Source organism: Galendromus occidentalis, unplaced genomic scaffold, assembly GCF_000255335.2.
Source record: "Galendromus occidentalis unplaced genomic scaffold, Mocc_1.1 scf7180000077515, whole genome shotgun sequence".
Lineage (NCBI taxonomy): Eukaryota > Metazoa > Arthropoda > Arachnida > Mesostigmata > Phytoseiidae > Galendromus > Galendromus occidentalis.
In genome coordinates this window covers 1,239,476-1,342,642 of record NW_003805503.1, presented here as the reverse complement: position 1 = coordinate 1,342,642, position 103,167 = coordinate 1,239,476, and the positions used below count along the sequence as shown (strand labels likewise).

The 103,167-nt window shown below is 51.4% G+C and overlaps 8 protein-coding genes across 8 annotated transcripts; 4 read left to right on the top strand and 4 right to left on the bottom strand.

Moving 5' to 3' along the window:
• Positions 1–22,032: 22,032 nt before the first annotated feature.
• LOC114828427 (uncharacterized N-acetyltransferase YitI) lies at positions 22,033–31,726 on the bottom strand. The gene is made up of 5 exons (XM_029112568.1): positions 31,411–31,726; positions 23,974–24,059; positions 23,276–23,434; positions 22,880–23,051; positions 22,033–22,670 (listed from the first exon to the last, which is right to left on the bottom strand). Exons 1-5 carry the CDS (start codon positions 31,487–31,489, stop codon positions 22,540–22,542), a joined length of 627 nt encoding a protein of 208 aa, XP_028968401.1. The 5' UTR covers positions 31,490–31,726; the 3' UTR covers positions 22,033–22,539.
• A 10,051-nt stretch (positions 31,727–41,777) lies between these two features.
• Positions 41,778–44,235, bottom strand: crim (QVR superfamily protein crim). Its single transcript, XM_003747303.1, has 4 exons — positions 44,193–44,235; positions 43,570–43,701; positions 42,661–42,814; positions 41,778–42,022 (listed from the first exon to the last, which is right to left on the bottom strand). Exons 1-4 carry the CDS (start codon positions 44,233–44,235, stop codon positions 41,890–41,892), a joined length of 462 nt encoding a protein of 153 aa, XP_003747351.1. The 3' UTR covers positions 41,778–41,889.
• Positions 44,236–48,110: 3,875 nt separating this feature from the next.
• LOC100902514 (pyruvate dehydrogenase phosphatase regulatory subunit, mitochondrial) lies at positions 48,111–53,385 on the top strand. The gene is made up of 14 exons (XM_029112570.1): positions 48,111–48,310; positions 49,548–49,698; positions 49,779–49,955; positions 50,061–50,347; positions 50,425–50,614; positions 50,754–50,994; positions 51,100–51,296; positions 51,387–51,538; positions 51,685–51,837; positions 51,963–52,174; positions 52,257–52,481; positions 52,571–52,750; positions 52,865–53,062; positions 53,188–53,385. The coding sequence occupies exons 1-14, from the start codon at positions 48,208–48,210 to the stop codon at positions 53,377–53,379; spliced, it is 2,658 nt and encodes an 885-aa protein (XP_028968403.1). The 5' UTR covers positions 48,111–48,207; the 3' UTR covers positions 53,380–53,385.
• A 900-nt stretch (positions 53,386–54,285) lies between these two features.
• On the bottom strand, positions 54,286–61,876 carry Naa80 (N-alpha-acetyltransferase 80). Its single transcript, XM_003747302.2, has 3 exons — positions 61,658–61,876; positions 55,115–55,190; positions 54,286–55,003 (listed from the first exon to the last, which is right to left on the bottom strand). Exons 2-3 carry the CDS (start codon positions 55,181–55,183, stop codon positions 54,455–54,457), a joined length of 618 nt encoding a protein of 205 aa, XP_003747350.1. The 5' UTR covers positions 55,184–55,190; positions 61,658–61,876; the 3' UTR covers positions 54,286–54,454.
• On the top strand, positions 57,805–60,701 carry LOC114828425 (uncharacterized). The gene is made up of 3 exons (XM_029112562.1): positions 57,805–57,898; positions 60,273–60,343; positions 60,432–60,701. The coding sequence occupies exons 1-3, from the start codon at positions 57,805–57,807 to the stop codon at positions 60,699–60,701; spliced, it is 435 nt and encodes a 144-aa protein (XP_028968395.1).
• On the bottom strand, positions 60,999–61,894 carry LOC100902371 (gem-associated protein 8-like). Its single transcript, XM_003747263.2, has one exon. The coding sequence runs from the start codon at positions 61,642–61,644 to the stop codon at positions 61,027–61,029; it is 618 nt and encodes a 205-aa protein (XP_003747311.1). The 5' UTR covers positions 61,645–61,894; the 3' UTR covers positions 60,999–61,026.
• A 9,145-nt stretch (positions 61,895–71,039) lies between these two features.
• On the top strand, positions 71,040–102,267 carry LOC100902084 (frequenin-1). The gene is made up of 6 exons (XM_029112571.1): positions 71,040–71,107; positions 81,344–81,346; positions 83,452–83,462; positions 96,496–96,738; positions 99,474–99,634; positions 101,923–102,267. Exons 1-6 carry the CDS (start codon positions 71,040–71,042, stop codon positions 102,013–102,015), a joined length of 579 nt encoding a protein of 192 aa, XP_028968404.1. The 3' UTR covers positions 102,016–102,267.
• mRpS17 (mitochondrial ribosomal protein S17) lies at positions 92,901–94,259 on the top strand. The gene is made up of 2 exons (XM_003747262.2): positions 92,901–92,914; positions 93,835–94,259. The coding sequence occupies exons 1-2, from the start codon at positions 92,901–92,903 to the stop codon at positions 94,208–94,210; spliced, it is 390 nt and encodes a 129-aa protein (XP_003747310.2). The 3' UTR covers positions 94,211–94,259.
• Positions 102,268–103,167: the final 900 nt, after the last annotated feature.

Here is a 103,167-nt window from a genome sequence, read left to right as displayed (position 1 = left end):
AGAGCGTGACCCGGCTATCCCTTGAGGGAAGAAGTGAATCTAATCACGTCGGTCGATCGTTGCTGCACTTAACCCATAGTCAATGCCACGGTCTAGCAATGCCAGCTACGACGGGATTTGCTCGCAGATAGACCCCAAACGATTCGGTATGGTAATTGGTCAGAACGCAAGTCGAAAACAAACCGCCGAACATATAGACTTGATAAGCACAATAAAGGAGCCAACTTAGGCGGCCACGGTGAGCGTGGCTTTCGTCTGCAACCGGATTGATGAAATGGATCGTTTCTATCTAAGATATTGGAGCAATCTTCTCCACCACAATAACTTCGATCGCAGCGATGTCGAAGACGACGATTGCGAGAAACGACATTCAGGCTCGGAGTTTGTTCCTTACGGACAGTGTTGCACTGCCGTAGATGGCCGTCCTTTCGTTGGCGAACGACGGATCATGGAATATCCGAAGGGACTTTGATTGGATTGAGCGAGAAGAAAATGACAGACGGCTCGTTTTTTCTTCTCTTTTCATCCGTCTCTTGTTTGTCGTCGACTCCGATGCGGCTATGCTCATACAAGTGACAGTCGATGGTCGACGACTGTAAAAGTACGGCGGCGGGATCGACGGACCGACGGATGCGCTCTTTTGACGGATTCTTCCTGCGCACTTCAAAGGGTTTCAACGAGAAGCGGACATCTGCGAGCGCCTCAATCGAGTGACATTAAGACGAAGTATGGAGTAAAAACGAGATTTCATAGAGCAACTATGAAATCATCCGCCTCGCTGCATGAATCCAGAGCTGAGAAGTATTGTTCGGGAGAACGTCTCTCCGGTAGAATGCCGCTTTCATCAACGTCTGTACTCCAGAGTCGTTGTCAGCGACGATTCGAATAGAGAGCGTATCCAGGAGACTCTCGGCGGCTTGATAGATGCCATCGGCGAACCGTCGATTTCGTACGGAAATCGAAATATTGGAGCTGAAAGAGAAGTACTGGAGTCTTCTGATGTTCTGAAAGCTCCTCCTGCATCGATTGGTCACTGTGTTGTGTGTCGCTCTCGCTGGTCTCGGAACCGTTTCGCATTGGATTCGGATTGTATGTGTTTTCATTCACTTCAGCCTTTTCCGTTCCGATTTGTTCCTGCCCTCTCATCAAGCCGCAGTATAATGCGCAGCGACCCGAGCATTGTAAAGAACGGCTGAAATTTTCTTGCGTTTTTTCCATGTGATTTCTTCTGCGGCCCCTTTTTCGCGTTTTCTGTTCTCAGTGTGTGATAAGTCAGAAGAGCCATTTTTTTCAAGCCTTTGTGACGTCACGTGATCGTTATCGTCGAGCTTTTGCCAAGAGCACGCAAGAGCTGCGGCTGTTAACAACAACTTCTCGTATCCGCTATGTCGGCTCCAAGTGATGCTATGAGTCAGGGAGACGGGAGAGGTTCTGAACTTTGGGGAAAAACGCAAGTTGACGTCAGACATCTGTTCGCCCGTCGTGTCGTCGGTGTCGCAATCGATGGCCCTCAAAGCGATCGTCTGTTTTAATGCTCGTCTCAGAAACAGGAACTTAACAGAATAGTATCGGGTTCCATCTGGGAAACGTTTGTGATGATGCAAATAAATTTTGAGATCTCGCGCAGACGATTCTAACAGACAGTCTACCCAGCTCATCGGTGACAGGCCAGCAGGCTGCCGGAACAGGTTTGTGAGATTGTATCAGAGCATCATCGTATGGGAACTTGCAGCTCTGGGAGAGAGGCTGAGTATCGAATACCCACTTCTTTCCACAAATCGATCTTCTCTCCGGAGAGAAGGCGGTGAAGGGAGAGCTCCGAGCTGATCACTCACAAATGGACCACAATGTCGAGCAGGGATTCGTCAGTGAGACTGTCGGGAACAAGAACTTCTGAGAAGGAAGATATCCCCGTTGGCGGACTTGAATGCATGGTGTACTGCAGCCGGAGCTACAACGTCTGTGCACCTCCTTGTCGAAGTCTTCTCTGGCCGGTGTTCACGCGGACTCGGCGTCGAGGACGACTCCATTGGTCTTGCGTGAGGGAGTCTCCTGCCCACCTTCCGGCAAGTGATGCCGAGCAAGAGCGATCGCTTCAGACATGCGAGGGCGTACCGATCGGATCGCCTGCGCCTCAGAATTCGATTTGTCCGTGTCTTTCGATAAAGAAATGAAGAGAATGCAAGCCCCATTCAAGCGAACCAATGACTCTCGCTCGACCACTGCGTGAACATCTGACGGAGGCAATTCGCTCCTTACACCGCCATGTATCTGCTTGTTGCGCATAGAAAAACTTTGACCTTTGTCCGGGGAGATAAAACTGTGGAAATCGAAACATTGGAATTCGACTTGCCAGAGCGGTACAGGAACGACTTCTATTTATAATCCCGCCATCTCCAAACAATTCTCGAGCCTGCTGTCCAGCTTCCCCTTCTGTACCTATCAATCCACAAGTGCATTTATAATTCCGTGTCTGCCCACATGGTCTCTCGCCTTGTGTTTGTGTTAGAGGAAGTCAGACTTGAATGCAAAATAGGAATTTCTCCTCCGTACGAAGCTCTCAATTGATTGATCGATTGTTTGTTTTCGCAAGTTGGTGCGAGCGCGTAGGGATCTCGCTCCGTCCGTCGCCCGATGAAGAATCAGTCGATTTACTCAGAGTTTATCACGAGGGGAACGTTCCCATCAGTGACCAGTGCAAGGTCAATGGCGAAGTTTTTGCTTGGGAGACCAAGGTCTTCCACGCTGTCTGCATTCCTTAATCTTTGAATCTTCGATTGGAGTGATTGATGACCTCATTCAACAAGAGAGCTTCTCGCGCTCTTGTCGAGAGAACCCGATAAACACAATCGATTTCTCGGACTTTTCTCGTTTCCGATGAATTTCGTCTTTCGACCGCCGCGAAACACTGGAGGAACGATCGAGACGCTGAAGTCGTCGAGAGCATTAATCAAAGATGTCAACTTGGCCGTGAGTTGCTTCTAATTCCAATCCATGGAAATATCGGTAATTTTCTTTCGTCATCTTCACTGTGTGGAAACTTTATGATCCCTAATACGAACCAGTACCGGTTCGCCTGCCGGTATGTATACAGAATCGAAGCCTGATTCGTTTCGCCAGGCTTCGGCCGTAAGGCACAGTTGATGGTTCGTCGTTCATTGTAGAAACTGAATGGGCTCGGCTGGAATACGCTGCCGACGCCGGCGCCGCGCTGCCGCTACCGACGATTACTTAAGCCGAATAATCGAAGTGAACGAGCGGGCTTGGTGATTCCGGTTTCGCCAATTCGCCTAAGTCCGTCCGGTGGGTCGTTCAGTCGGTCAAGCAAGTTGCGAGTTTTTTCGTCTTCCTCTTCGATCTCAGAGCGGCAGCCTCGAGCGAACTTTTGGTTACGCATTTGGTTTCCGAGATTAGCCGAGGTTACTGAATGCACATATCCCCTCGAGAGAACGAAACGGGAAGTGATCTGCGTCGTAATCAAATTCAATTCGTGGAAAAAAAAACTAGAAAGGAAATTTTCGTTACCTAACGGCGGTTCCCGATCCAACCAAATAATCATCAGAAAACACGGAGTTCCCAAAACAATAAGATCTGTGAGCCCGGAGCAGGATCGGAGAAATGAGCCGGAGGGTCAGGATTCTCTGGTCATTCCTTCTCTCTTTCCCGCATAAATTCAGTCAGTGACTCAATCACACCGCGCACTCCATCGCCGATTGGGCTGGAAATTCCTTTCCTGGTTTGCATTCCCAGAGTTCTTGTGATGACCGCCATGGCCGTAGTAAGGTCGGCGAAAACGATCGATCCATGAACAGGGAAGCGCAAAGAGGGGGAAGCTCGGAGAATTGTCCTATTTGGGAGAATCATTCCGTCAGCGGAGCCTCTCGTCTCGTTTTCCTGAATCGAGCTTCACGAGGAAAGCACATCATTAACCTTTGTCACACGAAACGACCGGGAAACCCCCGCGAGCTTCGGCAGGCTCCCATTAATATGAGTCACGCTTCAGAAAATCTGAGAGAATAGCGACATTTTATCAAATCGCATCGCGATTATTTCGTTTGTGCTTTAGATGACAATCGCGCCGATGATTCAGAAGTATTCAGATTCCCGACTCTGTTTCAGAGCCTCTCCACTATTCCGTTAACGCTCCTTGGATAAGTGGTAAAGAATTGAGCCATTGGTTTCAATGAACATTCGCCTAATATAGCGCATTCAACGATCGTAATGTTCGCATAAGCTTGCGCCAAAAATCACTAGGACCGTTTTCCCCGCAGGAAACGTACCGGTTCTATTTAAAGTTGTACTATGATTCGTCATTTTTCCGTCGATATTCATGAGTTCTCAGCCTGCTCCGCTAGGTCGCAACTCCCGGTTTCGTCACGTTATGAGATATATTGCTTTCTATCTAGCCGGATCGGGATTTATTTCTCAAGGATCCGTGCAGTATGCGCTCGCAGATGTATCAAAGGGTGAATTGCAGTCGCGTTGTCACCTCGTCGCGACTCGCGATAGCGGGGGAATCGCCGAGCGTCAGAGCGGCTCGCGTCGCGCTTTCTGCGAAGAGGTTCTCTGCTGTTCTAAGATCTGAATGTCGGAGAGGGGTATCGAGACCCAGCGAATTCGATTGGCTGCGCGTTTCGCGGGCAAGTCCAGCAATCGTCCGCGAGCGAGAAACGTGCGAGTAGCGGTCTTACCGAGGAGGCTGCTCGACGCTTCGCTCGTCCGACTTTCGAGGCGACGAGTGTCTTCGAATCAGATAGTCAGATAGAAAAACACAGTCGTTTGCCAAATTAAAAATACCGACTCGCTTCTACCCGTATTCGTTCTACGCTGTTGGCACCCGTGCTCAAGTGTCGCTGAGCGATATCGACGCTACCGTTGACAGAGAGCTTGAGCAAACCCCGGAGCTCGACTTTCGGTGCGCCTAGCGCGACCGAATCTCAAGCAGGGACTCACGAGCTCACGAGAGCGAGGTTCTCGCCCCAGCCGAGTGATAGGGGTCGGGAAGGATCCCACTTCGATTATTATCGCATGGTGCCTACTTCCCGTCTGTCTAGAGCGAGGAAATTTTCACAATTGAAGGGGACGGTTTATTTCCTGATGTAGAGGACGTATGCGTCTGTTTTCCTGAGCCCGCAGAGCATGTCCGCATGCTGGAGAGAGTCCCTTAACTAGGACGTGCCCGTTCCCACTATCAAGTAGGCCTGAGGCATACCACGCAAAAAAATGGGAACAGATGTCAAGCTTTCCCCGATTCGCTGGAGTTGCGATCGAGAGCATTCCTGCAAGTTTCTAGGACCGTACATTATGCGAGCGCCGCGCCGTACGTTTGGCCGTCATTAGATCGTCCATTCAGGCATTACCGATTTGCCAAGGGACGCCCGTCGACGGAGGAGTGCCCCTCTCCATATCCCAAACTCCCAGAAGATGCGTTCCTTTCAGAAAGCGTCCGTGTCTTGTATGGCACCCCGCAAGTCAAGGCAGAAAATTGAATGGGAGCAAAGGCTCACGAAATCAATGGGAAGCCCAGCGAAGTCCGTTTCGGGTCCAACTCGATGCGGGACTACGTCATGGAAAATTCGCAAAGCTTCCCAAAGACACTGATGACCCTGGCTCTTGAAAGACCTCGCTACAGAACATTGTGGACGGAAAGGTCTTACGTAACGCTCGCCGTCAGAAGCTCTTCAGACAACACCAACAACGATAACCGCGATGTCGGGAGCTGCGGCAAGCACCGCATGGACTTCTGCTCGGGCGTTACGCAATTCAAGTACAGACAGACCGTCGAACAGTCCTAGCCGCGCACATGGTGACGCACGCGCATGCTAGCAAGCACGCGAGTGCAGATAGCGATCGCTACCACCGCCCTACTTATTTTTTTCTTGTCGTTAAATCGAAACGAATTTGGTAACGGTCTTTTTTTTAAACAAAGCGCCGCAGAGACGACAGTTGTAAAACGGCGTTTTCTCCCTTCCGCTTGGCAGCAGAACAATCTGTCCGATCAACTTATCTAATGTATTGGAAAACTTTTTCTTGGATTTCCTATGATAACGATTGTGACCAAGACCTTGTCCGGCGAAACCGCAGACAATGACAGGGCAGCGTGAGAACGCATCTCAACGCGCTCCTTTCGGAGAGGAGACTTTCGGGTGACGCGATGTCGTAGGCGAGATATCCCGCATGCGTCGGAAGAGGGCGGAAAATCGCCAAGGTGGCGCATCAGGACCTCGGGAGTCGCAGAGCGAGAAAAGGCCTTCGCGCCAGCCGGATGTTTGGGACGGAACCTCTTGCTAGATAAGAGGATAAGATAGAGACGGACTGAAGAATTTCGTTCCAAAGGTGTTGCACCTTCCTTCGAAACGTTGAGAGGTTTTTTGGCAGGGGTGCGAGCGGAAAGACGAAGCGTCACCTTCCCGCTGACCGAGTCATACGTCTCCCTGGGGGCGTAATTCGACGCAAATCAGAACGGGTTTCACCCTTGTGTGCCACCGAACCTGGCGCCTGAGGGGACGAAGGAAGCCTTGCATTCGGTACCCAGGAGCGAAGGCTCTGTCTTCCTTTCAATATTGATTTGCGGCTGATGTGAGAAAGAACCTAAGGACGGCAGAAGTCTCTACGGGTCCTCTGTACCCGAAGTCTTCTCACATGATTGGTTCGGACACCGACTCATCTCCATAATCTCAATAAAAACCGTGATCAACCAAGAGTGGCGACAAATCCTCTCCAATTGTCCCTGGGAAGACTTCTGACTTGAACTACTTGAGTCTGTGGCACGGCATTGAAATTCCATAACTGTAGGAGAGGCACTCGAGCATAACGAATCGAACCGGCAAATCCTTACGATGTCGGACAACGTCGAACCGGTCGTTCCGAATTCTAATACAATTGCAGCAGGGCAGAACATGTCTTTAATGGAAGTAGGGGAATCCGTTTCATCAAGGGTATCAGCAGAAGCCACAAGGACCCACAGACAGACCGAACGGTTTCTCCGCCTCGCCGATGACGAACTTCGATTGGCATCCCCACGGCTCTGGAATGTGGAACTTCTGAATGGTCACGTGCCATGGCGATTTAGAAAGTAATACTAGACGGCCCCTTTCGCGCGATTGTGGCGCTATTAGAAAAATGGAAGCATCCGACGTGAGACGTTGTAACATAAATGAAATTGATGCCCGAGATCCACCATACCATGGGAGGCTTGCCTGAAAGATTCTTCGGTGGAAACGTTCTCTCGGGCCGAAAGGGAGGAGAAAGAGTCTTGCGCGTAATCCGAGCCGACGCTATTTTTACAGAAGTTTTGCGAAATCATCACATCGGGGAATTCTCGAGAGACCTTGGCAACTTCTCGTGAACTTCTCATAGCCCGCAAGAATCCGGAACCCGGTTCATTTCGCGAAGCGAAAACCAGTGTTCTCGTTACTGTCGATCTTGTATGGGAGGAATTAACGCAACTCACGCTATGAATTCAGCGCGGGACAATCGGTCGTTCGTCACAAAACTCCAATGAAAACGTGTAAGTCTTTCGCAACACGTTCACTTGGATCATGAATCCTATAGAAAAATATCAGGGGGAGGTGTTTTAAGACGTTTGTTGCATCTTCAGTGTCCTTAAGAACATTTCCATCCATCAAACAGCGATGTCCCTGCCCTATGAGGACTTTCCGTGGGTTTGAGGAAACCAGAAAAACTGTGCGAGAATATCTACAAAGTACTTCGCCTCAGAGACTGATTCGACCTACCTGATCTTTTGAGGTAGCGATGGCCCGCTCGATCCGAGTCTTCTTGTCGGAGCTGTTATACAGGACGCCGCGCGCAACGGGGACTGGACGCTTGATTTCTTCGCGGCAGCATTGGCCTACCTGGAAAGTTTGATCAAGGTCAGCATTTTGCGTGAGACTCTTAAACCTCGAAGCTGAGAGGAGGATCTAGAGTTCAATGCAGAACTCTCTCCGAGCGACTAGACAGCTTCTGAATAATAACTCGGCTTCCTCCTCTCCCGAAGTGGACGGTCCAACCGGAGGCGATTGGACTTTCTCCGTCCGATTCGATGGGAGGAACTGGCATCTCGAGCTGTACACGCTCATGACAGGATGGTTCGTGGAAACAACATGGCAACATTGTCCTTCCGACAAGCTCGGAAACCCCCACCTCGAACTCTGCGCTGGGGAATATAGCGATACGCGCGATCCTGGACCCTGAGAGCTCAGCTGACGGCGAAGGTCGCCTACGACCGCATCGGACAGAGCCCTCCTGGAAGAACCACGACGGGGAGGGAAACACTTGGAGATTTTTTGGAGACGTTCGTGCCGGTGCACCTCTCGCTCTCATTTGCAGCCATTTATGCATCATTCATTCGTTGCACCATTGTTTTCGTTCCTTTTGCATCGTTCGGATGTCCACGCTAATGAAGTATTCAGCAATTACGATACTGTTGTTATCGTAGACCAAGGCTGACAACAGAAAATAAAACAACAACAAAACAGGAAAAATTATGCTTGCCTCCAATCGAGGCACCACAACGAACGATTTCCACACCGTTGAGGAAATATGTGCCAGTCGGGAGAAGAGACGGAAACCTCCTTTCGGGAGTCGTTCAATTATTCCAGGAGACGTTTGGGCTGATCTGACTCTTCCCTTTTCAAGCTCGCATGCTCGAGCATGAATGAGTCCCCGACGCTGACGATCCATTTGACCGCAGTACCCTAGTATCGATTGATCGCATCGAACTTTCCACGAGCGTGACACTCAAATGTCACAGTCACACCGATTCCCCCTCAGAAACTTGAGCAAGAATGAGTCGTTGATAGCTTTTCCGACGTCCCCCCTACAAAACAACACCAGCGCAATGAAGATCAAGGTTCGGATCTTCAATTTAGTATCGAAATCATTTGAAGAAGCTAATCACTGATCCATGAAATCTTCTCGGCTATTGCGCAGCCACAAGGGACTGCGCCATGCTGCGCGAACCGATGTACCTTCGCCCCTTCGAAATACTTTGAGCCATCTATTGCTCCGTCGCGTGATGATGTGAAAACGCGGAAATTCGTACTAACTTCGAACTAAGTCGAATCGCCATATTATGCGAATAGTACGGGGTTCCAGTAAACCGTGCATAGATCGGTAGGCTTGAAAAGGTCTATCCAGGCCATGCCGATCATGAGAGGTCGTCGGTGAGGCTTTTAATGGGGAAAAAATGTTGTCCCTAGGCTCGCTGAGGAAAAAAACATTATCTATCGCGAATGCTCCAAAATCGAAGCTGTTAGGGGACTACTGAAGTCCTGGAGGGGGTTCGTATTCGCCCGAACTATGTACATTCCCGAGGAGCCAAAGTGAAGGAAACCCCAATGATGTTTTCAAGGTTCGACGTCCTTCTGCGGACCTGATAATTAGGGCATTCGAGCGATGTTTGTGGCCTCCACCCCCGCCGGTGTCCTTCCATTACATAGGGTGACGACCGGGTCAAACGTCATGTTCAAAACTTCCTCCAGTGACCTTATCATTGGAAAGTCACTGAGGTCGTATCGCATTGTTTCTCCGGGCATATGCCAATCGTGGAGGGAGGGGTCGTGATTTGTTGGCGGAAACATGCTCGAAGAGTTAAAGGAAAGAAACGTGGGAAGAATCAGACGTCGCCTGGATCGCTTAGGCTTGTCGACTTCCTCAGCGAATAAATTATAGAAGCAGTCTGTGTAGATATCTTGAGGAATACTCGCATCCAAAATTACTACTTTTCACGTCTTGGCTCCGATTTATCGGGATTCCGATCTTGGAAGTTCCAACAGGCTTCAGCAGCCGGCCAGTCTCGAAGACCTCTTCGAAGACCTTGAAATCATGCAAGGTCCGTCGCGGTTACCAACAATCAGATGGCGGTCGAAATGGATTCCAAGACCGTCTGGGTTGAAAAACTGAAGCAAATCGACTCTCACCGACATAAGTCTCGCTATATCCCTCACTCAGACGAGATTTTGCAGCGGGAGATTCCCTCCGAATGAGAGATTTCCCGCAGATACCTCGTGGAGATTCTGGTTGAGATTTGTCACATGTCGTGTTTGCCAAGAAAAATAACTAATCGTCTCAGGATATCGCCAAATGGGTATACGATCCTGATATGCAAATAGACAATGAAAATCTCAATCTCGTATCTCGGTGTGCACGGCATGGGTATGCGACTCGACGAATCCTTCGAGTTAATTGATTGGTGGAGCGATTGACACACGGATAATTCTGGGGCCGTCAGTGGATCTGAGAAGAGACCGACAAATCGCTTCAAAAACAAATCCGGAAGGCGAAACGAATTCGATGACGACGACCCTGATCGCTTTGTCTGGACTTGCGTAAGATGCGCCAACAACCGTTGACTGGAGCCAAGGAAGCTCCCGACGAGGTATTCGGTCAACTGTCAATCGTAATGAAATCTCTGCAATATGTCTGGCCAGAAACAGTTGAGGCGACCGTCATCATTATGTTTGGAGGAAATGCTAGTCATGATCCTCTCCCGACCCTTATCGCCCGATGTCTCTCATTGGCGCTGCCGAGGCGAGAGCGACGATATATTAATTGTTCGGATTCGGGAAAAGTGGTATTCCTGGCGCACACATCCAGGCGCTTCGCGGTCTCGTGGAAACTCACGGCTGTTCCTCCGAGGCTCATTTGAGGGAAACTTCACGAGCATCCGATTGAATTACAGTGTCGATCAGCATATTGCACTTGCTTGCTCTTAAAAATGGGGGCCCGCATCGACGAAGCGGGTCACGAGGTCTACGAAAACTTGGCTTCTACGCAACGATACAATTTCTTAACGATCCACGACCGATATCCCCGATCATTACTACATGAACATTGATTGGCTTCAATCAGTTCTTGTGCAGCATCAATGGACGATGCTGGAGGACGGCAGGAGGTCAGGCACCCTCCATTCATCCTGTTCATATGCATCAACCTGTATCGATCCATGTGGATAGCCGGAGTCTAGACGAGGCCGGGCACCGCTGTCATGATGATTGTAAACGAACGAGGTCGTGTCGAAGTCGACCGAGAATCTTCAAGGCTCGAAAAGAAGAATGGAGGAGTAGCAGCACGTCGGGGCTTTCCAGCTCAGTGTCGTGAATGGTGAACCTTAACACGGAGGTCTTGTAAATCCGTAAACGGATTTCTGGGGTCGCATTCAAATGACTGTCGCCGAAATATTTGGCCGACCTTCAACTTTGACGCCGCTTAGCTTCGGGGAGGTATTTTCAGGACGAGGAAACTTCTACCGAGTTCCTTTTCCTCTGGGGAGCGAGAAAGTGGCGGCGCCGCTTCGTGGAAATCCGAGTTTCTCAGACGCTGATTTTCTAATTAGACAGTAGCGCGGTATCATTAGAATGCGTGGACCGCGGCGGTCTTGTGAAACGCATTTTCTATTGCCCGAGAACGATCAGACTTGACTGTATTCGCACTGCATTTGACGAAAAACTCCCTGCCACAAGGAAAACGCCGCGGCTGCGGACAATCCGATAGAAATTTTCTAAAGGCTCCAACCGATTGGAACCGTGCGGCGTTCGCACAGAATCACGGGGAAATTCACGTTGATTGCCTGCCTCCGGTCGGCGGTCAACTATTCGGTTTAATCGAAAGGAGTCTTCTCTACATATGAGAGCCACCTTTGGCTTTTAAAGTCCTTGGGTAGCGTTATTGGCCGCTGCTTTCCTTGCAAGTGTGAGCGACGTCGGCTCTAGCAGCAGTGGCTATAGGGTACGACGATCCAGTGGAACTTCAACCGCTCAGCTAAAGCCTTGAGAAAAAAACAGATTCCTTAGTGTGATTCCGTCGGTGACTCACGCGTCATAGAATGTGGTTACACCGTTCTTCTTTCTGCTCTTTCTGTGCTTTCGCGTGTTCCACGTCTCCATTGATACTGACGTTTGCAATATTCTTCTGAGCTCCGAGGAGCGGTTCCCTTCGTCGGCCGTAACCCTCAATGCAGAAGGAAATCGTAATACAATCTCCGAGAGAACGATGGGTCCAGCTTGTCTCCCACTCCTTCTCGTGACGAATGATTGCCGAGGAAGTCGGAATTGATTCTTCGGAAACAGCTGGCAGAATAATCCGAAGCAGTCACTTGTCAAGAGCCGCGAAACAGAAATATCGGACGGGCTGACACGGCCGAAAGGTTTGACATTTTCCGCGTTGCAGGTCATCTGACGTGATTACACAGCTCCGCTCGCGCGCATAGGAGGTGAAGTACAGCCCGTGATACCAACAGAACAAGGTCGTTGGGGCTTGAATTTTCTGAAAGTCTCTGCGACGGTGGTCAAAAAAGAATAATCCAATTAGCGAAACCTGCGAGCTGATCCACCAGAGAGACGAATCATCGATCTTCCAGTCACCGATAACGACTTCGAGCTCCACTACAGGAAGGAGAACGACAAGCGCACTTTGAGACTGCGGTCGTGAAAATTGTGGAGCGTGGAAATTATAGCGCCACATTCGGCTCGAATCGGATTAAAAAAAAAGCGTGAAAAAAAATGATGAAACCGACCATTATTGTGTCAGATTCCGATCGTCAGCCGTTTCCCGTGGTAGACGTCGATCTCAAGGAGACGAGAAGAGGGCTAATTGAAGGAACGCATGAAGGCCGACCGAATCGACCTCAGGGGCCGGATTCGTGCTCCTCTGTCCTGCACTCTCCGAACATGTTCCGATGTGCGGCCTTCAGGAATCAAACATCCGGGCCGACCTTGCTCCCTGGCCCGAGCGTCGAACTTCAGTCGTGCTGTGTCGGGGGACATTTCTATCTGAATTACATAACCAAGCATCCAGCCCGCAGCGTAAGCGGAGAGACCTTCGGCGGCCGCAGCAGCCGAAACCAGCGCGAGTAGTCGCTCGCGTTAGCCAGCGTAGCCCTGCGTAGCTCGACGTTGATAGCTGGTCTTGCCGCTCACCGAGGTAAGCGCATGGCCAAGGGATCGAACAGCTCGGCAAGACGAAGCTATGCTGTTTTTGTTGTTGTTGTTGTCACCGCAGTCGTCGTCGGTGCCAATGCATTCGTTGCCGAAGTCGTCGACGTCCGATAGGCCCTACAGAAGTGCCCCGCCGAAAATTATGACATCTGACAGAGCGAGACGACAAAACAAATACTGTTGTTGATCACTGGCTCCCTTCAGATTCTGGTCATTGAGAACTTACGCAATTCTCAACGAGTCGTAAATTTGAGAAGTTTCATTTTTCCCCCCGGAGAGAGGAACATCAAAAACAAGACCGTGAGACCGATCGCCCGGTCAGAGCGGTCGGTAGTCCCACGCGAAAGTTCGCTTTCAGAACGTTCGCTTTCAGAGAACGATTCTGTATCTTCTACCGAGTCGACGGCATTTTTGGATGAAGAGCGTCTAACGGTACCGACTCGATGACTCGTTGGAGCAATTATGAGGACTTCTGCGTTTATCGCCGAAGTCTCGCTCCGACTCTCAGGAGCGAACGGAAAGGAGGATCATGACGGATCTTCCAACGACGATTGTACCACATAACTGAAGGAGCGATATTCAGCCGGCAGATGGGTTGTCGACGGACCTGCCGCTCCGGTATGAAGTATCGAAAAGCTTCTACAACATAGCGGTATCGATTTTTAGAAATCCACCCGAAGTGGCGTTCTTCTCACCAACCGAGGCACGGCGTTCGATCGACCCGGCCTTGCAGCCTTCGACGTTGCGTAATGGGATCCGGCGGATCCTTCTTCTGCTGTTACGATCAGAAGGTCTTCTGCGGACACCGTTCTGGCGAAAGGCCTTCCCGAAGCCCACCGCGGGGAAATACCGACCTCTAATGGCGGAAATGTGGTTGGACCGTTGTACACCGACCGGATTGTCATTAGGGCTTCGCACGCACGTAAGCGTACAACTAAGACACGAACGAGCTTTCGTCCCTCCGAGACAATAGATGAAAATTAGGAGACGAAAATCTTCTTCAGCTACATTTGTTCCACCGCAGGGAGTTGCTCGATGGTGGATGGTGCGAACACGCGCTCAGCACAACCAGGCTGCGTGTACGTTGCGTTGAAACTTCTGTGGTCGAAGCGAAAGTCTCATTTATGCAGTACGTCCTTGTCAGGACGCTCGACAACGCAATTATTCCGCGAGAATTCTTCCCGCCGAGGCGACGTTCTTCACAAGTGCATGATGTCGCAGTCGGGCAAATCCAGTGGCGGTAGAGCGTCTACAGGGTCGCGGCACGGGGCAATGTAGAGGCTTGACCTAGCTAGTCCGGCCAAGTAGAAGATCGCGTCATTTTCTCTCGGAACCACATGGCGATGTCCGTCGGTGTGTTCTTGTCTGCTTGACTCTTTGTGAGTGTTAAAGTGACCACCAGAAGCCTCGCGGCAGGCAGCGGCTGGCTAAGTGACTGGCTGACATAGCTCGTTGCCCAACGCCGAGTTACCACACAGAACAAGTCAAGGCGGCCCCAGATTAGTGGGGGTGCGCGTTTTCTGCGTCCACGGGGCGAGCTTACCGATGGCTAACACCCGCTGCGCAAACACATCTTTTTCCCCAAGACTTGTTGACGCTCCCCGCCGGAGCTCCGAGCGATGATGGCGCGGGCGTTGGATTTTCTGCCCTTTTCCGTCCGTTCCCGCTTATCACTATCGCTCATATTGTCTCTCCCGATCGCTATAGGAAGTCACACTTTGCACATTCTGGCCTTGTGAGCAATTGTCAAACACGGCATGGCCCTGTGCAAGAGCCAAACATGCTTCTCGAGGTAAGCGGACCTGTGCTCCTCTTCTGGAGCTTGAAGGCCGACTGCGGGCCTACTTCCGACATGGGAACCGGCCTTCCCCTGCCCACCGAGGGCGCCGGAGCGCGACCGTCGGAAGCAGCTCAGAGGTCGCGGTGGGGGATTACCCTCTACCTACATTCGTCGAGATCCTCGCGACCTACCTTAGACACATGAGACCGATCTCCGCCAATAGACACGAAAATTATTCCAGAGTTCGATTGTTCAGAACGAATCCGATCGAAGCGCGACGACAACTCCTAATGGTGCCTATCAGACCACGATCCGAGTCGAGGAGATTTCCGACGAAATATCTTAAGCACACCCTAGACACCCACGCACACCACACTCGAACACACTCAGCCGTTGAGGTGACACACAAACTTGAACGAGCTCGTTTTGTAGCTTCACGAAATGAACAGTGCTGTGTGGGCTGTCGACTTCTGCTGGCGCCGCAGTCGCCGAAGTTGAGTGAAGGCTGTGTTTCACTCCTTCACTCTTTCTTAGATGAGAAAGATGCCGACCCCGCGCACAGCACACGTCTGTCTGCCAAGGGTCCGTCGTCGTCGACGCCGCCATCGCTGCCGTCGAACAGATATACTAGTTTGACCGTTGCTCGCGGAAAAATTGTAATTCATTTGGCTACCTGGTTGGCGCCTCGATCATCTCGTCGTCTTCGACGGCACCGCCACCAGTCTCCCCGGGAAGCGGGATGCGTCGACGAAGTATTTCCTCAGCAAATTACGAGGAATTCCGGGGGCGAACGGAAACCGAAGAAAGCGAAAGATCGAGAGAATGTGCCCTCTCCGAATTTTTCCAAACGCCTTGGACTCGACTCAACATGACACTGCCGTCCCGGGTGACCAACCCGCTCTTGAAACTGGAAACTCGGACGCTTGGCTCGGACTCGAGCTCCGCTCAGGGGGCCAGCTTGACCCCTGGAGCGCAGTAACATGATGATGATATGAGGGGCGAGATTTTGATCTTGTCTTTCCAAGGGATTTGCCTGTTCGCTCATGGCTGAGATTCGCTCTAGCTCGATGGAACCTCGCGGAATCGAATCTTCGCAGCCAGATCTCGATTCCGACTCGTCTGAGCTTTCGGATAGCGGGTCAGAAATTCCGATGAGACTATCGGCTTGACCTACGCCATGCATTCCAATTTTCCGATGTCGTTGGTCTTTCTCGTTACACGCCAGAAAGATATCTTGTCAGAATATCAGCATCTACGAAGCTCTTGAGTGAAATTCGTCGAAATCGATCCCCGTAATCCCCCATGAGTTTAACACACACGAGCATTGTTTCGCTTATTTTTCTACTGGCAAGCGAGTCAGCTAATCGGAAGCGGAGAGTTGTCTCTCGTGCATGGAAACTAATAGTACAACAGGTTCCCAATCCAGAGAGCCGTCCCGGCTCTGCCGTTCTCTGTGAGCAAATCGGGCTTATCATCGCACCACAGGTACACTTGAGTTATATATCCACTCAATCTTCACGATGCGGCATGCAATGATTTCCCTGACGAGCGAGCCACTTCGTAGCCTTACTTTGTGGGCCATCTGTCTTCAGATTATATTCAAAGCTGCCTTGTTAACACGCCCGCTTCCTCTTGCGTCGAAGAGCAAGCCGCTCAAAGAATATCCACACGATGCAACCGCCGAGGTCCAAGTTCATCCGTATCTGAAAGCCTCTTGTTTTAATTAAAGTTCCGAATTTCCTGACATCCAAGTGTCCCTTCATCCAGCCATATAATTACCCCATTTCGCGGTCAGTACCTATAAATACCCGGCCTTGCATTGTAGCTTAAAAATGCGAAGAAAAGTACACAGATCTCGGAAACCTCCCTACGAGGTGAAGCGCTTCGACCAAGTGATGACTTCCACAAATAAAACACAGGGTACCGGACCTAATGCTATGCTCTCATGGTTATGATCCTTGCTCTGGAAAGCTGACCTCCTGACACCTCGCGGTAAGAGGAGTCCATGGCTCCCAAGAGCAGTCTGACAAGAGTTCTCGAAAATACGCGATTCGTTAAGTCGCGATCGGGATCGGATCTCTCCACAGTTTCTAGAGAATGGTAATGAATCCAGAGAAACATTCCGGTAAAATGTCTGTGACTATGGGATGAGCTCGGAGGATCAATTATGTTGCCCTCTCATAAATTCACGACATGCTTAACTTTTGGCGAGAGAAGCACATGTCTCCGGTGGAGACACCGGAGAATCCGGCGACCGCAGTTTCCCGAAACAAGGACTTTAAATGTTCATAGCAGAATCGAATGGGATACGCATGGATCGACATGGATCATAGGATACGCAATCCAGGATGCATCGTGATCCGTAGGGAGGCAGAGAACGCTGCCCAGTTTTCGTGCATACACACAGCGCCTTGAGAGAATTCCGAAGTTTTCGGAAGATTCGCGATCGAGACGAAGACAGCAGAAAGTAGTCAAGTGTAGCGAGCAGATTGAAGTGAGTCTCACCTTGTGTCCAGAGAAGGGAATATTCTTAGCGAACGCATTCAGGCCCCAAGGTTCTAGGTAAACCTGCTGAAGTTCCAGAGAACTGACTCAAACTGTGTGTTCGGTGCACCGTGTCCGTGTTTTTCTCTGAAGCATTATAGATTTCGAATTTAAAACACTATGCGGTTGCGGGCTCATCACTCTCGCCGGCCGACTCCATCTTCCGAGTCCGTGGCGGACGGAGAGCTCGCGCACTGATAAGCTACCTTGGAATTCCGCCTTGAGGAGTCAGAACTGACCGCCGCCCCCACGGAACCCGAGACTCGGGTTCTCATAATTGTTTCTCTCCATCAGAAGTCAATCAGACGTCCGCCGAGCGATTGATAGATCCAATGCCTGACATCAACCGAGTTGAAGAGTCAGCTCACCGATCCGCATGAGTGAATAAGTGTGAATCATACAAGTTGCATGAAAGAGGGGAACGGGGCAACTCTCCTTCGACCACTTTTATTGGGCGCCATCTCGGAGGTGGCAAGCGGCGAAAAACAGAAGATCCCATAAAATTTTCCACATGATAATTGAAATTCGGGTATTTGTGGTGAGCGGCGTTCTCGCTGGTTGCAAATGAGAAAACGCAAGTTTCAGTCAGAAGGATTTCACATTTTCGTATGTGGAACGGGATGCGGGGATAGAGTTCTTGAGAAGGAGTGCCACTCTCGAGATCCGCTCCGGGCGCAACTTGCGCACGTTCCGCCAGTTTACGGGTCTGCTATCAGAGTGGGAACGAACAACAAAGACGACAATGAGATGCTTAGACCATCTTGTTCCGATACCGTCATCAAGACCCCAGAGTTCGCGGAGGTTAGGAATCCCATGCCACGGCAAGGTCGTCGATGGACTTGAGACTTTTTCCTTGCTCTAAAGATCATCGGGATCCTTCTGGCCACCCGTCATATGTGCTTACCGATCCGCTCGGAATCCTTCGGAAATCATCTTGTGGGCGGCGAACAACACGGCTCGCATTCACCACCCCCGGGAGTTCGAGGGAGAACGACATTCGAGGCCTTGTCACGGAAGCCTTTCTGAAAGATGCTTCCATGATATCCTCGTCGTCAGAGTACAGACTATCCGAGTCTATTTGTAGGTTGCTCATCTTCACGTTACTATTTGGAAAAATTCGCCCATGGGAACCGACCCGACCCTGCTCCAGCGACCATTAGATTCTTCTTGAGCGTCGAGCGAGCCCCTTGGGTGTGGGTATACATCGCGTTGAGGCTTTTGGGGGATCGATCAGGCTCTGAACGAAGAAGTTGAGGTCGCGCCGGGACATATTTCTGGGTTCCTCGAAGGTATGATCATTCTCCCTGAACCAGAGATTATTTCAAAACGCTCGAGGAAGCTAAACTACGTTTTGCGCAATCTAGCCTCGACGTGAGCCTTCGTTGCGAGCGATCGCAGCGGAGCCGGAGGAAGGAAACCATTCGCCCCCTGAGAGGAAATTCCTCGAATTCGTTGCAGTGAGAACAGGCGAAAAAAACATGATTTTTCAGTAAACATGATCAAGCGTCTCGGCATACCGATCGTCGAGCGAGGAGCTCGCCGATGAGGAAGCAGAAATCTATTATCGAGACGCGAAAAACTGACCGGAAACAATAATTTGAAACGTCGAACATCGTTCTATCCAGTTCTCCTGGAAGAAGAAACTCGGGGCTGTCCTCCCCAACCCGAATTCGATCCCGATATGCCGGATTCAGCGGAATGCGGACAGGATCGCCTGTGTGATTGTTCGGTGTAGATTGCGGGAGGAAGATGAACAGCATCACGAATCGGAACGGGAGAATATTAATTGGATGAATCGGTCGAAATTATGCACCTGCAGAGCAGAGACGCGCACAGGGAGGGGGGGCAAGGGGGCCATGGCCCCTACCAAAATTCTTCGGTTTCAATGCTAAAGTATGGACCCCGAGAAGACGCGTCATCATTTTTGGTCGTCTGGCCCCCTCCTAAATCCTAGTTTCCCCCTCCCAGAAAAAAATCCGGTGCGCGCCCCTGCTGCAGAGCTGCGGGAGAGATTCGATGAAAAAATATTGCATGAAGATTGTCTCCTTGGTGGTTGAACTTCCACTCCGTACAGACTCTCCTGACATCTTATCACGCGTACTGAGCTCCAAAGATTTTTTCCACAAGGGTGTGCACGACCCATGTGTACATCCCTCGAGTCTTCGGCAGTTTTCCAGCCAGCCTCCTGAGGGCAGTAATACCCTCTCAAACATCTTTTGTGAGCCGCTTCCGAGGACATCAATCGATTATATGACTCCTCGCACTCCGAGTAGCGGAAGGTTGATGATCACATCACCCAATCGAACTTACAAGCTCCAGAGAAAGAGAGAGAACCCTCCCGGAGGTATTTGCCGCTGGGTAGATCTGAAGCCAGAGTGGTCCGCCGCTCTGGTGGACTTGTATTGACGCCATCGGCCCCGCTTTTTGCGATAGGGCGCTGTTCCGAATCCGGCAGTGTAGTTCTTGGCATTTGATTTCCATCCTCCCGTCTGGAGGAAGGGGGTGGGAATATGCCGTGAAGTACAACGGGAATCAGGGAGTTGGTGGCGACGTACGGCGATCAAGCTCTGAGGTGTATCGGTCCCTCTGCGATGTGAAAATTACCCTATTCCGTAAGAATCTCCGAAGACCGGATGACCTCGAGGCTGTGGAAGATGACTGATGATTCATCAGTGATGAATAATAATCCTCACTCTCAGCCCGGCATGAATGAGCGAAGCCCATCACGCTCGAGTTCGTCGGGATTTGATCGCTTGAATTTGTCAGGGGACCCACGAACCGTGGAAGAAACCAGCCTCCAGGAAGTTCTCTCGATGATACGTCTTTTTACGACAGAGGCGATAGACGGGCAATAGGAGCATCGGAATTCGAAGGTTGACAGACCGTCCCTAGAAACTTGCATTAGCATCGGAGCGCCGAAGGGGACTTCAACATTGTGAGTCGTCTCGATACGATTCGCGCACAGAAATTCCAAAGTCCTTTTCTGAAATCTTCAGGCATCATTGACCATTCAAGGACAGATCACGTTCCAGATCAGCAATTCGATGAATATCTGAGCATGTCCACCCAAGTAGATCATTTTGTACGCCGCTCTCGTTGAAAATCGCATCTTGTTGTTCAACCGTCCTCAAACAATCGCGAGCCCGACCAGACATGCGTCTCCTGACATGGAAAGCTTTCCGATCGCGTTCATTGAGGATCCCTTGCTTCAGAAGGACCGAAATTGATTATTGGCGCTGACAGCTGCGGCTCGGACACGAATCGTCCACGAAGATCGCACTGGGCGTGGAGGCAGAAGTCATTCATGGATCGCTCGGAGTATGATGCCGCATCGGTTGATCATTCACGCTTCTCCCTCGGGAAAACTGCGCCTCGCCGCTCATTCGGTAGAGTCTGACAAGGTACACCCTAGATGCAAAGTTTCTCACCGTACACATTAGGTTCAAGACCCAGAAAACTCACGGGACGAAGTCTCGCCGATTCCGAACCAGCTGGAATCATCATAACTTTGAAATTCTCTCCTAGGTATACTGTCTCTGTGAGGATCCAGAATCCGATACATAACCTTGAAGGGAGGATGTGGAGACTATCATAGAGAAGACAAAGATTTTCGAGCAACTGTTTGTTTTTCTTCGGATTCTCATGGGTTTACAAAGTTCCCTTTTTACAAGCCGTCCGAAAACCCTCTACTCCATGTGATTTGCCCTGCTTCACAAAATAGATGAATCCTCCAAGAAACATAGTTCTCTCTGCAAGAAGATGAGGGCCGTGCTACTGGGGAGTCTTCATCGGTCGGAGACGGCGCTGAGCCAACAGCATGGTCAGCGAGGCTATCCACGAATCATGCCATAATCATCTCGAATTCACTCATAGAACATACTCGGTAAGCTCTGCGAGATGTCAACTGACTCACGCTTAAGGACGGAACGCTCGAGCGCGTCTCCGCGTCATTCCACATCAACGATCTCGCGGTTAAGGAATTCCCGGATTTCCTTGAGCTAAGTTCCTTGCCGCGCACCTCGAGAGCTAGAAGGATCTCTTCGCAGCGAATCGACATTCCAGGGGGTGCTATGCGACGGAAACAGCGGCATGGGCGGCGATTAGTAATGGGACGAATATAACACATTTAACACTGCGAGCATGGACTCGCGGGGGATAACCTATTGCCAGTCTGACTGATCTGATATCGCGATTTTTCGATATTCGTCCCGCTGCGAGTGCAGGCTCCGACTACATTTGCCGGCTGCTATGATATTCGCGTCCCTCGTCGAATATTCGATCAAAATGTATGTATATGAGACGAACACCAGCCCTGAGTCGGATTCAAGCAGAAGATCGGCATTAAATCAGCTCCCACTAGCTGAGTGTTTCAAGCTACTCCGACTCGTCGGCGTCTCCGATGCGCGAGATTGGGTTGATCCGACAAGATTCCGAACTCGAACGAAGGATAATTTCAAAGTCTAGGAAGTGTTCGACTCGCAATCTCGATACCCTCGAGCCCAGCGCCGGCCCTCTGTCTCTCTCCCTACGATAATTATCTGATGCGTACTAGTCCGGTTCGTGATCCGGCGATTCGCTTCGTCTTCGGCTCCGCCGGATGGCACCAAGTCTCGCGCACCTTCGATTCCGCCTATTGATGGATTCATTGGCTTCCGATTGATTAGTGGATTGATTGACTTTTTCATTAATAGATATTCCGATATAGTTATCTTATAGATAATAATAATACTGTATAAAACTATTCAATATGAAAAACGGATAAGCAAAATATTGTACCACGACGGGGCGGCCAGCATCATTCCGGGCTATGACTTGGCGCTTCGTCGTTTCAACAATTGTCTCTCGACATCATCGTCTCGATATCGGTCGACGGGGAAGTCCGCCGAACGGTCGAAGAGCTCCCCCGGATTTCCCTTTCCTAGGAACAATTACTCTACTATTCGAGTTCATTTTTGGGTGGTTTTGGACGTTTCGATTTTAATGCTGGGCTGCTAACGGGTAATTTCCGGCATTGCTTAGAAAAATACGAAACAACTTCTCGATTGAGCGGTTGACGAGCTCGGTCCAGATCATCGAGACGGATCCCTTCCGACAACGTCGAGGACTGCTGCGGCGGCAGATGTATTCGGAACTTCATCATCGTTCGTTCAACATGCACGTTTTCCAGGTGAGGCTGCCAGGTGATTAGGAGGGGATTGGCGAAGGTGGGGATGGATGCTCTCAGTCCGTGATCTCGAACGACTCCGGAAGGAGTTCACGGCACGACTCGGGTTCTCCTTATACGGTTCTAAACATGTGGCACACTTGGCCGACTCCCTCGATGAAAAAACTATCTCCGGTTGTGCTGAATCCTTGCCGCGTGTAAACCAGTTCGGCGGTGCATCTTGCTACGCACCACAACATGCGACCTGCAACAATGTCGGAGAACTCGCTGTCAATCGCTTGATCGAGGAATAGGCTTGGAAGAAAAATATGAAGGCACATTCATGGGTTTCTCATGGAGATACTACATTGGAAATTTGAGATGCTGAAGATGATCCAGGTGACGATGGGGATTCTGCGGCTGCTGCTGCTGTTGCTTTATGGGTCAGGTTTGCTAGCGGGTCAAGCTTCTTACCTCCTCGTTCCTGAGCGTGTCGAAGGCAAGCGGCTATGAGCTTCGTACCCAGTCCCTTGCTTCGCATTTTAGCAGCAACTGCGAAGCCCCGAATCCGCCATTGTGTGTTTCCCCTGGGAGTAGGTAGATGGCAGGCCGGCTTCTGTTCGGCTTTGACGTCACTGAAGTCCTCCTAACAAGATAACGTAGACGATTTTAATACGGTGGGAAATGCTTCGTTTGAGCCCGCGTCATATCGGTTGACAAGGGTAGATGGGGAGAGTGGGAGGAAGACATCGTTGCCCTGACATGGTCGTTTATACGATCAACGAGGACGGCTATGATCGTACGGGACGCAAACTAACAAAACGGTCTCATACGACGTCCCCGGGAGCTTATTTGTCTATGTCACCTCACCTGGAACATGGAGATAACTCCGACTAGCTCATTATTAACGAAGGCGCCGAAATGAATCGACGTGTCGTCGAGGTCGCCGTCGTAGTATACAACGTCCAAATCTGGCCGGAGAACTTCTTGCCGCAGGGGACAAGTGTCTTGATAACTGATCGTTCGGACCTGTGGCAATGAGAATCAACTTGTGAGATTTGCTCGGTGAACTCACAGGGGGCGCCAACTGTTGCCTGCTTGCTTGCTTCCTTTCTGTTCTTTATCTAGCGGATATCCACTCGAAATCGACTGCGATTGCACCGCCCTCGCAGATCCGGTCGGGCCAGACACTGCAGCCGGATTTTGACAAACACTTCAACGCGCAATGTCTATCGATCACTTGGCGGGAGTCGAGGTGAGCTCCATCATCACGACGAGCAAGAACTTTACGATGACATCATGATTTATCCCAATGTGGGGACAGACAAAATCTGCGCAGAACCGGGTGTGGGCATCGGACGAAGCTCTACACCCTGCCGTCCACAGGTTCGGTTCCAGGTAGCGGAAGGGCTACGGCTTCGCATGTGGAGCTATTCATAGCTAGGTAGGCTCTCGGACCCGAGCTTGAACCTCTCAGCTTGCGGCAAGAGAATACGTTGCTAGCCAGGCACTCTCATTTGTATATCAGAGTAATCGCTAAGGGGGCGACGGAAAAGGAAAGTACTAACCGTGACCTCCAATGGTTCTGCGGCAGCCACTGCCAGCGTCGGTGTGGAATCCAAGAGTTTAGGCTCCTCCGACGGGGACATGAGACCTAGAACGAAAGGAGAGCCTTCATTGAGAGCCCTGCATCGCCAATGCTTCTCCTCGGGGATAGGGAGGATATAAATTGGGGAAAAATTCTGCTATTCCCAGTCCAGGGACGGCAGGTCTAATGAGCGGAGAATCCATCGATCGCAAATTAATTATTCGTTCCCAGGCTGAAAAAAATCTATCGCGACGAAATTCCGTCGAATCGAATAGTTCTCCCGGAGCGACCGGTTTGGAAAGACTTTTCACACTTGCCGGCTGGACAGAAGCATTTCGGAAGGCGGTCGCACAAGTTGGCGCGGCACATAACAGCAACAACAGCCATGTCGATCGCTTGGGTCACTCAGCGCGAATGAGTCGTCCAGCGTCGCCAGCGATGCTCTTATAGCGCTTGTTTGGCGCTCTTCGCGGCCCGCTGTAGCTCAAGTTCGACGCCTCGGAGCCCGATAGAGCGCGTATGTATAAGAGTCTGTTCTGGGTGTACTGCCAAATCTTGAGATTTCCGGAACAGCGGCATCGCGTCACATTCCCGGTCCAGAGGTCACGTATGTTGGAGCACAACCTGTCAACGACGTTGAATCCGGGCCAGCGCTTCTCCGGAATCAGCGATAACTCCAACAAGAGGGAGAGAGAGAGCGTGCGAGCGAGCGCCCAAGCAAGTAGCTCGGTGACAGCCGAATACCACCCGGAATCGGCCGCTCGTATGTCAGCAGCTCAAAGATGAAACTAGTTGAAAGCAGTTGCCGGACCATTTGACGAGAGGTGGAGAACCACCGATTCCGGGTAGAATCGTCGCCGTACCGTCGGGACACCCCGGAGGTGTAATCAGCATCCTCATCGCGTTTGAGTTCGAAACGATCCATAGAAGGGCGCGTGAACAACGATCAGAGGGCTTCTCCGCCCATATAACGGTCTCCATAGATCCGTCGGCTCTACCTGTCCGAGAAAACGAGCGGCTCGCGATTGGATACGGAGCTGCAAGTCGAACTTATGCGGAAAACTTATAAGGGAGTTTTCTATGGATAATTATTCGGGTCGGCGCTTCGGGCAAGGCGCAAAAGTTTCGGTCGAACTCGCATCCGATCCACTCCGGCTCCCAAACTCTACCTGGCTGTCGTCTCGTTTCCGGAAACTCCGGTTTTGGCCAAAGCGCTCGTTCGGCGCAATCGAATCGGCGACGTAATGTTTACGGCTCAACATGACAAAGGTTAGTATGCAAAAATGATGCTGGGGTCAATGACCAGCCGTCCACAGCGAGTGAGGCTCTGATTTCATTGCGATTCATTTCGATCACATTCCTGTGAGTCATTGGACCAGATAGAGTTTCTCGCCGCGACGCGGCGTCATCACAGAAGACACTTCGAGACAGCCCCACCTCCTGTATGTGTCCTTGTCGTACTAGGTCTTCAGCTCCTGGTGAGCACATCACATTTCTGTTCTGTGGTGTTTCCGCTGCGCAACGTTCGGGATATTCGTCGGACGACGCGCTGTCGGAGCATAGAGATGACGACACAGCATGGAGCCAGAAAAGGAGCCGTTCGACCCCGTTCGAGCCGCTTGAGAGCGGAACCAGACCCGGACAACGCTGCTCTTCATTCGAAAGGGAATCGGGCCCTTCGACCTCAATCCTAGTGTCGCTGCGGAAAAACTTGGGAACTTCTGGAAAAACACTTCGAGGGGCGCGCTCGCGGGAGCAGACCCGTCGACCTACAGATAATTCCGAGGAATATATGCCAGGAGAGATGCTTCTTCTCCATTGAGCGGTTCCGGGCGAACCTGATCGGATAGTTTGTTTCGACTAATCAGGCAGTTGCTGGAATCGACCCACCAAACGGGCTGGAGCCGTTTTACCGGTGCTGTTTCTATCGGACCCAACATAGTGATCTGTTGGCGGACAGGGCGTGGTATCATTCTCTCGCGGTTCGTTTCAGCCGCTTCCGCTTGGTCGACTGCTCGACTGGCAAGCTGTATATAGTCCGTCCATCCGTCCGTAGTCTGTTCGTTCAGTTGGGATCTGGTCGAATTCGGTTTGTCGACAAGGCTGGACGAAATTTCCCCCGGGAAGGCTGCGCAACGCTCGGAGACCACGATCCGTTTGAGCATGCGTTAACGTATTTTTCTCAAACTCGCCAGACTCGAGCGTGTCGCATCTCTTGTTCGGGATTCCCTGGCGATGGTCTTTCCATTAACCCTGATTCCTTGTCAGCGATTCTGACGCTGCGGGAAGCTCCCCTTAGGATGGAGGCTCGATCACGGCGAGCTCGAACACGATTTGTACGAAAGAGGCGAATCGCATCGACGTCAGCGGTGCTTCACGTGTGGCGTGAGGCGACCACGTACTCGCTGCGAGGACGGAGCGTTCGCTTGCAACTCGCTCATACGCAAGTTTTCGATGGAGTCCCGAGCGACACATGACCCGCTCCTTTGTTGGATCGCTCGTGAGTCAGATCCGTCCCTGCCGGCACTCTTTTCTCTCTCGCGGAAGAGGAGCTCACTCGAGCGCTTCTAAAGAAAAGCGCAACTGAGATTCTGGAAAAATGTCCGATTCCTAGAAGGGTCGTTCCCGGACAAAAATGTGGTCAACCCCGCGGAATATCCGCGGACAGGTAGTATTTCAGTTCTCGGAGCTCGTGGTGGTGTTCTTACACTACTGGAACCGGAGAATCACCCTCGAAATCTATCAAAATACCTAGATCCCGCTCAAGCAGCTCCATCGAAGGTACAGGGACTTCTCCGTGTCGCCGGATGCGGCTGGTTCAATCCCTAATGGCATATATCACCATGGATCCGCCGCAGTTTCGGGACACCCGGGATTCCTTCGCTTGGATCATCGTTCCGGCCCAGAGCTCGAGGAGAGAATCTCTCTCCTCCGGGCAGCGAGAAATTTCGATCTCCTCGGCGGCATGCAGAGATACGTCAACGAGCCTCGGCTGGAAGGTCTTCGGGAACTCGTTCATTGTAGAAGACGTTGCCGGCCCATCAACAGTCTTCTTACTTCGCTGAGACCATTCTTGCTTTCTCCTTGGGGTTCAATGACCTCCTAACAGTGGAGGTTTGCTGCGTGGCTGCCACGAAGGCTGGGTCGCGGAACCCAGCGGAGTGTGGGATGGGCGAAAATTCCCATCGGGAGAGGGAAAGAGATCCTGTACCTATCTAAATTCTCGATGGTATAGACGACGTGAGCACGTGAGCACTCTCGTTGACAATCAAAGGAAAAGGATGAGGCCCTTCTTTGGCTGCCACGATTCGAGTCGAAAACCGCTTGCTGTAAGCTATCCCAACGCCAAGTGACCCCCTCGATAGATATGTACATATTGGATGGGGCTTTTTCCTGTGTCTCGCCATCGTTTTTCCCCATCTAGGGCCTGCGTTGGGGATCCAGGGCATCAATTTTCCGGTCGGGAATGATTGAGTGCAGGCGAAGGTTTCGTTCCCGAAGTCTCACTCAGACTGAGTGAGCTGGGCTCGCAGCGGGAGGAATTTATAAGCTGAAGCGGAGCACAATTTCGCGTACATGTCCCCGATACCTCAGACTTTGATTTCAAGCAAAATGGATTTCGGAGGGATCTCATCCCCGTTGACTATTGGACGGCCACAACTAGTTTTCCGAAAGAAACGATACTCCGGGCACGGCCGTGGGGCGCGTGAGGCTTTCGGGCATCGCCGGGAAGACCTCTTGCTGGAAAATTGACGCTTGGAAATTGACATCTATGCGGGGAAGACTTGGACGGATGGCTCTCGATTATCCCTAGGCGGGGCGTCTCGGCCTACCGCGCATCAATGAGACACAGCCACAACTCAGGTGACAGAGGACTCGTGCAGCCATGGGGACGGCCATGGGGGAACCAAAAAAGGCATTCCGAGTGTCTGCGGAATCGATTCGGAGAAACTTCTCCCAGAGACCAGAAACGACGACTCCCGGGAGCTGCCGGCTGAGACTGCACTCCGCGCGAGAATATCAACACGTCTTCCACGAATCTCGCAAGAGAGCATCCAATCGCATCCATTGACCACGAGTATCCAGCGTGAAAGTCATCCATGCTGTCTGTGGATCCTCCTCGCTCGAGAGCGTGACCTTTGGAATCGGGTTCGATGGGGGCGCAACTTCCTCGAGACGGCACGACCCGGTGGAATTATTCACCGGCGTCGACGGTTTCCCCAGCATTCCGTGACTCGATTCGTGACAACAAGATACTCATTGCGTCCTAATTGCGCCCCTGAGGAATGCCCCCAGCGGAGTAGGGAAGCGGAGGAGCGGCGCAGTGGGTTTCGAATCGCTCATGGCCGAACATCATCAGATAGAACGAAGCCGTCGATTGGGTGCCATAGTATCACTCTCGATTATAATATCGAAAGTCGTAAGACTGTTTACAGTGTCCGTGTCGAGGAAGAAATTCGGCCGCCGCTCTCTGTCGGAAACTGTACAGTTGGACAAACAGCGCAACATGTACCGATACGTCGTTCTCGGTACGCGTTACGGCGGGACCAGACTTCAATGGAACCGTTCGAACGAAAATTCGGCCCGAACGGTTTTAAAAAATCCAAACGTCCGGCCACTTGGAGAGGAGCATCTAAAATAATAAGGTAGTTCCCTCTCGGACGGAGGGAGTCGACGGCTCCCATGTTCGGACGGGAATCCCTTCCATGATCGTCGGCGTCCTAATCGTGAGTATCCGTAATAATTTATTACCATAACGGATGTCATCGAGTGGCTCAGTGGTGCATGCTCCCGAATAAGCAAAGAATCCGGATCCTAGACCGCTCCGTTTTCGAATACATCCCGATGGCCGCTTGAAGGCTCCTTTATAATTGAATGAACGATACAGTCATCAGTTCTCGAATGTGCAACGAGGAGCCATTCCACCGAATATTCTCATCTCCGGTACATATATAATCCATTCGATGATGTTTGCGGCCGTTGCATTCGAGAAGTATAAGGGTCCAAGGTCGGCGGCAGCTCATGAATACGCGACTCCGGACTAGGTCTACTTTTCGCGTGAGACCAACAGCATTATTGGACGGCTCCGAATGAAATTGCCTCGATGCCCTTTGACGACCGATGGTATCTGTCGAACAACTCGAGCAAGGGAACGAAAGGATTCCCTTGAGCACCTGCATTATCCTGTCCGACACTCGGAACCAGGTTTCTAATCATAGCCTGCCTGCTATCGCTGTCAACTTCCTCACGGAGGGGATGATTTATGAAGAGGGGCGACATTGACGGAACCGACTTGTTGTCGAAATTATTCTCTCTCTCGACAAGGTTTGTCGGAGGATGCGATCGGTTTCGCAACAACGAGCCGACGACAACAACGAGTCGCTATCTCCAGCATTCGGATTGGTCGAGAGGGACCTTTCGACCCGTACCCACGTGCTCGAGGAAGCTCCGGTCACTTGTCGGAATCTTCTCGCTTATCAATTATCGAAAACTCTTCACAGCTCATCTCAGGAGGGAGGGAGTCTGTTGCACGTCTTCGGATTATTTCGAGCCCAGGGATTTTCAACGATCCACACGGCAGTTTCCGAAGGAACCAGAGAAGCAGGGACATCTAGCTGTACTCGGCGTCACGGCCCAGCTAGGCCTGCCGAACAGGTGAACTCTGAGAAGAGTCGTGAATTGTTAACGTTGTTGACTCTCAGGAACACGAGCCAGAATCGTCCGGTCGTGACTCGTTTGAAATCCGCGTATCGCCTGAGTGACTCGCACGATCTCAATGCTTCATCCCGACGTGAAAAAAACTGCATCGCTGCTTGTCCTGAACAAGTCCGGGCTCCGACATCAGTGCTGAACGTGCTCCAACATCGGGATCGTTGCATAACCCGAGTCCCGAATTCAGAAAATTGAGATTTAGGTTTCTCGTTCCCCGAGCCGGAAGTGCGACGTTTCCCCTGGCAAGACGGGCTCCCTTCGAAGTTCCTCGCGAGTATCGAAAATTGTCGCTCGACGCAAGCAGAAGCCGGTACACAATTCACCACTCTGATTGTCCTCTCACGTCGTTGTCGCCCGCAATCTCCCGCCACCCAATATCAATGCTGGACGGTTTAGGGTGAAGCGATGGATGCGATCGACTATATTCGTTCCATACAGATCGGGCGGACTTCGGGAGACAAGTCGATGGAAATCCGAGGTCTGCCCTACTTCTGGTCGACTGACGCAAACTTTGAGTCGAGCCTCGGCTTCGAGGGTCACTGGAGCATGGAGAGCACGTCGCACATTTGACCAGATCTCGTTTGGTTCCGAGACCCAACTATAAGTGAACAGAATGCTCACATCCTCGTCGGATTGTCGTTGACGAATCCGAGCGATGCGCCGGGAACCGTCGACGTGCATACAGCGAGACACATTCTGGTGGAACTGCGCTCGCCCTGGGTTCGTGTTCAGAATCACGGTTGATATTAAGGCGATTAGGCTCGGTACTTCAGCGGGTTTACGTAGAGATCTTTGACTCGATGACCAAAATCAGTCGCTCGAACGGAACACGAGGCGGAGCGGTAAGTGGCCGCTGATAATAATTAGTCTCTCACAACATAAGTCAGCCCCGTGATTAGCGAACGCTTCCCGGTGATGGCAGGGAGGCTTCCGAGTCTTCGCTTACGCAATGATTTACATCACTCGATCGCATGATCGACTCTCGATTTTGAAGTTGGAACTGCCAACACATATGGAACTCCGCTTCGTGCGCTCGGTCCGAACGGGGGAAGCGGCGGCTTTCGCGCTCCCCAACAGGGAATCCATCGCATCAAAACTTCTCTCCCAACAGAGGATCTCCCTCATGAGGTTCATTGAATCGTCGATGTCCCGGCTTCTAGGAATTGCGCAATTTTTTCGAAAACGGAATCGCCAGAAATGTCATCCGACCTCTAGAAGGATATCCAAGAGCAAAAAACGATTCCTTAGAAGCGTTCCGAGCGCAGAGACGCTGCCTAATCTCACAGGGAATCGGAGCCAGACTCGCCCAAAAAATCACTTCGAGGAACTGTTAGCCTCGCCGGAAGCTCTCCACCGGCTCGCCACAGTACGGGAGCTCTAAGTGGCGGCAAAGTCACGTGATCAATGGTCCCTGTCAGAAGAGAGCAATACTATTCGTTTCCAAGAGAATCCGAGAACTGCGGGTCCGCGGCGCCCACCGTTCCCAGATTCCACTTTCCGGGGAATGAACGTCGGGTAATATCAACATCAAGGAATGAATCACCGAGGTGTTCCGACCCGTCGGCGTCGCCTTGAGCGCCGTCCGAGGGGTACGGCCCGTATCATAAACAAAGCACGTTTTCGAAATCGAACGTGAGCTCCTCAGATACCTTATCTCGACGTCGGATCCAGGAACTTCCTCTTGTTTAGAAGAGCTACGACCTACCTGGTTTGCTGAGGCGCCGAAGGTAGTACGCCTGCAGGGAAGTTGTGGCCAGGCTCATGCAATGACTAACGGTGATCATGTTCCATGCGGATGGGATGCCGGTAAACCTGGAGTGAGAGACAGGACGGGCCCTGTGAGCGAATCCGGCTTGACAGACGAACTCTGCACCGCGAGAGGTCCGCCGCTACCCTGTCTGGCGACGGAGATGGGTGGCCCAGCGGCTCAACGGATTCCGAGGGATCAGCGAGCTATGTCGCAGAGCTTTCAATGAAGGCGTGGCTGACCGGACAACCAGAACTGGCGAACACAAGCCCGAGAGTGCCCAGGCTTGTTGATGTCTGCGCGCACTTGAATGGGGCGAGCGCATGCGCCTCACCACATCGATCTGAGCCTCGTGGAAAGACTCGGATGAGGAAGAGGACGCTCCATCTCAGAGGAGAAGGGTACGCGAAAAACGTCTACCCACCATACGGCTGCGGCCGCTGCTTCAGGGGGGGGGGATACTCACCGGAGGAGGGTCCTCACCGGGCATCGAATTCATGTGAGCTCCGCAGAATTACCGTTTCTGTATTTCCAGCATGCCCTCTTGTTCTGCGACGCCCCATACTTGGACGTCGGATTTTCGCAGAGGAAAGACAAAGAGGGTCGCGGATCTCTCAAAGTCCATGGTAATTGATGATCTCGCAGCCACGAATCTCTCGATTCTTTGTGATGGTCAATAACAAGTGCTGCTATCCATGTAGCGCCTCTATAGGGATGGGGTGGGGAACGGACCGTTTTTTCGACAGCAAACAAGTGGTACTTCGGCTTGAATCAGGAATCTCGATTATCCGATAAAGCTGCTCTACTTGAGCTCATCTCAGCTGCCTGTGATTGTTTAGATATTCACAAGAGTCGATGTATAGACATGAGTGTCGATTCATGGGGTCGAAATGTGCGAATGAGTAGGAAATCGCCGAAATTCGCACGGTGCTGAAGAGGTAAACAATGATCGGGAAGGCCATCGAGCTGAACGTCCGCTCGGTCGTTTCCCGAGATTCTGCTCCTAACGGATGCACCAATGGCCGCGGGATGAATGATGAGTGATGAGGATCCTCTCTTCAATGTTCAAACAGTGATCAGATGATATCATCTGTATCGGTTGCAGTTGAAAGCGATCGGCTCAATCATCTCCTCCATTTCGAGGAACCCGACCTAAGGAAACGGATCGACGCTCACCGTTGTGTGACGAGGAATTCAGCGAGAACAGGCATCTTCGTCTGAGCATGGTCTCTAGCTGTTTCTCGCCACGGGCAGCCACTGGTGAGAACAAGGGGTCTTCCACCTAAACGAGTGAATCATAATGTGATCCTCACTATGGTAGATGGGGAAATCGCACAGATGTGTTCCCGGATCACCGTGCACAGCGACCCCATCGGAGACTCGTCAGAGTCCGGATATAGAGAACGATTGCTCTCGATTGCAGGCTGAGCTCTATATGTGGAGAGACGGTCAGAGCCCATGCTTTGGAAATTATCTCGGACCACCCTCGTTTTCCGTTTCGCAGGTTGTTCGTGAAAAAGAGCACCACGGCAGACAACGGTTCGAGGGGGGGGAATAAAGTGAGACAAACTGAGTGAGGGGAAATCATTCTGGACTTCATACTCGGGCCATTTTTGATTCTTCCTTGAGGCTTTTCAATCAAGAGAGATCGCGTGGCGGTCTGCTGAAGGCTCTCATCCTTTAACATGGAACTCGATTGAGGAGAACCGTCTCCAAGTTGGTCCATGGAAATCTGCGACGAACCCCGAGCAGTCCGTGGCGGATTTCGTCTCAATTCCCCCTTCACTGAGCTTCCTCACTCAGATGAGGTTTTTGTGACCTGTTCCTCGCTAACGAAAATACCTCGACCTCGTGTAGCTCCGGGGAAGTCCAGCTCCTAGCTGGAGCTAGATGGAAGTTGGATTGCGAAGCGCGGCCTTTTACCACGCAGAAACTGCAGTCCTAAGTATTTTCCGCGGAATTTAGACATCGTCATCTGACTCTGACTCGATAGGGGTCTCGGCCGAATTCGTCCGACCGACAGAAGTACGCATCGGTATGGGACTCGAGCTTACGCGAAAGCACTGGAAGTCCAGTTTTTCGGATTCGCCTGGCAAGACGTCTCTCCATTGGGGTCGAACCTCATTTCTCTACCCCTCAAGCTACTTGCAGACTGATTCTCAGACCTCGAATTTTGCCCAAAACAAGGGGCCTAATGGACAACTACATAACCCGATTGAAGTTCGCACGATGAGCAGCGTCGAATCTGTGGTCTGTCCCGCGAAATCATCCGCGAGCCACGACTCATCACAAATTGCCCACCGCAATGGTTTCCGAATACTGAATCACAGCGACCTTCTGATCACAGGGGCATCTCGTCGCTGACCCCTGCCAGGGACGGCTTCCTTTTTCCCGCGGAAGTATTTTAGGGCTTGTCCTTCGTTTCCAGGAACCATTCCATCGAACTAGTATAGTGCGCGGCTTCCTCAAGCATGTCCGTCCTAGCCTGACACTTCTATCGGGCAGCCGGAAAGCCCTCATGCTTCCTTCCGATCCGGATTCGTGTGCGTGTCGCCCCGCACGGCGCCAGCATGGGTGATGTATATATGAATGAGTTGTCTCGTCGCCGCGAGTACAAACCCGGTGAGAAAGAGGACGAGAACTCCAGAGCGTAAGAAGGTTGGTTGGGTATACACCGCGGACCGTGATCGCTGTCTTCGACTACATTCTCTGGGCCGCTTCCTCCTGTTGAGCTGAGCGGGCGAGTGTTCATTCTGGCCTCAGGTCTGACTTGAGGGAAGTCCGCATTGTATAGCTACCCCATCCCGCCTCCTCTGCTCTTGTTCTGCTTGCCATCTCTGTATAGCTCGTCTCTCCCTCGCAAATAACCTCACGAGGGACGATCAAAGCCTCGCCTGATGTGAAGTGCGCACTCGCAGATTGTGAGCGGGATCTCAAAGATCATCACCAGTTTTGCGATTTAAGAGGACTCCTATCCTTTCGTCCGTTACTAGGAGTTTTCCAGAAACTGTCCGCTTCTCGGAATCCCCACGAGCATCGGCCAAGGATGGAATCAGAGTCCGCGCGAACACTCTCATTCTTCGGGGAAAACAAGTGCTCTCATACCGCGACCCCAGTCATCGCATATGCTGACGATACAATCTTCTCTTGGAGGCTCCGAGCTTCCAAAGTGATCTTATTCTCACCTCATTACAACTCGACATCCTCCTCAGGAATCAGTTCGCTCCCTATGTTTAATAAAATCATCTTTATTGAAAGGAATTCGAAAGAAAAAACGAATCTGTGATGGATGAAACATAGGGGGTTCGAACCAGAGAAATCCTGGAGTCTTCAGTGCGATAACGACCTGCGCAACGCCTTCATTAACAGTCTAATTCATTCAAACAGATCTCTTTCTGGCAGTGTACGAACGAACGAAGGAGCTGTAGAGTTCACGAGTGACGACACTTGGTAGGTCTTGGTAGACACTGGTTGGCGCCGTCACGGTAGCCGACACCGTTTATTCCAGCAATGCGTTCATCGATACCTAATGTTCCGGGCTACCTGACCCTGCCCCACAAATATATGCCCCCAGAGCACAAATCCCACAATCCCACAAATATATGCCCCCAGAGCATATATTTGTGCCCCTGATCAGTTTCCCTCTGAAATGAGAACTTATTCCGGGGAGCCGATTTCCTGCGGCGACGACGAGAGTCCAGAAGAATTCGCCAAGAGGAAAGAATGAGTCAGATCGCGTCCTATGCCTCTCAGTTTCAAGGAGAATCCGGAGGAGGACTTCCGAACATTTCGCGAGACTCGACGAATTTCGGATCGCGAAACGAACTTTTTGAGTCGATCAGGGTCTTGTTTTTGACAGGTCGAAGCCGCACTCTATGCTCTGAGGGACAAACATCAGCGCCGTCCTGGAAACCTCTTATTGGCACTTATGGAAAGATTGGGTTACCCGCCATTCTATAATCCTCCGAAATCTGAGAAGAAGTCTTGAAGATCGGAAGCACGTTGTGTACGGGAACAGCTCGCAAATATCTCGCAGATGACGGACCCGGGTCTCAATCGGTGAACTCGGTCGGTGGAGACGAGGATTGCTGTCAATCTTTGTCCGATACACTTGAACTCGCTGTCCCGCGAGATTTTCCGGACTCGAGGCCGGTTAGTCGCCCAGAAACCCAAACTCTGAAAAGAACGATATCGTCTCAATATAGTGTTCAATGTCGTTATCAATAAAAATCATTGTCTAGCCTCGTTCATCAAATCGGATTTCTTGTATGTACAGTCTACCACGGCTCAACTTTCGGAGTTGAGTACCAGAACAAAGCACAATGAGTACTTCAGCTTAGAATTATGGAGAAACCCACAAATTCTTGATGATTTCTGTACAAGCCGGGTCCCTGACTCCATAAGTGGAGAGCATCTGCGAGTTTTGAAATCTCGAAAAGGTCCACTATCGGACACTTGAGCACAGTGGAACCTAACGGGTCCATTGCCTCGGCCCACGTCAAGCTCGTGGTCTGGCCGGCGCCATCGTGTCTTGTCCCACATATGGGTTGGTACATTTCAAGAGTATTAAGCCTGGTAAGGCATGAGCCCCGTGGTAGAGAAGTGCGCCCTTTGCTTGATTGAGCGGACTTTAAGGAACATCCAAGAAATGGATCTCGATCGCTCCTCGAAGATCATAGACATCGTGGGTGACGCTCTCATTCCACATTGCATCCATCTCAAGGACGATGAGGAGCAGGTCGCCCGAAGATAGATGAGTTTTTCTCCCGAAAAGCGGAGCACTGAAGCCAAAACCGTGTTCAGTGGAGACGGGTCAAACGACTTCCGGATGAGATCATTCGCTAAGACTTAAGATTCCTGGCACGACTGTCTGCCTCAGAATCAGTCACCAAAACCCAGTCTCCAGAAGTCATCCTCGCCGGCTTTCTTCCAATTCGAGCTCCTCTCCATGGTAACGGTGAACTTGGAGGTGTCGCGACCGGAGTCACAGGGGATGATTCACCCGAACTCGCAGAAGGCGATTCTCGCGATGAGTGGATTCTCCACCACCGTTGTATGACGATCAAGAGCTCCAGACCGCTCCATTTCCTCCCCATCAGCCAACGGTGGGAGGACACCTTCCCTTGGACATAAAGTCTCTTTCTTGATCCTCACGTCATGCGACCGCATCAACTTGGCCGTCGAGGGAACCTCGACACGGTATCCATCTTTCTCATTCACGTATCCGACTATGTGACGGGCAAGAGACTTCGCATCAAACTTTCTCCGAGGCTTCTTAGGGATGTGAACGTAGCAGGCTGTTCCGAAAACTCGCAAGTGATCCAAGCCGTGCCCTTTTTGTCCGGACCACAGTTCAATCGGGAACTTCTCCCTCAAGAAAAACAGACGACGGAACCGACTCATAACATCTTTCTTCCCGAACCCGAACGGGCCCATACCGAAACTCTGGAAACTCGATCATTCAATGGCCGAAAGCATGACGCCCGAAAGACAGTCCTCCGTATCGAGATTCGCCTCGGTACGGCGGAAAATCCCGATCGCAAGAATTCGCTAATACTGGTGATGAGCATATGCCTAACGGGAGCAGGAGAACAGTGAAAGAAAGTATAATCACAGGTTTTACTCGGGCGATTCTCCACATCATTGATTTTCACCATTACTCGAACGAGGTTTTCGTCTCTCCCCCATGACCAGAGATGGAATCGTTGTCGGTAGGCTCCCCACCGAAGCGAAACGAATACCCTAGATCGGGAGCTGACAAGCATCGAATGGACCAGACAGTTTCCAAATTCCACCATCGCGCTTACCCGCACGTCACAATTTACAATCGAGCGTTCACAGAGGAAGATGACACGCAGCGCGCTCAATGTATTGCATCAGCGAGATGCGCTGCTCTTCAAACTCTTCAACGAGCTTCACGGAGGCTTGATTCTTATTCCTGTATGCCTTCCGTGAGGCGGGGGGACTTCGTCCCATCCTCAAGAGAAACATATCCGTTTCGAATTTTCGCTGCTGTTCCTTGAGGTGCACGACAACGTCATAAATGTTTCCGTGAGCTCTTTCGATGGTTTTATTGAGAGCGTTATGCCATCCTTCCACGTGATTAGTTGTTCGAGCTCGGAAGTCGTCGAAGTGATTCCAGAGAGAACGCGGGACGTTCCACCATCCTCTAGCCATGTCTGAATGAAATATAACTTGAAATTCTCGAGAAGTGGGCAGGCAGGATGGTCTAAGCTCGGTGAGTCTTCATTGATACGGAGCCAAGCTTCATCGATAAACTCCGATGTGACGAAAGCTAGCGCTCTTATCGACCGCGCTGTGCGTTTCACTCCAGGCTCTGAATAAAATGCTTGAAGACCGATTTCCTGTATCTACCTCCGCACGCATCGCCCGAAGTGGAAATTACACCCTCTAAGTACCGCGGTTGGTGAAACTTCCTGTATTGCTCTCGAAGTCGAAACTTCGAAGTCCAACTGGAAAGTGCCCGGGCTGAATGACGAGCCGATGGAAGCTGCCAAAGATTTCAGAAGATTGAACATGCGATGTATGTCGTTCTACGTTTATCTGAGAGGAGAAAGTATATGAACGGCATCATTGGACCTTTGAAGAAGGCATGAATCGTGTAAAGTTGTGAGAAAAGCCTTGGGACCACCCAAAATATTCCATCCATATGAACGATGGGAGATGGGAGCCTCACAAAGTGTCGCCACCATCTCATTGGTCGAGAAACCGAGAATTCGATCTGTAGTTTCATCGTCGATAACCAGGAAACGCCGTCCATCATGGGTTTCGGTTTAGAGTCTTCTGGGACGATATCGGCCCTCGAGGACGGTAGGGGATGTCTTTTTGCGGCGCGAGCACTGACAAGTGAACCTTCACTTTTGGTGAATCGCAAAGCTGATCCAAACTGAGTCCATCGGATTCCTCGTCAACAATTAGGAAGAAAAACGGAGTCTCCCGTGCTGACTGCCACAGGAGCCGGGGCGGCAAACAGGAGATTTCAATTTCAATATGGTATTTAACGGGACAAGTTTCTCAATTCGAGCCGATGACATCCTAGAAGAGATTTTCCTCGTGCATGTTGATCACGCGTGCTGGAAAAGCATAGGGAGACCCACAAATAAAGATAATAGCCGATCCATCGCCTTTTTATCTTCGATGATGACATTGGGTTGCTGGGTACTGGGTACCAAGCTTCCTTCCAAGATACATAGACAGCCCCTGCCCTCCCCTGTTCCTTTCATGAGTCGTGATCATCGAGGATTAACCCGAAGTGAAATGATGAAGTGATCGACGAACATCGTTACTCGAGGCTCTTCGTATGCTTTTGCAGCTCGTGGAATAATCATGCATGCGAAAGATCTCTTCCAGGATGTTCTCGGGTCATATTGAGAAACTTGCCCCATATACCCCCATATTGAAGTCGAAGCTTTCTCCTGTTTGCCGCTCTGGCTCCTGTGGCCTTCCGTGACCCATTCCAGGCCATGAGAGCGGAGCAGCAGGCCTATCTGCCACTTCCAGTACGGCCAGTCATCGACGCCTTCAGCTTTTCGATCTGCGCCTTGAAATCCTTGTCAGTCATCATGAATCACGATTCTCGGATCATCAATGCTCAGTCAGAAACGTGCAGAACCCATAACCTGATGAAGAATGAGCAGTCTTCTTTTTATTGTAGGGAATTTAACAAGAAAACAGGGAATGCTCTAACAAGTAATCAGCAACTCTGGAGGGTGAGCTCTTTGAGGGCAACCCTTTGGAGCAGTCCGCCCGAGATCATCCTCGCGTTACCGCGCTGAACCTCTATCGCGATGCGCTGACGGATGAACGACATCGCACGTTTGTCTCCCCCCTGGCGACTACTGAGCAGTTCACAAAGACTTCTAGGATTCCTACAGAATACAAGCAAGGCACGTCCGCATCAGCTTCGAGCCAAACTCAGAGTATACTCGTTTGTAGTATAACTCAAATTATATTTGTTATTCTTCTTTGAACCCTATAAGCGAACTCTCAATAAGCGAGAGAATAAATTTTCGATTCTCATCCGAAGGATGCCCAACTATGTTGTCGTAGATATATCTCCTCCAATAGCTTGCGCCTAATGAGGCTCTCTTCGGAATCGGTTCACCTGAATCGGCAGGTTCCTTGCCATTCCTCAGTGAGGCCAGGTCTGGACGCCACTGGAGGAAGAGGCAAGAGAACTCCGAGCGGGACTACCATCGGCAGGGAAAGACGCAGATGCCTGGGAATATGAGAGAGTGCAGCGAACGGCATTCGGTCTTCAATGACTGATCGACTCTCAAAAGTATATTGAGCAGAAGTTCCAAACGTTTCAGAAGAATTCTGTCTCGATTCGTTCGTAGTAATCTAGCTATTACTGCAGTCATGCTTCGACCAAGTACTGGATCAGTTGAAGAAGCAGGTCACTGAAAGAGCAGGATTCAGTGACCACAAGACATGCGAGTGTGTATCTGTCTGTACACGCAGCAGGCGGATTCCGTCTCTTCCAGCGGTCCCATTGTGGCCTTGTCTGTTGCAAGCGATGCACGTCATAATGCTAGCGGAGATTCCCCGAAGTTGACTGTTGATCAATGGATCCCTGTTCCATGACGATCCCATCCCGCCTGTACCCTCGTGTCGTACGTACGGTCGACCTCAGCGCTCCGCAAGCCTCGGTTCCCGATGCTCTCCCCCAAAACTTGCGAAATTCATCCTCGAGTCCCACATGCCTTGTCTCCTCATCAAACTAGGCGCGGATATCACGCGAATTCCGACCTGGAAAACCGAAGATTTTTCGGCGATTCTGACGTCTGACCTGAGATTATCGATCTAGATCCTGACAGGATCGGCGACTAGATCCTGACCTGAGGGACGGTCAGAGCCCATGTTTTGGAAATTATCTCGGACCACCCTCGTTTCCCGTTTCGCAGGTTGTTCGTGAAAAAGAGCACCAGGGCAGACAACGGTTCGAGGGGGGGGGGGAGGAATGAACCGAGGCAAACTGAGTGAGGGGAAATCATTCTGGACTTCATACTCGGGCCATTTTTGCACTAATTGATTCGTCCTTGAGGCTTTTCCATCAAGAGAGATCGCATGACGGCCCGCTGAAGGCTCTCATCCTTTTACATGGAAGTCGATTGAGGAGAACCGTCTCCAAGTTGGTCCATGGAAATCTGCGGCGAGCCCCGAGCGGTCCTTGGCGGAACGAAAATACCTAGACCTCGTGAAGCTCCGGGGAAGTCCAGCTCCTAGCTGGTGCTAGGTGGGAGTTGGATTGCGAAGCGCGGCCTTTTACCACGCAGAAACTCCAGTCCTTAGTATTTTCCGCGGAATTTAGACATCGTCATCTGACTCTGACTCGATGGGGGACTCGGCCGGGTTTGCCCGACCGACAAAAGTACGCATCGGTATGGGACTCGAACTTCCGCGAAAGCACTGGAAGTCCAGTTATTCGGATTCGCCTGGCGAGACGTCTCTCCATTGGGGTCGAACCTCATTTCTCTACCCCTCAAGCTACTTGCAGGCTGATTCTCAGACCTCGAATTTTGTCCAAAACAAAGGGCCTAAGGGACAACTACATAACCCGAAGGAACTTCGCACGATGAGCAGCGTCGAATCTGTGGTCTGTTTCGCGAAACCATCCGCGAGTAACGACTCATCACAAATTGTCCACCGCAGGGGTTTCCGAATACTGAATCACAGCGACCTTCTGATCACAGGGGCATCTCGTCGCAGACCCCTGCCAGGAACGGCTTCCTTTTTCCCGCGGAAGTATTTTAGGGCTTGTCCTTCGTTTCCAGGAACCATTCCATCGAACTAGTATAGTGCGCGGCTTCCTCAAGCATGTCCGTCCTAGCCTGACACTTCTATCGGGCAGCCGGGAAAGCCCTCATGCTTCCTTCCGATCCGGATTCGTGTGCGTGTCGCCCCGCATGGGTGATGAATATATGAATGAGTTGTCTCGTCGCCGCGAGTACAAACCCGGTGAGAAAGAGAACTAAAACTCCAGAGCGTAAGAAGGTTGGGTGGGTATAGACCGCGGACCGTGATCGCTGTCTTTCTGCCCCTCCTTGGAGTTACTGTCTCTGGCCCACTTCCTAGCGTTGGGCTGAGCGGGCGAGTGTTCATTCTGGCCTCAGGTCTGACTTGAGGGAAGTCCGCATTGTATAGCTACCCTATCCCGCCTCCTCTGCTTTTGTTCTGCTTGCCATCTCTGTATACCTCTTCTCTCTCTCGCGAAAAACCTCACCAGGGACGATCGAAGATCCTCCTCAGAAACTAGTTCGCTCCCTATGTATAATAAAATCATCTTTATTGAAAAGAATGCGAAACAGTTCTTCTTCCATGGGCAGTTTTCCGATGAACAGTAAATATTCTGTCAATTGACACTTTACATAGCTACCGCTGTTGTGACGTCCCTTAGCAGTCCGACGACATCCTTCATGATTTTGTACTCCACAATGTACACAAGATCAGCATCATTGCGAGTGCTGCGTTGAACCGCGCTGAGGAGGCCGAATTGCACCAATGCCAGAACTCACAAAAGCAGTAGTCCACTCTATCGTAATAGTCTCTGGAAAAAAGAGAGAGGGATCCTTGAGCCCTGCTTCGATAGCATCACCCTGAATAATTCATCGATCAGCTCTTGCAAGTCAAGAGTTACAAGGGAACGCTCTGGGTCGGGTGTCTAGGTCGGATTCGGGTCAAGAATTCGTGGACCAGCTCCTCACATCTTTCGATGTGATTCCGGCTTGGCCATAGACCGTGAAATCAGAGAATCCGTGGAGAGGCGATGTGAGTTCGCGGATGGATCGATTTATCCGTCCAGAAGCTTCTCTGGGTCCCCTGCCCCCACATCCCGATTAGCATCGAGTCTCGTTGGGATATCGGATCAGAGGCATCGCAAGAACGAGACAAGAAGCGACGGATCGTCGCAATGATTCTCGTAAGCTATTCGACCTTGGGGAGGGGTGTACGGGTACGTATATTCGAGTCGCATAGACTAGATAGGACACCTAGGCACCGCACGTCACATGCCCCTGCCTTTTTTATAGCTCTCAGAAGCCTACGCCGTAAAGGCGTTTCGCTGTGTGTTACTCCCGCTTGCTGCTTTCTCACCGATGCGAACAAGTGAGATTACTTCCCCCGCTGCGTTCCGCGGAGGTCTGACACCACTGGAATCGGTAACGAAAAAAAAGACAACGGGCTCACCTCCTTAATTCCCATTCCTTGATGTTGTTCTCGACGTAGACCGCTAGCTTAGGGGCTTCGGCGGCTGGTCGGCATCCTTCGTATGTATCAGCCGGGATGTCGTGACGGAACGCCTCCAAATTAGAGAGACAATCGCGGGTATAAAGGACCTCATCTGCGAAAAGAGATGCTTCAGTCTCGGCATTTCGTCCAAGCATGAAGAATTCTCTCAGACTTATGATTGACGGGGAACCGAGCTCCATTATCGTTACTAAATGCGATGCGCATCGGAGAAGGCAATGCCGCAAACAAAAAATATGCATAGCATTCAATACGAGCACAAAAGATTCCCTCTGCTTAGAATAAAACACAAGTCTCAGAGAACATCGGAGTGTCTTCCGTTATGAGTCGATTCGCCTTGCGCGACGACAATCAGAAGAATTTCGTCGAGAATAGCTCCGGAGGAACATCGTCTTTACAAGTTGACTCAGGAACGGCATAGCGGGGCGTTAATTTGGTGTGGGATCGCTCGGAAAAGCTGAGCCCTCGGGGGATTCCCGGCATGCTACCATCCGAGTTCAGACGCCGGAAAGATCCAAGGATATATTCTCGTATTCCCTGGCAATTTCGACCGGATACGTTTGTGCGGGAAACTTTCATCGGAATAGGATGGCAGCCTCTAGTCTCGACCGGAAATTCTTTCTGTGACCTTTCGGAATATTCTATTTTTACGCTCAGATTCGCCGAAGGAGCATTGGGAACTCATTTTGCTTGCGATCGAGCACATTACGTGCCTGACGTGTGACCTAGAAATTCGATGAGCTTCGGTCTAGTGAGATCAGTGACCTGAGCTCGTTTGAGGAAAACATTAGGACAATCTCGTCCGAGGTCTACCGCCGGTCTCTCGAAACGAGAATAAGTAGCACGCACCTCCTTTTCTTTCGACGATTTTGACACATTTGTCATCCTCTCTCGGACAAGTTATTGCATGATGATAGTACCAGTTGACTCCTTCGCGACAGCCGGGCTGGGTGCTGACACAAGAATAGCACCAAATTTCCGCTGCAACATAATTCAATTCGCTCGTCGTTATTTCTCGGGATGACATTTACGGTGCTGTGGGCGTTCAGGGGCAAGTCAGGAAATAGCACGTTGAACAATCCGCCTCACGTCAAGACGTAAATCGAAAGATATTTAATGGAGGGCGTTCTTCGCACTTCTCATTGAGCGAAGAGATCCGCAGCTGCTCCTCGCTCGGTATTCAGCGAGAATATCGCTTATCTGAGACATCCAATACCTATCACGAAAGTTGAGAGTTCTAATAGGAATGCCCTGAGGGCCCTAAATTTCGACGCAGAGTGCACTACTTCAGAGACTATTCGTAAGACTCTTAGCGAGATTTTCGTGGAGAATCCGGAGGATTTCAAATGATGATCGAAGAGAGACATTCCGGCTCAATATTCAAGACAAGGCAACGATGTGACGAGGACGGGAGTCAATTTCAATTTTGAGAATTTGGCGGCATGGATATCTCCAGAACTCGGAAGTCTTACCTGAGGCGAGCGGGACTAACGTCAACAGAAACGTCAGAATCATGTTTTTCGTCCCTCCGTACTCCTTCCAGAGCCGTGAGCTCGGGAACTGATTCCGAGAATACTATCGGGTTCTCAGAATCAAGCCTGTAAACGAAGGCTCACTACGATCAACGAAAAACTTTTGCGTTGGATTTCTGTCAGATGATGAATACTTCGCTCATGAATCAGCCGCTATTCGGGATCCAGAGCAGCCCATGAATTACTGGCCTGGTACGAAGCGACTCCGACCGAAGTCTTTCGAGGTTCAGGCATCAATGGCTCGAGAACTCACCGAATGTGTCACAACGTTCGATCAGCTGCATTCATTCACGGATCACAGGTAGCAGGAGAGTTGCACTGGTTCGGCGTTCAAAAGGCATCAACCGTGTGCGAACCGCATCCCCGTGAGGCCCGTCGTCGCTGTCCGTTTTGAGAAAGGAGGAATTCGTCGCCAAAAATGCGCGCGCACCGAAGCACAAGATTTCTTTCAGTCAAGACGTGTTGTGCTGAAATCAGTATGCAGTAAATCAGATCTGTTTACACAGTTTCCAATGCTTGTCTCGCATGATTCTGAGGTCGGAGTCTCATCGATTCATCAAACAGATGAGGGTTCGTTTGCGAAACGATGGAAAGGAGCGTAGATCCGATCTGGGTTCGATGTTCGAGTGCGCAGTCATAAAGCACGGTTTCGAGCCGCACGCTCGGAGGCCCGAGTCGCGCAAAGTTGCTCTCGAGTCGGGAAATTGTTCACGCCTGGATCTCACGGTAACGAGCCTCCGTTCCAAAAAAAAGATGCGGAAGTTTGAATCTGTCAGTTTTCAAATCGGGAGATCCCGAACGTCCGCAATGATCTCCCACATTGCGAGAACATTGCGATCGCTTTATTATTCAGAAACTCTCAGCGGCTTACCTTGAGCAAGTACAATGTGAAGGTGTTTTTATGTTCGAACTAGAATACTAGGACTATAATTTTCCAGTCCGAAAGCACGCCGCGACTCGTCGCACAGACACAAAGCGATCTTAGACTGTTTTCTGCCGAGCGCTGAAGTTGCCATGACAGCCGGTAGCCAACAAAACCGTCGACCGCTCCACGGGTATGAGTCGGGACCGGATGTCGCGGCCCAAAGGCAGTGACGCTCTGACATAGAATCTTCGGTTTTTCGGTCGGGAAGCCTAGGTTTGACACAATTTCGACAATGCGCCGAGTTTGAACGAGAGCAGCGACCCTGCGTGAACGCAAGGAGACCTTCTCGTCGGTCGCCTTCGGGAAGCATGTCGCGGCCGGGATTGTCGAAACTAAAGGCTAGCTGTCTGGAGCAGGAATCTGGAGTGCCTGAATTGATAATAATTCATTCTTGCCGAGCACATATAGAATATTTTCCGGGTACCATCGATTACCTCCATTCCATACAGCTCTGGAGGACTTCAAGTATTTCCTGAAGCGGTATTGTAGTGAGCTAGCATTCTCAGCTGCAATGGCGTGAGGACGCGGTGTTTCCCTGACTCGACTCTAGATCCTCCGTTCTCCGACGCCCTGAGCAACACTCCCATGTCCTAGAAGAGCTCTCTCAATGTACGCGGGAACACCTCGATACCACCGAGACGACCTCGGTAAACTCATCCAGAGAAATTTCACGAGCCTGACGAGAGGCGTCTTCATTTTATAATGCCCATTCTACAAACAGAGGCGGATGTACTCCCATCTCTTCGTCTTGTTAGTGCGATCGTCCAGGACGCAAAGTCTAGGTCCGCGAGATATTCGCAATGACGCATACCGCCGATCAGACCCTCCATTCTGGGGAAGGGTAGCGATTCAGGAATATCTATGCATTTACTTTAATCACTTTCGAAAATTCATGCGAAGACGAGCCTGCTGGCCGTCTCCGAAGGCGAGGGATCGAATTTCGAAAGCTCCTTCAAAAGCGACTCCACGTCTTTGACGTCGTCTCGATCCAAGCATCCCTGGATATTCGGGGGTAATCCGAAGACGATCTGATGAATTCTGGACTCGGTAGTCATATTCCGCTCAACTTCCAGCAGAAGTCGCAATTTTTCTCCGCGTACTCCGTATAGGACACTCTTGCATATTTGAAGCCCAGAGCATATGTGATGCGTGACCAGCCTCGCTCACCGAAAACTCTGAGAAATGAGGCCTTCCAAGCCTCAAAATCGTCTTCTCCGTATTGCGTCGTGCAAACTCTATACCAATCGTCTGAGACATTCTGCACGAAATACCGCAGAGCCCGAACTTCACGCTTTTGAGATGTGATCTCGAACCGAATACATTCCTCCTCGAAATCCTTCAGCCAATCCTCGGCTCTCTTGGAGTCCTTATCGAATTCGCCTAATGAAGAATTTTTCTCGATTTTCGAGGGAGTGGATGACGAAGATGTCGTCTCCTCTAAGATATGGTCTTTGAAAATGGAGTTTTCATCCTCATCCCAGTAAGTTTCTAGGATTTTTGCCGTTGTGCCGGTGTTCACTGTGCGGTAGTGACCTTTCTTGGTCATACTTTTCACAGCATGCTGGATGGATTTCTGTCCCATCATTTCCGTGTGTAAGTCCAATGGTTGTAGGTCTTCGGGAAAACTGTAGCACTTCTCATCTCCGACGATCTAAACGCTTTCCACGCAGTCCTTCACTTCATCTCGATGTATCTTCCTCACAACAAGGAGTTGAATCTTCATAGCCTTAGCCATCATTTCAGCATAGAGTCCAGATGTAAATCGCCTTCTGATTCGATGGATTCACGACGATCGATTTCCGCCTCTAAAGGAATCCATCCGATTACTTTCGGTTCCATCTCGGTATTCAATCTGGATCGGACAGATGCGCCAAAATACTCAGAAATTGAAAATACGTGAATTGATTTCCAAGTCGTCTTTCCAATGGTCTCCACTACGCGGGGCCAGAAGCGATCCCATGATCCGATCCCAGCGAGGAGTTATGGGCGAGGGATAATGAGAGGGAACCGAAATTTGACATTTCGATCCTGGGATCGTTCCAGTCTATTCCTCGGTCTATTGTAGTCGTCCATGGATCATGAGTAGGGCTGGGAAGTTGGCGCGATCGCGCCAAAAGCCGTGAATTTTCACGGTATTTTCAAGCGATTTCTTCATAGGAAGTCAATCGGGGTTAGAATTGCCGTGAATTTTCGAGAAGAACGCCATGAATGATTCCTAGTTTTAATCATGAGTATCGCCCGATAGCAAGTCCTCAGAGATAGGCGTTGCCCCCCTGATCTAGGAGTCACGATAGGGAGCGATCGATGTTCACGGAACATTCGCGGTCCGCCGACATGGAATTTCGTAAGATTTGTTGAGATGGTCATTGGTCGTCGGAGTGGACTGACAGAGTCGAGAGGTAGGTACGGGGTACGGGGACCGACGTTCGAGGGAGCTCGCAAACTGTCATGTCATTCCCCCGAATTCTTCTCAATTAGGTGGGTTTCCTCCAGGCGATTGAATTCCATCGTCCATAGAATTTCGGAACCCCCCTCGCAAGACTCGGGATCCCCATGTAGCGAAGAATCTGGCCTGTGTCTCGGTCTTAAAATTTTTGATCGGTGAAGAGTGGAACGTTTCCGACTCCAAGTCCCAATATGACAGCTGCTGTCACGAGCGAGGGTGCCAGCTCGAGGATCGCGTCTATTCTCGCAACAAAACCTCATCAATAACACCACCGGGTCCCATAAAATCTCCGAAGTCGACGCCGAGAAGCGAATTTCCAGGGATCGCTCGATCCAGAGTCATCCGCGTATCTCGACTGTCATCTTCCATCGCCCGACCGAGTCCTGCATCGCATCGGTCGACTTAAAGGCCTCCGAGTGAGCGAATTCATCCCCGCAGTTTCGCGCGGCTCTCTCTTGCAGTCGTACGATGATCGTGTGGCGCTTCTATTCCGGAACAGCTGATTTACCGAAACACACCACCGAGGAGGGAGACTGGTCCGACCTCTGAATTTTTGGTGCCATTTTCCAATTCAAGGTTACCAGATGTCCCTTCTGAGTCTCCGAAGAGCCCTCTCGCCGGCTCGAATATCTCGTAGGAGTTTAGCCTCCGAGTCTACGTGGGAACCGCATGCGAGCGCGCTGAACTGTAAGTTTCTCGCGGAATCCACGCATAGAAAAGGACACCAACCGAAATTAGACGTGGATACAAGGCAAATGCCCCGGAAAGAATAGGTATTCGGCTGACGCGTAGGTCTGCCACTGGTATTCGGTTGTCCTAGCGGGAACGGTAAACGAGTCTCCCAATCGGATTTTCGCAAGGGACATTTGTCTCGCATCCCTCTTAGCGGACTCGGATCGAACGAATTTGACCCTTTACATGTGGAACGTCACTGAGGTCAGCAGCTCATCGCAAGTCTCGAGTTGTCAAGTTTCCCCCGAATCTCCTTCGGTACTTGTGGAATCATGCCCTTGATCATAAACCGGAACTTCTATCCGTGGTAGACGATGGTCTATGGTGGTATGAGAATCAGCTGCCGAGCCGGATCAATTCCCAGGTCACACTCGTCGGGAGAATAAAGTTTCGAAAACGCAGGGCGAAGCGGATATATCGAGTTTCTAATTGCTCTGCCGCTAGACCCTTACGCGCGAGACCCACTCGACCACACCACAGTCTAGCGATGAGGGTGTCAAGAGACCAGCGAAAAAGCTGTCCGGTACTGTGAGTACGATCACGAGTCTATTTGTACGATAGAAGCTCGCTTGCGGAGGTATTTCATCTGCGAGCGACGAAGCGCGGTCTGGGAGGCCCCGACCGACTTACCGTGGAGCACTATAGGTGGCCTGCCGGCCAAGATACGGCTCGGAATGATCATCGGAGTCGGCCAGTTTGGCTTGAGAGATACTCAATTTTCTCTGGAATCGTCTCAGAGTAATATGATTTTCGGGACGAGGAGCTTCCGAGTCCGATCCTGCAATTTTCTTCAAAGTAACGCCAGCTTCCGCTAGTGGCTAAGCACGTACAGAACCGGGGAAGTAAGCTGTTCGAATCATTTCAACCGGAATAATACTCTCGAGGATTTGTCTCCAAGTCCGTGTGCAGGTGGCCTGAAGAGCAGACCCGTCTGGACGCAATTTTCGCAAGATAGCTGCGATGAATGTCTCCCCAGGGCAACGTCATCCTCTTCTCTCAAAATCATATTTAGGTACATGGCCGAATTCGCGAGAGATTCAGAATTGTGTTTCCGTGAGGCACTCTGGTCTGATCCGAAACTTCGCCGTTTCCCTACAATTTATCTCCCGACCCGCCAAAATCTCCCCCATGGAAACTCTCTGATTGGGTTACGAACTCGGTCGCGAATTCACAAGAAGACTCCCTTCCGCAGTTGGTGATGATCAGCATCTCGTTCGGGATGCGCAGGTTCCATCGTCCGCACAAGTTATCATATGCGGTGGCGGCGTCGTTGGGTGTTCCGTCGCGTATCATCTTGCACACGATCATGGGATCACAGACGTTCTGCTGGTCGACCGCGGAAAGTGAGTTCGGCGTCGGACGCGATCAGCCGGGTAGCGGCTAACGGAGGGAGCTCTGCTCACCAGCAGGCCTCGATTTGCAGGATCGGCGGGGGTTCGACCCGCTTCGGAGCCAGTCTTCTGAGTCACATTAAGAACCGAACAATCGAAAGTCGGATGAGCAAGTATTCAATCGACCTGTACAAAGACCTCCAGGCCAGAGGACATCAGACTGGCTGGAAAAAGTGCGGATCCCTGCATCTCGCGAGGACCAGGGAAAGGTTAGACCAGGCGGCCCGAGAAAAGGCGAAACACTCTGTGATCGATTTTGTTCTCAGCTCGGACTGCTGACGTGACGAACGTCTCCAACGCGCCGCCGGTTGCAGGTTATTCGCCTTCAGACGTATGGCCTCGATCGCGCAGAGCATGGATATCGAGGTGAGCGTAATTTCGCCGCAAGAAGTTCAGAAGATGGCCCCGAATATCTCGACTGAGAGACTCGAGGGAGCTCTCTGGTGCCCTGTTGATGGCGTCGCCGATACCCATGCGCTCTGCAATATCTTGGCAGAGGAAGCCGAGAAAAAAGGAGTGAAAATCATCGAGGGGCTCTTCATCGACCGGATATTGAGGGACGATCGCAACAACAAAGTAGCCGGGATCGAATGCAATTTTGGTGAGAATTCTGGGGATGCAGCCGCGGCTCTAGTCAGAACTTTTGGATCTCTCGTGTAACTCTATATCAATTGGCAGGCAAAATCGACTGCGAATATTTTGTCAACGCAGCCGGATACTTCGGGCGATTAGTTGGGAAGCTCAGCCGGCCTCAGGTGCAAGTTCCACTATATCCTTGCGAGCACCAATTCCTGCACACTAAACCAGTACCCGGAATCAATCACGATATGCCTGTGATCCATGATTACGACGGAAATTTCTATATCCGGTCAGCGTCTGCTTCTCGATTCTCGTTTGATTGCAGAATTCGATTTTCTCCTGAGTCCTCCTCAGCTTTCGGTTGTTATTGCAACTCGCCAGTCGGTCCAAGACGAATTTCTCATCGAACAATGAATTCTGTTTTCCAGCGTCAAGGACGGGAAGTATGTCGCCGGAGGCTTCGAACCGATCTCGAAGCCCGTCGATTTCGAGAATCTGCCCGCGATAGGTAGGGGCTTGCTCCCCGCCGATTGGGATAATTTCTCTATTTTGCTCAATGAGATGTTATTCCGCATACCGGATCTCGTCAACGTCGAAGTTGAGAAACTATACAACAGTCCCGAAAGCTTCACACCAGATGGCCGGTGGCTTGTCGGCGAAGCATCAGAGGTGAGTTCTCTTCGGAGGATGACTTTGAATATGCGTCATCCCTAGGGAACAAATGAAAAAAAGAATGAGACCGACGTGAAAAATTGATGACTTTCTGACCCACAGATGAGGAACTACTTTATCGCTTCCGGTATGAAGTCGATCGGAATCGAGGCCGCTGGTGGTGTGGGAAAAGTTACCGCGAGCTGGATGATTGAGGGAGAGCCTGAACAAGACCTATGGGACATCGATGTCAAACGATTCATAGGTCTCCACAACAACAAGCAATTCCTGAAAGAGCGAGCGCGAGAAATACCCGGCCTGTGAGCTCTCTCGTTCCGATACTGAATCGATTTTGAATATTCCTTCGGTATATTTCCGGAAGGACGATGATCTAATCCTGAGTGTTGCAGATATTATAAAATGCCGCATCCCATATTGGAGTTCGAAACAGGTCGCCAGCTCAGGATGTCACCGATATATCCACGATTACGGGAGGCGGGAGCCATGTTCGGACAAACCATGGGCTACGAGAGACCAGGATTCTATGATCCTGAGTATCAGGGTGAGCTATGATCGTGAAATAATTATTATCTGCGATGATCTGGATGTAGGCTTCTGAATCGCCAGAATCTTCAACTCCGATGAGCCCACGCTTCCGGATCGAAGAGATGATCGAGAGCCTCATGAGTACGCTCCATTTTTTTCCAGAGAAATCCCGACAGGACGCTCGAGTTTCTCACACGAGAACTTTCTTCAAACCCAAATACTTTGATATTCTGCAGAGCGAATACGAAGCCACCAGAGAACGCTGTGCCCTGATCGATTATTCGTCCTTCACGAAATTGGAAATCAGCTCTCCTGGTACTTGAATCAATTTCTTTTTCTCGCTCATCGAGGCGGCCCCGATGCATCGTCTGGCTTATGAGATCGTTGATTCTTCGTGATCATCGGACGCCGCTCAATTTCTCCTCTCGCATTGATTTCAGATGATGAGGTTGTTCGTCTCCTGCAAGAACTTTGCTCAAACGACGTGGACATCCCTGTCGGTCACATAGTCAACACCGGCATGCAGAACGAAATGGGCGGCTATGAAAACGATTGCTCCCTCGTACGACTAGCTCATAACAAGTTCATGATAATCTGTCCCACGAGGCAACAACAGCGTGCCCAAACCTATCTCAGGCGGCATATCAAGCACGTGAGTCTCCGCTTCGATCCACAAATAATGGTGTCCGAAAGCTCGAGCGATCTTATAGCAATCTATATTTTTCATATTTCAGAAACCCATCTGGGTCACCGACATAACCTCATCTTATACCGCAATCTGTGTGATTGGTCCGAATTCTCGCGATTTGATGCAACAGCTCACCGGTCTGAAAATGGGCATCAAAGACTTCCCCTATTTCACTTACAAGGAAGTCGATGCTTGGATGGCGAACGGTGTCCGGATGCTTCATATGACGCATACGGGAGAGATGGGTTGGGTGATGTACATACCGAATGAGGTGAGTTGTCAGAGGAGACGGCATCTCATGGGGGCTCTATAATCATGATTCGAGAATTCAACCTACATATTTGTCCGTTGTTTCCACAGTACGCTCTCCACGTGTATGACCGTCTGGTGGACATCGGTAAAGACTATGGGCTACAACACGTCGGTTACATGGCCATGAAGACGTTGAGAATAGAAAAATTCTTCGGCTTCTGGGGTCAGGACTTCAACCCGACCACAACGCCCCTTGAATGCGGGCGCGCGTTCCGAGTCAAATTCGAGGTTCGTTACCAGGATGCGAGAAATTGATGACGGTTTTTCTTGTCCGACCGAAATTAAGCTCATCTGATATGCCAGCGCGAAATGCTCATCTCATCCTGAACGCTCATTCCACAGAAGGAGAACTTCATTGGCAAGGAAGCTTTGCTGAAACAGAAGGAGGAAGGGATCAAGAAACGTTTTGTTCAGCTGTTACTCAGAGAACTCGACGTTGAGACCGATCCGTGGCCATGGGGCGGTGAAGCAATATATCTGAACGATAGAGTGGTGGGCAGAGTCACCACCACTGCGTACGGTTTTACCCTCAACACGCACGTAAGCCACGCTCCCTCCGATTGACTTCTGAATATTTCAACAGTCTATCGTGTCGGCGGGATTTTCCCGTCTCGGCCCGTGGGCAGAGTTGATGGACCTATCATAACGTCGTGTGCGAATTGTAGGTTTGCTTGGGCTTCATCAAAGACCTTGATGAAGAAGGAGTTGAACGAGTGATCACCAATGATTACATCCTCAAGAACGAGTTCTACATTAATATCGCTGGAACGATGTACCCTGCGAAAGCCAATATCCATTCGCCCGCCCTCGCCTACAAGGGCATTTCGAAGGAACGGACTTACTTCGCGACTCAATAGATCCGGTTGATGATAATCAGCTGCAAGAAGACAATCGTTTACACGAGAAGCTCCTGGAGCGGCCCTGGAGAAGCACTCTAGTTTTGGATTCGACTATGAATTGGAGCTCTGGCAAGAACACTGAGAGATCAGGGGTCCAACGATTTCTCATGCCGCGAATCGAAGTCCTTCATCGTCACAACGATCCCGCGGAACACTCAGAGTAGTCCGAAATATGGAGGAGGCTAAGGATAGTCTCCGTGAGGGAAAAGGTGCAGCGACCTCAAGGAAGGAAGCCCGTTTTGACTTGGAGGAGGAGATCCACCGCCCCTCAATCGTCTCGTTCCTGAAAACGGTACTGTACAGCCGAGCGAATTCATTCAGAGTTTACCGAAGTGATTCCTCTGTATATACCATATCCCTGAGGGCAGCTGATCTAGCGCGGAGACGAGGATTATTGTTATTCTCCCTTGTCCGCGTCTTCTCCAGCTCTGGCTCTCCTCCGTAACCTATTGTTATCCAAGGAGAAATAAAAATATATAGGACTCGGGAATAAAGTCATTCGAGCAACACGATGGTTAAGCACAACTTTATGGCCTAGTAGAGATTGGCCTGCCTGTTTTTGTTTGGCCAGGAGTCGCAAAAAAGGCTCTCAGTGGATGTCGAATGTTTCCGTCGTCTAGATACACTTTTTAAATAGCGAAATGCTGCCAACCTCCCGCCGTGTGCATGTGAGGAGTGCTTTGAGAGGGTTGAATAAATTAATATCACGACTTTGAGAAGATAGAACAAGACGAGGATTATCTTCACTCAGCCACTTTATTTTCGTGAATAATATCGAAACTCGACTGAAATTGCACTATTTGTTTATTTTTGGCACGACACCTCTCGCTCCGTCCGCGAGAGAATCTTGAAGATCATTTCCAACAGAATCGATCAGACTTTTGGGTGATTGCTGATTCATGAACCGTTCGGGAAGCTCCAAGTGGTCGAAGTCCAGCTGGACCGGTATCGCTAGCACCGATAGTCTAGGTGCCGGAGAATGAAGTCCTCAAGATCTTCTCCCATGAGGTTCTCGAAATGTTCCGCTCGGAGGTCATCTGAGAATTTTCATCATCCAGTTCCTATCGATTCGCTTGCCTTTCACCCATTGCGGGGGCGGTGGAGGAGGAGGGGAAGGAGGCGGTGGTAGAGCTCCGTCCGTCCCGGAAAGGGCGAAGACGGTCGCCGGAGCTGCCGGGAGCCCTTGAATCCTGTCGATAGTCTCCAATGTGACGCATGAGCTATTCGAGGCAGTCATGGGTTCGCAATACGTATATCCGAGATGCTCGTAAAAACTTTGTTTGTCTTTCGTCGTGAGATAGATCGTCAAGAAACCGTGTTGTCGGGCATATTCCTCCACGAGCGCCATGAGTCGCCTACCAAGACCTCTGCCTCGTTTCTCAGACATAACTATAACACTTTCGATGAAACAGGCGTCTGTGCGTTCGAGGATCCGGCAAACTCTTGCGTGACCGAAGAACTCTTTACTTTTGGCGGCGAACATGACCAGAGAGACCGGGAATGCTGACGACGACTTCTGGAGGCTGTGCATTCTCGCTGTTTCGCTGCGTTTCCATTCCGAATTCAGGGTGTCGCAGCAGATCTGAGAATTGGGAGTCGGTGAGGGTCATCGCTCGCGTCGTGCTTGACATTTTATCATTCCTCATCATCACATTACCTAATTTACATTCGCGTGGACAATGTGAACGCTCACCTTCATGAACATCGGATAGTCGTGCAGCTCGCCTAATCGATAGGTCTCTTCCAACTCTACGTTGACCATTTTGTAACTGAAATCCAAGAGATCCAAAATGAGATCTGTCGAGAACTCCTCCACAATCAATAGATAATGAGGCCAGAGGAAAAAACAGGGAGATATTAAAATCAGCTTTGAGTGAGAGCTTTAATTTCAGTCCAAGGACCGTCCCAGTCTCTACACAATACATCATACGGGAAAGCAAGTCAATTCCAAGGTCACCAGACTTGTCTCGAGAGATTGCAAAGCCCAATTATATCGATTACCGGAACGTCGGAGCGTCCCTTGTGAGATCGCTCAGGCCGAACCGATTCGATGAGGCTCCTTGATTTCTCATTCAGCTATTCTCGGCGATATGAGCCGCGCATTGCTGTCCCGGCAGTGCTCTAGCCCATTGCTAGAATAGCGGAGCGGAAGCATATCATACATGTTTCCGAAAATCTGATCCTCCACTCGACTTGAGCCGACAGATGGGTCAAGGAGTGTGTATCGCGAATCGGAATAAAGCCAAGCGAGATCATCCCGGACAAGCACGGAGATCTAATGTTGCGGAACTTCCGTCATCAACCGGAATCCCGTGATGAATTCATATTTTGGGAAGGTTCCGAACCTATCGACGAAGGGGTCACTGTTCAAAAACTACCCTGATCGAAAGCGGACAATATAAGTTTAGACCAGTGTTAGCCTAGCGGTTAGCCCAATCCACTCGCAGCACCCGTGAAGCTCAATCTTTCTAAATCGAATTCTACCCTAGAAGCGGTTGAGTGGGCTCTTCTTCGACTGTCAACACCGAGTTCCCAATCATCGGAACGGGAAGCTCCTGCGAGATGTTTTTGAACATCAGAAAGGGAATCGGAGGACTGGGGGAGGTCTCCAGAACAGCACGGAGACCAGCGTCGCAAATTATGGATTAGCGATCCGCCGCACGGAAACTCATAGAATTCTACATATGTGTACGCACTTATCGGAGCGCTCGCGCTCAAGGGATTCCGATCCGTCACTTGACCTTGGGACTTTCAGGACAGCGTTTTCTGCCGGAGACATATTTCCCTCAAAGGGATGGATAAGAAATGACAGAAGTTCCCCGAGACTCGGTCTTCAAAATTCGCTTCGCAGGGTCTGCTTTTCGTTCAGAGCACGAACTTCCTTGGAGCTTGCTGATCGAAGGTCATTGAATTCCTCGGGGGGAAAGCTGCAATGTTCTCTCTGTTGTCGGCGAGGATCACTCAATGACTTCGAACACAGAAACAAAGCCCGATCTCCATCGGAAGTAAATTCCATTCCAAGAGAAGGATCGGCGAAGACCACGCGTCGCTCGCGGACCTCGAGGGACTGGTGATTCTGAAATGCAGGACGAGGGTGGAAAGAGTCAAGATCACCCGACTCAATTTTCTTCTTTGTATACCGACGCTGAACGATCGACTTGATTCGAGAACAGCGCTAAACAGCCTGAACCGATTTCGCTTTGACCAGATAACCCCTGCTGAGTCACGTCAGGGGACCCTCGTCTGTGGGTTCGTCGGTTCTGTGGAATGTGGCTCTGATTCTTTCCTGCACCCATCGGTGTCCGAGAGCTCAGGAGCCTGTGCCCCACTTCGAGCGGTTGCCCTGAAGGCCTCCGGCCGAGTCGCTGGCCCGCTTCTTGCGCAGACGAAAACTGGCCTCCACAGTACGTCCCGTTATTCAACAGCAGTTTCACCTCGGAGAAGAGCTGATAGCTAATGCCGAAGTCGTCCGCATCGAATCGTCTCTTCGATTCGGAGCACCAGCGGCAGCTTCAGCAACAACAACGACGATGACGACGGCGATCGTCGTCGCCGCCGCCGCCGCTGCTGCTCCCGTCGTCGGTTTTGATGTTACGATCGTCCCCGCGGCTGGCTCGGTTTCTCAGCCCGCTCGTTACGTAATTCCGCCGTTCACGGGGTCACCAGAACGCCGGTCGCCGAAATGGAGGGCAGAGGCTTCCGATCGCAGACGCGTACGCGTTCACGCGAGTTGGGCCGGCCCGATGCGCTGAGATCTTATGGGGACCTTCAGATTGCGGAATGCAATCGATGAGAGTCCTAACAGAGGATCATCCCCGTCGGATTCCGGAGCAATAGCTCCTTGAAAAATCACTTTCGCTGAGAGAAAGTTATCGAGCTGTCGCTTTCTTCTTCGCCTGCGGACCTAGGTTTCAGCCTCGCAAGACCGCGGTCGATTCCACGGCTGACACAGATTGCAAATGCGTGAAAACGAATCCGATAGCTTCGACGTGTTTATCGTGTTCCATAAATATTCAAAAATCCTTTCGGTGTTTTCCCCCTCGCCGCCGATCAGAGCCCCTCTCTCAAAAAGTCTTCCTTCCGAACCTTCGGTTCAGTTTGATGATCGTATCTCCATTCTGCACGCATTGCTAAGCAAAAACGCGCGAATGTTCGCGAAGTCTCTCAGTGCCATGTGAAAAGCTTTCGAGCGCTCGTTCTCCCGAGGAAGCGGTTTTTTGACAAACCATCCAAGTCACACCCTGGCTCACGACCATCAGACAGCAGATTCAGCTGTCTATTAGCTGGTTGGAACGCTCGCTGGCCGGCCGGCCGACTCGTTAGTCGATTCCCTGCTGCTCTCTCCATCCCCGGTTGAGACTTTCGAATAGACTCGGCATCGGAATGAGGTCCTCAGGAGGAATGCAAATTATTACCCTCGTCGCTTTTTTCGTTCTCATTTGGCACAGCATTGTGCTGGAAGCTGCTATCTTGAAGCGTAAGTGTGTCTATTCATTTTCCTCTGTTTTTCCACTGGACGTCTGAAAGCGTCCCCCAGAAGATAGCACAAATCGAAGTGCGATTGAAGTTGCGTACCGGAGCGCAAAAATAAAGCGGAAGTTAACGGTGTCCTTCATCTTGTTATTAGCGCGCTATCTTTGAGTGCTCCACTCACGCGAGGCACCTTACCTACGAGCATTGTCTACTCTCATGTGGAGTCATCGTTTGAGAAGGGCCCGCATCCTGCGCTTGCTGGGAACAGAAATACCGTGGTATACGATGAAGCCGACCTTTGACGTCTGCACAAGACACACGCGAAGCCGAACTCCCACCATCCACAGAATTTCGAACGTCGTCGAAATATTCTCAGCTGATTCCGCGAGGGTCAATCTAGAATTCCTAGGCGCGGCTGCGGGGGATGTTTTGGCGGCGGAGCTCCCATCCCTGAGACTAAATGTATCCCACTGATCTTCCTCACGAGCTCCAGGCCTCAGGGTCCGGAGAGGAGAGGGATGGGAGGAAGCAGAACTCCTCGACTTTCAATGCCAACTTGGCATAGTGGCTTGGAAAGTTGAAAACCAGAGCTGACGGATACGGAGTTGTATTCGGTCCCGATTCGAGAATCGATCATGGAGCGGCAATGCCGAGATTCCGTGACCAGATCCGCTGAGCGGTGTTTTCTTCCTCTCGACTTCCTTCTTTCCTCAACGGTGATCACAAACAATCAACTGATTTGCATCGTCCAATGACCCCGACAAAGAGTTACAGACAAATAGCCGATAGGACCAATCGTAGGTATGACCATGTCTTCTACCATCGCAGAGAGCTCTCACGGCTGACTCCATGAGTCCGCCGCCTGGCAGTCAGTTTGTCTGTTCGTCCGTGCGCTCGCTTGCTCATCTACCGATTTTTCAGGGGAGCTAGCGTCGTTTGTTTGACAGAATCAAAGCACAGTGACTCGCAGCCGGTTGGCTATCGGCAATTCAACTTTGTCCCAATTATTCGCCGCGGGTTGACAATGAACGAGCATCGATATCGGAATCAGATTCACCGACCGGACGACAGAAATACTTATCTGTAGAATGGCCTGAATGATGTCATTCGAGTCGGTGATAAATGCGTTGAGCTAATTTCCACAAGGAGGCAACGGGCTCATTTTCCGAAATTCCGTAATCCTCGTGCGGCTTTCAGACGCATGGAATTCCTTACCCCATTTCGCGCTCCGATATTTTCTCGAGTGCCATCTTCATTTTTCTTATTTTCAGAATCGGAGAGCCTGTGTAGTGATCATACGATATAGAGTACAGAGGATACCATGCACGATCCGATGATCTGTTCGGCGCTTGAGCAAGCTGAAATAAGCAGAGGCTCCCCGCTGAACGTTTGCAATCCGTGTCGGAACCTCGTCCCGCAATATGGTCCGAAGGAATTCCCGCGGAAGCGGAGAGCTCAAATTCCAACGGCTTTAGCGTCGAAGATCCGGTCCCTGAAAGTCGGCCGAATGAAATGGAAGGTCACCACAGAATAACGTCAGCGTTCGCGCACCTCGATATACCGCCCTTTCAAGGGGGATTGTGGAATGGGAGAGTCGTGATCGCAGAATTTGTCGAGACTTCATGTTTCTACATAGCATGAAGACGTTGTTTCCGATCGATCGGCCGACTCGTCAATCAAAGAACGGAATGTGGCAAGCCGCATTGAGTCAGTTTGACACTAATAATGGATCCTCGCGATATAACCGTCAAGTCGACGAATGACGTTCCATTCTTGCGCGAGAGAGTCTTTCTCCTCGTGAGCTGATGAGTTTGCCGGGAGAATCGAGATATGCATGACTGATTAAGATTGCTGGCGATCCGTTATTCGACAATCCCTTCGTTCGTGAATGGCGCTTTCACTTCGTGAATCTCGAACCATGAGTCTCGCTCAGTGAAAGGCCTCGTACCGGCGAAAGACGCCATCTCCGACAAAGGTATTCAAGGCAGGAGGGTCAAGCCACGAGATTTCCTCAATGATGCGAAACACGGCAGTTTCGAATTTTAGGAGCTTTGGCCGGCACATCGGGTCCTGATGGAGGAACAGAGAGAAAAGCACTCTTCCCGCTGGCCTCGCGCTTGGTTCGGGAACATTTCTCTCGGTTTGACCCTTGGTCAGGTCGTTGGGGGGTCGGAAAGGGACCAATGAGACTAGAGGGAGAGATGGAGAGGGTACAAATTAGAAGGAAATGCATGTAGGAATTCCTGAGCTCGCCTCCGTTCACGAGAATTCCGCAGCCTCCATTTAGGCTCCGACGATTCAAAGGTCCCGTAATTAACGTTGCGCCATCCGGGCTTCCTGTCCACGTGTCATTTCATGCTGACTTTTTCGTTCCGCAGCGTCCATCGAGGAATGCCTGAAGAACCTGCCACCATTCAGATCTCTTTCTCTGGACGTGAATCAATTGGTGGTAAGTGACTGTTCTGAATGGATCTCTCAGAGGGATATCCAGCTCGGTCTGACGGAGTAGAGGGGATAATGTCTACGAAACTCCACAGGTCCTCATCCCCCTCGCCGAGGAGAGCTGCCAGTGTGTCGGACGGACGGGAGGTGCCATCACGGAAATTTTCGCGACAATATTCACAGAAAAGCTCGGAATCAAACTGCCGGAATGCCTCCTGAAAGCAGTGAAGGATTCCGATTCGGAGATCGGTGGAACTTTCTCTTTTTTCGAGAATATGATCTCCTCGCTAGTATCGGAGGTTACGAACGACATCATTTTCGGTAAAGACGAGTCCAGAGGCTCTCACGATACGGGTTCGCTGTAGAAAGTGATTCTCACACCAACATCACTCTCGGTGATGATGTTGTACAAATGGCAGCTTGTAAATAAACTCAAGAATCCAGTAATATAGCGGTCAGGCTCATTCGGATCACAGCGGGTTTCTCGGATGCGAACCTCATTCCGAGTGGATCGGGAGAGCCAATGCACAGGAATTCTCTCACGAATAATTCGAAAGATCATCGTGCGCTACGACGGGTGAATACATGTTCTTCTGATGCTCCGGGAAACAGGAGAGGGAAAACACGGAATCGAGGGGAAAATTCTTTTAATGGTCACGAGTGGTTTGAGTTTTCGCAGAACAGCGAACCTCAATAATTCAGTCTAATCTTTATCGGTATGTTGGGCCAGAGCCGTACGTCGCTGTGACTCGTAAATCTGTCAAAGCCACTCTGGAGAGCCATTTCCATCCCGTGAATCTTCGTCCACTCCGACCCATAAAGCTCTCTGAGGTGTTTGAGCCTCCTCTCAAAAACCTCGCTAGTGTCTGCACCGACATTTATAGCGGATTCTCTCGACGTCAACATAAGGTTCTCCAAGTTCTCGTATTTTCGTTCGGAGACCTCTCTGTCCCGGGCTTCGCGGTGTTTCCGGGAGGCTTCGAAAAAGTTCAGGACCTCTTCACTTATCGCGGGGTCTTCTTCCCGATCTTCGGTTGGCTTCTGTTCAGTTTCGACATCATCATCGAACTCAGGGTATCCTCTCATGGTTGCCCGTGCCTGGTGATCGTCGCACGGGAACTTCCTACGTTTGGGAGCACCGCGCGAGCCGTGATCCGCGGCCTCGTAATCTGCGCTGACTTCGTTCATGACGGCTAAATGGAGTCTCAGCCATTCCATCGAAGCGTCGTAATGACGCCAGAAGCGGTTGAACACTGGATGGGACCCGTGCATGCCTGCGGACTCTGCAGGAGACCGTGGAAAACTCATTTTGCGTACTTACGTCGGAACTCGCAAGAGACGGATGCGTTGACGGCTTCTTCTATCGGTTTATCGCATCCGGACGGAGCACAGGTCAATTAGGAGGAGATTTTCCGGGACATTATCCATGTGTGAGGGAGTAGACTGAAGGAAGAGATTTACTCGTGCGAGAGCTCTAGAGCACCATATTCTCAGAGGATTTTCCACATCGTGCCGGAAAAAAAACAACAACACATGGCGTGAGATGAGACCGGCTGCAGCGCACACAACAAGAGATTAGCAGACGACCTCATTCATATTCTGGCGCCAATTCCAAACCATCGGTCCGATTTTCTTGCTTAGTCTGGTTGACCCGGAGAGAATCCTGTGGCAATTCACAGATGACGGGCGGCCCGAGGGAAACACGAGCCAAAGAATCACCTGTTTTCCCTCGCTTACGTCAAGCGCGATCTCGTCGGGGATGGCGACGAGTTTCGAGAGGCAAGGGGCAGTCCCATCTGGATTTAAATCTCCGATTTTTACCATTGACTGATGCCAGATTCCACGGCTCTTCGGGATATGATACGAGAATGAGCTGGCCAATTTTTTAAGCCTGCATAATTGAGGAATCCGCTGCCATAACGAAATACGTCTACTCCATCAGGTCTTCCAAGAATATGAGCTCGTCTCCTGCCTAGCAGGCGGGTCTTCGACTACCGCACGTCACCTGCGCAGTTGCACTGTATTTATTCTGATGAAACGGCTTGCCGTTCTGTTTCTCGATTCCCTCATCGGGCATTGGTCTCTCGGAGCATACCGCTCATTTTTCGATCCCTCCTCGAATGGGCATTCTCTACTCGACCGGCATGCCTCTCCGATGGAGCATTCCCGTGTTTTTCAGAAGAGGAGTGTAATCAAACGATTTATGCCCTCAAGCGTCGATGAACCGTCGATGTGCTCCTGGTATCTTCACTTCTTCGTATAATTTAAATCACCTTGCCGTATCACCGGAGCATGCCGGACTATTGTTGCATGCCGCTCCATTCTTCAAACTCTCGTATTGGTGCCCTTCTATTAGAATGCGGGTAATTGGACCGTGCCATTCTATGAGAATACATATATACAGTATTATAGAATTCTGCTGAGTGAAGGAAACTCCGACGGTGAGGGAGCTCGCCGCGGCTGGCTGAGTCTCGGCAGTTCCAGGGAGTTGAATAATTCAGGCTCCCCCCAACAGCAACTCAGTAGGGAGCGTTCGAGGTGTGCAAAATTATCGAGGCCATTGAATACCTTTGGAAAATTAAGGATTTTCGCTACCAGGATCGGTGCGGAGACTCGATTTCTCGAGGATTCTTGAGTATGGTGATCCCAAATACTCCATTGAATTACTCAAAAGGCGGAATCCGAGTGCGGAGCCTTACAGGAATAAGGCATGAATTGGAGCCCACTAAAGATCAGTTTCAGGAGCAGATTTTTCTTTTCTCCTGCTCACATCGAGAAGGGAGCCGTGGCTTTATATTCCTCCTGGAGTTGGGAGGCAACGGGGATCCGCATGGTGGGGACCACCGACGTAAAGGAATATTCTCCATGTACGCGCGAGCCAATGATGCGGAAAGACTCGGCGTCGCTCGGCAACCGAGCAGGTCCGCAAATCAAAGACGCTGAACTTCGCCGTGCAGAAGTTGCTCAACTCTTTACAATCTGCGAGAGCTGCAGATTCGTAGACCTGCCAACATCAGAGTTCCGACGCATGGATGTCGTCACAGCGCGAGAGAGCCCTAGTCGATGAGTTCGGTAGAAGTATAATTGCGGCTCCGCCCTAATTCCCCATATACGGCTGCCGTACAAGCTATCCGGTGCCCTCGCATTTCGCGACTATTCCCACACTCCGTTTCCCGACCTCGTGAATTTAGAATCATGAGTTCGGAAGGCCTCGCTTGATATTGTTCCTTACGAGGAGGTCTCGAGTTCCCCTGATGAGCGGGTCCCGAGATCTTTCCCGTACGTCGGGTGATTCTGAGTTGGGGTCATCCGATCTTCTCGTTTTGAAGGTGAGGCTTATGGGTAGAACTCTGGAAGGAGAAGTCTCCTCTTCCTTTCATCTGAATCTCGCTGTTTCGGGGAGTACCCACTCGAAGGATTTTTGCGCGTTCCTACGTCTTTCAAGATTACATTGTCAAGAACACAAGACGTAAGGTGAGAAAAATGCGATATCATCGAAGCTATGTATCCTCCTGAGCGTGGACAGGAGTTCTCCCGAATCGGGGCCCGCGTTCTCCGCTATCGTTTCCCAAAGGATCGAGCAGCCATTTACATGGTAACGAATACACAAGCGTCGAATCTAGATATCGACAACCTATATACATCCAAAAACTGACAAGAGTAACGGGACTCGGCAGCCGCGTCTCTTGTCCAAAGACTTCATCCGAGCAACTTGGATACTTCACCATCGATGCCTCTGCGCTGAGTTCCTCTTTGAATACGAAAACGGCATCGATCGACGTCGACGACGAGGACAGCCACAAAATAATTCCTCAGCAACGGAATCGAGACAAGCCAAGGTCGTCGGCAGGACATTGATTTCGAGGAGTTTGTGGTCGTAAATCTTTTGCCCTCCATGAATTGGAGAAAGAGCACGGCTACGGAGCCCCAGAGATGGGCTGCATGCTTCATGCATCGTTTTCTGGCTCCTCCTCATACATATTTTCCTGTGGATAAAACACGAGATATATACGTTCGGCGGTTCCTCTTTCGTTGGACACTGACTCTGAGATTTAGGGGCTACGTGGCACCATCGTTTCTGGTTACCCGAACAATCGACTCCTGAATTATGCATCACGCAACGCACATAGATACCGTCTATCGTCACTCTTTTGGCCGGAAATTTCGCCCATGTGTAGAGCCAGCTCGGACGTCAGTGGAAATTTGAGAGCCTGGATTGAGTCGGAGGATTTATTCGAGAATCGGAGGAGCACCGAACAGAAGGAGATTTTCAGTCCCATGAAGGCCCAAGTGTTCGGCAGAATCCAAGTGCCTCACGTCAGCTCTTCCTTCCTGCTTCCGTTCCCACATAGATTGAGTCTGGTTCGGCTCGCGATTGGCTCCGAGGTCATGCATCGTCGTCGGGAAAGTAAAGTAGCAAAAGTTTTATTCGGTCTCACTCAATCCGCCGCAGCATTAGGATGCGTTCACTCTACGTCATCATCGCGCAGGAGACTCGACTTGGATTGCGTCGAGGGCGACTGCGTGTTCCCCGCCGTTCCCCTCGAGGTTGACGTTCAACTTCGATATCGATTCCCTGGAAGGCATCATTCATACTCGAAAGTTCAATCTCCGCACAACGACTATCATCTTATGTGCTCATCCCGTTGGTCCGAGGCTATAAAGCTCAGCATATCTCGCGGGAACTCACAGCGAAACAGCTCTTTCAGATTTGTTTCCTGGAGCATCGAGACTCCGCCAGAGCTCCCGGGGAATCGGCCGCACCAATACCGGGTCCGCTCGCGGAATTCAATCTCTTCCCCACTGGAATTGAACAACACTGCTCGTCGATTTCGGGAAAGCTGATCGAATGAAATGGTCCGATGGCGCCGAATCCACCAACGCGATCCATCAGTAGATTGTAGCTTGGGTCCCGAACAATCCAACAATCAATCAATAAATCGGGGCATGATTTCAAGATATTCTATATTTTTAATTTTGGTGCAGCCGCTTTCCGCGGAGTATGAGCTGCGTCATGGAACTAAGCCGATCGGCACGTGGGTCACCCAAGAGCACGCCCGGTTCGGAATTCATTCGAAACATCGGTCGAATAGACATCCCAAGTCGAGGTCGGACTTTGTTCCCCGTGGCCTTTTCCAGAAGTCTCTTCAACCCCAGCCGGACAGACTGCCGCTACGCGTCGTGCACTGAGGCACACTCGGCGGCGGATACCGCAAATTTGGTTGCGTAGAGACATTCTCTCATCCGAATTCTGACGGAAGTGCCATGGAGCGACTCCCAATCATGAATATGCATATGCTTCGTCTCAGAGAAGACGGGAGGGGCAGAGATTCCCTCCCTCCTTCTTTGGAATGTGAGGAAGATGACTCGAATATTGCGAGCATCTCGATCATCTCACAAAATCTTCGCGACTCCACTTCACTTCCATGTTCACGCGTCAGTCTCCGGGATCCAGCATGGGTAAGCGTGACGGAAATTGTGCCTCAATATCCCGGAGCGGTCGACTGCGTCAAAGTTTGAGATTCTCGCGTCATATCGCGTCGGAGATGTCTTGAATTCCGAGCTTGCATCCGCGAACAACCACCTGTAGATCAGCGTTGCGCTTATTCTGCAGCGGAACGGCACTGTCAATGTTGCTGGTCGTTTCTTATGCAGATGTCAGAGGAACACTAGACGACTTCTCGAGCATGGCATAGATTGATGTTGCTTGCTTTGCGCCTGCAATCGGCTGCGACTTCGCGAGCACGACCCGGAGTTTCTTGGCACGCCACCAATGCGGGACTCTGAACCGGACAAGAACTCCGAGCTCTACGATGTTTTTTTCGCCAACTTACCCAGTTTCCTTTCCCTCTCGCATGCATCAAGAATCTGAGCTGCGGCATAGCATTCCCGAAAGACTTCCCGGTGTAATCAAAATCGGACCCGCAATGGCTTCCGATCGAAAGCGGTGCCGGTCGTCGAGCGGATCGCCCGCGGTCAATCTACTCTCGGAGTCCGGATCGCGGGATTCCCGTTCCCGATTCCAGGGGGGACCCGCAACTCTGGTGAGAAGGCTACCAGCGCTAGACAGGAGGTCAGGACTCCCGTCCATAACCTGCGCAGTCCTGTAGATTGGGCCAGAGACCTAGGTGCTCGTCCTTTGATCGAAATCGGCTGGACGGGTTTTCACCTCCTCGACACTCCCGAGGCCAAAAACCTCTTGCGTGGGCGTCGGAACTAGATTTTTGCAGGACGGCAGGCGAGCCGTTTGTTTCTTTGCTTGCGATGCTCTACAGAGTGACAGCTCCAGCCCAGAATAGACATCCGGACAGCGAAACGTTCACCTCCCATGTCAGTTGGGGCAGATTATTATCGAAGGCGGAAGAAGCGCTACTCGCTGCAGGGAATAGATTGGAGGAAGATTCTGCCGAATCCAGAATGCACAGGTCTGAGCGAGCTACACGTCATCTATAAAAGGAAAACTGATTGGAAACTCGTAATTGATCGAATCGACAGCCTCCGTTCCGGGACCTATTCATGGCGGTCAAACGATGGCCGCTCGGCAAACTCGGCTTCCGAACACCGCTCGCGGTGGCTTCTGATCAACGATGGGTCTGTGCATGAATTAATGCAATCCTCAGTCGGAAATCCGGATCTAGGGAAGGAGCTGGAGGAAAAACAAGGACCACAGAGGAAAGGTAGATAGCAGCTTCACGCGAAGATGAGCGTGGGCGTATCCATGTCCTCCTCCCAGCCTCCAAAATCCAATCCCAACTACGAACAGCCAGCCAACCCGCATACCGAGCGGCCTGCGCGCAGATCGATCTGCATTTGCCCGCGCGAAACCTGTCCTCACGGTGTAATCTCGACTGTTGAGCATGCACCTCGCTCGAACCGTTATGCTAACACGCAATCGAAGTTTTCAGTTCCTCTCTCGGTCGTCTGGTGCTGAGTCGAGTTGAGTGGGGGCATCCTGCTCCGTTTCCGCGCAGATACGTTCATAAACTGGCTTCGTTCAACGGTGCGAGAGCACCGTTCCCCTTCCGCCAACCAACTCGAGCAGTTCAAATGGTGACGCCTCCTCTCGGACCGATTCCGGAAGGAGGACGTGAGTCCCTCGCTTTTTCCGGTGCCGAGACCGACGAGATTGTTCCGAGAGACTCGATTCAGATGCTACTCGTCCAGGACGAGCTAAGCTAAGGTCGAGCTCGATCGGCGTGAAATTGAAGTGGCTGCGAAATCATTTATGCACTGCCCATCGCCCTGTCAACACTGACCGAGATGACGGACGGCCTCCGATTCTTTACAAATTCATAGCAAACTCCGCAGACGTCGGAGCCAGGAACGCTTCATCATATCCAGATGAATTTCCAATGCGTCGCAGATGTGACCAAAATGAATAATGCAGGCGAAGGCGGGGCGTGAATTCAACGCTTCACAAAATGTTGCACGATACTTTTTCTTGGAGTCACAGCGAAGGCACAACACCGCTTGACATTGGGTCACATGAACGACTCGGTTGAGTTGATTGGAGCGCGAGAGAAAACACGTCGATCGACGCTCAAGGAATCCATCAGGGTCATTCAGTGGAGCTCTTTGAGATCGCGTCGAGAACGGTCCCGGAAGTCCGAACGACCGCGAGTAAATCTCGAGGCGAAAAAATCAAGAGCAATGAAGCTTAAAGTTCCGTCTTTCCTCTCGAAGCTCTCTCGGTGGGAGTATTTATCCATTTATACTTGAGCTTATCCCCGGGCCGATCGGTCTTTGGACCCTGCCGCGCTGAGTTTCTCGTCCTCATACACGCGGATCCCCGACAAAAGTCTGCGAGAATCTCCCGATAGAAATTCGCCGAAGTTTACGCGGAGGTATAGACCGAACAAGTCGCTGATCGACCGAACGGGCGGAACGGGAAGAGAACGAGGGAGATTAATAACGCTCGGACTAGCAGCAAGTGTTCGCGGTAGCCGATGCGTGGCATTCGATCAAACTCGGACTCGAAGTCACACACCTTCTGGGACGGAGAATAACCTTCTCCGTGTTATTTCTCCGCCTTCACTTTCCGTCGCCAGCCAGCCAGCCAGCCAGCCAGCCAGCCTGCCCGCCCGCCTGCCTGCCTGCCTGCCTGCCTGCCTGCCTGCCCAGCTTCCTTACACCGACCTTTTCCTCAGCCAGCTATTGCAGTTAAAGGTAGCCTGGGAGCGAGCGCGTGATGGAGGGAAAAGGGATATTTGTGCGGGAGCAACACCTTCGCGCTGGCCTTCCTCGTCGTCGAAGCCCGCCAACTTTTGTGATTGGAATCTTGATAGCTCGGACGCCGGCGAATTTTATTATTCCTCCATCCGAATCATTTTCCGAATGCGCTCTCCCGCTTCCCCGCGGCTGTTTCGAGTTTCGTGAAGATCTCGGTCAACATCACCAGCAAGGGTTGCTCCCCTTTTTTTTCGATCTGGAAGTAATTTCACGCGGGTCCGCCTTCAACGACAGAGCTCTTTCTTCCGGTGTCCCTTCTGTCCAACAAAAATTTCGGGGAATCGAGCAATTCCTGCAATGTGACGAATGAAAACGTCAACTGCATCTGAGACTCTGCGCGACATGTTGGAATGGGCGGGAGTTCAAATCGGGGACAAATCTCATGCGGAGGGCACAGCTTGCTGCTGAGTTTTCAGGTCACAGCGGAGACTCGATAAGAGAAGCCGCGTGTTTGAACGAATGGCAGCTACATGAAGATGTTTTGATATCCGCATCTACGATGAATGCAGTTGGACACGATTCGGGAACGATGCTGTGGGAATTACAGGGATCTCGGTCATCGCCGGTCGGGTGCAAGAAGGGTAAGTGAGTGTTCTTTTTTCGATTCTTGAGGATGCAACGACTCGGCCGTCGACGGGGCATTGGGCGAAGATGAAGATCTAGCTACAAAAAATAAAACTACATATTCATCGTCGGGAGCTCCCTGCCCTGCCATATCACCCAAGCCTCCGTCAATCTTACGCAGACCATGCAGAAGAAAGCGTACTTGTCGCGTAAGGATCGCGAGCCTCCCTTTTTCCACTGGTCACTTATCGTTTCCGAGTAAACAATGACTGAGCTCTGCCACGAACGAGGCCCGACCCGGGAGTTCCTGCGGAGCGGTTTTTGCTAGAGCCATTCCATTCGGGGAGATTTCTGAGGCTGTCATCCTCATCTGAATTCATATTCGGAGCATGATTCCTAAGAAAATTGGGAAGAGGGAACCAGAAAAGTCCCAAATCGAGGACCGTCAAGCATTTTCCGCATGATAAAAACAATCAAATCGAAATTCCGAATGTGCACAATTCTTCCCCTCCCAAAGGCGGGCCTGCTTCTCCCGGGTATATCGGACCAAGGCTGAATGATGAATTCAGCATTCAAAAGGATTCCTGTAAGATCCAGGCGAACCCGATTCGCTGACCGTTTTCGATCTGCTCAGAAAAGCTCGCCCGCTCCCCGAATCGTCTTCGAACTTGCCCCGGAACTCGAGTTCATTTGCGTCTCCCCTCTTGGGGGGAAGGGGACGTTTTCAAAATAAATTGTGACAAGCAAAAGGAACTGAATTCAGGAACGTACACGGCCCGAGAAGATGTAGATGGTCCTCCGCGGACCATCAGATTCACATACTTAGTCCTCACACTGAACCGAGGGCGAATCGCTCCTTTAGGCCGCATTTCCTCAATAAGGGTCCCTGTCTAGTCATTCCCGTTTTTTCCTTCGACATTCCTCCCGGCGCGTCCCCCTCGACGGCTGCATCATCCGATAAGCACAACGTAGGATGGAATGGATTATTAGATATTCATTTTCGGGAGTATCCGTTTTTATCCCCGGGGAAGTTCGCTTGTATAGATCGTGGACTACCGTATTCTCTCTATAAGTACCACAATAGTAGAAGGCACCACAAACTCCGATCTGGATGAACCGACGAATCTTCCCTAGAAGAGGTAGCGCAACCGCTCAGTCAGATCGCATCCGAACTTCCGTCATCAGGTTGAAGAATGATCCACGAATTGTTGCGCGGCGCCCAGGACAGGTTTGCAGGGGCATAAGAGTTGCAGATTGGGGTGCACCACTAGTAGAGATAATATTCGGTTCACTTTTGCTCATCGCGATCGCGGAGCGGAATGCCCCGTTGCAAATCCGCGCATATTTGCCCTAGAACAGGAGCATGCGCTAGACAAGGAAGGATTCGCGGCACCAAAAATTGATAATGCAAGATGAGGACCCTCGATGTATCAGCAGGGCGTCAAAGGAACACTCTTTTCAGGGAAATTCGCGATCTGAACAATCTCCATTGTTGAAACTTGTTATCCACCTGTTTCCCGAAAGCAAGCGCTCTCCTCCGTCGAAGGGAGCCCTCGCCCAACACGTGGTCCCGAGCGCCCCCTATCCAACGGGCCTATAAGACACTGAGGAAGTTCTCCAAGAGCGGCCCTCGAAGAGTTAGCGCGCTTTGCACACAGCCGTAGAGCGAATCGAAGTGCTGACGACTGGCTTCGGCGGTAGTGGCGGCACCAGTTGGAGTATACACGAGTTCCAGGAGCGGACTACGTATCATCGTTCGCGATCTTTAGACTGCGCATAGGTCGCGGAGTCAGATCGACGCAAAATCCGCGTATTCCAAACGCGTTCGGATTTTTCCCCTGTTCGGCAGCACGTCAGGTGTAAACTTGGCTAAGTTCGTTCGAGTTTGGTGCGGCTGGTGCCGAGGCAAGATGGGCAAGAAGAACTCTAAACTCAAAAAGGAGGTCATCAAGGAGCTCGTGAACGACACTTACTGTGAGTTCAAACTTTTTCTACTTCAGAAAATCGTGGGGAAGTTCTCCTCGGCCTCCGATAGATTAAGTAGGTAAATCCATGAGACGAGCTCATCTATCTTTCATCATCGTGTCGAACTGACGGGTGTCCTAAAAAAATGTCCAATGCGGAACTCGTGCGAATTTCTGGGAACGTTCCATTCACGAAAGATAGCGGATGGCAATTATCTGATGAAGGGATTTTCCCGTATGGGAAATTCCCCGCATTGGAAAATTCGGGTGAGGGGAACATTCTACACCGCAAGTCTCGCGAACTCGGACTCTTCTATGTGAAGAGCTCCGAATTCGACAGGATATTCTATTGAGAACGCGAGGCTCCACGTTGAGACGCAAGCAGCCGCTCTAACAAGAGCGGTCTCACCGGCACCAATCGCCGGCAATTCCCGAGCTGTCGACAAAGCTCATCAAGAAAGCCCCGTCATTTTCTCCCGGAACTTGTATGGTTGTCCATGGGGAGGGTTCCCCATGAGCCATAAGTAAGCCTGGACATACGCACGTAGCTTACTCCACGAGTTTTGAACGCACGATTGCTCGGAAGACGACGCCCCGAGTTTGAGATGAAAGCTTCGTGATTGTGTCGGTAGCGAATTCATAATTAGTGCACTGGATGCAATCGATAAGATGAAGAATTCTCGCTTGTAACACTTTCTCCATTATTTTCCCTCCGGCGCAGCGCTCCCAGATAAATATCTACCAGCGCCCCGGCCTGAGGAGAGCACTGGCCAAGCGGAGTTTATTCGATACGATGGCCAATGTCAATGCTAACACCGTATCGATTGCGTCTATTTTGGCCCGGTAATTACAGTCCGACAAATCATCTGTTGAGATTCCGATTGCGACAGGAGAATGCGATTCAAATAAAAGTTTTGACCCGCTCGTTCAGCAATCAACTCCCAATCAGTCATTTACTCATTATCAGACATGTTAGGCGTAGTGGCGCAACTAGCGAGGAGCATCTTACGATTACCTTTTTGCGATCGATTCCACTGAGACTTGGGAAGAGAAGGGAACACTCGGGAATCGAGAGCGCTCGCGGCCGGAGGAATAGTCCCAGGTATTCGCATAGTTCCAGTGGAGTGACCGGTCTGGCGGCGAAATGTCCCGAAGCAGGTAATGAGCGTCAAAAGTGAATCCGCGTAAAATATGACGGTGTGAAGGGAGCTTGCTGCTTAATTATTCGGAAGGCTCGAGCAGACTGAAACGAGCCCAACAGGGCCCATGTCACCTCCTTTGGTTCGTCGCTCGTAGTTCCCCTTCGGTCATCGATTCGCCGCCTGAGCCAATCCACGCATCTCTCCCGACTCCCGAGTCGCGATGAACTATTGCGATATTTCAATTTAGCGCGGGCTCATGCAATATCGCACGGTGGCTACACTGAACCGCAGGGAGAACGGCGCGCCGTCGCGGGCTCGACGCCAACAATGACGGTAACAAATCTCCGAAACGCTTTACCTCACAGCTATGGCGACGTCCCCAAGCTCTAAGTGAGAAGCGCGCCCTGCTTCGCAAGACTCGCTTCGTCGGTCGTGAGGACCAACTCAATTTCCGAAAATAGACTAACCAAAACCCTCGGCGAGGCAGCGGGTTTGTGTTCACGCTACTTTGAAGAAAATTGCATCCTTCAGCTCAGAAAAAACCCGGCTCGCATGAGGTAACCGAAGGGAAAACTTGTGAACTGGGGCCCGGACGGGAAGACCGAGGGAGAAAGCGAACCGGAGAAAACTACCAACATCATGGCCGGCCTCGACGGAGCGCTTCTTCCTACCGACTAAATTGATCGAAATTCTGTTTTACAATGCCCCCGCCAAAATCAGAGGAACATCTCGACCTACTAATTGTGGAACCTCACGCGATGTTGAAGTGCGGTGTGAAAAGCTCGTGCGGGAGAGAGAGGCACGCGCTTACGTGCAGGCTCAGCCCCTGGATCTGCGTCGCGTAGCCAGCATAAGTGTACCCCGCGCCGTTGGATATCTGCTCTAATAAGCCTCTTCTGCTCGCAATCGTTACACGGAGCTGCGGGATGTATCTGATGTTCAGAGCCGCGAGACGTTCTGTTCTCGGAGCAAGTCTCGCCGAAGAGGAGGCAAAGAGGACTCGGCACGAATTCCCGCGAATTTCGTAAATCTGATCTTTGAGCAACAGTGGAAGCTTTTTGCGACGTAGACTACGTTCGTCGGGCAGAGGTAATTTCAGTTCCGAAACTCTGAAATTTCCTCCGGCCCCGCTTTCGAAAGATGAATACGCCGCAATACAATCGTCTACTGCAGCAATATGGAAATTCACGAACAGGCGGGCAAAAGCCGAGAGGGAGCAGGCGAGTGGCGAGGCCATAAGTCACCGCAAAAGTCTCGAGGCAACAGTCCAGGAAGCCAATATTAAGGTTTCTCTAGTTAATATCATGCAGCATGTGCGAGGACTCTGTTCGGCTGGAGATTAAGTAACGAACGGCGAAGTTTTCATGCTACACGCGCGAACGTTGCAAGTCATATTTACCCGAGAAGAAATCAACCGTGACACCAAAAGGACAGCTCGTCAGCCAACCGACCGCAGCCAGCCGTCGGCCGCGATGCAATATAGCCCACGGTGCCCTATCTCTTTCTCTGGTCAGCGGAAGCCAAGACGTGCGTCCGTCAGTTACACGTTACTACCGACCACATGAAAAGTAACGACAGCTGCGTAGTTCTTTTTTCTACCGTACAATCCAGTCACGCGATGCGTAATCTGCTTCCTCTAGTTGAGCGCAAAGAAACTTTGCTGTTGTCCAAGGCTGAAAATCCGCAACTCAGCTGTGGAACTCGTCTCTTCGTGCTTCCGTGTCGGGAGCCGAGCCCGCCCTCATTCACACTGACGGTTCCGCCCGCTCAGATAAAGTGCGTCCCGTGTGTTGGATGAGGAATCCTGGTGCAGGTGTTCTCACAGATCGCTCGATGAACCATCTCATTCCGCTACGACCTGGACAGCGCTTGATTGTTCCGAGAGCAATGGTTTCGGACCATCCGGGATGTTGAATATTCGCACCGCCGTCGCCTAATCGTTCGTTTTTTCTCGGGGAGATGTAGAGTACTGATGTGACTGCAGAACCTCGGACGTGTCTGTCTGCGGGAGAAAAATCCTCGGACAGCTGGTGAGGAGCTCTGCGATCCTATCTTTCTCCAACATGATTTTTATAAGCACTCACTCAGATGAACCGATTTGCGAGGAACAGTTTCCCCGAACAGCTTTCCGAGCATAGCTCAAAAACGTTCGGGAATCCGGTATTCTTCTGAAAGTGTACGCATTCAGAGATTGACTTGACGTCTGCCTCCGAAAAAGACATCCCGTATCCAAAGGTTCGGAATTTCGGGAACGTGGAGAATCACGAAGATGCTCGCCGTGTCCAAGGCACGAGCGCGAAGGAACGTCCTCGGACTCGGAAGTCTTAGGAGAGCGTCTGGACTTACGGTACATGACATCCCGCCAAGGATGAACATTAGGGAGAGGGACGGTATTTCGGATTCCTGCGCAAAAACTCTGCTCAGGAGCATTAGGTCTCCTCGCAGATTCGCAGATGCTTCGCTCCGAGCAAAGTACGAACCTATCGCGCTATGACACCGAGGAAGAGCCTCGGAATCGGAGACTGAGCTTAGTTAGTAGATCGGATGACGCCTCCTCGCCGATAGCGGAGCATCTTCTACATATTGTAATTCGAAGTATGTCGAAGTCCTCCGAGTCAACCTCGAGAGGTCCCTTTTGCGACACGACTCACACTGCGAGTGAATCCGAAAGAGATTCCCATCATGCCAGGTATTCTACGGAAAATCAGATTCGAATAATTTCTCTTCGAAGAAGGGATGATGGGAACCAGTTCATGCACCTTGGGTGTAGATGAGGAATCACGCGGAAGGAGAACCAGCATCTGATCCCTTACGGCGTAGCGAGGGCAGGCGGTTCCCGCTCCAGTCGACTCTGATCCGAATGTATTCGAGTCTGTGGGGATCTGAGGGGAAAATTCGGTATGATTCCGTTTTCACTTGTATTCTCGAACAGTAGCGTGTCCATATTCAATTAACCCCTCTCGGTGCGCGCGCTGGACTGCCTCATTACTCCCAGGGTCGAAGAGCAGAGCTTCCGCATCAATGGTTACCCACACGTCTTGCTCCCTTGTCTCGAACACAGACTGAGGTGCGACTAGGTGCAGATTCCATAGCCGGCCATTCCGGCCGATAGGTACTACGACCGAGGTCCTCCGAGGAACGAATACAAACGGCTTCATCTTCTCCCCTTCGATTCCGTTCGTCAAGAACAAGCGTCGTCATCGAGGAACAACACAATATCGATCTCGATCGTCATTTTGACGCTAAGAGAATAGCGATACGCTTTTCTCCGTCTCCCAGCTCATCGTTTCTCGCCCTCGACGCCGCCTTCTCTCTCTGTCTACGGACGGAACAAAAGACAAAGTATCGCACGTATCAAACGTGCTTTTGAAGGCGCTCCATCATCATGCGTGCTCTTATTTCTGTCAATAGACATCGAGCTCCGTCTTGTTGCTTTCCGGTGGGAAACATCACCGATATGAAATCATTTTCGAGCGGGTGTCTTCGTTTCCCCTCCTTTATATTTTTCCGCTACGGAATCGATGCCGAGCTGGAAAGGCTTCCGCAAGGAAACAAGTCTGTCGACCGCGTGATGATGCCGGTGGAATGGGCACTGACGCGCGGAATAGGCTGAGTCCGTTTTCCATGGTGATCTCTCTACTCAAAGTTTGGCATTGAACACTTAGCGCCGCAGAGTAAAGCTCCCAGCAATCCCGAGAATGAGTCGAGAATGAAGTTTAAGCCTGCTTAGCTGGACGAGTATCGATATCCCCTTCGTCCGTCTCACCAGTGTTCGAGCGGAATAGACCCCCCGGTCCTAGTCTCGAGCTTCCAGCGGAGTCCTTGGCCACCTCTGGAAGCTCGATCCTTGGAAAATAGGATGAACTAAATCTCCGGCTCGTTCGCTTGCACTCGCGAGGACGATCCGACGATCTATGCTTCTGCGAAGGTTGCCCCAACGTGATCTGATTCGTTCAGGGGTTACTCGTCTCCGTCAAGATTTCCGGATGTTTTTCCTTTTCTGCCATCGCTGGGCAAGTGGAATCATCGAGTTAGGCCAACGAGGGCAAGAGGAATTATTATTCCGGGCTCCAAGCCCGGAGAGACCACTCGAACTTTTCAGGCGATCCGCGTTGTATGCTCAGACGGAACAGGCGGAGGGCGTTGGTGAATCCTGGAGAGAGCTTATTAAAGCCGTCTGGTAGATACTGTCTAGCTCAGTGGTCACAAATCTGAGTTGGCCTACTAATTTGATTTCTGAATTCGGTCGCCACAAATGCTAGTTGTGGTCATGACGATGACAACCGTCATGACGCTCAGGCCATATCGGAGATGCGCTCCGCGATGATTCGTTCTGTTGCCTGGGCCGTCCTTGGGCTGCGCCAGCTACGGGGAGCGAACGAAGAACCACTCGTCTCCTTTGGCTTTCAAGCAGGGAATCGTTTCGCGTCAGCTATACCAGCTCGGATGGGTCGAGTTCCAGCAAGGATTTCTTCGCGCGCGAAACAAGTGACGGCGACTTAGCGCCGTTCAGATCAATCGCTCCAAAAGTCACCTGTATGATGGTGGTCATCGCGACTTTGAAATGTCAGGGACTCTGACGAAATCGGTCGATACGAAACAGCAGAGGTCATGGCCGACCCCTCGAGAGGTAGAGAGTCGGGCTGCTCCGGCCGATCGACGGATTTTTGGAGGGAAATGAATCTCGATTTGCAATACTTGTCGATTCGAGGATGCGCGAACGATGATTGAAGAGCGCGAGGGTCCAACATGCTTCCAAGGACTGATGCTCTGCGAAACCTTACATGGCGAAAGTAAAACCCCCGGAGTCAGAGGTGTGCGATTCATGTTTTCAAATCTACCTGGTTGATAGTATCTGAATCAGAAGGCGGCCACTGGAGAAGTGTCTCGCTCCCTCGTTGGGATACTCTCTCCTGGCTCTTGGCGAGAGTTTCAGAGAAATATGTACATCTATGAGATAGAGCGAAATGCCAATCAATAAGCTTGAGCATAAAATTACCTGCTTCTCCAGCAAGCTGTGGGTCTCCTCGCGGTCATCTGCCGCTTTATTCGCGGACAAATGATACCGCGGAATCCGTTTGGAAACTTCATATTGATAGGAAGTTTTGCGAACATACCACCTCCTTTCCACGAGGCGGGTTATTTCACACGATCCTTCCGAAGCCAGTTTTTAGAGGACTGAGAGAGCTATTCCTTTGTACAGCATAGCCTGATTGGTCTCGCTGTCACTCATTCCGAACTCTGTCTTCGCCATACTCCGGGAAAATCGAAAGAAACGAGAGAGACGAGGAGGATAACGGTGTTCTCTTTCCTTGCCTCGATGCGATCGTAATCGAGAAGATTCATTCTGCCCGGCTGTTAGCGCACAGAAAGCGCTTCGGAGAAGAAGCTGTTGAGAGTCTCCCTCCGAACTTCTCGGTTTTTGCAATAGGTTGGCCCTGTCTATGCCCCGTAGTGAGCGGCAAGGAGCCGCCTCCCTCTGAAAGTTTCTTTACTCCCCCATACTGCAGATGAAGCAGCTGAAAAAGTATCGGAGACTTGTGGGCAGCCAAGAGGAGACACACACGAAAGTTTATAGTGCTCGAGTTGGGGAAATGAACCTTCCACGCTACGAGCGGCTGGAAATTCGCTTCAGATAATTTCTTCATTCTGTGTATATATCCAGGTGCTACTGTCATCCAGAAGCGGAGGAGCTAGCGATGGCCAGGCAAATCTTGGACTGTCGTACAACATCGTTAATTCCCTCGCTACTAAAAGAGGGCTCGTTCCCTTTGAATTCACTTTATGACGATTCGCGAAAAGCGGCGAGGCCATCCTAGCGCAAGCCGGCCGAGGACTTTTGTGTACCTCGATCGATCCCGCAGACAGATCGAGGAATTACAATTCAATTCGGAAGACGAGTCCATCAACATTCGGGGCGACAAGGCCTCCTGAGTCGCGCGCCTCGAGCAGGCGGGGATAACAGCCTTCGATTGAAGCCTCATCGACTGGAGGAGACAATTGCCATTCGATCCAGTCGTTGCACATGACGGCTATCAGCGAAATCGATCTTCAGAACTGCCAAATCGACTTCAGGAATCGACCGATGGCTCCCGATTACAGGATGTCGGCTGACCGTCCGGGATATGTCTCGATTATCGTGATGGAAATCTTCCTCAGCTCATATGGAACGCCGGTTCCGCAAAAAGCCTAACCACTAAGAGAAACTCTCGGGCTCGAAGTGCAAGAAACTCCAACCTCCCGAAGTTGCAGTGAGAGTTCGCATTGAGTTGCAAGTATAGCCTCAATGAAAAAAAAGATGGACAGGAGACGTCACATTCAATCCAGCGAGTGGAGTGATAAAAGAAAAACGACAGTAGAGCAGGGGAAAAACGAGAAGATGTTTCCCGCCCTCTCGAACTTCGTCTCCAACGGTCGCATCGTCGGTCGCAGTGAGAGAAGTCGAATCCTTCCTCGCACAGGTGGAGATACCTGACAGAATAGGGAGTGCCGAATGCTTTCCTATGGCTTTTGGTTCGTTCATTGATTCGTCTGACGCTCCTCCGACGACTAAACCTTCTCCTGGCATCCATTTCTCCACGAAACATCTCGGGAGCTGCGTTGAATGCCATCCTCGAGGAAGAGGTGAATATTCTTCCGTCAGTCGTCGAGATCCTGCTTTTTCAGTGAAAAAAATCAATGCCGGGCAGATATGCAGGAATCATGTCACCCAAGGATAACATGACCATGGGAATAACGATCCGCGAGAGAGCGCCGATTCTGCCGAATCGTTGCCCGGACTCGAGCATCGAATAGCTCCGTGAACGCCTCAGTGCAAACTTCGGAAACCGCTTCCCCAAACAAGCACTTCGTCTTTCTAGAGCGAAGCCCATTGCTTATGTCTCTACCGTTAGTGGTAGAACAACGGGAGAGGGAGCCGATTCGATTCTGGTCAAAATGACTCCACGACTACTTCTAACGAGTCCGCGGACATCGTCTCGAGCACGATGCCAGGACTTGCTTTCCGCAGAGAATATGTTTTCAGCATCCTGTCGCTAGTTGAGATGGCTTGCGGCAATTCGCGACAGGCTCGCGACTGAGACGGAGCTCGACGAAAATATCAGAGAAAGAACCGATATGGAGGAAGGAAATCTCGATGCTCGACATCTTGCTTGAGGTTATTGTCGTTGCCTTGCTTGTTGGTCCAGGTCAATGTTGTTTCAGCAGCCGTCGATGATGTTCTCGTCAGTGACGTCGATCCTGTCGTCGCATTTGTTATTGTTGTTGCGTAGTCACCCGTACCCCGTCGAATAAATGCGTGATCTTGGCTGGATGACGCAGGTGATTTTCCATGAGTGCTCCCAATGGAGTGATCTGAGTGAAGCTGGAGGCAAGACGCAATGAAAAATTCACCGTTGTGAAACCATCCAGGAAGCGCACACGAACTCTTAAGGAATTAAATTGTTCCGACACACTCACGAATTGCCACGAGCCTAACCCATCGGTGCTGATGAAACGTTCGCAGTTCCCTCAGGGTTTCCCGCTCATTTAGATGAATGCGAATGGCGGAGCTTGCTCCGGACAGGAGTTCCGAGACTAGTTCTTTGAACCCTGGAGGAGCGTTCTTCCGTGCACTGTGGCACTTGAGCTTGAAGCCATCTCCGAATTGAGATGAGCAGGATCAACATATCGGTGGATGAGCGCTTGCGTCACAGAAACCCGTCTCGGTCTTCTGGCTGGCGTTATCCCCTCGCGGAATTTCCGCGAGTGGTGATTCTTCTAGGAAGCAGAAATAGCCGCCGACGGCGCGATTCACTTCCCGAAGAACTGGAAGGACACCAAGCCGTCTCTGCGGATTCCAACGATACCAATCTAGGCTGCCCGCGGTCGTGAAAAAAAAAACCAATGGTGCGAGCGGGATAGCGTGGGCCGACATGGGTCCTTATTTCTTGCCTGAGCACTGTAGGCTTGAAGTTTGGCGTCTCAGAGCTCGGACTACGTACGAATGATGTAGTATGAACCACCCAACTCCCTACGTGTCGGAGCATAACCACGCTGGAATATTTACGCAAACGTGGTCGTTCGCTCCCAGTTGTCCCAGCTCGTTCATCCGGCAACAATACGGCCGCGTTTTGGGACGAATCCACGCCTGGTCGCTGAGGCGCATCCGCCGGTATCTCCAGATATAAATATCTGCCTACCTACGTGCGCATTCATCCAGGTTCTTCCAGACCGTTGACGCTCGGATACTTCGACCCATCTCCCGAAATATGAAAGCATATGGTTTCAGGGAGCCAGTGCAAGACTTCGGATGGTTCGAGTTCTGCCGAGTCGGAGTCGAGACTGACCTCAAACAATTCGTGTAAAAGTGTCCTCTGTGTGCTCCCCAATTTTCTGAGTTTTTTCCCTGCTTGATCTCTCACTCAGAACGGGTGTCACGTCTTGTCGTGGACCGGGGAATGGTGGACGTCTCACTCACCCGTAGCCTCACTCGGCTGGTCGGTTCGCCACGGAGTCAGTCTGACCGTTCATCCGTCTGTCTGTCAGGCACTCTGTTATTCAGTCGAGGCGACATAATTTTCCCGGAGACGCGACCGCGAGAACGACTCGACGGCGGGCGGAAATTAAGCAGGGAACAAAAAATCTTCCGAAGAGAGGGGAAACCGAGACCGAATAAGATGACGACCGGGAGAAGAGCCCTGGACTGGCCGCTGTAGCGGGCAGTAGAGCAAGCACGCGAGCAAGGGTCCCACTTTCTCTGTCCCTCCGTCGCTCCGCCTCGCCACTACTGTTTCTCGAGCCTAATGGACGAGTCACGTGAATTAAGTGGGTCCTGTGCAAACCGACGGACGGTCGCCTTCGCGCACTTCTTGTGCGTGCTCGACTCCGCGTCCCAGTTTCCGATTGGGTGAGCTCAATCCGTGGGCTATAAGAAGCGAGGATGACTGAATGAGTAATTGATCGGATGCCAAATAACGCATAGTATACATACATGGTGGACAGTTCGAGAGGTTGCAATTCTGCAACACTTCCGACGTTTCCGCGTTCCCGTTCCTGAGGCGGAAAGTTTGCCTCCGTCGAATAACTCATTAGGAACAGCCGTCGCCGTAGTTCGCGAGAGGGCATCAGGTTGTTATGAAGTTTTTCGCACTGATTGTGAGACATGTCCCAGAGTCGCGCGTGGAAGGAGAAACACCTTGTAGTGAATGGAGCTCAAGGCTCGTAGTTTTAGCGCAATCCTTCATTTGGGCAGCGCCAGCAGCCATTCTCAAGGAGCCTTGGTGGACGTCCGTGCGGGGAGCATAGATTACGACGAAGCACCTCGGAGAATTCGGGAAAGTGGAGCACAGAGACATGGGGACCAGGAACTTTCTGAGTGTGTCCGCTAGTTTTTATAGGAATTTTTCCTCCCGGATTTGCTCGGACACGCTCACGAAATACCAAGCAAGCAAAAATTCTCTGGCGTCTCGTAGGGTGTACCTCCTCGGCTCGGTGGAGGAACTTCATCAGAGGGGAAGAGCTCGAGAGCCTCCCTGAAGTTCTGTGGGCTGGTTCCTCCTCCTGTTCTCTCCCTGCGTAAAAAGGCGCACAGTATCATGAGGAATATCTCCTTTTCTCGCACCCTCGATGACCAATCATCAGGGTTCGACGTGGGAAGATTCGACTCGAACGTGTTTCCCGAAAGTTGGCGGCAGGCATACGAGATCCTCACTGGGTCATAAACTCCGGAAAGAAGTTCCAGCGAGGCTCCCAAGCCCCAGCCCGGGAACACCGCCGCCACAGACCACAGTAGTGCTCATTCCAGAGGATGCACCATGGGATCATTGATCTGGATAGCTGACATACGGCCACGGAGGCGCGTTCGTCCCTAACCGTATAGACCGATGGTCGCCGGCGCTAAACCTCTGACGCGCCACGAACTGAGGGGAAAATCAATGTTGGTCCTCTGGTTTCCCCGCTCAATCGCGGCTTTCCGTAAAAAAGATCGAGCGATCGATTCCTTGCATCAGGAAATAGCGGATTCATGATGTCCAGGGGCTGCGATGGACTGTCTGACCTAATCATAGACCATGATTCAATCCGGTCGCAACCATAAAATTCTCGCTTCATCGCAGGAATTTGAAAAAGTGATACTACCGGAGCCGGTCGAAGGTTCCCCATTCCGAGTGTTCAACGTGGGACGCGGACTAGCGGGCAGAGAGAGTCTTGAAAATAAAAGTCTCGGGCACGCTGTTCTTGGACAAGTTTTTCCCTTTCTTCCATTTTCATCCCGTTTTCATTTTCTTCCGATGAGTATATTCTTGGCAGTGGAGGATCGAGGGATCGAGCTGAATACAGGACATCATCTCGACGAAAGAACGACCGAAACGCCGTCACGAGCGATAACCCTCGTTGATTGTCGATTTTCGCTCCATCAGAATATTGTCAATCGAGACCTAGCCGGAGGATCCGCGAGCGAGGTATCTTATCTCGGAGGAGATTTTCCGCAATGGAGTCGAGATCGCAGATGCCGATTCGGCTGACGGCAATCGCTCTACTCTCGCCTCCGCTCGACTGGCGTTGCTCTCAGCTGTTCTATTTTGAGACCGCATCACGCGAAAGCCGCAGAATCGAGACAGAGCGAGGGGACGAGTGTGAACTAGAGGCTGATCGGGAACGATGGGGAAAGTTGACCTCATGAAGTGGCACGACTCGGACCGCCACGGGCATACAACACGTTCGTCATCGTGATTTCGGCTCTTTCTCCCCGATTGTCGTTGGTCGGCGACGAAGGTAGACTCAGACTCAAAGGTTCGACTGTCCATAAGGTTTCAAAAGTAGATATCCCGGATTCCCTTGTAGGTTTGACTTGAGACAGCACGGAGGCACCCGCTGATCCTGTTCGGCAGTCTAGACGGACCTTCCCAATGGAACCCTCGCCGAACGAGGTTTCGATCCGCAGCATTGGCGACTTTTCACGGATAGAGACCGCAGTCGGCGCTGTTGGGGGGAGAATATCGAGATGAGGCTCCGACTAGAGCAGCTTCAGCCGCGCTACAACTTTGTCGTCTCATCGACTATCGAAAACTCACCGAGTTGATCATCCGAGGTGTTCGAGGTCGGCCTGGCTTCAGGGGAAAAATTCTCCAATGCCGAAGAGCGTCGGGGTGCCCCCTAGACTGCGGCGAGTATCCGCCCCTCCCCCCTCCCAGAATGAATCCCTTGCAATGACGGCCCAGTCATTTGGGTTATACAAGGACAGTATGTTGTTCGCCTCCTGCAAAGCAGAACACCAGCAGCTTGTGCTGTTCCAGTGGCCTCAGATGACGTATGTGTGTATACTCTACACCGGGGAGACGCGTTAGGTATATCGTAGACCGATCCCGTTTTTTTTCCGATCTCGCACAGCCTCGAGAATCATTCGGTGCTCCGAATTGGTCGGATACCTCTACGTCCTCGATATTGTGGGAGAGACTGGGGGGGGGGGGTTACGAATTCCGCGTCATGCTCATTCTGAGAGAGCGATGTACATACACGGTCCAAGATCGAGCGCAGGCGATCTCAGGTAGCAGACGAGCCAACAGGCACGGGCCCAGGTAAATAGGATGTAAGGGTAAGACGAAAGTCTCATTAGGCCGATGCGAAACACAATAAGTCCAAGTCTGACAGATGTAAGCTCGCTCCGGGCGAGCATTTCCGAGACCCGCGAGAGATCCGGAAAGAGAGGGAACTTTCCTGGCAGTTGTTTTGATATATCTAAATTAGACCCGGCTTCGCAAACTCTTTATATCTCTAGCGGCCTTAGAACGAGACAGACGAGGGACGATGCGTCATCCGAGCGGGATTCCTTCGAGTGAGAGCGCTTCCCAAGTTCCGCGGCGTTTGTCGGATTAGTTTAAACGATGTGTGCGAGGAGGTCAGATTCTCTCGCTCGTAGTTGGAGCGATTCCATGCTCTGGATTTTTCAGCTGGATTCCCAAATCTTCAAAAATCTTTTCAGAGGCGAAGAGAATCTTCGCTATTCGGGCTGTAGATAGGTCATGGAATCGTAGTGGTAGGTAGTGCTCAGAGGAGTCCAGCGGATACTTTCTGGAATGGGGCCCATAACGTTTTTGATCTCCATCGAGGATCCCGAGCCTCGGCATCAAGCCGTCGTTACCGCCTACGCGGTCCTCATGAAGCTGCTGACATCGCGTCGATGCCTCGCAGCACACTTCCTCCCATCAAGTCGTTCCGGATGGAAATCTCCGGATTATCACAGGTTGAGTCAATCGAGGAGATCATCGTGACGAGGAAGCGGAGGCGAGCGGTCCCTTCCCTCCCTTCGTCACGTCATCTCCTCGAGTCTCTAGCCGACGCAGCTCAATTACGAGTTCTTCGTCACACAGATCGATCGTCTGGTCAATCGCGTGAGTTTCTTGCTCCGAGCGCTCGACGAAAGACAGTTTCAAAAATTCTCGAACAGAGACCTACGCCCGCCGTCGCGCCTCCAAAGTAGCTGACGTGCTTCTAGTCCACATGCGCCGTGACCTGCCGCATACCAACGAATCCTGGTGTCTGTCTGACACCGAATACATGCCTGGAATGGTGAAACACTTTACCGGCTAGGCCTCTGTGGAACACGCTATGAGTCACCTGTAGGCCGGGCAACATTGAAAACCTTTCAGCACGCCGAACAAGCGGGCCTAATGCAAGGAGTTTGCGGCTTGCGGTGCAGCTGAGGGAATTCCGCTCGGAGAGAAGGGAAGTGTTCTGTGAATCAAAGAAGCTCACCAGCGTATATTACGCCAACGAGCTTCGTCTTCCCGATGCGAATAAGCTCCGTCACGTAGAAAGCGTTCCGGAGTAATCACTTCAGCAACGACCCGATACCCGCGACTGCATGAGCCGGAAGAGTGTTGCGCCTCTCCATCTGAGACTAGGCTGTCAATCTCTCAACCAACGCGTGCTCGTGGGGGAAATCTCTCCCCAGCTCAGCGGCAAGGTCTATTTGAGTGAGAGAGACGCTCCTCGAGGCCCGGGAGAAGATTATCGTTTAGAGGTCCCATGAATCCCACACCGATCGTGCGTCGGATGGGGGCATATTCAATCATTGTTGGAGAATGAGCAATGTTTACACAGCTTGTCAGATACGCTGCGGAGCCGCGGCGAGCTTCAAGGTTTACTGAAAGTCGCTTCCCGGTCATCGCGTCCCGGGATCGGTTGTCCCGTGGGAACAACTTCCTCAACGGATAGGCGTATTTCGGGAGGGACGCTCCCTTTCCCTGATTCGTTGAGTTACGCAGAAGTTCCTGGAAAATCCGTGGGTCGTCGATTTTTCCTCCGGCCGCGCTACGTTGCATATTGTCGGGGAAGCACCGCTCCTGATTTCGTTTCCCTTTGCGATGATCATAATGAGGAGTGGCGTCCTCGTCGGGGAGCGATCCGAACGGAAAAACTCATAGCACGTTCACGTTCGGGCAGCTGTAAACTCTCGCTCCGAGAGACTCACCTGTCGATTCACCTTCCGGATGTTCTTCACGAGAAGGGGGAATTGCGTCGTTTGCAGCTATCGGATGATTGCGACGTGGAAGTTTTACGAGCAGAGAACATACAACTGTGGCATTTGTGGCCTCTGACGCCGCGAGCAAAGAAGGACGCTTGGTCGCTAGCCGCACAGCGGTGATTTCACGCGGTCCAAATAGGGTGGGAGCGACCGAAAGGTGCTAGAGGCTCCTGGGCAGAACTTGTTCAGATCGGAAAACGTCAAGCCGAGCCCGAGCGCGATCCCGAAACTATTAGGAGCTATTCCCGACCGCTAATTTGTTCGATGAATACCGCCACGGAAAGGGTGACGATCACTATTAGGAGTCATTCGTGAGACGAGAGGCACGGAGCAGTGTGTCGGAGAATTCTCGGGAAGTGTGGACTCGCGTACGGATCTCGAGGTAGAATATCTAGAGACATACCACAGAACCGGATTGGTTGAGTCTGTGTCGAGCTCCTCTCTCCCGCGCTCTCCTACCGCGTCGGGGAATCTGTGTCTCCAAGATGGATCGGACGCATCCGACATCGATTCCCGCAGAAATTATCATTTGACGTAGCAACCGGATTTATCTCCTTTCCCTTACCTCGACGAAACCACCGACAAAGTGGTTTAGATCCACGTTCTTCCATCCAGGTTTTGAAAATCACAATGGTGCAACATCTTAAGCCCATCTGGGAAGCATGTTACTCTTTCAGAAGAGATATCTATTTTCGGAAAGATTCCAAAAGACTCTCGCACAATTAGTTCACGTCGATGTCGTCTCTCCGTCCAATTCCCGGCTAACGCCCGGTCGCTCTCCGATTCTCTAGTCCGGCGTGTTCCAAAAGTTCTTTCCCATGCCCTATCTGAATGTTGATCCAGGCAGCACTGTTCTTCGGCCCCCATAGGCCCCCCATTTAGAGTGAGGGGGGTGGGGGATTATCTGACGCCCTGCCGGTGAGGCGTACGCTTTTTTTCAGAGACCACTGCCCTCGTCCTTTACGATCGGCTAGTTGTTTGCTTAGCGATGGATTAGCCAGGCCACTGACACGCACTTGTCAGTGCTTACCCCTTCGAGGCCATAATTCAAGGCCAATGCGAGACAACTCGACAGTCACGTTGTGGTGAGTCATTGCGGCAACACCGGGCGACAAGCGAATTCGTTTGTACGGGTGCGTCGCAGGATCCGATCACTCGATCTGCGCCCACGTCTTCATCCGCTTTCCGTGTCGGAGATGCACTCAGCAAACTCCCGGAATATTTTCTTTCTCGATCGCGCGATTCCTTGACTAAATTGACGAATCAGATATTTCCAGCTATGCTTTGCTGGGTAGTTAGACTCGCGGAAAATATCTTTATGTAGGAACTTACTGAGCAATACATATCCCTGTGAGCCTGTTATTGAGCCTTCGTGAGCTTTCGCGGAGCGCTCTTCCAAGGAACACTGCGCACAGCGTTCGTAGCCCACCTTACGTCATAAAACCAGTATTGGGAGCTCTCCGAGCCCAGATCGGGAGAGGATATTAATCCACTCGAACGAGCACACAAATAAAATAATTCCAATCAGACATTCTGCCAGGTGGACTCGGGGGTCGAGAGGAATATCCCTCCGATTCCCGCGGTATCCCTGCAGTCACGGCAGCAGCTGGCGACAGCTCTTGTTTTTGACTCGAGCTTTCGATATTAAGGGTCTTCCGCCGATGTTGACCACGCGGAATGCGGAGCTTTCTCCCTCCTTTCTCCATCCCGGAGGTCGCTCAGAGCTCGGCTCTTCGGGCTTTGGACAGTCAGACCTACCGAAAGCGCTCCTCCCGCCGGAAGATCGCTGATATCTTCATTCCTGGACGAGAGAGACACTGCCATTTCTCGGCTCCCGACTCGGTTCCATCGGCCTCCGGAGGAGCCGGCAGAGAACGCATGCGAGAGCCTGGGCAGTCATCGCGCGAGTGTCGAGAAGCGAGGAACTTCAGAGCCTCAATACCGCTAGATTATTCACTGGGCCTCGAGGCGATGAGGAGATGTGCGGTGTTGTTGTTTTGCAACCTACGGCGCGGCGCTGCGACGAATGAAGCGGCATACATAGCTGAGGACTGCAGAGGCAGATAAGCGTGTGCAGCTGTTTTGGCTGCAAGCCCTCGCCTCGAATTCCTCTACCTGACAATGCTCGGGCGGCAAAGACGCGGAAACTGAGAAGACTCCGCAGAGCTCGACTTCGGTGCTCTCGGCGACACTTCCGAGGCTGGGAGACTCGGCTTCTAAGCATTCACGATAACCGAATTGCACGATGGGCGTTCTGACTCTCTCAATTTTTTTCCGTCGCGCGGACTCCAGACGAAAGGGTATCCGTCCTCCATTTGGACGATAAGAGGACGGGGGGGTAGCTGGGATAATTTCGTGACAGAATTGGAATCAGGAGCGTTGAAGATCGCCCTCGATGGAGGCGACTGAGTGAGCTCGCCCTAATATTCTCTGTTTGATAAGCCTCGACGAAGGAGCCGCGATAATCGATTTTGATGACGGTACTGCACCGAAAATCAAAACTCTTCTACCATGATGTAGATTCATCCATGAGGATTTCCTCAATGAGAGTGGGCTGATGCGGAGAATTCCTGGGGATCTCACCCGAAGAAAAAATTGGGTAATTTATTGTTCTCTTGCCGGGTCGACAAATATCTTATTGTTAGTGCTGTCCAAGTCCTGAGAAACTGCGCTCGCCGACTAAAGTGACTGAGAATTCCGGGAATCAGAACTTGCACTCTACTTTGGCTGAATCCACCGCAGGAGAAACAGGTAGGAGGAAAGCCCGTCCATTTGTTTCTCCCGCTGCAGATGTCGAAATCTTTTGGAACACCGACTACAAAGCCCGCGAGCGGGTTCCGGTTGCAATGGGACGTCGTTGGACCCCTGGCAGGCGGGACGAAAGCTAGAGCCGCTAAGATTGTCGAAATCTATTTATCAGCTAGATAGAAGAGGCGAAGGGAGAGGAAGATGGCAGGTAGATAGTTCTCGCTTGTCACGATCTAGAAGAGAATCGATCCGATCCCTGCAGAGGGAGCTTCTCCAGCTACCGAAGTCGGAAAGCGTTTCCGAAGGCTTCCTCTTCAGGGAGGAGAGAAGTCAGATGATGCGACGAACCACCGTGAATATTCCCACGAGAGGGCAGTCTGGACAGCTTCTTACGCAAGGGCGGTCTCCTTGGGATGGCCGCCTTCCACGGATAAGGAATGCAGGGCCTTGATCTGAGGGCACTGAAACCGGTAGAGGGAGCGGCTTTGACTCGAGGGCGAGGTGTCTGATTTTTTCCACTCGATCTTGATAGATTCAAGGGGACACGACGGGTAGCTCTCCCACTTGATACCAGAACACGCGTCTTCCCGCCACGGGGAGCCGATCGCATAGAGAGAACCCGGAAGCGTTCCAGATATCTAGAGGCGGACTATGCACGAATGATCCAGTGGAATGGGGAAAAAGTTCACCCTTCGCCGAGCTTGTATCTCTTTCATCCTCTCGCTGTTCGTGAGGAACCGCCATAAGCACAAGTAACAGGTTGTTACCGGAGCGAGAATAATGCCCATATTGGTGGGGAAGTCTGCGGCAAATGGAGCTCTAGTGACAATGGCCACCGCAACTGTGTTTTGCCCTGAGAACTACAACGACGCCTGCAACAAGGGAGTCGTGGGAGTCTTCCTGTAACCTACGGCCATGAGGCTCTCTGTGGTGCGAATATACTCACGCCCGGAGGCGCCCAAGCTCCGATCCCTAACGGATGATACCCATGCAGGTACCGCAGATGATTCCACTTTGTATCCATGCCAACAGGGTCCCTATTATACTTCCGGATTTCCCCTCGAGCTGGGCGATAACGATCAGATGCCGGGACACAATGGGGTTTTTCGATGTTTCACGTCCATTCTTGCATCAGAGAGCTTATCCGTTCCTGCGGCGCGAGTTTGGAGGGGGAGGGGCGATCGAGGAATTTTCCGAGAGCGCGATTGATCTCCCACGGTGCGAATGAGCAAGGTCCGTGTGCCGTGGGATGGCGTCGATAATCATTACTACCCCACGTCACGCATACGAAGACGCGTGCTCCCTCGCTTGTTCCTGTTTGCTTGTTCGCCGCTGTGATCATGCCCGAAAGCCCCGTCCCAGAAGAGAAATAGATACGACTCCCGTGGGTGCATGAGCTCAAATTCAAATATTGGAAATGAATGAACCAACTTCGGTCGCTTGACCCAAGTTACGGTGTCTCGTAAAAGTTACTGCACGTCTCCCGGCTCCTGGAGGCTCGAGCAGAAGACAGTCACTACGACAGAGCGTCGAATCGCGGAGAATTTCGCCGGTGACGGCTCGGACTGCGAGCCGCCAAACAGCCATTCCAGCTCCTGTCTCTTAGGTTTTTTCGTTTTACCTCTGCAAGACCTTTACGTCGGCCTTGGTCGTATTCAACGAGCGGGGACAGATAGAAGCTGAGATAGGCGAAGGTTCTCATGATTGCTTAACCTCTCCCGACTCGAGACGGCAGAGTGCGTTTTTCAAAAGAAAAAGATTAGAGGATGTCCCGAGGGATCAGCGGAGAACCGTTGAAAGCAAACAGATCGCTCCTCAATTTGATGCAGTTCCTTTTGATTGTAGCGGGGGATCCGGGGAGATGGCACTCGTAGACAACTGGCATCTCGGATTTGAATGCTTGATTCGGTCGCTCGAATTAATCGAGTTCGCCGCCGCGGAGGCCTCTGCTGATCAGTCGAAGCCAGAACACCGGCTCGGTTCAATCATCGGGGAAGCTTGGGGCTGGATGGACTCAATTCTCTGATTAGATCCTCGGGAACTAAGTCAGCAGAACAAGCCGGGACACCCTCGGTCATGAGTCATGAGTTTGTCGATGGTTGGGACCTCCAATCCAGATACTCCAAAGTGGAAACTCTGATCGAATCGTAGCTTGCGCCCTACTCGGCTAGGGGGTCGGATCGAGTGCGTGGGAAATTGAGTTCTACTTCTGTCGGAGCTCAAATTACAGTCATTTCGTCGCGAACGGAACCACGAACTGCGTTGCGTCAGCAACCTGCGGGAAGCGTTTATTTTATGAGGTCTCAATTTTGAAGCCGCTTTTTTTTTCTTGGTCGAGGGCGTTGGCGGGCCTAGTCGCAGATTAAATTCTCGAGCCGTATTTTCATCACGTTCGGATTTCGAGGAACCTCTTCCGATCCAACTTAAATATTTAAACATTGCGCAGTATGGTCTCCCACCGGAAAACGTCGAGCGTCTACGGGGGTATCGGGAGCTCATGGAATCTAATCTCTCGATAAGGCTTCGGAGAACCTCGGGGGAATCTTCCGCTCACTTCAGCGCGTTGACTCTGGACGGGACATCTGGATGCCTGACTGAAGTACAAACAGCGCTTGCGAAACCAGACGATGCCTCCCGGCGCACAAACATGATTCTGCGTTCCATGATGACACGCCGACTTTACTAATCGCTGAGCAAGCCTACCCGATTACGCTCGTCGTCCAATGGGAACAGATGGGATTTTCCGGGTCCCGTGCATAACCGCTCAACTGTTCTCTCATGAATGAATCGCTCTGAAATCGGGGAGAATGCGTAGCGAATGCTGAACTCTCCGAGGCCTTGTTTCGCGATCGGTCGTCGGTCGCGAGGAAATTCCGCTCTGGCCCCGGCGCTGGATTGGAAAGGTGCGCGGAAATTCTTCGGAGGAAGAAAAAGTGCACTCACGATTCGATACCTCTCCGAGCTCTGTACCATATTCGAGACTTCGTCAGATCAAAGGGAAACTTCCCGCTCTGATCTTTGACTCTCAGGACTCGTCCATGCCCTACCGGCATCGATCATATTTCGAAATGTTATTTGTTATTTGTCTGTCCTGACAGCCGGAATACTGCTTCAGTCGAAAAAATAGAATCACAGCGATTTTTTTGAAGACCACCCGAGCTGTCGACCCGAGCGCAAAAAGATTGCGAGCTAACGGCTTCATTTGGGAGCAATACCCATGATGAGAACAGTCCTCGCATCATCCCGAGGCTCCGGAGCTCTCTGGCTTGCAAAGCATTTTTCTTCCTTAAAATTCTGAAAAGCGCTGCGATGATTGATTGAGACCGGCTGTCATTCCACCATGAGTATACATACCTCCCAGGATGCTCTGAACTTCCCTCGATCGATGTTCTCGTTCATGGCGACGCTAGGCATAACTTTCGTTACCAATGTGAGTGATCGAAGAACATACCACGACGGGAGGAATCCGCCTGGGGAATTGGCAAGGTGACCAGCCGAACATATCTGCTAATCTCCCACCAATCTCTCATCGAGACCAGGAGCAGGATTCGTCTAGGAATGCCGTGCAAGCGCGAGATATCGAGAGCTGCGGTGTCGGTCCTGAATGTCCGGTGTTTGATCCGTCCGAATGAGGATCGAGCTGTGCTCGGATCCATTTCTATCAATAAGGTATTAGGATGACAGTCCGGGTCGACAGGGGTCTCCACTGCTCCCGTACCAGATCATGCGATCCCAGGCATTCAGTGCAATGCAGAAGTGATTCCCGATATGTCCCCACCAATGGTTTCTTGATCCGCGTGAACCGAAAGGAGACCGATCCCCGGAACGTTATCCGGAATTCTCAGGCGTATTTTCCCACAAATGAAGCTATACGGCCCCGCAACGCTAACAGTTTTCACACCGAGTTGCAACTCAGAATCGATTTAAGGTGGATCTGGGAAGCGCCGCATCTTGGCTTGCATCGAGAACTCATCAATCTTTCGGAAGCAGGGTCATGCATTTTGGAGAAAGCGATCTCGAGCCGGACTCATTCGAGCGTCTCTGGTCTCTCCTCGAAGTAAATACTCGAATCTTTTCTACGCGATCCGACTACGCCCGGTCTGCCAATGCTTTCGAATCGAAAATCGAGGAAATTATGGGCGCCGTTCGCTAGTCGTCCCGGGTCGAATGTTCCCTCGCGCGTCTCGCTCGATCCGAAAATGCTCTTACAAGCGGAGGCATTCGATGCGTCCATCTGACAATCACAAAGGCATCGAACTGACTCTGAGTGAGAACTCATATCTGGTTTCCCGACTTGTGTTCGGGGGGGCAGGCCAGAGACCGGCTTGTCGAGGAGACCTGCTCAGAGCGGATGTACCTGTTCAAGACCTCTTGCCTCGACGCAGCCGAAACGCCAGGTCTGAACTATGCGGGATGAGCGTTCGGAGGTTGGTAACCCCGAAAATATAAATTCGGTCTCGCGCTTGACCCGACTCCTTCGGATGGTTGACCGCTACTTCCCGAATGGAATCGCATGAATTCGGGATCAGGGAGGAGAAGTCACTCGCGGCTTCATCCCACGAATAAATTCGCCGAGCTGCGATTTTCGCGCAGGCCCCCGGTCCTCTTCCCGCGGTGTCGCGATCAGCGACTGCGTGGCAGTGCGTTCGGAACTAGTCACGGACGAATGCTTCCTTTCAGGACGAAAGAGCAACAAGGAGAAGCAGAGGGAGCTGTACGTGTCAATCTTCTGCCGCCCGAATCGTTACGGCGAAAAGGAAAACACATTCGGAACTAATAAATTCTCTTGGAACGACCTGTCGGCATTTATTACAGACCGAGGGGGAAAGATAGAGTTCGGCTCGGAAAGCCACCCATGGAACTCCGACGACGGAGGAGGACGGCACTTCCGATTGGCTCTGTTTGGACTCAAAACTTCGAAGAGCTCTCTTTGAATATCTGATAACTCGTCTTTCGAAATACGACGAAAGTTCGCTGATTGCTGAGGGCACCGAAGTTTCAAATTTCGTTTCCGCTCCTGACATCGCCGGCTGGCCTCTTTTGTCGCATGGATTGCAACGTTCCACTCGAGCAACGCCGAGATCACCGAGATTCTCGGCGAAGATTCCTACGACTAAGCAAATATGCAAAAATCGAGAAGACACAAGCGCTGTCTTGAAGTGTCCGCTGAGCCGGGCGAGTGGTAGGTTTCGCGTGACCGCCCTCCGCATCCATCCGGACCAAGATGGCCGCCCACAGTGCGCGAGTATCACCGTGTGCTCCCTGCTGCAACATCGTTAGCCGGTTCGTGTGAACTAACGGGGATTCGGTTCTCCTACAAGCCTTTTGAAGCCGATACTATGGCGAGCCAGTTGATGTTGGGCAAAGTGATTACGGCTGCAGTCAATAACTCAGTCAAAGTGCAGGTGACGCAGTACGTTCTGAACAAACACTTGATGTGCCATTTCAAGGAAAGAACTGACTACGAAGTGTTGGATGAAAAACTTCGAACGAAGCTCGGAGATTGGGTGCTTTTGGAGAAGTTGCCCGAGAAGCACAGTCTCACTATCGACTACAAAGTCAAGGACATCGTCTGGATGATGGGGAACATTATCGATCCCATAACCGGCAAGAAATGCGTGAAAACCGATTTCGAAGAAGATCTCGACCGGGAAGCTGAACTCATGGGAGGGAAACCCTTCCACCAGAGATTAGCCGAATTCAGAGCGAAGAAGGCAGAATAGTTTTTGTAAATTTAACTCCACCGTTGTACAGAGAATAAACTCAGTTCTTGCAATGTTGATTTTTTTAATTTCAAAAACACCAAGGTTCGAAACTCATGCACACGAACATATTACATAGTGGGCTCCCGTCCATTCTTATCCTCTTAATTATTGAGCACGGTCGATGGAATAGCCAGTCTTGCTGTTCGGAGTCCTGATCATTCTGCTGTTGAGCTCACCACGGACTTAGCAGCTCACCTAGTCCGGGCAAGAGGAAGGTTGAGGGGGGGGAGTAGGCGCTCAGACTCCCCTCTGACTGAAGCGGTACTCTCCCGTGCTGATGACGTGAAGTTTTCGGCAAATGCGTCTCGCAGCGGGGGAGCGACGCGAGCAAGGTTCTCACGTAGGTTGGAGCGATCCTTCAGAGAATAGTCCCGCGACACCGAAAGTACATTTAGGCTGAGCGCAGAGAAGAGCGTATACTCGCCGTCCTTGTTCAGCCAATCCATACACGACCTCGAGTTTTGGAATAGCGTAGTTGCCGATCGCGTTCAAGGCCGCCCTTTCGGAACAACGGAGGTGCTCGGCCGCAAGATCAGTCCTGAGATCTTTCGTGGACGATCGATTGCTCCATTTTTAGAAGCGGTCCCACGTCAACTCCGGGCGCATGCTGGGTCGAGAGGCTGCCGGTTTCGAAAAACACCGATAAGAAGGACAAGCTCCGCATTAGCGTCGAGTTTTCAGATCTTCCGTTTTTCGAGCTCGGGAAAAAAGTTCTCCGTGCAGGAAAGTTCGACTCGAGACTCCTCAAGCAAGAAGCCATTGATCGACTACTCGGATATAGCGTTTCCGGATCCAATGAGCTGGTTTGCGCTCGAGCTTCGATTTTCCAAATTCAAATTGCGGAGAAATTCTCCGCCTGAATTTGGTCCATCCGAGGCTCCGTACGCGGAAGGAGAGATCATGCGTCCTCGAGCGGACACTTCGGGAGTTTTTCTGTGCTTTCGTGCTTCCGCTCGATCTTCGCTAGAGAATCCGAGCGTATTGAGCCTTGCAGAACCAGCTGCTTGCATCGGAGCCAGGCCTATCGTAGCCAGAAGATAGGGACATTGTTGAAAGCGCTGGGATCCAAGTCCGTCACATTTGAAGCTACTACGTGACACATCCCCGTCGGAATGGGGTTGCTTCCCTGGAACAAGGTGGTTCGAAACGAGGAGGGACGTCCGGTGCATTATTAACGGCCACTCCATGTCCCCAGGAAGGTTCCCGGATGAGGCAGAGACCGCCTACGGATAAGTAAGAGCTCCCTTAACACCTGAAAGAGCATGGCTACTCGTAATGAATATCTTACAAAGCTAGTCTTTTGCCAGACGGCATCCCGAAGCTAGGGATTCCGCCAAGGCCCAAAACGCGCGTAATGGAAAAATCATATCCCTTCTCGGTCGAGCAAGATCCCTCGCTTGCTTGAATAGCCACTGACGAAGACGTCGTGAGCGACTCAAGCTCATCGGTTTCTTAATTAACATCGAGACGCATTTTTCTCCATACACGATGTTATGTCCCGGGATCGATATATATTGTTGCTATTGGAGACGAGTCGCCATGCTGGAAAACGACCGCAAGCTTCGCTATTGTTCTCCGAATGCTCCTCAAGGGGTTTGCTATCCCAATCAGGGGAGAGTATGGGGAAATGGAACGATCAGGAAAGAGAGAAAATGGATGGAACTGCTGCAGGAGTCTCCCGATTTCGCAGCGACGGAGGCAGCGCTTGAGCTTCCGAGTTCTTGATCATCCTGTCCCTCCTCATTACGTCGGTACAAGAGGAGCTGCATGAACACATTAGTCTTTCATCATTGGGGTGCCCGTCGCCGACGGGGGATGAGATCTCTCCGGCCGTGTATACGATACGAGAACTTCCCCCCGCTGCCAGTTATTCTCAAAGATCATACCGCACTTCCATCGGAAGCATCCGTTGGAATCGGAAAGTCTCTGCGGCGAGCTCCCAACATAACCCTCGATTTGAGCCTTTCCCACAACGTTGCCTGCGATCAGAGAGGCTATAACGTTTACATTAGAAAATTGAGGGCGACAAGGAAATTCACCGATGAGTTTCCCACGATATAACGGCGCTGGCTATCAGAGCCTAACCAGCCCGGAGGCGAGAGTTTTCTTTCCGTTTCGGGAGAAGCTGCTGAGCAAATTCGGTTACAGGGTCCCCTGGCGCCGCGTCTTGGCTCTAACAAAACCCTTAGTGGGAATGAGAACGAATTGTTCGATCTGACGTGGCTCTCTTTCTTTCCTTGCAGTTACGGAGAAGGAGATCCGACAATGGCATAAGGGATTCGTGAAGGACTGTCCTTCGGGACATCTCACCGAACAAGGTTTCCTCCGAATTTACAAGCTGTTCTTCCCGAAAGGTGATCCTTCGAAATTCACATCGCTCATCTTCCGAGTCTTCGACGAGAACAAGGATGGCGCCATCGAATTCGAAGAGTTCATCCGAGCGCTTTCCGTCACATCCCGGGGAAACGTCGAGGAGAAACTTGACTGTGAGTTCCGTCAATCTTCCCGAGCTGAGCTCCGACTTGAGGAAGTGATCGCTCCGGACAGCATTTTCTTTGAATAATGATTCGGAGTTGTTCCCGATTTTCATAATATATTACATTTATGCATTCAGACGAATTGCACGGAATGAATGAATGATCGTTTTCCTGCATTGTCAGACGGTCTCGCGAATGACCCTGAACTCAGACTTGGGAAGTACGAAATCGAGCGGAAAGTTGGGGCTCCGAAACTCCTCTGCGTGAAGCATCGACCTGCGAATGGCTTCGGCCTCGATCAATCGTCCTCGAAATATCGCGGCGACTCTTGCTCGCAATCTTGACTCTGATGATAGCTTGCGCGTGAGAAACGACGGTTTGAGGATTGCGAAATCCTACGGGGGATCTCTCCCCAATTGAGGAACAAAGATCTCATTGGACGCTCAAAAGCTCGAACATCAGCTTCCCTTCGCTCATAATTCAACTCTGGATCGTGGGCGGATATCAGATTTTGACCTAGAGCTCTAGGATCTAGTCTCGTTCCCATCCGTTTTTGGGAGAAGATTGAGCTAAATTCCGATTGCTTTCGGATCGTATTTTATTCACCCTGCCGCGCCGCTACTTTCTCCGACCGCCGTTTGTTCACTGGGAGGAGACTTTCCAGAGGTCGACTTGAGGCCTACGAATCTCCGCTCGTTTCCACGCCAGGAGCTCTTTCCCTCCTATTCCCGAACCCCAGCTTGGGCGCCCCGAGCTCCAGTCGATTCTCGCGTTTGGCAAGCATTCCAGATCTCGAAGATAGGTAGCCAACACCAGGCTCGGAGATCCATGCTGATATCGAATGACGTACTCCTGTCGATCCACGGGTGCGATTTTCGCCCACGTGTTAGTGACATTCAGAGAAGTAGACAAGCTAGAAAAAACTACTCCCCGACTCTCCGCGACACGTAGAAGACAAGTTCCCGCGGACTACTGAGTTATGTCGGTGGGCCGTCGCTTGGAACTATAGTCTCGGGGGAAAACTTTGTTTCTCTCTCACACTCTGGTCTGCTCATTTTCTCGGGTTGCGGTAGCTGTCGCTAGCAGCCGTTCCCACTCTTGTCATTCTCGGGGCTTATTGAAGTCCGCATAGTTCTCCTCAATGACTCTCTCAATCCACTTGCTGTATTACGTCGGGTACTGGGAGGCTTAGCCCCAAGACTCGGATGTCTAATCTGATTATTCGGCGTACGTACTGGAGATCCTCGCGAGGAAATCGTGCGGCTTCTCAGCGATAGCCGTCTCGAATGCTGCACAGAGTGACTTTGCTCCCTTTGAAGTGTTCTTCCTCGAGCGACTCTCCTGAGCTCGATCCTCGCTCCTCCACAGCTCCTCTTTCGGCAGAGACGAGCCGTGCGGTCTCCATGTCACGCAGTGGTAGATCGAGTCCTACATCGAGCTCTAGCATTAATACATATGTATGTATGTGTGCGTGGATGCGGCCCGATGTTTTCATCGCGTTGGTCGCAAAACCTCATTATCCGTCATAGCTCATGAAACTCACGCAAGCGTGCTCATTGCGGGACCGGTCGGCGTATCGAGAAGGGGATTTCCGCAGATGCGATTTAAAATCTGAAAATTATGGTCGTCACGCATTCTGACGCGAATCTTCGATGGAGTTCCGCAAGCCTGTGCTGCCCCCGTGGATCATTCGCCGGAGGTGACACGGCAATCCCGCTCGGGTTGGCTCATAAGATTTTCCAAAAACGAAAATTCCGAGCACTCAAAAGGCCGAAGGCAATCATAAGGCGATGAGTTGCTGTGGAGTCTTTCAGTTCATCCCCGTCACTCTCGTCATCCCCGCGTGGCCTCGTTCCGCAGCTCCAGTGGCCTGGGCCTATACTCCAAATGCTCGATCACAGAGTCGCGGAAGTCTATTCGGAAAGAGCATTCCCCTCATTTGATTTTCAATCTTCTCCGAAATTCTCAGAATTTCGACGACAGCTCCCGCGGCTCTGCTACAGAGTATTCGCCACAAGAAAGCACCAAACGCGGTGAGGTACGGGACGAGGGTGAGGGGGGGGGGCTTAGGGGTCGAGAACCTTGAAACTAGGCGAAAAATGTCAGGTCGCGAGCGGAGACGGCCGCCATAAGGAAGCCGAGGATGACATGCTCAGGTCTGCTGGTGTTTGATCGATTGTTAGACGTCAGTGGCTGTCGGTTTTTGTCCGGAACCTGACTGATAGCGGATGATCTCCTCAACATCATGGAGGACGAGAACGCAGACTGTATGGGTCGGTCTGGAACTAAGGACCTAGATCGCTGTTCAGAAGGATTAGACCTACGAGATCCACAGGAGTTCAGTTTTCTGGTTTCAAAAAGTGTTCCTGATCGGAACAAGCATACTCCTCATATGTATCTGAGCATCTCAGGCAGGGCTGAAGTTTTGATATTTCTTCATGAATTCATCGAAAAAATATCAATTGCGGCGGAGCTTCGTTGTATCTGCTGCTGGTTAGGCGGGGGAGTATACGAAATGTCAGAGGACTAGATCAGGGTCGAAATAACGATGAGCCAGCATCAAAAAGCAGAGCTTGCTCTGTTTTCCCGCGGCCGGGTCGTGCCCTTAGCGCGGGCACTGCCGGGTCAGCCCGATGGCCGACCGGACGACAAAGCGAGCGAACGTTCGTTTGTAGGACACCTAACGTGGATGTTTGACATTCGTTAGTAACAAGCAAGCTTTCGTTTTTCGTCCATCTTTGCAGGGGCGTTCAGGCTCTACGACGTGGACAGTGATGGCTACATCACACGAGAAGAGATGTACAACATTGTGGACGCCATTTACCAAATGCTGGGGAGTCAAGCCAACAGCGACGAGGAGAGTCCCCGGGAGCGCGTCGACAAAATATTTGAGCAGCTCGATAAGGTGAGTCGATTAATCGATAGATTATTATTGAGCAGGTGACCTCACATTGCCCTCTGGGACTCCCAATCAGGGTCACGCAGCCCTCCCCCTCCCCTTCCCTTCCCTGAGCACCAAGTCGCTCCCAGTGAGTCCGATTCGGTGTCGCTGTGAGAACTGCGGACGAGACCTTCCAGATGAAACCTCCGAGATTCCGGAATCTTCCACGATCTATTCCGATGACACAAAATCATATCTATCTACATACATCAGCCGACATTTGGACAAGACGCTTTCCGGCGTACTGTCGCGAGCCTAAGCTCATAAACAATGAATGCCGGTTTTACGTCTCTGATTGCAGCGGCGGGCGGAGATTGCGATCTGAAAGTCCACAACAACGCGCTGGGAGTCCGAAGCGGAAACGCTGGACCCGAAAGATGGATCATTCGGGTCGATTCCGAAGTTCGTATGAAATTCCACACCTGGGTCCCGCATTTTCAAGAGTCCGAGGCGGGTCGAATTTCAACGCAAGAGCTTCTGTCAGTATGAAGTCGGTTCTTGGCGCGCCCTCGGATCGATGTCAACGCGCGACGCCTCACTCCGAATATCCCTTGAATTCATCCCGCGGCGCATGCTATCGCCGCGCGGAAGCGCTCGTCTGAGTCTCTCAGACGGCTTCGAAATTCCCGTATCGAGGCGTAGGCGGGGGGTAAGAGCGGGATCCTCAGCCTCTTCATCGTCCACGTCGACGAAAACTCGAGCGGTACGTCGCAGGTTCGAATCCAACAATCGCTCTCTCCCTCCGGAAATCTAGGACGGCTCCCCTCCGGATTTCGATGCCCGACCAAGGCAGTCTAGGGCCGTTGATCCTCTTGAAATCGGGGCAAAAGTGGCTAGGGAGTCAATGATGATTACGCTAGGAGGCGATCAGCCCTGGGTGTCTCTCTCCATTCCCTGAAGTGTCTATCAATGTTTTGCGACGTGATTCAAACGCAGGCAAGGAGCCCACCTCCGTCAATCAGAGTTTCAAACGTACATAGTGTCTGTCGAGGAGGGATCAGACGATGTCTACTGCTTCGACCTCAAACTGCTTCAATCCACGACCGGAGCGATCCGCGGGAATCTCGCACCTCACTTGAAAAGCTGATCCAAATAATATATACGGACACCGAAAATTTAGGAGATAATCTGAAAAGTAATGAAGTCTATCGCGGCGGAGATGATCGGTTCGCTTACTCGCCAGCCTCAGTCACAGCAGCGAAGGAGCTCCGTCAAATAAGAGCGGAGTCGTCAATCTGAGCCTTGGCTGGCTCGGTGTCGACATACGACAGCTGCGGAGTTTCCAGAAGTCGGGATGGATCCACTGAGCTCATGGAGGATGTTCCTCGTCAGAGCTTACGATCACTTCCCTCGGCTCTTCGGATGAAATTTGAGAGGAGCCACGGAGGAGAGACGACTCAGAAATAATCAGCTTTCGAGAGGTTCCTCATCCTAATCCCACGAGGGGCAATTCCGCCGTGAAGAGCTCCAAGCAGGCAATCGTTGCCTTCGTTCGCGTTGCCCATCGCCGAGAATCGGAATCTCATTTGGCATCGGACGAAACAAAGCTTCTCTGGTGATTGAAGAGCGCTTGGGCGAAAAATTACTTCTCTCGAAAGCTCGGATGTTTACAGCGTTACAAGGAGTTTCTTCCTGCTCCGAGCGGCTGCAAGTGTGAAGTCGGAAGGAAATTCTTGCGGCTCCTTTCGCTGTCTGACATCCCACAAGCCGCTCGCGGACCAAGTACGGAGCCGGGTCCCGCGTAAGCAAACCGCGGCGGCGTTTAAGGATCGAAGAAGAGCGCGCAGGATGGCGCCAGCAAAGTCGGCGTGTTCAGTTTCGAGAATCATTGAGGTGGGCCGCAGGTTCGGTCAAAGTCGCGTTGATGCGGCCGCCGCGCTGTCTGATGCTGTTTGCCGCATAAGCGTGGCTCTCTCCATCTTACCGCATCGACCTTGCACTGGTTCTTGATTGAACGATTCGACAAGAAGCGCCCCACTCGGAATGGAGTGCCTAGGCCGTTCCGAGATGAGCGCATGATTTGAAAACGATTCGACCGATCCTCTCTTCCTGAACTCGGCGTGATCCGATCGATCCACGATGGCGCTCTCCCCTCGGAGCACGATTCCCGATATTCGACGTAGAGAGGGGACCGAGTTTCCGCCGAGTTTCCGTAATCTCAGATCGATGTTGCATGAGAGATGGATGAGGCTATCACGGGAGGTGGTTGCGGGAAGGAAGAGCTCTAACCACTTGTTCTCTATCAATTTCAGAACCACGACAATCAGCTGACGTTGGATGAATTCAAAGAGGGATCTCGACAAGATCCGAAAATCGTACAGGCTCTTTCGCTGTATTCTGCTTAAGTCGTTGTTTTCACATCTGCACCGGCCCCCAATCGATCATCATGGAACGCATGGATACCGCAACTCCTTATTTATACGGTCGACGATAACAGCGAATCGCGTATCCATTAAACGCCTATGACCGAGAATTCCATGGTCGATCGTACCTACTATCGTTCGTCGACGCCGCTTTTCGTACTAGCGTTTCCGCAGAGAACTCTGACCGAGAGACGTGTTATTGTCGGAGACGCGCGTTGTCACGCCACGGGAATTCATTCACTTTTGCGGTAGCATCCTGGAGCTGTAGGTCCCATGCTCTGATCGCTCACTGAATTGGGTTAATCTCGGAACTTAGGAGCCGTCACGAAAGCAAGCGTGAATTCGAAGTGCTCCCAATCACGCTGAGGTCAACGTCACACCTACGAGAATAATTCCGATGTGACGCAGAGGCGCTCACCCCGTAGAAATACCTTTCAGGAATATTGCAAGCTGGGAAAGGCTTCGGGAGCATATTGCCTCCACACATATTAGTTAGGACTGGGAGTTCTCGACTCTGTTCGGGACATCGAAGAGCTTCGAGCGAGTGATGACAACTTACTACCGTTGATAGAATATAAGTTGTGAGGCGCGCGAGCGAAACGGAGTCTGGAATTCCGTGCGCCACCGGCCGCTCGACTCCGTGTTATCGGCAAGGTTATTCAGCGAATTCCCTTTTGAGGACTTCAGCCTCAAATCTTCTTTCGTAGCCTCCTTGCGAGGTCGGAGTCGGCCTCGAGTCGCGAGGACGACCTTAGCGTTTGATCGGCTCCATTCCTCTCTCGCTGCGGAGCTGTCCCCGATAACTCGCATCTTGCTATCGAACGAATCTTTACGTCTCTGAAACACCTCTAATTGAAGACGTGGATTGCGTGGAGAGAAAATATTGATTTTCGAGCGGGCTCGCACTAGTCCGTGAGACACGAGTAGTTCGGAGCCTCGTCCGCAAGAGCGACGGTGCGCCATGATGGAAGCTCCAGGGCCTTGATGCATTATCGACAACGACGGAATTCTTCACGAATTGATAATAATTATTCGGACGGTAAAGTCCCGAGCGACTGGTCAGTCTTTTTCCCGCAGAATAGAATCTGAGCGAAGTATTTTTCAAGTGATTCATCGAGCTTCGACTTGTAGATT

Coding starts and splice junctions, on each gene's coding strand:
- LOC114828427 (XM_029112568.1), bottom strand. CDS start 31,489: ATGATCACCGTTAGTCATTGCATGAGCCTGGCCACAACTTCCCTGCAG. Junction 24,060..31,410: donor TCGGCGCCTCAGCAAACCAG/GTAGGTCGTAGC, acceptor CTTTCGTTCTAG/GTCTCATGTCCCCGTCGGAG. Junction 23,435..23,973: donor CAGAACCATTGGAGGTCACG/GTTAGTACTTTC, acceptor TCATTGCCACAG/GTCCGAACGATCAGTTATCA.
- crim (XM_003747303.1), bottom strand. CDS start 44,235: ATGATTCTGACGTTTCTGTTGACGTTAGTCCCGCTCGCCTCAG. Junction 43,702..44,192: donor GTTAGTCCCGCTCGCCTCAG/GTAAGACTTCCG, acceptor ATTATGTTGCAG/CGGAAATTTGGTGCTATTCT. Junction 42,815..43,569: donor AATCGTCGAAAGAAAAGGAG/GTGCGTGCTACT, acceptor CTCTTTTCGCAG/ATGAGGTCCTTTATACCCGC.
- LOC100902514 (XM_029112570.1), top strand. CDS start 48,208: ATGTCCCTTCTGAGTCTCCGAAGAGCCCTCTCGCCGGCTCGAATATCT. Junction 49,699..49,778: donor CTGCTGGTCGACCGCGGAAA/GTGAGTTCGGCG, acceptor CTCGATTTGCAG/GATCGGCGGGGGTTCGACCC. Junction 49,956..50,060: donor CTCGCGAGGACCAGGGAAAG/GTTAGACCAGGC, acceptor CGCCGGTTGCAG/GTTATTCGCCTTCAGACGTA.
- Naa80 (XM_003747302.2), bottom strand. CDS start 55,183: ATGGTCAACGTAGAGTTGGAAGAGACCTATCGATTAGGCGAGCTGCAC. Junction 55,004..55,114: donor ACTATCCGATGTTCATGAAG/GTGAGCGTTCAC, acceptor CCCAATTCTCAG/ATCTGCTGCGACACCCTGAA.
- LOC114828425 (XM_029112562.1), top strand. CDS start 57,805: ATGAGGTCCTCAGGAGGAATGCAAATTATTACCCTCGTCGCTTTTTTC. Junction 57,899..60,272: donor GGAAGCTGCTATCTTGAAGC/GTAAGTGTGTCT, acceptor TTCGTTCCGCAG/CGTCCATCGAGGAATGCCTG. Junction 60,344..60,431: donor TGGACGTGAATCAATTGGTG/GTAAGTGACTGT, acceptor GAAACTCCACAG/GTCCTCATCCCCCTCGCCGA.
- LOC100902371 (XM_003747263.2), bottom strand. CDS start 61,644: ATGAGTTTTCCACGGTCTCCTGCAGAGTCCGCAGGCATGCACGGGTCC.
- LOC100902084 (XM_029112571.1), top strand. CDS start 71,040: ATGGGCAAGAAGAACTCTAAACTCAAAAAGGAGGTCATCAAGGAGCTC. Junction 96,739..99,473: donor CGTCGAGGAGAAACTTGACT/GTGAGTTCCGTC, acceptor CCATCTTTGCAG/GGGCGTTCAGGCTCTACGAC. Junction 99,635..101,922: donor TATTTGAGCAGCTCGATAAG/GTGAGTCGATTA, acceptor TATCAATTTCAG/AACCACGACAATCAGCTGAC.